Genomic DNA, 122,780 nt, shown 5'->3' with positions numbered 1-122,780 from the left:
AGCTGTAATCTGGTTTTCTTCATGTCTGGCTGCTGTGTACCCCTAACGTCCCTAACAAACTTTTCTTCTACTGGTCTTGGTCTTGACTTAGACTCAATGGCATAGTTTCCCAGAAAGGTAATAAAGCCTAGTCTTGGACTGTGCCACATTTTGTGAATAGAGATTTTCAATTAGAAAGAAAACAATAGTCTAAAATTAGCCTTAATGCCCGTCTCGAAAACCAACTCAATGTATCCTGGTCCTTGGTATGACTAGGACACAACAGCACTACTCTGTGGTTAATGAAAAAGAAAAAAATACAGAAATTGGAAGGGTTAAAAATGTCTTCTGCCCTCATTTCCTTTACCTGTCTCACAATTTTTTTAAAACATTCCCTGTGTATATTCTCTGGAGGCAGACTGCCGGCCGGGGCTGAGTGGTAAACATCCTCAGGGAGTTGTCCCAGTAAATGACAGCTCCATGGACAGATACAGTCTTGAACAGTGCTGAATTTAGATAGGGTTACACTCCAGAGCCATCAGCTCAACATGGCTGGCCATTTCAATCCAATTTCAGGCCTCACACTCGCCGTCACCATTCGCTTTTCATTATGGTACCCGAGTAAACACAGCGGCCCAATCTGCGCCCATGCGGAGGTGTCAGTCTCTATAGAACAGCGAGGCCTTGTAACTAAACACACACACAAACACACACACTGCATAGAACCGCTGGAGATTTACCCACAGTGCATGATTCTCACCCATTATATCACTTACTGCCATCAGAATAGGTGGAAGATAGGGTCACATGGATGCTTTTAACATGGAGTCATGCCGTCTCGAAACTATTAAAAGGAAATAACTCCAAGTAGAACCACTTTCCTCAGTCCAGGTAAGAGAAAGCTTTCACAGAGAGTCTGTAATGTAGGATAAATGTTTGGGATGATGTGGCACTGAAAAAATCGATGAAAAAAGTAAGAACCATATTCTATATCATACTTTTCCTTTTATACTTTTCTTACTTTCTTTTTAAGCAGTGTCTAGTACTCCTCTGCTCATTCTCAGGCTCTAAGGGAACTGATAATCATTGGTCTTTACAAAGTGTTTGGTCTTGACTCTTAACACTTACCATTATAGTCTTGGTTTATCTAGGTCTTGGTACTTATTCAGACTTGGCTACTACAAAGCTTTGGTCATGACTCAATCATGATTCATTCAGGTCTTGGTCTTCACTAATTTCGCTTTTTCAAAGTCTTTGCCTTGATCCAGACTATTGTTATAAAATCTTAATCTTGACTCTGGAGTCTGGATTTTTTAACTGAGACAAGTACAAAGTATTGATCTTGACTAAGACACAAATATTTCCCAGGTCTCATACTCAGATGATATTAAAGCATCTTGGTCTTGACTCAGACTAAGCTATTTGAAAATAGTGGTCATAGTTTAGGCTCAGTTTTTTGCCAGATCTTGGTTTTAACTTAACACTACAACAAAAATACTGGGCCTTGACTCAACCTTGATATAATATGACATTGATTCAGACTGGACCACTACAAAAAGTCTTAGTCTTTCCTAAGTCTTGATTTCTCCAGTTTCTGGTCTTCACTCAGACTTAGGTTTTTTCAAAATCTTGGTTTTGAGACATACTTAACTTTTATTTATTGATTTCTTCAGGGCTGGATCTTCACTTAATTGTTAATGTGTACAGTAATTATTCCTCCTGTGATAATCAAAACTCTCTGATCCAAAACTCCCCGGTTTTGCTGACTAAGTTAAACGAAGTCCCTTAATTTGCAGATTTAGGTCGGCTTTTCTGTGACGTTATATTGTTGCTAATGTAGTTGTTGGTGTATCTGCCATTGTTTGTACTCAGATTTGAAATGATTTGTAATCATTTCAATGCCTCTTGTTTTAGCCATTGGAATGGGATTAGTTTGAGGACGTCAGGTCAAATAATCTATTAAATCAGAAAATAGCACTAGAGTTTAGCAGAGAGCACAATAATTAAACATAATGTACACACCATTACATCATTTGTTACTGACATTGCAAACTGCTGTTAAATATGCAACCCTAGATCAGAAAATATGGAAAATGCAAACAAAAAAAAGCAAACTGTTTTTACATTTGCTTTGACTTTTCCTCTATTTGGTTGCAGAGAGTATAAATTCAAGATATTTTGTATTTTATCTGGCAAACTTATTTTTAATCGTTCGTGTACATCTATTGCTACATTTCAGAGCTGAAAAACACGAAGTGAAAAAATGTTCTAAATGTTTCTAAAATGTAAAGAAAACATATTTTTGGGAATGAAACAATAGGAGTTTGTCATTGTAGCAAATGTTTATTCCAAAATGCCCTACAAATTGTCTACTGTGCACAGGTCAGGTCAGGACTGAAGGAAGGCCAGTCCAGTACCCATACCATCTTCTTCTTCAGGAAGGATTTGTAATATGTGCAGCATGTGGTTTGACATTGTCTTGTTGAAAAATGCATTAACATCCCTGGGAATGCTGCACATTTGTTTTGGGTTATATATGTAACTTTAAGATGGTAACTTTTACAAGAGTGTTGTCAGGTCTGGTGCTGATAGCGCTCCTGTCTCTCCCACACTCAGTGCTCCCTGCAATCTCCAGTCTCCGAACTACACTTCCCAGAACACACCACACGCTGACATCACACATCCACCTGATCCCCGGAAGTCAGGAATACAAATTTTTCACAGTATAAATAGCCCTTTCACACGAACACCTGTGCCGAGTATTGTTTGGTTTACCAATTCACAAAGCGCTTCTATTATTGATTGTTTATTCTTAATTCTTAGTCTTATTCTTTTTTGCCTACCCTCTGATATTGGATTTCTGTGTATTGCCTGGACTGTTTATACCGTTGCTGATTTTTGCCTGCTCTTCACTACTGCCTTGCCGTGTATGACCTCAGGACTGTCCCTCGTTTTTTGGTACGTGTGATCTCTCTGGCTGCTGTTCGCCTCTGTTGAACCTTTTCTGTTTATTGACTACCCGTTGTTTCTATGCTGTAAAATAAATCACAGTTTTCTGTATCTGCACTGTGTCTGAGTACTGTCTAGCCTTGACAAGTGTATTAATACAACCCCATACATCCTAAAATCCCTTTGGGATCAAGAAAGTATATATTGATTAGATCTGTATATCTATTAGTATGAATTGATTTATATTAAAAAAACCCTTGGCTTTTTATGCATCAGTTTAAAACTTTGATGACTACACCACTAATACAGTATGGTATAATGACAGGGCAAATAGATAAATGTGTAAATAAGACTATAATGTGCCACGTCAGGTTTTACAATGTTTTGACTGAGGCACCTGTTAGATGCTACATTTTGGGATGGGTAAGACTTGAATTTATTTAAGCAAAATTACTAAACTCAGAATACTGCCACAGACAGCTGGCATATGATTGTTATGAGATCTAATTTCTGATGAGATAGAATCCTGCTGATTCCAAGCACACAGACTGCAAACAAACATTTTTTTCATTTTTTTAATTAAGCATTTTTGCTTGTTAATTAGTTGACAGTTGCCTAAGCTTGAGTCAGTCCAAGTCTAAGCCTGTCGCCAATCATTAGCATGCCTGTCTTGCACGATTTGGCATTGATGGATGTCCACTTAATGTTATAGGAAACAAGTCTTTCAGTATGAGCCCATGCATTAATTTTAATATCCGGCTGACCTTATCATGGGAAACAGGACGGCGTAAACTTCGGCATTCATGCGTTAATGGCTCGGCTGGTACAGTACGTCCTTTCGCCCGTTTGATGATCATATTTCTTTCATCAGATTTCCTGAAGCTTCCGAAAATAAATAATCAACTGACTGGAGCAATTAACATCAGCTGCCGGAGCGTGGCAGCTTAACAGAGCTGCCGAAAAGAGCCCAACTCTAATCATACTTTCATTCTCATAGAGTTTAAGCCAAGTAAACTGTGACACATTAATCTGGCAACATTTAATTATCACGCTTGATAGAGCCGCGGCCAGTAGCAGAAGTGCTGCGCTTTCCATTTCACTTAGCTTTCCATTAAACCAACAAATTAAAATGGATACACGGCAGTGTGGTAGGTAGGATGGCGGTAAGCTTGTGTATTAACTAGACAGCCTTGTAGAATGGGATTTTAATGTGGTCAATTCAACATGCATGTGTTCCAGCTTAATTGGTTAGACAGTTATATTGAAAGATTGGAAACGTTACAGACGAGCCAACATGGATGGATTTCATGTTTGTAAAAACCAGCTTCGCTCACTTAAACATTTGGTGACACATATAAACTCCATAAACAATCAATTACTTGGTGAATTTTTCATTTTTCATTTTTGGTTTGCATTGAAAATGCATGAAAGTCCATTGAAAAAGATACAAGGCCCCACCATTTTTGCAGTCTATAGATGAGCCATCAACTGTGCACCATGCAACATGATTTAGGGCATGTCAGCGTGATGTTGCTATCGTAATGACGGGTACATCTTTCATACCTTTTCTTAATCAATCATGGGTGTGTTTTGTGCGTAACATACAAATAACCAATCAGCTTTCAGTTGCCATTCCCTTTAGGAGCCAGTTGACTGACTCTGACTTTGATGCATTGCTATTTCAGGGGCGCAGCTACAACGCATTTCTTAGCAGAAGAAATTGACCTGCTTGTTCACGATCGTTTATCCTGTTTATCGTTGATATAAAAGTTTGCATAGCTGCCAACAGGCACACACTATGGGGTTGTGCACTGCTGCATGACCATGTGTGAATAAAAGGTTGGGGGGGTGTGGCCTGTGTTGACAATTTACTGCCAATATAGAAATTAACTGACTGTAAACGTCAGTCTATGTTTTTTTCAGTCACTGGTGCACTTGTGTTTTCCATTGCTGAGATAGCAATGCACCAGAAATTTACCTGAAGCCTGAAATTGCTATTTAAAAGACAATGGCATGAAAATAGACTGTTGGAATGTTGTAAAACAGCAATGAGCATTGCAAAAGGACTTGTGCAGAGTGCACAAGACATGGAATATGGTCTTAAAAGCGATACAATGCTTTCCATTTTGATTAGCTTTCATTTAAACCAACTACAAAAAACTATTCAAATGGATACATGACTGTGTGGTGTTGAGGATGATGGTAACTGTATTAACTACAGTAGCATGGGATTTTAATCTGGTCAATTCAACATGTGTTCAATGTATTCCAGCTTAATTAAAAAGATTGAAAGAAACATTACAAATAAGCCAACATGGATGATCTTCATGTTTTAAAACCAGCTGTATTCACTTAAACACATGGTGACAAATTTAAAATCCATAAAACACAAACCATAAGCAAATACTTGGCAAAAAAACCCAAACATATTCCACTTATTCTTTATTGGGAACAGATCAGTTATACCTTTGTATTGTATGCAGCATGTGGTTTGGCATTGTCTTTTTGTAACAAAAAATACATGATAAAAACCCTGATAAAGACAATAAAGCCCTTTCCACTTTACTTAATTTTCCATTAAACCAAAAAAAATAAATGGACACAAGGCAGTGTGGGAGGTAGGATGGCAGTAAGCTTTCCATCAGAAGACAGCAGAATGGGATTTTACCATGGTCTATTCAACATGCATGTGTTCCAGCTTAATTAGTTCGAAGTTTATACCAAAAGACCAGCAAACATGAATGATTTTAATGTTTCAAAACCAGCTCTGTTCACTAAAACACTTGGTTACAAATGTAAACTCCATAAACCATAAGCAATCATTTACTTGTCCAAAAAAAAGCATTTCGGCTATGAATGCCAAACAATTGCCTTTGAACCAGAGATAGAGGAAACTGGCTGGCAGCAAACTTTGCATTGCTTTTGAAGCCAGACAGGGGGATCTGTTCTACTGCTGACATCTTAAGAGCTTGGCATCCATCAAACGCATGGAAATAAACTCCCCCATTTCCAGGCACCAGCTGATGCTCCACACAGCAATCTGTTTATTGCAGCCCTGAGCGGGCCGGCGCTAGGCCTACGCCGAGCCTCTGCTGTGCCTACTCATTGCCGTAATGAGTTAGAGTTTGCAGTAATGTGAGCTCTTCGCTTTGTCGGAGACTGGACGAAAAGTGTTAAAAATAGTCGACCCGAGGAAGCCATCTGTGCATCTCTGACGCTTCACGCGGACGATGGACAGTCCACTTAGCATGCTAATAAGCCCAGCTAACCAGACTCAGTCTGATGCATATGATAATTTCCTGGTAATTGGATGCCTGATTAAAAATGGTTCTATTGTGTTTTGGAACTAAGTCTCAATGTAGAATGTCAATAAACATAAACAGACTTACAGCTCTTGAAAAAAATTAAGAGACCACTTCAGTTTCTGAATCAGTTACTCTGGTTTTGATATTTATAGGTATATGTTTGAGTAAAATGTACATTGTTCAGACCTCAAATAATGCAAAGAAAACAAGATCATATTCATACAGTTTTAAGTTTAGAAATCAATATTTTGGGGAATAACCCTGGTTTTTAATCACAGTTTTCATGCATCTCAGCATAATCTCCTCCACCAGTCTTACACACTGCTTTTGGATAACTTTATACCACTCCTGGTGCAAAAAAAACAGCAGTTCAGTTTGGTCTGATGGCTTGAGATCATCCATCTTCCTCTTGATTATATTCCAGAGGTTTTCAATTTGGTAAAATTAAAGAAGATCATCATTTATAAGTGATGAGCTTCTGGTGTATAATAGTGATACTGGTGTAATACTCATTAAATGTATTAGAATTTTACTGTAAGCATATTTGCAATTTTTTAAATATTTAAAATAGTTCTATTTTAGTGCAGTTAAGTAGATTTAGAACAATTTAACTATTTTTATACAATTAAAGTAAATAAGTCCAAAAAATAGTTCTATTTTAGCACTCTTTAAATATACTGATTAATAATGTGGCTACAAGAGTTTAGTGCACTCTAGCAAAATAATGCTTAGTATACTTTAATCTACTTTTTGTATTTTTTTCACTAGGATATAATGGCTGCCAGCTGTGCTGCTCTACTGATGTCCTTTATGTCCTTCAAATCCCCCTATGCAAAATAAAACAAACAATTACACACATACACCACATGTTTATGCACATATAATTTAGAATTGAACCTTTGAGATGAGACGATCAGAGGACAAGTGCACCATCTAGTAAGACCTGGGATAATTATATTTCTACTATGACGACTCTGGAAGAAATGTTGTTAGTTGAGCAATTTAATGTTTTAACATTTTTAGCAAAACAAAGATACATATTATAAAGAGGATATAAAGAACAGTCTCTTCTAGTAGGGTCTTTGGCGTAGGCCCCGTCATCGGCCAAGGACTTGATACATCTGGGCTCTGCAGATCCTGTCGTACGTTGGAGACAGGGGCGGAGCCAACCCCCGGGCAACCAAACGGGACCAACCTGGTGGCGGTGGGGAAGGAGGAGGGTAAGAACGAACATCAGCGTCTGAAAGGCAGCAAAGATACTGAATGAGTGATCTTATTTAAAGGCAGAAGGGAACAGCTGATTGGATAGATAATTAGGTGACGTAGCATTGGAGTCTTTAGTAGAACTTTCGCTGCGCTTTCATATATTTTTTTATCACAATGTAAAAAATGTGCTATAAAATACAGTATCTGTGAACCACTCAGAATGTCATGACCAAGCCAATAAAATCAACATACTATATTTTTCTTCATGACCTTTAACAGAATTGCAAAGCATTTTTCACCTCGACCAAAGTCATACACAATATTCACTGTATATGATTTTAAAAAGATACTTGCACAATGGCTTATTGCTTATGCTTATTTAAAATATTAAAGTATACATCTACTGAGAACCTAATCCTCACTGGGTTATTGTCACCCTCAGACTGCATCCATTATTTCAGTAAACAACACTGCTGAAACCATCATTTCTAAAAGCACAGTGCCGCTGACATTTTCAAAAATGTCACCCAGAGAAAGCCAACACGTATCATTTATCTCTGAACTAGAAGAAAAACAGTCATTCTAAAGCCATATGTGGGCTATCAGTTCCAGCTCAGATTCTTTTGGAGTCTCTAGTATACAGATCATCTATAATGGCAGTTCAGCAGTGGGTATAATTGCTTTTCTGTGACCTGAATAACCCTAAGCAACTCGTATCAGATACCAGCCATTGTAACTCCAAGAGACAATTCTTTAACACTTCAATATTTCCTTATAGATTCACTGTAGGCAGATTCACTATTCAGGTATATTGTACCAGTGCGATCTTAACATTATGTTTACTCCCCTTGTCCTACTGGTCAAAAATGACCCGTCCTACCAAAGTCCCAAAATAAAGCAGCCTTTTAATAAATTTTAAATCCAAAATTTATTTTGCATGATAAAACAACCTGTTATTTATCAATTCAATTCAATTTAATTCATTATTTATTATGTATTTATTGCTACACAAAACAAAACGACAATCACCAGTGAACAGTATTACACTTCTTTTTTTTACCACAAACCAGCTGCCATAACAGTTTTCTTTTACACAGTAAAAGGGTTAATTATTGCTATTATGTAAATGTGAAGTAATTACTTCTGAATGTATTATACTGAAAGAGAAAATAAACTCTCTGATGGCTGCCAGTTTGTCCATCACATGCCTTGCTGGTCTTGACTCAAAATCTCAGGATTCTTGAGAAAGTGTAAACAATTGTCAGCGGCATAGTGGCATGAAGATTTGCCCCTCCACTCTCTGCATTCCAGAGACTATACAACCCTGGAAAAAATAGACCACTTAAAATGATGTTTCTTTGATTTTATCAAATTGAAAACCTCTGGAATTTAATCAAAAGGAAGATGTAATATCTGAACTGCTTGATTTTTTGTACCAGGAGTGGAATAAAGTTATCCAAAAGCAGTGTGTAAGACTGGTGGAGGAGAGTTTTTTATACACCTGCTAATATCGAAAGCTATATGTAGCTACACAGCACTGTAAAAAAAAAGTCACTCCGACTTAAAATCAAGCAACTAATTTCCTGGCCTTTTTTAAGTTAGTACAACTTCATGGCTCATTTGTTCTCTGCACTTGCAAAATTAGGTTGACCCAGCAAGTCTTAAATGTTAGCTAAACTTAAATTATTGAATCACTTTAACATAGAATTATGTTAAAGGATTCAATGGATTTATGGATTTAAGGAAATTTTATTGTCATTTGCATCACATGTGGTACATGAGGTGGAACGAAATTGTGATCTCACAATCAGGAGCAATTGTTAAAATAGATAAATATAGATAAAATAAAATAAAATAAAATAAGAACACAATAAAATAGAATAGAACAAAATAGACATCAAGATAATACACAAAAAATATGGAGAGTAGGCAGGTGGCAGCAACATGAAGTCCAGAGTGCAAGTTTGCTATCATAGTTGAATCATCATTATCTAATATTTTAGGTTGGCTGAACTTAATATATTTAGTCAAAGTAATTAAAAAAAATGTATGCTAGACTTGCCAACTAAAAAAATGTGTTGAAATTAGTTGCTAAAACGTTTTAGTTAGATTAACAATCTCAGAAGTGTTTGTTGTACATGTCAACAGAAAAACACTTCTAAACTGAACAATGTTTATAAGAATATTGAAAAAAAATATTCATTGCCTCAACCTAACTCAGTCAAGTCATCATTTTGATTTGACTCAGTTAAGTTGTAAATGTATAACAATTTACGTTTATTCAACTTAACTGAGTTTTGTTCACACAACAATAGTTTAATTAGCTCAACAGTTTTTGTCAAGCATTGCAGGCTTAAACAGTTTAGTTTATTTAATATATATAGGTATTCTCAGCATTTTTTTTTATAGAACTGCCAACACTGACAGCATAACACTGGGCAGCACAAGAGTGAACTCTGTAGCTCTAAGGCAGCACATGTGAACACAGGAACACAGAATAATGATGACTTGCTCAGAACCTACAAACACTGAGGCCTGGCAATCAGCACACATATATTACATTAATGCATTACTAGGGTAAGATAGTAAGTATGGGAGTAAGTACGTAATTCTATATACTTTTGTATATTTCAAAAGTACCAAAAGTTTACTAAAAGTTGGGGGTTTTATTATAGAACTTTGTAAAATTGCACAGTAAATAATGTGCAAATTACATTTTGTATTCAGTATAATCATCATTAATAATATTCAAGCGTATTTGTGAGCAATATGCCTTTAAGTAGATTTTATGCTTTACATTAAGCATCTAATGAATTATTTAAGTGAATCAAGAAATCACAACATTACATGAAAACAGCAATTATAAATCTATATATGCAATATTGGTTACAATACAGGAAATTAAACCTAATGTTTAGACTGCATTTAGATGCATTACACATGATGAATAATTTAAAAAACACAGATTTATAAATTAGCATTTACTCCATTTACTCTTTACTCTTTAATTGCTCTGCATATCTGAGTGACAGGTCTAGCTGACTGCAGGTATGTGACTTATACAGCTCACTGCTCATTTATCTCCCATCTCCTCTGTGTCTCCCGCAGGAGCGAGACGAGCCAAGGTGTAGTGGGTCTGAAGTGAACACGTGTTCTGTCATCCGGTCCACCCTGAGCTGACTGATGAAGACGTCTTCGCTCCAGATAACGACCTCTTCCACCCCTGCCATTTTTAGAACTCCATTTCTGGGGTCCCACTTTAATCAGGCCGCTCCATCACGGACGTGTCAGTCTGACTCGGACCGGACTGACAAAAGAGTCAGCCCATCTCAGGCAGGAGCTGATCTGGACCTCTCTGCCCTCCATCAAACCGGCACAGCAGGGCCGGACGTCAGAATATCAGTTTGTCATGTGTCAGAAAAAAAAAAAAAAAAAAAAAAAAAAAAAAAAAAACGTGGGAGTGAGTTGTTTGTGAGGTTGACAAGAAAAACAGCCGAGACAAACAGCAGACTGGACCTGTTATGTTGCGGTTTTGGGAAATACTGTAGCTACAGTCTTAAAAGTTTCTAAACAGTTCTGGGAGTAAAGGTCTCTGAAAAATGTAACTGTAATCTTTTCCAGAGCCCCTTGCAGTTTGATTTCATATTGTGGCATGCACAATCATTACAACAGGGCATAATAGTTAGAAACTAGACACTCTAATCACATTATGAACAGTAGTTCATAGAGAGGGACAGCGGTGCATCATGGGAGAGAGACGCTGAATATATTCACCGCTGCCACAATATATTGCATTTAAAAAGGCTGATTCAGGGGATTTTTAGTAAAGGCAATTAAACTGAAGATCACTTGAAATACCTTTTTTTAAATATTATTTTAAATGTCTTTAAATGTTTTAAACAGGACATGTATACGTATACAGCTCTGGAAACAAATAAGAGACCACTTCAGTTTCTAAATCAGTTATTCTGACATAGGTATATGTTTGAACAAAATGGACTTTGTTCTATATATTTATTCTATAAACTATGGGCAACATTTCTCTCAAATTAAAAAAAAAAATAATGTAATTTACAGCATTTCTTTTTGCAGAAAATGAGAAATGGCTGAAATATTAAAAAAGATCTCAAATAAGAAAAAAAGCAAAGAAAACAAGCTCATATTCATAGTAGCTTAGAAATCAATATTTGGTGGAATTCCACCAGTCTTACACAATGCTTTTGAATAGCAAGCAGTTCAGCTTGATTTGATAACTTGTGATCATCCAACTCATCATATTTAGGTGGTCTATTTTTTTTTCCAGAGCTGTATATTATAAGGCTCTGATGAACATGGACTGTAACTAATGCCAGGGTTGCAATGCTGGGCAAGGCCAGTAGCTGGTTTGGTTGGGATGCTAATGCCATGAGAGCGATGCAGATTAAACAGTATTAATTAGATATTGCTATCAACAAACCTGACTGTGATTGCGATTGTAATAATATTTGGTAATGTTTTTAATAAACAAATGAAAATGTTCTTCAGATTGGTGGAAAACATCTTGTAGATTGGACTAATTAAGTCCAAATTAGTCCAAAAAGGCCAAATAACATTCCAGGTATTCTTCCTTGCATTGTTTTGGCAACGTCTAACATGGCACGTCAGTGTAAAATTTATTAATATTAAGCATTTGTCAACAAATCAAGCAACCTGTCAGAACAGTTGATGGTTTGCCAAAATAATGCACTTTGGGAAATTGACGTCAAGGCAAAAGAATTGTCTAATTACATTAGCGAGGATGTGATTGAAGCAGCAATTGATTTAACTGCAGTGTACAGATCACTCTGGCAGCTTTGGCCCATTAGTTACTTGCAGTTTTCACACAATATGGTACAGTTGAGAGACTATAAACTGTAAGTAATAATCTCTTTCTCTCTTTCTCTCTTGCTCTCTCTCTCTCTCATTGTGTATGTGTACAATACCAGTCAAAAGTTTGATTCAAAGTTTTCTTTTTTTTCTTCAACATTTTAATCAAATTATGAAGTCATCCAGACCAGGAAACCAAAATACTCTGTAAAGCATTTAGCTGCTCTTATCTGGGGTGCTGATAACTTGTGGTTTTTGAGGTTGGATACTCCAATGAACCCATTCTGAGCAACTGAGGTCCTGATGAGAGCCAGTTTCATCATAACATTTGATGGTCTTTGCAACTGTTCTTGAGGACACTTTCAAAGTTCTTGATTTTTTTGGCATCGACTGACCTTTATTCCTAAAGTATTTTTTCTTTACTTTGTTGAGTAGTTCTTGCCATAATATGGATTAGAACATTACTCAAATAGGGCTGTTCACTGTATACCAAATCTACCTCTTCACAACGTTACAACTGATGCTCTCAAACTAACATTAAGTGGCAAGAAATCCAAGGAATTGTCTCTTGATGTTCAGCACAGCTGTTAACTAAAAATTATTTAAAGCTATATTTAAAAAAAAAAAGAATTGTATTAATTAGGATCATTTTAATAAATCTGTGATCAATCATGACTAAGATAATGCTAAGAATGGTGAGGCTTGTTCAACTCTGTATTTTGGGAAAGTAATAACTGCGTAATGAATAATTTATTTTTGTATTTCGTTCATTATATACAAGTTAAAACCCCGCGAAACTCCAGCAGCTGTAAAGGCAGGTTTCTGATGTTGCCTTACTGAACTAATGCTGTCAGTGTTTATTAATAATTTTGAAACAAAATGTAAGCAGAATCCACCAATTACAGACGAAACGCAGATGTTGGACACACAAAACCAATAGTTTTACCCAGTGAAAAGCGAAGCAAGTGGTAGAATAAAGGCTAGACAGAATAGAGGCTTTATTATTAGGCTAGATTAATTTGCATTAAAAAAGTGTTAAAGAATTATATATTCTTTTGTTATATACACTATATATGGTTAGGTTGTTAACTCGAGGGCTTCTAAAGACATTTTTAAAACATTTTCAGGGGAAACAATTCAGACAAATGACAAGATGTATTCTGTTCTTTTATTAAGCAAGAAGCTGTTGAAAGAGGAACAGGAATGAAAGAGCAAATATCACTATTCAAAACATACTGTAAACCCAGCAGCAGAGGGGAACAGTTGAAATTGGCCACCTGTAAACCTTGTCCAATACATTATGTATGAATACTGGCATCAGAAAGAGCCAAGCTGAGTCTGAGAAGTCTGAGTTTAAAGGAACATACAGCATACTGGTGCACCTTCAGTCCCCCAACAGAAAATAATAGTGAGAATTAGAATAATACTGATAATAAAATACTAAATACTGTCAGTTTAAACACATAAAAAAAAAACATAAAAAAAAAACATTTTCGTCATCTTTTGTCTTTTTATGAACACCAGTCCATAGTCAATAAATAAATGAACACTTCCTCTGAGATTGTACACGTCTATCTACAGGAAAATGAAACATCTGAATGAGTTTTTTTTTTTTTACAAAGTGTTATTACATTCCATACACGTGCAGCTGCAACCAGCAATGCAATTATTCACTTCACTCTTTAGTCGCTTTTTATTGCTCAGACATGTTTCTGCATAACCATGACGCATGATGTGGTACACGTTGAGAGCTGAGATGAGAAAGTTAGAGCAGTGCTTGATATAGAAAAAACTCGACTCGTGATCCAGATTTAGACAGAAATGAAAAAAACAAACAAACAAAAAAAAACATTAGGACATCAAAGACACACAAGAGTTAAATTAACAATTTATATATATATAATATATATAGAAATAAATGAATAAATAAATACATAGATACATACATACATTCTGACCACTATCAAAATGCAGTAAATAAATAAATAAATAAATATATTATAAATAAATAGATAAATAAATAAATAATCGATAAATTAAATTTGTGATTTCATGCAAACTTCTAAATGTGTTTTATGCCATTTCAGAGAGATCTGCCATTTCGTCTTACAGCCAAAAAAAAAAGATGATAATAATATAATAATACTGCATGCTTTGATAATTTCAACATACCCTTCAATTAAAATAATAATGCTTATAATGCTGTTAGAAATGAAAACCAACCAAAACGCAACTTTACAGATCTGCACAGACACCATAAATCCATGGTACATCGTGCACAGGGCTACAACACCAATACTGTGTGTGAAGAAAGATTCGTATCTTTATATTTAATATTTTATATCATAATTCATGTGGAAATGAACTCCTGTGTTGATAAAAAGCTCTTTGTTGACTTTCACTGGAACATTTATCAAAGACACAAATTTATAGACATAAATAAAGAAATATAAAAAATATTCAACTTCGGTATAGAGGGTAAACAGCTCTGGTAAACATGCATTATTTGAAGCACTTGTAGGTGTTTTGGTCCACATTAAGCCACTGAAGTCAAATCGAATCAAAAAAAGAAAAGAATTATAGTTTTTTAAGATTTAATAGTGTAAAATTGAACGCAGGCAAAAAAAAAAAAAATAATAATAATAATAATAATAAAAACAACAACCAAATCCTTATTCCCCTCATTTAACAAACAAGCTAAAGCACAACCAGCCATGAAATGAAGAAATTAAACAATCCGATATAAAATAAAAATGAATAAAAATCAGATACATGTCAATAATAATAATAATACTAACACTGTTAACATGTTTTATACTTCTTTTTCTGCCTGAATGGTGAAAAAATAGTTGTAAATAAAGATATTTCCAATGAAACAACCAATACATTATTTAATTGTATATAACAGACTGTATATAACAGATTTACACAACATGGGTTATAAACAGTTAAGGCTAATGATGCCCTTTGATACATTGATGTATAATAATATAATAATAAAAGCCTGATCTCAACTCTTAGTGTGTTCAGTGGACTGGTTGAGGCTTGTTGAAAAGTCAGTGCTTTCACATTCTCAATTTAATAATAATGACGTTCATTACGGTTTAAATGAACAAATGACATGAATTACCTCACAAACGGGAGGTTTTCCAGCTTCTTGGGAAATCATCATCATCAGTGAATCACTTACTGGTCTTGATTCGGTCTTGAAAAAGTAGTGGTCAAAACAAGCACCATTACAAAAAGGCAACATATACAACAGATAGAGAAATAAACTGTTAATAATCAAAAATAAATCAACTATTTCATATAATACTTTACACTACGATAAACCTAGCCTAGTCACAGAAAAAAGGTCCGATTCAAAAGTCATATTTCAGGGAAACCCTATGAAAAAAAAAAACACTGGAAAAAAAAAGCTCACGGAACGTCGAAATGCACACACGCTAAACCATACGTTAACAAACGAGAAATTAATAACTGAATAAGAAAGAAAGATAGAAAGAAAGAAAGAAAGAAAGAAGGACATACAAGGCATATACATTTATCCATAAATACATATTTACAAAGGCCAATGTCATTTCAAAAGCACTGCAGAAAACGGTGTAGAAAAGAGAGGAAAGAGAAAGAGAGGCGTGTCCTGCAACGATCCATGGCTCGGTGGTCTGTAATAATCGATGAACTGCTTTGCGTACGGAAATGATTGGATGGAGTCCCTGGATGTTTTTTGGCTTTCACTGTAGTCCTGATCGCTGGATCTTTAGTGCTACTTCTGCTAATTACTGGTTGGACGGGACCATATCTTTGATAACGGGTTCTCTGTTTAGATAGGTGGCCCAGTAGACCAGGTTAAAGGATCCGAAGAGTACGGGGAACATGATGCGGGACATGCGGTCGATCTTGCTCACGCTGTTGAAGGACTTCTTGTTCTCGACTGGTTTGGCCTCGGTTTTGTTCTTGCCCGGTTCTGCTATTCCGCCTTTAGCGATGGTGGGCAGGACCGAGTCCTTGGTGATGTTGGGAGCGTAGTTAGCCACCGCCACGGCGTAGGCATTGTTTTTCTTAATCACTGAGGCTTTCTCCTTTTTCTGTGAAGACAAAGAAAAAAGAAATGCAACAAATAAAAGCATTGTTTGAAAAGACACGTTTGAAAGACATAAGTGAAGCACTCAGCTGAGAGGGTTAATTGAGTATTAGAACACAATGTGAAGACTAGCTAAGAAGATCAGATAGTGTGGGCCAATTTGGAAACAGTAATTGGTAGCCAGCAGTTTGTATTGTAGTTTGTAAACAAACACTGTCAGACAATAGATGTCTTACAAAACGGCTGCTAGTGTGGTGTTTATTAGAGACATCATTTCAAAAAAGAAGCTTTATAAAAGAAATAATGTCAGTAAAAAAAAAGAGTAGACAGCTCTAGTAAATGATGGTAGATATTATTTAAAGCATAATTTGAGTAGGTGTTGTTTTGTCTCACATTAAGATAATAAATTTGAAATTATATCAGTTAAAGGTAAAATTCTATTTTATGGGGCAGAGTTTCAAAATCTGCAATGTATTACACTACCATGCCAAAAGAAATGGGACAGCAGTATGAACACTGATTATGATGTGTAAGAATGCATGCAATTTTGTAAACCTTAATGCTGAAATTCCATGATTAAATCGAGTAAAAACACAAAAAAGATGTTTTTAACATGAATATGGTACCTATCGTTCACCCTACACAAGGCGCTCTTTGCTATGTTACACCCCAGCAATAGCCTATTTTCATGCCTTGCTCCTGTGTCGTTAAAATAGTGTTGGAGTTTAGGAATAAATCTACACTGATGGGCGTGGTGGTCTGGAAGTGAGGTGTGTTCAGGAAAATTTCTGGCGTGTTGCTATTTGGCGGCAAAAAACACAGGTGCGCCACTGACTAAAATAAACCTAGACAACAGTCAATCACACGGATGCACTGCATAGCGCAAACCCAACTTTTAACTCAACAGTAAACAGAATAAAGAATAAAATTACATTGCTTTTCCCTTAAATAAGCTGCTGGCGCACCTTAACAGCATGAAACTGCAGGTCAGTTTGCTCTGTTGAGACGCACAAAGCGCAGTGTTGTTAAGATACGAATGCGCCAAAGTCAGAGCTCACCTGTATCTTAAACGGAATGACAACTGGCACACTGATTGTTTTTTTTATGTTACACCCAAAACACACCCATGATTAAAATAAAGAGAGATAGAATTCACGCCTTTTGTACGTTTTGAGGCACACAAGTTCTTTTTGCACCATCATGGCACCAAAGACACACCGACACGCCCTAAATCCAGCTGTGCGATGAGTAATTGACAGTGCACTATAGATCGCTAAAATAGGGCCCTATGTATAAAGGGCTTTCTATAATATTCTTCTGATGGCTGGAATTTGGGTGGTTTAAATGAAAGTAAACAAACACTGTTGGACAATAATGGGCCGACATTAACTACAATGTCTCGAGGCAGATATTTGAATGTCTTTGTTTGACCCTCAATCTACATCCTCCAGACCCAGCAGCTAATCATGTTCTCATTCACATCAGATCAAAGCCTCTTCTGAAAGGCCGCCCCCCGCCCACGCCCGCCAGCCTCATCCTTCCATGTCAAGCCCGCCGAAGCCGCCAACAGGAGCAACTTAATAATAATTGCAGAGATTGAGGGAGAGGGTAATGTAGCAATCTAAATGCACAATGACTGTTAGGAGAGAGCTAATTTCAGCTTCTGCTATGCCGTCAGGTCTCAGACCATTAAGAGTTCATCAGCAATCAGCAGTTTATTATTGACTTTAATGTTATGAACCAAATTAGGTAATTGCATTATAAATGCATCGGGGTGTGATCTGTAATGATCTGTGTGTGATATGAAGCCTAATGGGAGATCAGGCTGAGGTGTGAGTACAGTAATAAACTATACTAAGCTAAAATACTAAAATAACTGTTTTACACCTATTAAACCATAGGTGTATTATTCTGTTATTAATCCTAATGCAGAAATGATGAACATTAGTGCCTGGATGAGCAATTTGTTGTCATGAGACACACATAAAAAAGTCCTGATGTCATGTAGTGGGGGGCAGTTTTGTGTAATAGCAGATCAACTTTAGTCTTCATAACAGGCACTTTAACAACCCAAAGTTTTGAAAAAAAAGTCCTGTTGCAACAAGGCAAGCAAACCAATCAATTGTCTGGGGCCCTGAGCTGGCCTGGGCTCCCAGAGGGCAACTGGTTATGAATTGAATGCAATGACAAACTGTGTGAGTGTCCCTTTAAATTCTGTGTTGGTCAACGCAAGAAAATACAACAACGCTAATATCAGAATCCCCCTTAAGGGGGGCCCTCCCACTGGTTGCCAAAATTAGCCAGTTAGCCAGGTTCATCTTATAAAAATTATGGGATGCTTTTAGATGCACTATCAACACTGCAAAATCAGCAGGATTATTTACAGGACACATTACTGCAGGGCACCATTAGGAACCTCTACAACAGAGATGGCTGGCATGAGTTTGTCAGTCTGACGTTTTTATCATTTATAGCAAATTTTTCTTCCAAATAGAACTGCATTCTAATATGGGCGTAACATTTTTTTTTTCTCATTTTTTCCCATTTTCACACGGCCAGTTTACCCAACCGACTCATTAGGACTCCTTCTAATGATGTCCCAACACACCAGGAGGGTGAAGACTAGCACAACTGCTGCTAATGCAGCATTGGCGAGTAGCATCACAGAACACTCGGAGGAAAGTGCAGCAACTCGGTTCCGATACATCAGCTCACAGACACCTTGTGCTGATTGACATCACAATAGGAGAGATGTGGGAAGAGAGCACCATCTACCCACCCAGAGAGATCAAGGACAATTGTGCTCTCTCAGGACTCCGGTAGCCGATGGCAAGCTACATGAACAGGATTCAAATAGGCGATCTTCTCATCATAGTGGCAGAGCAACCAAATGCAACTAATTTAACCAATTCCACATTTCTTTTGAAATTCTGTCCTTTTATCTTCCAAATCTTTCATGAAATAATGAATGCATTATTTTATTCAGGTCTCTGTTCTGTTCAGCTGTACTTTTGAGCATGTAAAAGTGAAGCAGTTGTGTATAATTAGGCATAAGTACTAAGTTACTAAGTGTAAATGCAATACTTTTATTATAGCCCTTTAATTAAAGTTTGTTAAACTGTTTGTATGGACCTGATCGTATGCTACGTAGGGCCTTTAAATGCAGTAAATTCACTTTTATTTATATACAACATGTTGTAAAGGATTATTTAAAGCTCGTCCCTTGTGCATCTTTAGGAGCAAGCCTGTGTCATTGTCTGTTATATACAGGCAGCTGATTTAACACGCTGTCACTTGCCTTTGGCTTTCTGACATTTACTAACTATCGTTTGATTAGAGCACAGGACATGCTCATGAATAAGCAATGACTTTGTTGTATGCAAGCTACATAAACTCTGAACGAGGCTGACAGGAAGTCTCTTGATGTAAATTGACTGGATTAAAAAAAGTGCTCCTGATGGAATTGCAATTAGTCTTGCTGCATTTATGAAGGCATGATTGACATCACACCAAGAAATATAATATTTCTGAGATGACCCCACAGTGACGCGCTACTGGTGGAATTACGGGTTATTTGAATCTGGAAATGAACTGCACTGAATCGGGTTTATACTAAGGATCTACTCAGTGTGCCAACACTCAGCTTTCCAAACTCATTTGTTTCATGTAAACCAATTACTACAGATTGGTCCACAGACGTGGAGTAGTAACTCTAGAATCTGAGTTAATTATAGATGGTTTGAACTTCAGGGTAAAATCTTAATAGACTAATCCATCATAACATCACAAGAGCACAACTATACCAAACGTGATATACTGAAAATATATTAACATCAATTATAGAATCTGCCAAAACATGGAGCATAAAACATAAAACATGTTTTATTTTCAGATTTCTCATAAAGAAGGTTGCAAGCTGTTCAAATAGGAAGACATACTGTATTTACATATTAATATAAAAGAAATGTCCTGTGCTTTTTCAGATTATTTATTTATGGAAGTGCATAAAATGAAGCACTCGGTTAAAAATTAAAATATGTGATTTTTTTATGGAACATATAAAGAGATGGTTCATACTCTGCATTCATTTCGTTGATACTTAATCCATATTTTCTATTAGCTCGTGGATGTGAGAAGTACCACTGTATATTACAAGGGAATTATAAGCAAAACACAACAACTGACACATATGGACCAGATAAAGAAGAAACTCTGGTAAAAAGAAACTTATTGCAGACATTTTTGAAGAGATTACAGGGGTTGGACAATGAAACTGAAACACCTGGTTTTAGACCACAATAATTTATTGTGGTGACAGACAGTTCTGGTGGAAACAGGAGAGTTGAGGTGCACATTGAATTCTGCCGTGATTTGGGCAGCCGTGATTTTATGTTTTTTGGATATAATCCGGGTTAGCACCCGTACATCCCTTTCAGACAGCTTCCTCTTACAGCGTCCACAGTTAATCCTGTTGGATGTGGTTGGTCCTTCTTGGTGGTATGCTGACATTACCCTGGATACCGTGGCTCTTGATACATCACTAAGACTTGCTGTCTTGGTCACAGATGCGTCAGCAAGACGTGCACCAACAATTTGTCCTCTTTTAAACTCTGGTATGTCACCCATAATGTTGTGTGCATTGCAATATTTTGAGCAAAACTGAGCTCTTACTCTGCTAATTGAACCTTCACACTCTGCTCTTACTGGCGCAATGTGCAATTACTGAAGATTGGCCACCAGGCTGCTCCAATTTAGCCATGAAACCTCCCACACTAAAATGATAGGTGTTTTAGTTTCATTGTCCAACACCTGTAGTTCACCCTCTACAGTGCTACCTCTTTGTCTTTTTGATTGCAAGTACTTTATTTTATTTATTATATTATCATATAAGCACTGTATGATGATCTTCTCCTCTACTGACATGTCAGGACACTTTTAGCCCAAAATTAAAATGTCCTACAATCATTTCTTAAGGTAGGGACACACATGTGGCTCAAAGTCTGATATACCTTGAATATATATAAAATACTTGAATATGGCTGAAAACATGTGGGCTAATCCTTAATATATACCTGGCTAGAGTTGAGCCAATTTAGCCTAAAATGTAAATTGCTTGCAATCTTTTAATATGGTAGGTTGCATGTTGGCAAAATATATCCTAAAGATTGAATGCCATCACAAACTTTGAATGTGGATCTATATGGATGACCCCCTCCTTCATTCCAATGTTGAGTTAGTTTGGCCCAAAATGCAAATGCAGTACAATCATTTCAATATATAATTTGTATTTGGGCCACATGTGGCCTAGAGTCTAAATGTCATGACAAAACTTCAATGTGGCTGGCTCCATTTGGGACAGTTTTGGTCAAGAATTTGAGTGCCATGACAAATTTGACTATGGTTTGCAACAGCTGGGCCAATTTTTTCCCAGAATAAAAATGCTGTACAATCAATTCACATGTTAGGCTGCTTGTGGGCCACATGTGTGTCTAAATGGTGTGACAAACACTGAATATGCCTGAATTTATTTGGCCCACAGTACATTTGCCATTTCCATAACTGGCCCATGATTGGCCAGAATCTTCTGACAAGCCTTTGACCCTTTCAGCCTAACAATCAGTATTGCAACTGTAACTCAAAAAGACTGGGAAAATATTTGCTGTTTTACACATTTTGATGTAACCTGACTTCTTTACATTGTGATGAATGGCCCAAAATCATGCTCCAAAATAACATACATTCAGTAACTTTTATTCAATGAGGCATCAAGCAGATTCAATGTGGTTCTTCTTTTTATCTAACAATAAGCAACACACATGAATGCTGCTGTCAGTGCTTAAATTCCAGCTATTACTGTATGCATGAACACTGGAAATGTTGACATCATATGAGGACCTTGCTGACATCACATTAATGTGAAATGTAATGAACTAGCCAGTCTGCCAATAAATCAATCAGGTCAACATATCACCCCTCTAATGCAGGAGAAAGCCCCCGGCTAATGATGTGCGCTCATTACCTTGTCATTGACCACGCTCTTGCCGTCCCAGGCCCAGCCACGCTTGGTGAAGTAGTTGACAGTAGCGAATTCGATGAGGGCGGAGAAGACGAATGCGTAGCACACGGCAATGAACCAGTCCATGGCTGTAGCGTAGGCCACTTTAGGCAGGGAGTTGCGGGCACTGATACTTAGAGTGGTCATGGTCAGCACAGTGGTCACGCCTGAAGAGGATAAAGACATGAAGTCAGGGGACAGATTAATAAAAATCTTGATTATAAAAGAGACAAACAAGTAACCTAGACAGAGGTTTCACTTTTATACACAATAATCCACATCACTACATCATAATGACAAGTACTAAATTAGAATTTTTTTCCAGCCTTAAAGTTCTCTGTCTATTTATGTTATTCTGGTTTTCCAGGGGCCTGTAAAAAGTATTGTTTCATGAATATCCTCCCAAAATTTAATAAATGTCTGTTGTATATTTTCCAATGGTATTCTCTTCTCAATGTAGATGGAAGTTCTAAAAGTTATCCTGGCCAATCATAACGCTGATAAAGTTCTACCAGGTCTTTGAGTCTGTGCAATCTAGCCACCTAAAGTCAAAACTAAAGCTAAACCTAAAGAGATTAAGCTAAAGCTAGAAAACTGCAGATACATCTACAGCTAAACCTGGAGAGCTAAAGCAACAGCTAAATCCAGAGGGCTAAAGCTAAACCTGAAGAGCAAGATCTAAAGCTACATATAAACCTCGATACTAAATACTAAATACTAAAAGCTAAAGCTTCAGCTAAACACTTATTATGAAAAGCTAAAGCTAAAAGTAAGACTAAAACTACTGCGTGGTAAAGCTAAACCTAGAGAGATAAAGGGCTGAAGGGGTGACAGGATATGTGGGGCCACTATTTGAAGCGTGATCTTGTGACTATTTATGTGTTAGTAACTTGATTAAAGATATCAATAAACTCCAAAGATCTGTAAAACACAACTGGATGAATATCTTCCCAAAATCTAACAATTGTCTGCTGTATTTTACCAGTATTGGTCTCCTCTCAATGTAGAATAGGCAGGTCTAAAAGTGAGCCAGGTTTACACCAGCAAAGGCTTGGCCAATCACAATGCTTACATGGGTCAGCCCTCTCTTTGGGTCTGGGTAACCTGGCCAACTAAAGTTGAAAGTAAAGATAAACTCTGAGTGTTAAAGCTAAACATGAAGAGCTAAAGCTACTGCTGAATTCGAAGAGCTAAAAACATCTGGTAACTCCATAATGGATATTAGTAAGGATCTGTAAATCACAACTGCAACTCAAATAAAAACTTAAAAGAAGACACATGTCAAGGCTGTTTGCAGTGCTTTAGTAACATAGCACAATTTGTGTTCCCAGGGGATTTAAAAAGGTGATAAGACGGTGAAAAGAAATGGACTAAATTAAAAATCCAGATCACAATAGAGACGACTGAGTAATGAAATAATTGTAACATATGAATGAATGGGCGAATCGCCATTGTTCATAAACAATGCTACACTCTGCAATGCAAATTAGCACTTCCAGCAAACAACTGCAGCAGTCTTAGAGACGAAAATGGAAAATCTCCTCCGCCCCAGACCAATTGTTTTCGAGCTTCTAAGCATCTACAAAAATGGCAACACCGAGTCCCTTAACGACTCACTGAAGCTCATTCTCTGATTCTCTCTAATTTCCCTGTCTCTCACTCTCTCTCTCTCTTTCGCTCAGACCCGTAAACCAGTACTTAGCACTAAAATACACTGTATTTTTAGACTGCGTCTGGAAAATTAGCCAAAGGTGCATTGAATCTCTGTGGCCTACTTTCTTTGCTCGAGCTGTGGAGAATAATAAATGGCAATAGCTGTGATTTTTAACATGGCAGAAATTGTGAAAAACACCAAGCTTAATGAAGCTCCTGAGGCACTTTTACACCTACCAGCATGCATTGCACTGATCAGAGCAATCTGTGACATCATCAAGGGATTCCAAAAATGATTTCCAGATGGGAAAAAAGAACACCCCTGTCGCCTGGTCCAGGTTTAGACTGACAGAAGTGTCTGACACAGAAAGGAAGCCTCAGGTTCCTCTTGCTAATTCTAGCTTAGGGAGAAAACAAAGGTCTACGACTAATTCCAAACAGCTCTTCTGTGCCATATCACCATTGAGGGGGAAAAGCTCTACTGGAATTCCACTGTGGTCACTTCCCATATGGGAGAACAACAATAAGAGGGTCAGGTCTCTCTCCTGAAAGCTGTGGGTACTCTACATACATTTGAAAGTAGTGGTAGAGCATGGAGAGACTGGGTATCTCGTACTTCCCCACTGAGATGTCCTTATTTTTTTTTAGCAAATAAATAAAAGTCAACTGCAGAATATCAGAATATACACCTTGAGTAAGATAGACACTGTGTGCAAATGGAAGGACAAGCGCTGATCAAAATATAAGAAACAAGAAAAAAAGCTTTGGATGAGGTTGCGGGAGAAAAATGGGTGTCACAATTGGCTCAAGACACGTGTCAACATCCTGGAAGCCCAGTATAACATGGGAATCAGTCCGAGACTCATGTGTCAACACCCTGAACACTGGTTTCCTCATACAATATGGGAAACACCCCGGGTGCTAAGTATAATATGACAATCAGCCCAAACCACTTTTTCCTACTCTCCAGTTGCTAAGTATAAACCATATTCCGCATGGCTGATGCCAAATATTAGCAGGTGCTGCCATACATCAGCCGAGCTTAGGCAGATTCTTTATGCTATCTGGGCATGTACTGAAAAGAACGTACTGAAGCTGCAGCGTCATTTGAAGTGGACCATAAAAAAAATAAACTTTAAAATAAGTAAACACATAATTTCTTTGTTTTCTTATGTTTCAATGGCTATTTACGGGTTGCTGACTGTAAGCCTGGATAAGTTGAATTTATTTGAGGAAACTGGTTGCCTTAAAAAAAAGTTAAGTAATGGGTAATGAAAACTTAAGTTAGTTAAGATTTAACTTTTTTATTTTTGTTATATTGTAAAACCGAATAAGTTGAGTTTACTTAACTCTTTTAAAGCAGCCGGTTTGCTCAATTTTTTTAAGTAATGGGGAATGAAAACTTGAGTCATCATGAAATAAAACATCAAGTTATTACAACTAAAGAGGAAGTTGATTTATTTCTAAGGGAGCCCAGGGGGAATCACTACACAGAAACTGTTGGACACACCCAGTATGCCAATAGATTGTGACAGAAGCCAGTGGAAAAGAAGCTGCCAATGGCAACAGACTAAACTCATTTATTATAAGTTGGTTCAACTCACAGATCTCAGTTTGAATGTATTTGTGCCCACAAATGTTAAACTAATTTAAAATAGCTGAGTATTGTTTAGAAATATCTAATTTTATGTAAAACAGATTTAAATCATTTGAGTTCAAACAACGTATGGGTTTACAGTGTAAATTACAACTGGCTTGAGTCAGGGCGAAGAAATCAATCCTGTTTTAATATCCCCTGACTGGTCTGAAGCGCAATCAGGAGGTCAAAATTCCCATTGACGGAATCTGCAGACTAGACGCACCTAGAACAGACTCCTCCAGACTAAGAATCGCTTAGACTAACCCTGGCTTAAGATTACTCAAGGCAAACTGAAGATGATTGTTTGGGTAGGAGGCTAAAAATACCATATGGACAAAAATAATAGATAATAAAAACAGTGCAGCATTAAAATGGATAGGGCTGGCTGTGAGAGCGGGAGAGGGCAGTGGCAATAAAATGTGATTGTACACACGTTAGGTGATTTGTTTGCTGAAGCGTTCAGGTCTCTAATCGCCTCATTCATATTGATGATGGGGAATGTACGAGGCAGTACTAATCTTTAGGATCTGGAAAACTCGGGCCAAGTGGGATCTGACACTGTTTAGCTCTAAGCAAGGAGCAGTCTTCTGTGACTGAAGAAGAGAGGAAGCAATGACTACTAATGAAGGGAGGGGTGACTGCATCTACAGCATTCTTCTTGCTTAATTAATTACTTAAGAATCTACTGTATGTTGATTATGATGGATTGTGGTGCGTCATAATTTTACCTGTATGGATCTTTTAGGTAACAATTTCTTTTAGGTGGTTGATGTGGCACAGTGGATCACACCACTACAACTAGGGTTCAATTCCTGGTCGGGATGACTGGATGCTGCGTTAAACCCATAAGAGTCCTTGGGCAAGACTCCTATAATTACATTGGCCCACCACCTAAGTCGCTCTGGACAAGAGGGTCAGCTAAATACCGTAAACGTAGGCGGCCCTCATACTGTCATTTGTAATACAATGACACTCCAAAAGTCAAGGGATAGCAGTATGTAACTTGATCATGGTTAAGTACTACCTCAGGGAATGGCTTCGGAATGCCCACACCTGTATATCTATATCCGTGTTATCCAGTGAATGAGACTGAATACTGGCCATCGTGCTCATGGCAAGGCAACCATGATATTTGGTGCCAGATGGATGGGACAATCCATTCCCAAATTGTGCAGACATTTAACATTCCTGGTATTACGTGTACCATGGATATGTGCATATATAGAAGGCATTAATACCATTCACAGTGGACAGCCCAGTAGGTGGTAATTATTATGAGAGCTGATTTTCATTCTCAAAGTTTAATTTTAACTCATTTAGATTAAAAAACGTGTTCAGTGTTGGAATTATTTGAGTGAATATCAGTGTTAACTTAAATAAAACCAGTCAATACTGCCCAAATTCATAAAGATTTAAATAAACTCCACCTAATTTAACTAATTTTTTGCGTAATGAGCGTGACCCCCTCAATACCAACTTCCCATCAGTGTGTAGTCTTACCCACCAGGGCTAGATTCCATTGGTTATTCAATTATATTTTAATAATTGACTGTAACTGTTTGCCTAGCCAATGTGTTGTAGGCTATAAGAGCAAGTTATCATCGTCTGTACTGTAAATTGTGACAAAGTGCTGGCAATGCAATGAGAACTGCAATGCAGGATTAAAGTTCCCATAAAATGGAAAAATACACTGTCAGGACATAAGCAGGAACATTTTATCCTATATTAAAAATCAAAAAACACAAACTAACCTCCCCTGAATAATAAATTAATAATAGTCATATCAATTGATTAATCTTCTAATTTATTTAATTTTTACTTTTTTCAGTGTTATTTTAACAGGTGTTAGTGTAGGGAGTTAAACAAATACAAATGCAAATTTGAGTTAAAAAGAAAGGTGTTAATTTAACTCCAAAGAGTGTGGAGCTACTGTATATAAACCATGGGAAAGAGTTGAAATGAACTCTTTGGAAAGTTAACTCAACACTTGACCATTTGCTGTGTAGGTAAATAACTGGTTTTAGAAGTTAAGTGCTGAAAACAAATGTTATAAAATACATTACTTTTGTGAGATATTTACATATTCAAGCATGTTTCAGAGCATGTTCATTGTGAATTCTCCATACATTTCTTTTTTGTGTAACACTTACTGAACCTCAGCAGTGGGTCAATGTAGAGTAGTGTTAGGAATAAATATGATTTTTTTTTTGCAAATATCATTGTTCAACCTCAGTTATTTTAAAAAAGACAACACAACTTTACAGCTTAGTGGGTGGTAATGATCGTGACTGGCAGCATCTGGCTACAATTGTCCATGCAAACAGAACGACTCATCTTAATTTCGTATAGGAGGTTGCAGGTCAGTTCAGAGCTCCTTAGATTCCATGGTATAAGGCAAAAATCATGGGATACTAGTTCCCATAACTAGATGTGTACTGCTAAATTATGTACATTTTACAAACCTATTTACTGTTACAGTACTCTACAGTAAATTATAATTACAAATGAACTGCCCCTAAAGAAAAACACACACACACACACATATACACACATACACTAAATAACCTGCACTAAGCAATATGCATTATTCAGAGTGAACAACTATCTGGCCTTGTACCATCTAGCCAGCGGGAGCTGGTGTTCTCTCCTGGCTTTCCTCCTGCCAGCCTGACTCACATCTCAGCTGCTCCACATTTCACGACCTTTCAAACATATGCACAGAACAGCTGCATCATCATCACAAATGAAACACTGACATACATGATTATCATATTAGAAGAACAGCCAGAGGTTCTCCCAACACTGTTCCACTCTTCTGTCACAGCGTATCAGCGCCTGTGAGATCATGTGCATTACCTGCAGCTGTGTGACTTCATATGTTAGTGAACTAAGGATGGATGGAGGTGTATTAATGCACTCTGCTTCTACACTACTATCCAGAATTTAGAATCACTGATAGAATCCAATAGCAGAAATCCATTTTGTTACATATGCAATATTAAAACATCTCTATTAGTTTCGCTTTGGCCACAACAGTCTTCATAGAGAAATGACCTGTTCATGATAAACAGACCAATAGAAATGCTCTAAAATGTACATGCACTGAAAATGAATGTTAATTAATGTTTTACACTAATATGCCAAAAGTCATGGGACATTACTATCCCAAGTCATTCCTTAAGGTAACAATCATTCTTTCAACAAATGCAATTTAATACATTCCACTGATGTCAAGCTTGTTGATTGGTCCGGCACAGGACAGTCACGTGACCGACAAAGCTTTGAAAGTGTTTCACTTTGACCACAAAAGTCCCATACAAAAGTTCATACATCAGTGAACTGTTCATGATAAACAGACCAATAGAAATGCTCAAAAAAAGTTTAAATAGTTTTACACTAATATGCCAAAAGTCATGGGACACTACTATTCCAAGTCATCCCTTGAGGTAACAATCATTTTTTTCAACAAATGCAATTTAATACATTCCACTGATGTCAAGCGTGTTGATTGGTCTGGTATAGTATAGTCACATGACCAACAAAGATAGCTTGAACACAACACCACTGTCTGCCAAAAAATTGTGTAAATTATTAATTAAAACTTAACTCTGTGTTCTTGAGTAACACAGTATTATAGCAATACTTTGACATACAGTACCATATGTTTATATTTATATTTAGAGTTTTTTATTCTTTTAAAGTGTAGATTAATTTTGCATTATACATTAATACTTAAGTCGTCAGAACTATGAAGAAATTATTAATCAAATTATTTAGTAATAAAAAAAATGTTAAACAAGAAATGTGTTTTATATTTTAGATCCTTCAAAACAGGGATCTCTTGCTAAGATGACAGCTTTGCACATCTTGGCTGGATTTTCTTAGTCAGCTTTATGAGGTAGAGTCACCTAAAATGTTCAGCTTTCAGTTAACAGCTGTGCTGAACTTTTTAAAGAGTTATTTACTTGAATTTCTTGTCTCTTAATGTGTTTGAGAGCATCAGTTGTAAAGTAGTGAAGAGGTCGAGTTGGTATACAGTGAATAGCCCTATTTGAATAATGTTCAAATCCATATTATGGCAAGAACTACTCAACTATTAAAGAAAAAAATACTTTAAGAAGAATTGAAGATCCTGAAAAATGTCAAAAAGAAAATGTCAAGTTTGCCACATAAATCCTTATGTATTCCTCCATAGTCTGGATAGTTTCAATTTTAATTTAGTATGTAGAAAAAAAAATAAATAATAAAAACATTGAAAGAGAAGGTGTGTAAATTTTTGACTTGTACTGTACTGTAAAAACATAATAAACAGTATTATTATACATCTGCATGTTTACTTCATGACATAAATGTCATCTAGAAAAAGTATGGAGTCAAAAAAGGGTCATAAAGATTTTGAGTTTGTAAAACAGAAGTCACAAATGTACTGAAACTTGTAACTGCGTTTAAACAACTACATGCACAAAAATCCAAATCCACAAATTAACTGGAATGTGCAAACTTGAAACAGAAAGTAATATTAATAATAATTCAAATGTACGAATGCGAAAAAATATTTTAATTATATATAAATATATATTTTTTAATTTGTAAATCCAATCTCTTGAATGTGTGAATCAGTACTGCTCAAATGGCTTAAGCTGGGTCAGACCAAAAATCACATTGAATTTGTGAGGTTGTAAATGTGACAGTGGGTGTTTTTCACTGTGGAGCTAAAAATCCTCTCATTCACCTTCTCTGCTGCGGGTGCGAAGCTCTAGCTGCAGTTGCGAATTTTGACCCTGTTTTGACGCCTGATTGATGAACCAATAGGAAAGCTTTATCCGGACCAATCAGATTACGGGGTTTGTTTAACCAATCAGAACAATGGGTGGGTCTCTGCAGCTCAGAGTACTGGGCGTGTCGAAAGGTGTGGGCGTGTCGAAAGTGTGGCCGCCATTTTGGAGTCAGCCACCATGCGCCCCCGGTGGATTAATTTACACAGAGGAAGGAGTTTAATAAAACAATAATATTCATAACTCTACCAATTTTTTACCTGATTTACACATTACAAATACGTGCTTTCATGCTGAAATACTTTATATTATGTTCTAATTATATGAATTAATTTTATATTTATGTACATAGATGCACACACACACACACACACACACACACACACACACATATATATATATATATATATATTAATAAATTAATTAATTTATGTACTAATTAATATGCTATACCATATGTCTGTCTTTGATAAAGAGCATAATGTAAAGTATTTCAGCATGAAAGCACATATTTGTAATGTGTGACAGCGTCCTGTATCATTACTACATCTCTGCTGTTTGTAACAAACCAAACCGTGTGTAAATTGGTAGAGTTGTGAATATTATCGGTTTATTAAACTCCTTCCTCAGTGTAAATTGATCCACTGGGGGGCGCATGGTGGCCGACTCCAAAATGGCGGCCACGTGGAACGTCAGCTCCAATAGACCAATAGACGACCACCTTTCGACATGCCCAGTACTCTGAGCTGCAGAGACCCACCCATTGTTCTGATTGGTTAAACAAACCCCGTAATCTGATTGGTCCAGATAAAGCTTTCCTATTGGTTCATCAATCAGGCGTCAAAACAGGGTCAAAATTCGCAACTGCAGCTAGAGCTTCGCACCTGCAGCAGAGAAGATGAATGAGAGGATTTTTAGCTCCACAGTGAAAAACACCCACTGTCACATTTACAACCTCACAAATTCCATGTGATTTTTGGTCTGACCCAGCTTAAGCCATTTGAGCAGTACTGATTCACACATTCAAGAGATTGGATTTACAAATTAAAAAATATATATTTATATATAATTAAAATATTTTTTCGCATTCGTACATTTGAATTATTATTAATATTACTTTCTGTTTCAAGTTTGCACATTCCAGTTAATTTGTGGATTTGGATTTTCGTGCATGCAGTTGTTTAAACGCAGTTACAAGTTTCAGTACATTTGTGACTTCTGTTTTACAAACTCAAAATCTTTATGACCCTTTTTTGACTCCATAAAAAAGTGTTCAATAAAACAAAAAATAAAATAAATTCAAATTCACATTTAAAACCTTTCCATGACTATAAATATCCACAGTCGTGACACACGCTTCACCACATGTTATCAAAGCTGTGAAACAGGTGAATCACATAAAGAGTGACCCAGATTTCAGGTGGAAGGCAGGAGGAGTAACAGGCTTGTGGATGGATATTAGTTCCAGAGCCCAAGGTGAGGTTCTAACTCCTCTGAAGCTGGATGGCTTTCACCTAGACCGGCTGAGCTGAGCATTAACTCAGAATAAGAGCAGACAGGAACAATCTGGAGCACAGTCTATCTCTGAACTGCGGGGACAGCCGAGAGACGGAGACAGCTGGACAACTGCCAGAACGGCTCTGGGCAGGAATCATGGAGACTAGAGTAAAAAGAAAAAAGAGTAAAGGGGGAGAGAGAGAGAGAGAGAGAGAGAGAGAGAGAGAGACTAATCTCTTGGACATTACCTGCTTAGTGACACAAACCGGAGGGAATCTCCAAGGCAAGGTAACTGGATAGAGTTCTTTCCCCAAATCCCATAATTCCTCCCAAACCTCTCATTAATTTGCTCTTTTCCTCAGCTTAAGGCTCTAACCTGGAGCAAAGGATTTGGAAATACTTTGAAAATACTTTTTTTTAGGAAAGTTTATAAAGTTTAGTTTCTAAATATGTGACAGTGAAAAAATTTCTGTTGAATGTTAACGACACCATTAATAGGTAATTAATAGGTAATTAGTAAGTAATGATAACACTAGTTCCTGCCATTATAGTCCTCTTTTTGTGAATTTGGTGCATATATCTTGCAGAGTTCATGAGAGAGTTCATGTATAGGTTTTTTAACATTTTACCTGTAGCTGGTCATTTGCTGGACATTTAGGATGTCCCAAGTTTCCATCTGTTGAACCACCACAAGTGTAATTCTGGAAGTGTCAGTGGGAGTGTCAGAGTTTTATTCTACTACAATAAACAGGAACTATATCTTACATATCATACTGACACTCAGAAAAAAATATTATCATTATTTTAAATATAAAAAAGTATTTTTTATCATATTCTCGAGCAGACATGGGATACTGTTTGGTCTCAGACTGTAGGAGTGATGTAATAGTATTGTATTCATTTTCATGTGGATTTCTGTTAACATTTCTGTTTATTTCATAAAAATAATCATTATAATACAAAAAAGAAAGACAAAGTAAACAAATATGAACAATAAAAAGGTGTCAGGGTTGTTTGCAGGGAGAGGACGCGGAGGCGGACGCAAATGCGAGCTGATATTTATTTAAACAAGAAATAAAACAAAGAAACAAAACAAAAAAACAAAAACTGAAATAATGAAGAAACACAGAGAGTACTTGGACATAGACGACTGAGGAACCAAAGAACATGCAACCTGAACTGACGTAAGACGGTCGTACAAAAACCAACAAGGAGAATGGAAACACACGGACTATTAATACACAGGGACCAAGACAGGAAGTGGGAAACACCTGAGACAGGTTAACAAGGGGGCGGAGCTACAAATGAACAGGTAAAAAGACATAGACAGGAGCACGTGAAGAACACGTGCTCCAAATTATTTACAAAACCCTGCTTTTAACAATTGAGAATAAAATGATTTCAGCCTCAGTTACCCGTCTGCTGCCTAAATATCAAATCTGGATAAAAAAATGGAAGGCAATAAGTCCTGTTGTCCACGATAGGTGACAATAAATTAAAAACTATGACTTAAATGCGTTAGAATTACTGAACTTCTAGAAGAAAATCTCAAAATTTAGTTAGGAATTTTATTTTGAAGAAACAAATAGATTAATAACAACACTTTCAGAAACATAATATCTGCTAAAACCTGATTGCTTGCCTTCTTTTTGTCATAAAATGTGAAAAAGCTGCGATGGTCAGCATTTTATAAAGAAAGCGTCTGAGCTTTCTGTGGCCAACCACCCCACTATTGAGGTTTTATTGAACAGTCCAGGATGTCCTCTTGACAGTTCAGCTGGATTAATACAGAGTGCATGAACGGTGCTTATATAAATGACTTATAGCTCTCAGACTGATGTCCACAACAACAGACAAAAAAAAAATACCAGGGCTCGGGAGGATATGTGAAATACATTGCACATTGCAGATGTAGCAGCCAGTATGATTTGCTCCCCTGCACTACCAGTAGTTACACCACAGACTCCACAATCTTTATACCCAAAAGACTCAAGGTCTCACACTTCTTTCTCAGCCAACTTCTTCAGCCTCTGCGTTACAATTTACTCCTGGTGTCATAGAAGATTAATTGCCATTGATTTTAGTCATAAGCAAGGATCACAAGCTAGTGGCACTTTATAACCTTCAGCTATAAAAGCCTTCATAAATCATAAACCTGGAGTGACAGATTTATGTATGACACACACCATCTTCCGACAGATTTAGTGAGACGGACTGAAGATGGGCTCGTTTCCATATTGGCTATTTATTGAGTGGGATGTGCACTCCGGGAAAACAGGAGGACACCACATAGAATCACACTGTGTTGGTGTAAGTGCAGTTTAAGTAGGCTATAAGAACTCACAGTACGACCTACAGCATGGGCCAGCAGGGGAATCAGTGGTTTAGACAGGTGTAGCGGTAGAATATTTCATAAAATCTAAAATAAAAAGATGTACAATAAAATAATGTATATCTTACTCACTTTATATTTGGTTACTGCATCAGTGCCTTAAGGCCTGAATGTAATCAGCGTGTGGTACTCCTGAGATTAGTATTAAATCACAGGATACTTTAATAGTGCCCTTCAGCTTGTCTGTATTGCTGGTGTTGGTTGATTCTCTATGGGATTCAGGTCTGGAGAGTTGCCTGGTGATCAATAAATAACTGAAAAATCATGGTCAAATAACCATTTGGTAGTGTTTTTGGCACAGTGTGCAGGTAGACTAAGTCCTGCTGGAAAAGGAAATTAGCGTCTCCTTAAAGCCTGTCAGCAGATACAATCAGAAGTGACCTTTGTAGTAGTGTAAAACTAACATGCCTTGTGGAGTAAGAAAAGAAACCTGTAACAGCACAAACTGGATAGCCCTCTTGAGAGTACATCTTTCATCCCATGAAGTGAGTAGCTTTTAGAACAGCAAAAGAGCAACAGTTGGGCAGCAATGTTCAAAATAATGGAACATTTGTATCACTGTTTAAGCTGGATAACCCCTTTATTATGTAGTACTTCTACAGTGCAGTTCTGTAGTTACTGGGATTCACAGACTCTCTCAGCTGGAGCTCAGCCAATCAATGTCCTCAATTCTAAAGAGTATAGTGAATTTAATCTTGAAAGATGATATTAGAACATTATGGAAGCCTTGCATGATGACGCATTACCAAGTTTGCTCGGAAAGAATAACGTGGCATCAACACTGTCTTTTATTAATATTGCTAATCGATCAATCATATTTAGCTGAAAAGTGAATAATGGTCAGTGATCGGCGACAAAACCCTGATTGGTCCATCTCTACTTTAGACACCTTGGGTTCTGTATCTCTTCGTTACTATACAGTTACTGAATAAGAACCACTGGCAACACCTCAGCAACCAAAACATTAACATAGCAACATCGTAACAACCTTTTAAAAAACACAGCAGCCAGTTAGGAACAACATCAGGAATACCATAGCAACCACGTAGCAAGCAATTATCCCATACAAATCACTGTAAGTTCAGCAAGATCACTGAGTGTGAAGGATTTATAGTACTCACCAAACACAGTCCGGGCAGGCACAGACTCTCGATTGAGCCAGAAGGACACCTGGGAGAGGATGACTGTCATGATGCAGGGCAGGTACGTCTGAATCACAAAATATCCAATCTTCCTCTTCAGATGGAAGTGGGCAGTCATTACTGTGTACTCGCCTGGAAGAGGAGGAAGAGGGGTATTTTACAGTAAGTAGGGCATACAGCATATAACTGTATTATGTTATATACATTATGACTAAGACAAATTGTTTAAAATTACTTTGGTTTCAATTTTAAGGTTCAAAGGCTCCACTAAACTTCCACTAAAAGTTTTCCATTATCTGTAAAGGTAATGTTTTTGGCATAACTTTGGCAGAACAAAAAGCAACTCAACGTAACAACGCAACGTAAAAATGGGGGTCAACAAACGCTAAAGTGCATAATTTCCAGAGGTCACCAACTTTCTGCAGATTTAATCACTACAGACCTCCAAACACCATGTGGTCTTCAGCTTCAGCTGTAGCTCAAGGACAGTAGAATATAGAAGGCTTCATGAAACAGGTTTCCATGACCAAGCAGCTCCATCTAAGCCTTGCATCCATCACCAAATGCAACGCAGGTGAGCAGATACTTTTGGCAATATAGTGTACATATTCTATGTAAACCTACTAATTACCCATGTTCTCTCCATTATAAAAAGAATACAAACACTCTCTCTTAACCCTTTCAGACCTGAATTATGTGCCAGTGTTAAAAAAATAAATAAATAAAAATAAATGTTTTCTGTCTGCAGTGCACACAAAGAAAGTCTTGAATATTATAATATAAAATCTATATTACCATTAAATCCAATTAATCAAAATAAGTAAATTGTTTTTTTTATGTCTACTGGATTGGAAGACTGTGCTTAAGGTTTTGCAATTTGATATTGACTTTTGTTCACAAGCCATCCCTAAACACTAAAATAAACATAAAAAAATGTTCTAAATTACATACAATTAGTAAAAATGAACTCTTTTAATTTGCCTGAAACTTGGCCTAAGTACTGGGTAAAATACATGATGTCCGTTGTAATGGACGCAGCATCTGAAAGGGTTAAAGCAAAAATGCGAAAGTTAGGTTTCATTCAGTGGATCAGAAACTCAATAGCCTGGGAGGAGACAAAAGGCGAAGTCAGAGAATCAGCGTGACAATGGCATGAAGTGGTTAACGCATTAGGCCGGTGTAATTTGCACGTCTCAATAGCTCTCTGAGCTACAGCAACATGGCACACTGCCTGGCTTGGAACGGCGGATCTCTCGTAGAAAACTGTCCACAAGACAGAAGGGGGAAGAGAGAGAGAGAAAGAGAGAGAGAGAGCAAGATGCTCGTTGCCTATGGCAACAGAAGAGAGAAATAAATCTGGATTCTTCGCGCTCTGTGGAGGATGCCTTGATGCCGCTGTCACTTGGCAGAGAGGGAAACTCCTTCTCTCTTTCTTTGGCGCAAGAGCACACAGAGGGATTCTACCCCTCTCCAATCCTCTATGACACACTCTCCTGCCTTTTGTCGGAATGCACACTCCAGCCCTTCCTCCCTTCCTCCATTCGGAAGGTTCCTCCGTTCGGAAGGCCCTAGCGGAAGCCGCTCCGCGCCGGGCCGGACCAGCACGAAAAAATTGTAGTGAAATGAGCTGGTGTACTCTCGGTGCCCCGTGGTGCTCTCTATCTCCTTAATTCAATTTGCCATGCCTCTCCCCACGCCTGTGTGCACGGCGGATAAGGAGGAGGATGAAGTGTGAGTGTGTGAGTGAGATGGAGAGAGAGAGAGAAAGTGATAGAGTGGCGGAGAAAAGTGAGAGACAAAGAGCGATAGAGAGAAAGAGAGATGCGAGTGCGTGAAGGAGCTTAAGGCCATGGTTTGCGTAGCGTGAAGATGGTCATTATGGTATCAGGATGAAATCCGTTATGCATGTCGTCTACATTGACAACAGCAGTGCGCGTAAAGGGCTGGAGAGCAGAGTGCTTTTTTCCAAAAACGACAAGGTCATCGATGTAGGTGAGCATTCACACTAGCATTTGGACACGATTAATGAGTCAGAAACAAACCCAGCTGGACACCTACACTGAAAGATGGTATCTGGCTAAATGTTGGTCTTGTCAGAATGTATGTCAGGACAATGTGGCAAAGAGCCAACCTAAATTTGATCTAGAAATTATGTGTTGTTAGATGTTAACAGACAATGATATGTTGTCAGTTGTAGGTTCATGGCATTAAGTAACCACAATTCAATGCTGATTCAAGTCTAGTATTAGCTAGGGCTGCAACGATTAGTCGATATAATCGGCAATATCGATTATTTAACATTGTCGACTACAAATTTTATTGTTGATGAATCGTTAATTTGTAACAGTACCGATACAGATAGATAGATAGATGGTTTTGACATCAACCAGATTTTCTGCTTAAATACAAAGCTTTCCAACATCTGTCCAACTTGCTGAGAAAACAGTTTAAACAGCTGAAGCAACAATTGCTTTACTTAAATATACAGAGTTTGATACATTTACCTTCACTTTTATCTCATTACAGACAGTATGACCCAGCTTCATTTCATTTTTGCTAATATACATCTCTGGAAAAAAGATACCAGTTATTCATGTTTTTCCTTGATTTTACCAGATTGAAATCCTCTGGAATATAATCAAGAAGAAGATGGATTATCACGAGCCACAAATTTTGCCCTAGGAAACAGCATAAGTTATCTAAGCATAAAAGCAGTGTGTAAGAATGGCGGAGGAGGACATGCCAAGATACATGAAAACTGTGATTAAAAACCAGGGCTACTCCACCAAATATTTATTTTTTCTGAACTCTTAAAGCCTTATGAATATTAGAATTCATGAAAAATGTTGTCTGTAGTTTAAAGAATAAAACAACATTGTTTATTTTGCTCAAACATATACCTATATATAGCAAAATCAGAAAAACTGATTCAGAATCTGAAGTGTTCTAATAATTTCATTTCCAGAACTGTATTCATTCCTGAATTTTGGGTCTGCAACACATTCCAGGAACAGCAATCCAGTACTCATACCCTCTCCCTCTGTAGCCATGGCTTTGTAATGTGTGCACCATGTGGTTTTGGATTGTCTTGTTGGAAACTGCATGGAGATCCCTGGAAAGACGCTGTCTTGAAGGCTGCACATGTTGCTCTAAGATCTCAATGTACTTTTCTGCATTAATGCTGCCATCACAGAAGTGTACTGACACAACAATAAACTGTGTTTTTTTGTTTAACTCATTACTAGCCCTAAATCCTCCATTTATACTTTGCAAGGAGATATAGTTATTTTGTAACATTGTTCATTTTGTAACATTGTAAGAAACACATTTTCCATACTCTACATTTTTTCAGCTTTTGGGTTGTTGCATGTGGTGTTTGAAATGACGATTAAAACAGATTTGAATTTATATGCTGCTGAACTGGATGATTAGATGCCATTTTAGAAGATTTTGTTCGCATGTATCATAGATGTACAGAGAATAACTCCCCTTTTTACGGGAACAGTGTGTATCATTCTCTTGCCCTAGTTCAGTGTTCAGTTTTAGAGCACTGTTTTAGACCACTGTTGGCTTGGCTGGAGAGTTTTGGAAGATGGACAATTCTCACACCCAGCAGTGACAGAGAGATGTGTAAAAAACACACCATCAACACTGCTGATAGACTCATACCAGCACATCACACACTCTATACGTTCCATAACTGTGCTGCTGTCACTGCTGAGCTGAGAATAATCCACTACTGAAATAAAGGCCCTACTGGTGATCCTGAAGCAGAAGGTGCTTGTATAGGGAAGCGCAGTGGCTGATTGGTGTTTATAATAAGTTAAATTCTCAATTCTATGATTATTATACATAATATGATATGTAGAATCTGATCTGAATTTGGTTTGGTTTGATTCATACACACCATGTGGTACTTGTTGGCGGTTGTTAACTTTGATTCTGCATTTTATTAATCTCATCACCATAATACTGCATATTCTCAATGGGACTGGGAATGCACCAATCCATGACCCCCATACTGTGACGGTTCAATATGAATATATGCATATTTAATGCTACAACCTTAGTATGCTAGAATGCACAGATGCTTGTAATACTTATTGTGCCTTGTTAATAACCATATCCGGAACAAGGGGCTAAATTTGGGGTAGGAATTATATTATCACAGTATGTAGCTCACGATAACAATAATATCACAATACTGTGATTGCGACACTAGATACATTGCAAGACAATTCTCTACAATACTTCATGCCATATGTTTCTAAAGTGGGAAAAATACTCTTAAATAAGCAAATCCCAGTAATTATTTATTGATTGGTGTCATTTTTGCCAAATTTGAGCACAAATATTCTTTACCACAGGTTTAACCTATTTATTTGATTAGCACCACCATGTGGAGTAATGAAGCAATCAATTTAGCTAGCTAAGACAGTGACATGAGCTCTGCAAACTTTTGTTTTCCAAGAAAGTGCATTTCTCTGTGTAGCTAGCTACGTGTAATTTGAGAAGCACTGATGACTAAAATAGCACTGTTGAAGAAGTACAAAATGAAGAGTGAGACAGCTATAGGAATGGATATGGGAGGTCCATGTAGGAGAGTAAGGATATGGAAGATGGTCAAGCAGAAATCTAAAAGGGTCTCTCTCTCTCTCTCTCTCTCTCTCTCTCTTTCTGTGCTATAAATGAAGAGTACCATCTAGCCTCCTAATTGCTACCAGCGATCACGAGCAGCTCTCCTCTCCCACCAACTCTGGGACCATCACCATGGCAATAGGTGTTTGAAATGCAGATGTGTCATCGTCGAGTGGGGTGGCACTGTGGGAACATGGCACACGGTTTCTTTGATACAAATATGAGTCAAAGGGAATGCACCCGCTGAGCTCCTTAACCCACACTAACACCCGCAATACCCCCACGACCACCACCACGACCACCACCATGACCACCACCGTGACTAGACCTGAACAATATATTATATATTTTTACCCCTGAAATAATTTCTGCTGAGCATAATATCATCCATTGTTTTTATTTGCATGTTTGTTCAGACATGAATGAACAATGACCAGTGCATCAATACCTCCACCTCTATATGTACAGACTGGAAAAAAAAATATAAATGGAAAACTGTTTTAAATTAAATCAGCCATCCTTAAGTTTTTTATCAGTTAAATTTGAAAGTAGTAGTTTCCCTGAGTTGAGAGAGGACAAAATATTGTAATAAATGATATCAGCGACCTGTTATGACTACCTGCAATGCCTATTTTTATTCTAAACAAAGCAGTGGTAGTTTTTTTAGGGTGTAATTGCGCTCTTTTTTGAGAGTAATATAAATGATAAATTAGCACAATAAACAGAATAATATGCTCATGAACACAGAATTCCAGATATCAATTTATTGACAAAAACCTGGATTAAAAGTACTCATCCACACGCTTGGTGCACTTACACATTCTCACCAGAGAGTTCTCTATATCCCCTAATATAATACCTAAAATGTACAGATTTTCACTGTAAATGTTTATTGTCCTTTAAGAAATATGCAACTGCATTAGTTTACTATTATATATTATATTATCATTATAAATGAGTGGCATAAACAAACATGGGTCTTACAATGACAATATGGTTGTGTATTGCAATTATTTCAGGCACAAATTACAGTACTGTCAAAAAATATGTAGTTTTTGTGAAAGATTTAATTACCAGCACCACTCACCACTTACACAAAAACGATGAGTACTTTTCTCAAAGCACAAAAAACATGAAGGACCCACAAAACTCGAGAAGTGAGGACAGGCAGACGCAGGACGAAAAGATTTGCTCAGAGCTTGAGCATGTGACTTCAGCAGCAGTCATGCATTTATTATGGATCCAGTAATCATCTTTCCATGCAATTATGTGAGTGGAGAGCGCTATAAATAAAACATCATCTGGCACCCTCCATACAAACTAACTATAAAGCCTGATTAGTTCAGTTTACTCAAGCGCTTCATACAGAATAATTGCCCTGATTTGTTTGTGTTGCCTGTAGTGCAGTTTACATTGAGCTTTCTATTGTGTGCATCTTATATTCCTCTATGCATGTAAGTAAACCCTGTCAGCTACTGTAGGCTTTATGAGCGGCTCCGTGTCTGCAGTGTGAGACACACTCTTCAAGCATTAATCTATCCATTCTTAAAATCGCTCTGTTAACGTAGACCCATCCTTAAGTGCTTGTAGAGCCGCCGTGTCTTAAATAGCCCTTCAGACAAAGTGTGCACACTCAAGTCTACCGAGTGACCCAGATTCGCCCTACGCTAGACTACACACTGAGGCTGTCATAATGAATGATTAATCTAACATCACACAATCAGGAGATTTACCCACCTCCCTAGAGAGCCGGCCTGGGGCTAGCATTGTGAATATGCATGCGTGCATGCCTTCATGTACATGTATGCTATAGGGATGCACCGAATATTTGGCAACTAAAAATAATAAAAAAAAAACACTTCTGGTGTTCGGCCAAATTAGAGACAACAGCGAGTTACTTATATACGCCAAACAATGACTCAAACGGCCCTGGTCTCTGGAGGTGAGATTAGATTCATGATTAGATTACCACTACTGAGGTACAACTATGATTATAACAGCATTACTAAGGAAAAAATTATTATTAGAACAGCACCACTAAGGTAAAATATAAATTAGAACAGCACTTCTGAGGAAAATGTATAACTAAAATGATGTAAACTAAACTAAAACTAATGATGTAAATGTATAATTAGAACAGCACTACTGAAGAAAATATATAATTAGAACAACAGTACTGAGGTACATTTATGATTAGAGTAGCACTACTGAAGTTCATTTATGATTAGAGTAGCACTACTGAGGTAAATGTATAATTAGTGTAGCACTACTGACGTACATTCAAAAGTAATGTATAATAAGAACAGGACTACTGAGGTACATTATGATTAGAACATAAATGCTGAGGTACACGTATGATTAGAACTACAACAGCACTACTAAGAAAAGTATAATTAGAGTAACACTACTGAGGTACATTTATAATCAATGTATAATAAGAGCATGACTATTGAGGTACATTAATAGTTAGATCAGCACTACTGAGGTACATAAATGATTACAACAGCACTACTGACTTACATTAATGATTACAACAGCACTAGAGTAGCTGTACTGATGTACAATTATGGTAAGAGTAGCACTACTAAGGTAAATTTATGTCAGAGTTGCACTACTGAGGTGCATTTATGATAAGAGTAGCATTACTTTGGTATGTATGATTAGAACAGCATTACTGAGGTAAACGTATGATTAGAACAGAACTGAGGTACAATTATGACTGGAAAAAAATCCTAAATTAATGAAAAAGAAAATGCATTGATGAGATAACTGTATTGTGTGTTGTGCTTGTTAATTTTAAACTGTAGTATTGTACTATTTTTTTGTACTCATTTGTTTGAAGACATTGAATTGGTCAAATGTTGCATTTTAAAATCTCTGGTATTTACTGTAGATGATGTTGAAGATCTTGACTGAACTGTCCTTTAAGGCCTAAAGAAAGCACTCACACCTGGGGTATAATAAAAGAGCTTCAGCCCCACAGTCCGACCCCCTCAAACAGTATTCAGACCCCCATCTACTGTCCACTCATTTCCACCCTGTTGCCCTGACAACCACATGATGATAAAGGCCAGAGGTCAGCAGGACTATAGGATCAGACTGACCTTTGTGCGACCTCATTCGGACGTAGGCGAATGTGTGCTGCATTGCAGAAGATGTGTGTATTGACTGTGTGTGTGTTCAGAGTCCCAGGAGCCTCACAAGCTACTGAGCACAGTTCAATCAGCCAGACCATCGATCCAGCACAGCTAGACACTTAAGACATCAGCATACACAACATATCTGTCTCTAAATCACTTAGCCTCAGTGTCTCAGTGTGCCATCTCCACGTCTGCTGAAATGACAGAGTAAATCATTTTCTGAGGTTCTTTAAAGTAAATAGTCTGGTATTTCCAAAGAACATCTATTCTCTGTACATCTCTGGTCAGAACACACTTATGCCTAGTTATGGAAAAGATTATGTGTAGCCTGAGGGGCTCTTATAACAAGTTTTTTAAAAGATGGAAACCTTTTATTACCGTACTTTTTTTTACGTGATTTTTTACTACTAGATTGTCATTTTTTATATTTTCTTTTAAGTTTCACCACTTTTTTCTATGTTACGTGTATATTTCTTTGTCAAATATGAAAATGGATGACTCCTGTTCAAGTATTTCGACTGCATACTGGTCTGTTCATTCCTTGATGTTGAGTCATTAATTAAAAACATTTGGGAAAAAAGAACACACTCATGCTCCAATTACTACTAAACAAATTGGCTTTTATAAGTTGTCTCAATCCAAAATCTTTAAAGTATTAGAATATTCTTTATAATCAATAAATTAATGTGGTTCATTACCATGTCATTAAATTAAATAGTCTAAAATTATTTGGATCCTGCTTTACAATTACAAAACAATTTAAAAATACCTGTTTAACACTTAACATTTGTTATGTTTCAGCAGATTAAAAAAAGAAAACACAATGCATTTACCTCAGCAGTGCTATTCAAATCATGAACTCACTTTAGCATTGCAGATTTAAACATAAATGTACCTCAGCAGTGCTATTCTTATCATGAATTTACTTCAGCATTGTTATTTTAAATATCAATTAATCTCAGCAATCATATTCTAATCATAAATTTACTTCAGCCCTCTTATTTTAAACATAAACGCACCTTAGAAGTACTATTATAATCATGAATTTACTTCAGCATTATTTTAGATATGAATTTACCTCAGCAGTACTATTCTAAATATGAACATTGTTATATTAAACTTAAATTTACCTCAGCAGTGCTGCTCTTATCATAATCTTACTTCAGCATTGTTATTTTAAACATAAATTTACCACAACAGTGATATTCTAATCATGAATTTGAACATAAATGTACCTCAGTAGTGATGCACTAATCATAAAATTACCTCAGCAGTGCTATTCTAATTATGAATTTACTTAAACAGTTGTATTTTAATAATTAATTTACTTCAGCACTGCAATGTCAGACATAACTTTATCATATCTTTAGTGCTATTCAACTAATACATTTACATCAGCAATGCTACTCAAGTCAGTTGTGAGTGAAGTTTAAACAAACAAATGCATAGACTAAGTTACTTTAGCCACTGTTTGTATCCTAGCCCTGTACAGCTCATATCTTTCAGCTTGGAAATAGCTTGTGTAGTGGTTGTAGCCTGATACCAAGCGTAATGCTGAACACTTTATTTGATTTCATTTTTGTGTGGGCAGAGTAAAATTAACCATAAACCTGTTATTTCTCGGCTCCCTGCCGCCTCTCTACCTCACTCCCTGCATTTAGTACAGCAGCACTCTGATACACAGTGCTCCTGGGTCTGGAGGAGGAGGGGGGAGGACTGTGGTGGGAGGTAAATGTTAGTATTTGTTAAATGTTGGAGGAAACACTGCAGTATGACTTTTGACAGTAATTTGTTATTGTCCAATATTTCACTTATTTCTGGAGAACACCAGAAATAGGTTGCCAACTATTCAGTGCATCCCTAATTAATACCCAATAAAGAAAAAAGATCTCATTACTCATAAGCTTTACTCTGACTACTACATTGTCTCCACTGTGCCATCAAAACAGGCTGTTCCATTGTCTTGGCTGAAATTAAAAGGAGACTGTGCTTTTTGCTGTGGTTGTGCCAGTCTACCAGCTGACAACAGACTGGGATCCTCTGTGCTCATTTTTAAATCCAGCATAAAAATACATCATTCTGTTTGTTGTGGTGCGAATGTGTGTTCTGTGTGTAAATGAGTCTGATGCAACTACGGAACTGGTGGATTCATTAACCGCAGGTACAGAATTGCTCACTGAATGTAATACACTAATTATAATACACTTACTTACATTAATGCATATAAATATGTACCTTTTGAACCTTTACATTTTTATGTAAATGTTGACTTCAGTCAGCCACGTTAATAAAGCTTAAATTGTTGATGTGCGTTCTCTGTATCTGCATATTATTATATCATATTCAGTATATGAGATTATATATTTAGTCAGTATTAAAAGCAGATCTTATCCATATTCTTTAGATTGGAGACTTTTGGCTTTAAACTACTTTACTGTCCTTCTCAAGTGTTTTTTTTTTCCAATACAATGAACATAAAACACTGTTTTCTATGACATTCATTAAAATTCAGCAAAATAATAAATAACACTCAATGGAGAAAATAAGTAAATAAATAAGTAAATAAATCACCTTTAATCACCTGTAAGAATTCAGAAATGTGATCGATGCAAGTACAAATTAATTCCTGTACCTATTTAATCTACACCTTGGCACTCTAAATCTCCTTCCTGAAGGGAGAAGCTGATACTCTGGGAGAGAAACGTGATCTGGATCAAAAAGTATTCACTTTGCTTATCTAACAACAGACTCCTCATAAATGACATTAAGAGAGGAGTGCTGGCAACCACTGATAATTTCCCAAGCAATTCTAACAACACTAGCTAATCTGTTTTTCAGCTGTATTGAAAGATTACAAAAACAGACTGAAATGCCTTTAAATCTTAAAATGCTCTACAATGCAAAACAATCTTATAGGCTCAGTCTTACACCCTGCACAAGGTGTGGTGTAAAGCTCATGGCTATCTTACACCCTACCAACAGTCTAATTCAGCCCTTTGATTAAGAGAATTAGTACATACTTTTTGCACATTGCAAGCTGCACAAGGCATACTTTTCCTGTCATTATGAGAGCAAAGACACACTGACCTAAATCAAGCTGCGCTGTGCACGATTGATTGCTCTTCATGTACTCTATATACATATTACATACAGCATACACTGACCAGCAATAATATCATGCCTAATACACAAGAGGAGATAGAGTTGGCCATGCAGCCATATAGTATACAACTCTGGAGAACAAAATCCAGAGACCATTTAAAAATGACGACTTTCTTTGATTTTACCAAATTGAAAACCTTTGGAATATAATCAAAAGGAATATGGATGATCACAAGCCATCAAACCAAACTGAACTGCTTGAATTTTTACACCAGGAGTGGCATAAAGCAGTGTGTAAGACAGGTGGATGCATGAAAACTTAAAAAAAAAAAAGTAAAAAAAAAAAAATATATATCACTAAAAATTATGAGTGGCTTTGATTTTACCAGATTAAAAACCTCTGAAATATAATTAAGAGGAAGATGGATGATCAGGAGTGGCATAAAGTTACCCAAAAGTAGTGTGTAAGACTGGTGGAGAACATGCCACGATGCATTAAAACTCTGATTAAAACCCAGGGTTATTCCACCAAATATTGCTATCTGAACTCTTTAAACTTTTTCTTTGCATTATTTGAGGTCTGGAAGCTCTGCATCTTTTTTGTTATTTCAGCCATTTTTTATTTTCTGCACATAAATGCTCTAAATAACAATATTTTTATTTGGAATTTGGGAGAAAGGTATAAATTTACTGTACATATCTGCCTAGTTTTGCAACGATCTGGTGTGTTCATTTTTTATTTATTAAAATCTGTATCTAAGGTGTTGGATAGTTCAGTAGACTTTGCAGCTGAACAGCTTCTGTTTGGTACTGATCCTGAGAGGATAATGGACTTAGTATCTGCCAAGAAGATGAGCATAATATAATATTATATATAGCAAAGAAATGCACCCTGTTGAAGTGGAACCAAGTGAGACCTCCAACTCTTAACCTCTTTAAAAAAAATAATTCTTAATGAAACTTTACGATTGGAACAGAGCCATCACTGTCGAAAAAAAAAACAAAATGGAAATAACATGGGAGCCATTTACAGACCTCTATTAGTATGTCTTACCTGTTACCTGTATAATTTTTCGCTTTGACTATGAGACAGAATAGGATGAGCATTGCTTCCTTATCGGCTGCTTGACTTTTTTCTTTTTCTTTTTTTTTTTTTTCTTGGTTTTGTTTTGTTTTAGCTAAATTTCACTTTTATCATAAATATTCCCTGTGCTTTTTGTACATGTTGTGCTTTTGTAAGAAGAAAAAGATGACAAATAAATAATAGAAAAAATAAATCTGTATCCAACTGTATTAAAAAAAAGCCTGACGCCTATTTGTGTTGAATCTTATAGAGTGAACTGTTTCTGCTTCAGACAAAATTGTCTTTCTCTTGCACTCTAACTGCTCCTATTCTGTCTCAGGAAAAGAGGTATAGACATGTGTAGGTGTTTCCCCTCACTGTTGTGTATATAGCAGCTCCCTCGGCACACCTCGTCCCATTCAAAAGAAGCAAGACAGGAAAAGAAATAGGGAGAAAAATGATAGAAAGATGTGGAGCAGAGAAAGAGAGAGAGATAGCGAGAGATAGGGATGAAGAGAGAGACAGGAGTACAGGCAGGAGAAATATAGAGACAGAGTATTCTTTCCCAGTGGAATGGCAGCCGTGCTTGTCTGTAAAGCCGCTGAGGTGGTGTGTTGGGGTTTTTCTACACTCAGAAGAAGTGGAATGTCTTGTCAGGTTTTTTTTTTTTTTTTTGCCTCCGCTTTGCCCCGTGCTGTTTGTGTTCGCTTTACTGAAGCACTAAATGGCAACGGGTGAGAAATGTGGCCACAGCCCGCAGCGTGAACGCACCAAGCGCAGGGTGGTGGGGGAGGATGGTGGTGAAAAGGAATGAACGTAAGTGTTTCTGGCTGCGCTGCCGAGTCGTGTCCAGAGACGGTGTTAAAAAATATTGCAATAGAGAAGATGACATGCGGTCATCTGCCTAAAACGTACATATAAAGCATGATTAGACAGCTATAAGCAAAGACATAGAGGCTTCATAAGCAGTTATTGATCTCTCACTAAGAGGAACACTAGCCTATAGTGTCTAATCTGACCACAACTATCATCATTTACATTATCATTTACGTTGAGTCATGTCTAGAGATTAGAGAGTCATTAAAAATAGCCATAGAGGCTTGTCAAGTACACTGTAAACCCTAATAAGTTAAGCCTACTCAAATCATTGAAGGTAATGTGTTGCTTCAAATTAATACATTTTTCAAAACCCTTAGAACCCTACAGACGGATTTTACGTCCAAAATCCCACCTTTTGTTTTTAGCTTAATTACTCAGGAATCCCTTCACACATCAACACAATCCATATATGGTTAGAAAGGGACTTACTTTTTCTTAAAATAGTGATGGCATCCCAGTGTGGTAAAGCTAAATCTACAAGAAACCCATTGAGAAAAACACCTAAAAAAGGGAGATCTCCTTCCTCAACCAATATTATTTACCTTATTTAACATATTTATATGTTTCAAACCAAATAATATCAGTAAATGTGAACTCAAAAGTGTCCACAAAAAAAAGTGTAAATCTACCTGCTTTACTCAAACTAAAGCTAGGTATAGTGTGCACACTACTTTATATAGTTTTTAACAAAAACGGGCACATGTCACCCCGCTGCTCATTTAGCTCCATTGGCTACCAGTTGCTGCTCGCAGCAAATTCAAAGCTCTTACAATCGCCTACAAGGTGATGACAGAACAGAACAGCTCCTTACTACCTGCACTGATCACTCCTGAAGGCTTACGCTACCTCCCGGCCCCTGAGCTCCTTCAATGAACGTTGCCTCGCTTTACCAAACAGGCATCCACACAAAGCAATCCAGACTGTTCTCATACAGAGTTCCCCAAAGGTGGAACAAACTACCTTCCACTACCAGATCAGGAGCGTCCCTCACAATCTTTAATAAACTCCTGAAGACAGAGCTCTTCAAAGAGCACTTACTCTCCAAACACCTCTAACTAACTACCTTCCACTACCAGATCAGGAGAATCTCTCGCTATCTTTAATAAACTCCTGAAGACAGAGCTCTTCAAAGAGCACTTACTCTCCTAACACCTCTAACTAACTACCTTCTACTACCAGATCAGGAGAATCTCTCACTATCTTTAATAAACTCCTGAAGACAGAGCTCTTCAAAGAGCACTTACTCTCCTAACACCTCTAACACACTAATTACTTCTAACCCCATTTCCTTCTTCCCCTCCTTCACTCCTCTATCCCTTTATTTCCCTTCGACCTCCTTTAAGCCCTATCTAAAAATGGTTTATATTAACTTCTATTACTCTTGTACTTGACTATTGTAAGTCGCTTTGGACAAAAGCGTTAAATTAACATAGACACTTAACAGGGTGCAGTAGACAAAACAAGCTTACATTAGTAGTCTTTTCTCAAAAAGAGTAAACAGTATTGAGAGAACAGCCAAAACAGAGTTACTGTAGCTCAGAAAACTATGCTTGTTCTTACTGCCTACAACACAGAGGCCAGGCAGTTAATCGTAATATATGATCTAAACATTTACTCAGGTAGCCGAGGGGGGAATTACTACACACTAATGGTGATTGACAGCCAGAAAATGGGAGACACGACCAGTATGCAGATAGATTGTGCCAGAAGCCAATGGAAAAGAAGCTGCCAATGACAGCAGACTAAACTCAATTATTTTATATAAGTTGGTTCAACTTAAAAATCTCTGTTTGAATGTATATGTACCCACAAATGTTAAATTAACTCATAATAATAATTCAGTAATGTTTAAAAAAACTATCCATTTGATTTCAAACAACTTACAGTGTAGTCACTGATCTTTCACCAAGAGGTACACTACCAAAAAGTATCCCCTCCCAGGCTTTGTATAGGGTGGCAGTGGGAGTAAAATTATATTTTATACCATTTTGTGGCAAGACCCAGTATCTAATCAGAAAACCACGATCGTTTACATTATCATTTCTGTTGATTTCTGTCCAGAGACGACAAGGATATGCCATCATATCAAGCAGCAGACTTAAAGCACGTCCAGACAGCAACAAAGCACAGCTATTCCGCTCACGTCTCTTCTGTCAGACGCTAAACACACCCACGCACAAAAATAACAGATTAAAAATAGAAATCAAAGCCGTTCATGCCGCCCCTCATCAATATACTGACTAAAGAGAAACTTCTGGTCTTTTAAAAAAGAAATGGAATCACTGCAATACATTTCAAAGGCTGTGTGTGTTCACTAACGTAATGTGTTTAAAAGGAGTTAGAATTCTGGTTTACCTGTGCTGGATTTGATGGTTTCATTCCCTACAGTCTGTCCCAGTAAATCGTACTGGTTTAACCGGGAGCTCTCCCCCTCCACCACCACAGAGTTTGAAGCGTTCTTCGTCCAGGTGTACGTCACCTCTGTCATCGTGTATGCGTCTAGGGAAAGGGTTTCAGAGAAAATATGATTTTTTTGATTATTTAATTTAGTCTATACAGCACCAGTCAATCATTTGGACCTAAACCCAACTGAGACGGGTAATTTGGAATGAGCTGAAGCAGAGCTGGAAAAGCATTTATTGCTTATTGTTTAGAAATGGTAAAAAGGTTGTTGTTTAAAAGTCATAAAAAGAAAAAAAAAAATGTTGTCGAAAATGTTACTGGGTTTGTATTTAATTGTAATTATGTAACTTTTCTATAACTGTACAGGAGGTGTAAACAACATTAACTGAAATAAAAAAATGGAAATCAATGGAAAAAGATTCAAATTCAAAAATTTAAAAATGACTCAAATTGTTCTAATTCAGTCAAGTTAAATATAGCAATTTTCAAACACAAAAAAAATCGAGATACCAGGTATTTATTTGACAGCAATGTTATATTTAAAAATAGGTTAATAAAAAAAAAAAATCAAATGTCTGCTGTGATTAGTCAATGAGTCAATCCCTACTCCTTCTTAAGGACTGAAGCTTTTAATAATTCAGTTTATGTTAGTATTGTAATATTGATATTTTTATCATTAGTCATTAATCATGATTATTCATTATTTAGGATGAGCTTTAATCCATATTTTAGTGTAAAATAAATAAATTAAATATACCCTCTGAATTCAACAGCAGTGCTGTGTTTATATCGCTCAATAAAAGCACTAATGGATCACTTTGTAAAAATAGTGAATTATGGATGGAAGTTGGAGTCAAGCTTGGTAAAACTATTAATTTGTGTTGAAAATATAAGGGATTAAATTTTCCAGATTAATAACATGCATTATCTCATTAAACATGACAGCACTAATATACAGTACTGTATATACTGCATAAGCCAAATAAATTGAATGGAATATCAAAAGAAAATATACATGATAAAATACAATATGCCTACTAGTCTACACTCTCATATACCTCAATATAACTCAAGTCTACATGTGTTCAAGCCAACATGCCAGTGATCTAGGCTTCATATGAATATTATAAGACATGAACTGAACACTCTGCATGACCTTTTCATAATAATAAAATATAACACACACAGTGCAGAGCTGAGGGTTTCTACTAGCCGTTATATTACAATACGTTCTAAGTTCATGTAGATCACAGTAATACTCCAATCCTCTCTATTATTCAAAAGCTGTATAATGAAGATGGGCATACATTGATCTCACCAATTCAATTTCCCTATAGAGTATATACATTAATCCAAACTTCCATTTCCTTTCTATGGTGTCAGCGCTAACGCTACCCTGCCTTAGCTCAGCTCCTGACAGCAGTATAAAGCACCACAGATGCACTAATGAAGCTCTGCCTCCACGGTACTCACAGCTGCCAAATTTCAGAGGACAGGAGTGGAAATCCATGGGGAAATCTTCCAGATGCATTGGACACTCTGCATGTACTGTTAACCTGTAATAAACCATGCACACATGTTTACACACACACACACACACACACACACACACACACGTACACACACAAACAAACATAAGCCACAGAAAAATGAATACAATACAAATAAAAATAGTCTTTTTGGCTGCGTTCACACAATAGGCCACAAATCTGATTTTCACAACATATCCAGCGTTATTTTAGGGTGGTCATAAATATACTATTTAATGTGAACAATATTTGACATTTGTCTAAATATAGTTTGCGCTGTGGAAGTGAGGTGCATGCACAAATACAGCTCTGGAAAAAAAAATAAGAGATCACTTAAAAATTATGAGTTTCTTTGATTTTACCAGATTAAAAACCTCTGAAATATAATCAAGAGGAAGATGGATGATCAGGAGTGGCATAAAGTTATCCAAAAGCAGTGTGTAAGACTGGTGGAGGAGAACACGCCATGATGCATTAAAACTCTGATTAAAACCCAGGATTATTGCACCAAATTTTAATTTCTGAACTCTTAAAACTTTATGAATATAAATTTGTTCTCTTTGCATTATTTGAGGTCTGAAAGCTATTGCTTCTTTTTCTTTATTTCAGCCATTTCACATTTTCAGCAAATAAATTTGCTCTATATAACGATATTTTTATTTGGAATTTGGGAGAAATGTTGTCTGTGGTTTATAGAATAAAACAACAATGTCCATTTAACTCAAACATATACTTATAAATAGCAAAATCCGAGAAACTGATTCAGAAACCTAAGTGGTCTCTTAATTTTTTCCAGAGCTTCACATGAAGTTTCGGTTTCACCCTTGCCAGAATCACAGGCGCTATACAGCTATACAGTTTTCAACAGTTGCTGTAAAAAAATGTTATTAAACTATGGATACTCTGGTTTCTTTTGCAGGATTTGTTAACTTTTCATTATCAGCACAAACATTCATGCATGAGCTGAAAACCTGCCTAATTGCTGTTCACCATTTTCTTTATTCTCACACTCATTTTTTGTCTATTTAATGCCTTTTTTTCCTTCTCCTTGACATAAAAGCAGCATGAATTCTGATCTGGCTGTTCTGACAGTATTTCCATGAATTATAGATATGTCTTTTAATAGCACATTTTAAAGTTGCCCATTTTACAATAGCACATTGCAAGGACAAATTTGACAAAAAAGAGGTGATTTGAGACACTTTTACAGACTTTGTGAAAGTTGCTTTTTGTTTTTTCATCTGTTTCCCTTCTTTTCTCACCCTTTGTCTCCCTCTCTCACCTGCACTTCACCACCATGTCATTCTCTTTATTGATTTAGCAGCACAATACATTCATTTTCTAGCTGACAATTCAGGTAGAAAAGATCAATTTTATGACAAAAACAAACAAACAAACAAAAAAAAAATCATGAATAACAGGACGGGGTAATGGGGAGTGCATGCTCTGTATTGTCCTGTTCCAGAGAATGAGTGGGATGAAGAGGGACCTTGAATGCGTCACTTCGGTTCGGATACTAAGAGAAATGATTAGTGCTGACATTATGAGGCAGGTGTGCCATTTTTATGGAGCAAACTGTTTTTGTGTTTGTGTTTACTGCTCTCAGAAAGCATAGCTCTTTTATATAACAAATAGGGCTGCTTAACATGCACTAAAACATCAAAACTGTGAATTCAGTGTGACTCAAAAGTTGCAGGACACACTTTTATCAAGTTAATGTTATATATATTCCATATTCCAAACATAGCCTAAAAGATAAAGGCCCCATTACTTGCTGGGGTATTCAGATATTCAAATGTCATTTTTAGCTTGTTAGTTTCTGAAATAAAAGGGTGTCCTGCAACTTACAGTGCTGAATTGTGTTACATTTTAGCAAGGTTAAATATTTGATTGTGTTGTTTTGGCCAACAAATATTTACATTACACAAATCCATGAGGCAGTGGCATTAGTACATCACTTTCCTATCATTAGAAAGAGTACAAGTGGTAAATTATGACAAATTAATGACATTTTTCAGCAGGATAATGCTCGCCCACACACGGCAAGATTTTTCCAACACTTTCTTGGCATTTTGGTTGCCAGGTTCATTGCCAATTCAGCATTTATGGGAGAGGATGTAAAGGGTGTACTGCTGATATGGTCAGTGTGTGGACGCCTACATGTATTGAAATTAGTCTAGGCTTCTCAAAGGGTTTTTCTGCAATTGGCTTGGAAACTCTCATTTACTGTAGACCTCTACCTCACTCTACTTCACTCTACATGGCTCTATCTCACTCTACCTCCAGCCTTGTTAGGTAATATGAGCACAGTCTGTATTGTGAAGAGATCCCATTGTTGAAGGTTCATGCAAGTAATGCAAATAATGTAACAAAGTTTTCTGTTTTTCCTGATGCTCTTGTGGCTCTTTCAATGTTTGTTTGTTTTTTTAAACTTGCATTGTGTTACAATGAAAATATGATTTATTGTATAGCCCTAACCTGTAACATAAATGTTTAGATAGCAGCAATGGCATAACAAAGCATATATGTTTGCTTGATTGGTCATAGTATTTAGGTTGTTAATAGAGTATTTTTTCATTCCTTGTTTTTCCAATTCACTCCTATTCATTTTTGTCTCCTCTTTCACAGGGGAGTGAACTTTTTATCAAGACCATCAAAGCCCAAAGCTTTGGTTCTGTATTTTACATAATGTTAGATATAATAAAAATATTTATAAAGTGATATTATGTATTATGATGTATTACATTTAATGTACAATGACTTTACAGACTATTTTATTTCTGTAAACTTTAATTCTGTAAATTTCTGGACGGGCTCTAGGAGTACTGACAACAACACTAGCTAGTATATGATCCCTCCACTCAAGGCTACTTTATCTTTAATATTAAACTGGCATACTGACACTAAGGTTGTACTCACCTCATAGTATACAGCAATGTGCCATCATCCTGGATGCGTAGCAGCTTGTTAGGCATGGTCATGTTGTGCGCCACAGATTTCTTTCCATTGTGAAAGAAAGTGTCTGGAGTCCAGATTTTACTGGCCATCAGGTTGTTCAGACGCAGAATGTTCATTGGTCCCTCGAACTTCAACCTCTCGTCTTTCCAGCTCTGCCTGAAGAACACGTCTATTGTGTACTCCTGTTTAAAAAAGACAAGGTAGAAGAAATTAGAGGTTATTTTCAGTGGCTTCTGAGTTCTCAATCTGTCATTGCTTTTACTATGCACCTATACAGTCCCTTTGTGTCCAGTTAAACATTTATAACAGCATTTATTACAGCATTTATAACATCATAACTGCTGCCACAATAGTGGTACATTACTGTTCATTTGACATAATTTTCAGGAAAACCACAATTGCTACATTACCTTGATATAACCATGCCATAAAATCGTCCTAAAATATGTCACATGTTGTCATATAGATACTTTAACAGATTCTATACAGGGGTTGGACAATGAAACTGAATCACCTGGTTTTAGAGCACAATAATTTATTGTCTCGACAGACAGTTCTGGCGGAAACAGGAGAGTTGAGGTGCACATTGAATTGTGCCGTGATTTGGGCAGCCGTGGTTTTATGTTGTTTGGATACAATCCGGGTTAGCACTGAACATCCCTTTCAGACAGCTTCCTCTTACAGCATCCACAGTTAATCCTGTTGGATGTGGCTGGTCCTTCTTGGTGGTATGCTGACATTACCCTGGATACCGTGGCTCTTGATACATCACTAAGACTTGCTGTCTTGGTCACAGATGCGCCAGCAAGACGTGCACCAACAATTTGTCCTCTTTTGAACTCTGGTATGTCGCCCATAATGTTGTGTGCATTGCAATATTTTGAGCAACACTGTGCTCTTACCCTGCTAACTGAATCTTCACACTCTGCTCTTACTGGTGCAATGTGCAATAAATGAAGATTGGCCACCAGGCTGCTCCAGTTTAGCCATGAGTCCTCCCACACTAAAATGACAGTTGTTTCAGTTTCATTGTCCAACTCCTGTAGATTAAATACTCTATATGTGCATTTACTCAGTATAACTGAATAGCGACAGATCCAGCAGGTAAATGAGGGGGAGAAGTTACAGAAAGCATTAAAATGTGTGTATAAAAAGGCGCATTAAACATGCTGCTCGGTAGGAGGATTCATGATAGTGTTGGATTTAAGGATTAATAAGAGTGTTAATGAGGTTCTTAGGCAATAAATGTTCTCTTGTGAGTTTTCCTAACGCATATGTTAGAGAAAATACAGCACGAGAACAACACTAGAAAAAAAATGGTGACACAAGTCAGATTTTTGTATTTTTTTGTGATTGAAAGCGGTGCGGGTTAAACATTAACTACCTTAAAAGAAGAGAGTAATGTGAACTAGATAAGCATAGTTTTTTGGACAGTCCTTACTATTGGCTTATCGCTTTGAATTCGGTTTTTATGCTGTTAATCTTCCTAAAAAGGCCATTAAAGATTGTCTTATGTATTTGATTAACTGAAAATTTGTAATCATTCATAATCATTACTACAATATTTCTGACAATATTTTGGAATTACTGATCATTTTCAATTGTTATTAAATCATTTATAGAAGTTACTGACACTTTTAGTTGTTAATTAATATTTTATATTTATTACCCAATCATTTATAGTGGTTACTGAATAATTTATAGTTGTTACTAAACTAGTTACATCAGTTTCTCAATAATTTACAGTAGTTACTAAATCATGAATAATCATTAAATCATGTATTCATTTATTTTAGTTACTGAATCATTTCTAATCGTTACTGAATCATTTATATCAGTTTCTGAATATTCTGATTCATTACTGAATTATTTCTAATTATAACTCAGTCATTTATACCAGTTTCTGAATAATTTACAGTCATTACTGAATCATTTCTAATCCCTGCTCAATCATTTATATCAGTTTCTGAATGATTTACAGTCATTACTGAATCGTTTCTCATCATTACTGAATCATTTGTATCAGTTTCTGAATTATTTAGATTCATTACTAAATCATTTCTAATCAATACTGAATCATTATTATCAGTTTCTAAATAATTTACAGTCATTAATGAATCATTTCTAATCATTACTGAATCATTTCTAATCATTACTGAATCATTTATATCAGTTTCTGAATTATTTAGATTCATTACTGAATCATTTCTAATCAATACTGAATCATTATTATCAGTTTCTAAATAATTTACAGTCATTACTGAATCATTTCTAATCATTACTGAATCATTTATATCAGTTTCTGAATAATTTAGATTCATTACTGAATCATTTCTAATCAATACTGAATCAATTATATCAGTTTCTAAATAATTTACAGTCATTACTGAATCATTTCTAATCATAACTGAATCATTTATATCAGTTTCTGAATAATTTACAGTCATTACTGAAACATTTCTAATCATAACTGAATCATTTATATCAGTTTCTGAATAATTTACAATAATTACTGAATCATTTCTACTAATTACTGAATCATTTATATCAGTTTCTGAATAATTTACAGTCATTACTGAAACATTTCTAAACATTACTGAATCATTTATATCAGTTTCTGAATAATTTAGAGTCATTACTGAATCATTTCTAATCATTACTGAATCATTTATATCAGTTTCTGAATAATTTACAGTCATTACTGAATCATTTCTAACCATAACTGAATCATTTATATCAGTTTCTGAATAATTAACAGTCATTATTGAATAATTTCTAATCATTACTGAATCATTTATATCAGTTTCTGAATAATTTACAGTCATTACTGAAACATTTCTAAACATTACTGAATCTTTTAGATCAGTTTCTGAATAATTTACAGTCATTACCGAATCATTTCTAACCATTACTGAATCATTTATATCAGTTTCTGAATAATTAACAGTCATTATTGAATAATTTCTAATCATTACTGAATCATTTGTAGCAGTTATTGAATCATATATCGTTGTTAATGAATAATTTATACTCATTGTTGGTAATGAATCATTAATTGTCAGTACTAAACCATTCAGTCATTATTGAATGATTTATAGACATTACTGAACCAACTGTAGTTGTTTGTGGATCATTTAAAGTTATATCTGATTTACAATTTATTGTCTTTACTGAATTATTATTATATAAAAACTCTTAAAAAAAAGCACAGGGTTCATAATCCCAAAAGATCCAGGTAACTAATAAATTCTGCTTTTGTAGAATATCACCTTAATCTCTACCTGTGTGTTCTGCCATGCTGTGTTATAAACTGACAACCTTAATGCTGTTAGTTTATTGTGTATCATGCTGTTTTTTTTTTTTTTTTCAGAAAACATACTCACTACCTGTTGTGCAAACATAATTTATTTGTCACTAAAACAGTTGCTGGAACCAGTCTGAAAGGTGCCAGTCCTGATTTGGTCTGATCCAGTGTAATATTAAGCCCTGGCCAGCAGACATGTACACTGGTTAGCACATCACTCATTCTGACACGCATGGAGAGAAGCGAGGGAGTGATAATGGGAACTGAGACTTAACCTCATGTCCTGGACAAGGACGTGGGAAGTGGGGGGTAACATGAAGTCTGTAGCGTGCCCTGGTTTCCAGAATTCATTACCATGGATAATCTAAGCACAGTCAAGGCCTGTGTGCACTTGTTATGAGAGGAAGAAAGGGTCATTTTTATCACAGCCGGAAGCAAATCAGTGTTTTTACCAACTGCTGGCATCCTAAAAATAGCTCAAGAGTATGGAAAGGAGTAGGTTAGTAGTCTAATATTGCTGTTTAAACAATAAATAAAACTGAAAAATTAAATTAATATATATATATATATATATATATATATATATATATATATAAGTCCTAGCTTTTGCTAGAGCAATCATAGCATAAACCCCTGCAGGCTTATACAGTAGGCACTGGGCATGATGGGTGCATCACTTCAGCCACCTCTCTTCTTACCATGATGCTCAATCACTCTGGAACAAGGTAACTCTGAACTATTCAGACCACATGACCTTCTATCTTTGCTCCAGAGTCTAATCGTCCTGTTCCCTAGCAGACTAAACGCGTTTTTGCTGGTTAGCCTCACTGATAATTGCTTTTCTTCAGGTTACACAGTTGTTTATTCCAGTGGTGTGCAGTAAGGCCTTTCTAACCCTTCAGAGAAGAGGTGACAATAGGTGCATGTAAATCATTATACAACATTTAATCAGGAAATATATATTATAGTTATTGTAAACTATAAGCATATATTTCATTAACTAACTAAAATAAAAAACAGGATCTAATACAAAGCAATACTCTGCGTTTTTCAGTTGCTATATGACTCATATCTGACTGACAGCGGTACTAACCAATCAAAACTGCTTCTTAAAATGGCTTCTGCCCCCGTGTGTCTGTGTGCCTCTTCTACTGATATTTTGAAGGTATAGCAATAAGTCTTTTAGCAAGTCGTAGGACAATCTTACCAATCAGATTCATGAGTTTCACTACGGGGGTGGGGCCATGGCTGTCTAACCCCTTCTTAGCATTCTGATGAAGGCGCTAAACGTTGGTTAGTCATAAAATGGGTGAACATGCTGGCTTAATTTCGATAGTTAGCTACTATAACAATCCTGGAATTGCAACTGAAAATGAGACAAATATTGTGTGCATCATATTAAAAAGCCTTTTTAAAGGCTGCCCTTTAATGTGAAACTTATTCACAATAATAGGCCGCCTGACTGGTGAGTTTTTGTGTGTACTTGTAATGTTTTGGCTGACCTGGCATAATGTTACTGTAGGCATACAAATGAGTGATCTGTGTTGAATGACTGTACTTGTAGGAAAATTAAGCATTGAAAAACGTTGATGTAGTCTGTTGTACATGGTACTTTTGTTATTTGCTACTGTGTTTTTAGGCTGTTAAAATGTATTAAGTTCATATAACTAAGTCAAGACTGAGAATATGTAGTCATTGTAATATTCATCAACGTGTAGGAAGGCACTGGTGAAGTGTTGCAGAAGGGGTACCCATTATATTAACTGCACGCCACTGGTTAAGTCACAATCCCTTGTGTTCAGTTTGTACTGTTAGTGTGGAAAAGCTCTTACTTTCACTATTAAACATATCCCCGAGTTCTAGTGTTTAGCTTCAAAATATGAGCTTCAGTGTTATTCAGAATTCATCTTATAAAGCTTATTAACAATAACAAAAAATATTTTAAATTATTTATAAAACAATTTTCATTACATTTCAACAGTAAATAAATCAACATCAGCCATTACAATACATCACTACACAGCACTAGGTACCACAAGGCTATATGTGACTACACACTCGCACAGCTTCACTATAACAAGAAGACCCACTGAGACTCCAATTTATGAAGTGTTCTTCAATCCCAGCCTCTGTAAGTCTGTACACTTGTTACTTCGAGAGTCTTATTAGCTTGTAGTAAGGTGTGATAGTGTTTCTGACAACCAGCCACAGCCAGGCACTTCTGTGGCAGACTAATTTTAGCGGCAATGTCGCATATTGACCTGGCCTTCAAGGATTCTGCATGAACAACCATTAGTGAATAACAAGACAAGACAAATAAAAAGAGAGTGAACACGCTCTTCTACACAGCACTGAGAGAGAGAGTGAGAGAGAGAGAGTGAAAGAGAGAGAGAGAGAGAGAGAGAGAGAGGGGGGGGGAAAGAAAGAGAATTGCACCTGAGAAAAAATACACCAGGGTAGGGCTGCAACGGTCAGAGAAATAAACCATCTCAGAAATAAATAATGAAAATATAATGGTATTATAGTTTGACAGCATTTTACAATGACCATAAAGTCATATCAAAATAATATCAATAAACAGAATTAGAAATATGATGGATTACAGAGCTGTAAAGAGGCACTGAAAGTAAAAAAAAAGAGTATTTTGTGCATGGGCTGGTTAGATAGAGTTGCTGTTTGATAAGATATGTGTATCATTTCTGTAGGTTATTCTAAAGCTATGTTATAAAACCTATTAGACCACAGTTAGTTCCGTGCAATGTGATTGGCTGAGAGGCATTTTATGAGTGACATTATTAGCCGGTAATGCACTGTAACCGAAGTTCTCCATGTATTATGTATTATGACAGCAGCACAGCAGTTCCAATATTACGCATTATAGTTAAAACCTTGAGTGTATGATTGCTTAGGTATAGCTGTTTAGCCGCAATGTTAGCAGTTGGGCTTTGATGAGTTAAAGCCACAATGCTAACGGAAGCAGCAGCTGGCCCAGCAGTGTGGGAGCTAGTTGCTATGCTACATGTCTGCTATGATATGTTTATCATTTGTTCAGGTTATTCTGAACCTGTGTTATGAAGCCTAGAATATTGGGTCCGCCTTGATGCTAACAGCCAGAGTCAGCAAGCGGCAGTGCTGGAATAGTTTAGCTGCAATGCTAACAGCTGGATTGGATGTTCGTCTTAGGCCTCTCTGTGGCCTTTTACGTGATTGTGACACTCCTGGTGCTTCACAAAAAGTACCAAAATATAAAGCATTGCCAAAATGACAAATAAAATAAAAAAACACTACTCTTTAATGATGCTCAGTTAGTTTGTTTCTCTGATTTTGCTATTTATTGGTTTATGTTTAAGCAAAATGAACATTGTTTTATTCTATAAACTATGGACAACATTTCTTCCAAATTCCAAATAAAAATATTTTCGTTTACAGTATTAATTTGCAGAAAATTAGAAATGGCTGAAATAACAAAAACAGATGCAGAGCTTTCAGACCTCAAATAAAGAAAACAAGTTCATATTCATAACACTTGGAGCATGTTAGCTACGATGCTATCTGTTTTTCTAAATGTGATCACTTGATAACTGATAATTGCTGACAGTGTCAATGAACCTTGCATTCATTTTGGAGGTCCCCAAAGTTATCTCATGTTGCTGAGTTTAGTTTGATACATGTGGACCAGGCCAATTGCTGTATTATACTTGTCCACAAGGGTGTTGGCACACGTGGCTCAGGCCAATTGTTTTATGATATTCTTCCACATGCAGCTTGAGACAATTTCTTAGCTAACAACCGAGGTTTTAGCAAAAGCAGCGAGGGCAAATCCCATATTATACTCAGCAACTGGGGTATTGGGAGAAGCATTTGGGGCAAGAATCAAAGCAGAGCCAGACCTGTGCAACTGAGGCTTGGCAGGTGGTGTTCGGCCAGGAAACTGTCCAAGTGATTTTAACTTTCTGTGATGGTATATCGTTAAAGTTATTGCGGTATTCCCACACCATGGTGATAGGGCAAGGCTTTGGTGTGGTAGTGACTGTGTGTGCCTGTGTGTGTTTACAGCATCCAGTATAAGTGAGGTGGAAGTGCAGGGCTAATCTGGAGGTCCGGCTCGAGCAGCGAGTGTGTGCTGTCCTTGAGTGAACTCACCCAATCACTGCACACAAAAGGCTCTCAAGAGATGAGGGGGAGGTGGGCAATACTGTAGCTAAACAATTGCCGTCCATTCTCCAGCCATCATTCTTATTTCCTTTTCCCTTTGTCTTTCCACCCTAATACCCCCTGCTTTGTCTCTGACACTGACTTTAGCCTTCCTTCTGCCCATTTCATTTTCTCTCCATCCACCCCCCCCCCCTTTCTCTCTCTCTCCTTGTCCTTCCTCTTCCTCATGCCCCTCCATGGGCAAGGGCTATTAGTAAGCCCAGTGTGGAACAAATTTATCAGGCCAAAGGGGCTTAGCAGCCTCCCCTCTCATCCATCACAGTCTGGATGTGGCCTGGGAAAGCCTGGCCTGAGGGGCACCCCGCTCTGTATCACATACAAACCATAACAGTTACACACATAACACTGACTAAATGGATTCAGTGCAATCCAGCACAGATTCACCATCTATCACAGTCACAATGGCCACAGGGAGCGAGAGGACAGCAACTAATGATCATAGAGTAGTGGGCCGTGAACACATAGATACACAAAGATGACCATGTGTATCTTCGTCTTAGGCCTCTCTATGGCCTTTTACATGATTGTGACGCTCCTGGTTGTTCACAAAAAGTACCAAAATATGAAGCATTTCCAAACTACTGCTAAATTACTGATGCTCAATGCTAGATGCATCTAAACATCAAAAAATATAGGGACCAGTTTCTGAATCAGTTTCTCTGATTTTGTTATTTATAGGTATAGGTTTGAGTAAAATGTTGTAAACATTGTTGTTTTATTGTTTTATAACTATGGACAACATTTCTTCCAAGTTCCAAATTGTCATATAGAACATTAATTTGCAAAAAAGGTAGAAATGGCTTCAATGACAAACCAAAGATGCAGAGCTTTCAGGCCTCAAATAATGCAAAGAAAAAAGTTCATATTCAAGTTCACAAATCAATATTTGGTGAAATAACCGTGGTTTTTAATCTGAGTTTTCATGCATCTTGGCATGTTCTCCTCCACCAGTCTTACACACTGATTTTGGATAACTTTATATCACTCCTGGTGCACAAATTTAAGCAGTTCAGTTTGGTTTGATGGTTTGTAATCATCCATCTTCCTCTTGATTATATTCCAAAGGTTTTCAAATTTGGTAAAATCAAAGAAATTCATCATTTTAAGTGATCTCTTACTTTTTTTTTCCAGAACTGCACATTAAGCATTTATACTGAAATACTACACTAATATGCCAAAAGTCATGGAAGCTAAAGGATGCTGCACTGAGCTGCAGAAATGTAAATTGAATTTCTGTCAAAGTCACTTATCTAGACACATGGACAATTCTACCCAGATGCTGTCAGTCACAATCATTACCACCTACTGAACTGCCCACTCTGGGTGATGATGCTTTTCAACACAACGACAAATTTCCAGTAAACACATACCACTGTGGATCGATATTACATGAATATTAAATATTAGATGCCAATACCTCACTTATCCAGGAGTGGGCATTCCCAAGCCATTCCATTACTTTCCACACTTTGTGATCAATTAACAAAAAACTGCTTTCACAAGAATATAAGTTCAGGACGACTTTAACAGTAAAATAGGATTTATAGATATATAGTCTCAATGTCACATGTTTAGCTAGTTTTCTCTGATCTAGCACAATTACAGTTCCACTGAGTATCAGAGAGCCCAGTGCAGCTGCTGCTGTTGGATAACTGCTGAGCTACTGAGACAAGTATTGACAATCAAATCTTTTGTCTGAGAGAAAAAAATCGGGTGACTGGTGTTGGAGTGACAGGAAGGTGAAATGAGACTACCATGTTTGGACTTGTAGCTGGCAAGCTAGCAGGCTAAAGTCCACACCACAGACCATATTAAAGCTAAGCTAACTGAGGCTCAAATCACATAAAGCCTCAAACCTAAGAGCACAGTGTTGAGTAAATGTTCTGTTTTCAAGTACATTTGTTTTTTTTTCTATATTACAGTAGAATTTTTCCCCTTTTGTGCCCACCCACTTCCAGACAAGTAACGCGGCCCACCCACACTAAATACTGATTGGCTGTCTCATAGACTCTTTGCAGAGAGCAGGCCAATCAGAACCCTCTCTGTTTGAATGCACTTCATGAATATCGTCGCTGTCCTGTGAAAAACACTTATCTCCATTTTTGTCGATTTTTAGTTTACTACATAATTTGAACAGACAAACTGTCCCTTACACTGTGCCCAAATTTCTTGATGAATGGACCAATAGAAATTCTTAAAATTCTTCAAATTCTTCATTCTTGAAATAAACTCTTTTTACATTGACTTCCATTGAAAATGTACAAGTTTTTTTTCTCTCTTGTTGTTTTGGAGATAAGTGTTTTTCATTAAACAGCGACAATACGCTCACATATCAAGGCTTTCTCTACCTCTCCCTCTCTTTCACGCAAGCGATTAGGGAAAAAGTCTGTGTTGCCTGTGAACGAATGTGGAACATAGGTTTTCTGAAGGTTGCATTTGTTTTGCAGTTATGTCTAAATATCCACCATCATTCTCAAGAACAGTGTCCACCACCTTTGTTGTCTATTAATTATTTTCATTAAAATGACTAAATTCGCTATTTACTTTCTTATGTCAAAGAAATGTACAATACAATTGTTATTTTAAAGGTGTCATGGCTTACCTACAGCTAAAAACGAGGGAAAACAACACACATTTTGACCAATATGAACCTCAACGTTTAATCTCTATCCTCCTGAATCTTTCCTTCTGTTGTTTACCTGCACAGCACACACGGTTCACTGTAGGGTTAGCTCTAATGATGTGGGTTCGCATGACCTCAGGGCAGAAGCAAAGCGAGAGGGAAAGAGAGAGAGAGAGAAGCAGAAGGAGGTAGAGAAAGAGAGAGAAACAGAGAGAAAGAGAGAGAAAGACAGAGAGGTTTTACTAACAGCTCCAGACCCTCAGCCACAGCAGCCGAACCTCACCTTTATAGATAACAGCACTTAAATACAGGAGGTAAGAAACTGAGCACATGATCATCCCAACTCAATGAAATTTAAATGAGTATGTTTTTTTTTTTTTTTTTCAGTGACCGTGGGCGAGGCAACGCTGGCACGACCTTTATGATCTCTGAGAGAACGTACAGCTCTCTTTAATCATTTCTTACACACATGCATAATTCATCATAACAGGCTATTCCACAGGAATGATCAATGGCCTTTCCTCTCAGGACACAGTTGTCTAATGCTGCAGGTAAATATTTTAAAGGGTCTGAAGATGATGTAGTCTCTTGTTTTTTTCCCATGTAGTGAAAAAAAACCCACTACCTTAAAGAGAAAGTACTATTTATTATTATTCTATACAGGAAATGACAGCATGGCTGCACTGCTTAAATGATTCCCAGGGAGTTGCTAGGCAGTCGCTATGCTAAAACTATGTTATTGCTTGATGATTGCTATGGTGTTGCTATGTTGCTATGTGGTCTATATAGTATTTTATGCAGTTGCTATGGTGTTGTTAATTTGATGCTGATGATATTCAAGGTGTTGGCTATTGTGTTTTTTTGATGGTTGCTATGGTGTTGCTACGCAGATGCTATAGTGCTACTAAGCATTTCCTTGGCGTTTGCTATACTTTTTTTGGGGTTTTTATGACATTATAGAAAGTGGCTTTAGTGTTGCTAAATGGTTGAATGATGGATGGATGCTATAGTACTGATATAGTATGTGGTTGATATGGTTTTTCGGGTGGTTGCTATTGTGTTGTTCAGTGAATGCTATGGCATTGCTAAGTGGTTGCTTTGTAGTTCCAATGGTGTAAACTGGTGGTTGGTGTGGTTTTCTTGGTGTTTGATACAGATGGCTAAGATGGATAAGATGTTGCTATTGGTTGCTATGTTGTTATAGGTAGATGATTCCTATGGTGTTGCTAGGTGGCTGCTGCGGTGTTGCTAATTTGTTCCAACATAGTTGTTCTGGTGCTGCTTTGCTGTTTCTGTTTGTTGCTAGGTGATTAAAATGGTGCTGCTTAGTGGTTCTTAGGTTGTCGATAGGTGGTTGAAATGCAGTTGTTCTGGTATTCCTAATGGTTCCCATAATATTTCAGGTGAATGTTGGGATGTTGCAAAAGTGGTTGCTGTGGTATTGCACATATTTATTTGGGTGTTACTACTTTAGTTGTACCATTAGGACATAAAGGTGCACAAAGACAAAATCCAAATCAATTGCTATGCCGAAATCAAACACCCAGCAACAAAACTATAATAATACATAATACAATATACAGTAATTGCTGTGAAGTAAACTGTATTAATGTAGGATTACAAAATCAGGTTTCACCGCCAAAATACTGAGAGTGAACCCGTTTCAGGAGAGAGAAGTCTGGGAAAAAAACGACACCTGTCAAATACCTCGAAATAAAGAAAGAGAGAAAGTGAAGAGAGGAGAGTGAGGAAGGGCCGGCAGAAAAGATGGGCTCAGGGGAGCAGTGTGGGGGCAAAGAAATGAGACAATTTGTCTCTGAGAATGAAAAATATATCAAAGTAAGGGCTGGACGTGCTGTGCGAGCCTGAGAGGGTCTCTCCTGCGGGAGAGGGTCAGTCCACAAACGAGGGGACGGGGGGGAGGAACCCAGAGAATGGCACACAAAGGAATATGCATGGCTTATCTGCCTATTCCCTGAATGAGAGGCGGAGAGAGGAGTCCACAGTCGTCTCTCCTGAGCTAATCCAATCCAGGGATATAGCGGCTGTCGGTTAGAGAATAATTTGCCAGTGCTCAGTGTGCAGAACAGGGGAATGGGATGAGAGTGAGGCGAACGAGAGTAGGTCACACAGTGAGAAAGAAAGAAAGCGAACGAGAGAGAGAGACCTGCAGCAGAGGAAAAACAGAATTAGGCAATAGTAGTGTGAAAATCATGTTAATATTAGTTTTTTATTAGTGTAAATGAATGCGGACAAGATACAGAATTATAAATCCTAGCGCTGCGTGGCTTAAAAATAGGTAATTTTTTAGACTGTATAAATTTAAGAAAACACAGTAAAAAAAAAAAAAAAAAAAAAAAAAAGGACACAGGGGAAGGTCACCTGCATATTTCAGCCTTTAATACAATATCAATACTGCAAAGGTCAATATTGAACAGCCAATAACAATCAGCAAATGACATACTTTACACCCCTCTTGGGACCCCCTCTTCCTTGCTTTTTGTCATTAGCTTAATTAGGAAAAAGGTGACCTCAGGCGATAATAAAACAAATTCACCATTACCCCACCCAAGGAAATGTGTAAAATAAAATAAAAAAAAAAAATAATAATGACAATGCATTTAACTGACTGAAATTTTTTCAATATTTGAGAAGTGTTGCCTCTTATGGCAGTGCTTCCAACTGGCATTTCCAGCAGTATAATGCTCACCCACACACAGCAAGGGTTTCCCAAGAATGGCTACGCCAGATTACAACTGTCATGTCTTAGCCCTGTCTCATGTCTCTGTGTGTTTTCCTCACGTGACCTGTACTCCTCTGTGTCTCTTGTCAGTAGATTTCCACCATGTGTTTCTCATTTGTAGCTCCGCCCCTTCCCCAGGTGTTTCTAATTATAGTGTGTTTTATGTTACTATAAATAGCCCTCCTCTGCCACCTTGTCCTCCGTCGGTCTTTGCACTAACCCCTGTTGTTTGTCTCTCCGTGTCTCTTTGTGATTTCAGCCTTAGCCCTAGCCCTAGTTCCTTGTTTACATCTTGTTGTTTCTTTTTCCTTTTAGTTCCCTGCTTAGTTTATTTATTCTTGTCTAGTTTAGTTTTTCCCTGTCTAGTTTAGCCTCTTGTTAGTTTTCCTTGTATATATCCCTGCCTTGTTTAGTATTGTATTTATTCAGTCCCTCGTTTGTTTCTTTGTTTATTTACTCCCAGTTTATTTTGCTATTTATTATCTCTTGTTGGTTTAGTTTATGTTCTCTGGTTTCTCTCGTTTATTTTGGTTTTTGGTTATTTGTTTATCTAGTTTAATTTATTTAGTTCACTCCCTTGATCCTTGTATATATCTCCCTTTTTTATGTTTAAGTGTTTACTTGTTTCTCGTTTCCTGGTTTATTTATATTTATTTATTAAATTATTCATTTCTCACCCTACCTGCACTTGTGTCCGCCTCCTCGTCTCCCTGCCTGGGTCTACGTGACAACAACACTTACTCACTTACTTACGGCTTGGGTTGCCAGATGTATTGCCAGGTTTCCATATGGAACCAGTATGCCTCCTTGCCCAACTGTATCTCATTTTGTATGCAGGTTAGAGGAGCCCAACAGGGTACTAGAGCCTTCTATCATTTGTACAATTTTCCTCAAAAATGTCTTCTTTCACTTTAATATGGTAATTACTTATATATCTTAAATGTATTATTCTCATACTTATACTATCGTTACATTTACATTTACATATAAAGTTCCCATACTTGGTGTGTTCATTTTTGTAAAACAGTATATAGTAATATGTTGCAATAAGTAGACAAAAATAAATAAATAAAATGTTTAGAGAGTGTTCTATCGTGTAAATATTTACAACATATAATTCGACAAAGGGAAGCAAAATGTTTACACAAAGACTGTACAAAATATAATTTTATGTTTTTTTTTTTTAACCACATCAAAGTAAAGGATGGATGTTTTTGGCTAGGTTATGATTCTGCACTGTTTGATTCGACGGCAGCAGTGTTTGAGTTTAATCTCTCAGAGACAGAAGGATGAGGCTGAGGAGCTTCAGCAGAGAGAGACCAGCAAGGGATCATGCACACACCACACGTACACACACACACACACACACACACACACAAATACACAAAGACTGCTCAGGACTCCCAGGAGAAAAGCTCACAGCCATACTATTCAGTCATCCTCAAACAACAAGCCACACTGCTGAACTGCTGCAGAATATTAACCGGATATATGTCGCTCGTCCCATGACTATTGACACATTTTTGTCACTTCTCTTAGCATTTTCTGAAGGTCATTCCTTTTTATGGGTGTTTCAACTAACTTTAAGAACAACAAAATAAATCAATGCATTTGGATAACTGTAGATTATTATTTATTTCTTCCAAAATGAGTGGAAATTAAAAAAATCTATGCTTTTGTTATAGTAATGATCTCTATTGTCCAGCACAGTCGTTCTTCTAGATTTCCTTATCCAACATCACTAGTGCAGTGTTAGAACACAGACTACAGGCCCTATCCTGCATCACTACTGCAGTGTTAGTACATCAGCTACAGGCCATGACCAACATCACTACTGTGACATTAGTGCAACAGCAACAGCTCATGTCCAGGTTCACTACTGTTGTGTTATTACACTGGCTACAGGCTCTGTCCAACATCACTACTGCGACATTCGTTAACCAGCAAAAGGCTTTGTCTCACATCACTACTGAAGTGTTAGCACACCATCTATAGGCTCCGTCCAACATCACTACTGCAACATTAGTAAACCAGCAGCAGACTATATCTCACATCACTACTGCAGTACTAGCACATCAGGTACAGGCCCCGTCCAACATCACTACTGCAGTGTTTGCACACCGACTACACGCCCTGTCCAACATCACTACTGCAGAGTTAGCACATCAGCTACAGGCTCCGTCCAACATCACTACTGCAGTGTTAACACACCAGCTACAGGCCCTGTCCAACAACACTACTGCAACATTAGTAAATCAGCAGCTGACTGTGTCTCACATCATTACTACAGTGTTAGCACATCAGCTACAGGCCCTGACCAACATCACTACTGTGACATAAGAGCACCAGCAACAGCTCATGGCCAGGTTCAATACTGTTGTGTTACTACACTGGCTACAGGCCCTGTCCAACATCACTACTGAAGTGTTAGCACATCATACAGGCCCTGTCCACCATCATTACTGCAGTGTTTGCACACTGACTACAGGCCCTGTCCACCATCACTATTCCGACATTAGTAAACCAGCAGCGGACTGTATCTTACATCACTATTACAGTGTTAGCACATCAGCTACAGGCCCTGGCCAACATCACTACTGTGACATTAGTGCAACAGCAACAGCTCATGGCCAGGTTTGCTACTGTTGTGTTACTACACTGGCTACAGGCCCTGTCCAACAGCACTACTACAGTGTTAGCACATCATACAGGCCCTGTTAGAACTGTTTGGCTCTGCAGGTAAAACAAGGCCATAGTGTATTTATGGTTACGTAAATATAGCAATGAGGTTTTGAGCTTTTTATTTGACAGTGACACTACAAATCCTAATTGCTGTATGTATGAATAACTTTGTCTCCACCATGCCCCCCATACTGTGCCCGCGTCTACACTCAGACTCCTCTGATTAAAACCTGCATATAAAAGCTTCCTTTGCTTCGCTCGCAATTTGAATTGATAATGGAGACAGCTGTGCTGATGGATTCATGAGTCATAGTGCTGCTGCTTCCTCCTGCTTATCAGATGGAGGGAATCTAATTCAGAGTGGCACAAGCACAGTCAGGTGGCACCACTTTTCATTTCAGCCCCCAACACGGCAGGAGGAGCTGATCCTGCCAGGGCCACCACAGGCCACTGTCAATTTACCACTGACCCGTGCACAAATTATACTCGTCTCTTCCCCTGAGACCAAAACAAAGGCGGGAGGAGGGCACCAACTGTCCAGCTAACAATGTAAAATATACTGGCGCTGTTGAAGCAGTGGAACAGATGACTTGGGAATGGCCACACCTATATAAATTGTGAGGTGTTATCTCGTAAGTGAGGCTAAACACTGGCTAGCATTCCAGTTATAGGCATTTAACATTCCTCTATCCACAGTGTTACATATGTTCTGGAATACATCCTAGGAGGCTTATAATACCACCTTTGGTAAATGCACAACGGTGGCTATAACAGGAATTAAACCAACATTCAATTCAGTAGCCCTTGAGGCGGGAAAGGCGGTAACAGCTAAAGATCATCAAATGCTGCAACTTATGTCTGTCAAGAATAAAAAGCTCTCATCATTTATTTTCATCATTTATTGTCTATGTAAATATATTTGTTGACCATGTGCATCCCTTCATGACCCCAGTTCACCCACCTTCTTATGCATGATAATGCTCACCCAACATTTCTTCTAAAATCGAGAGAATTAAAGGTGCTGTATACAATTCTAAGAAAATATCTGTTAAATGAAATGAACTTACAATAGGTCATTTGGGCAGATGTCCAAGTGGGAATGAAGGACATGGATTTGTAAATGGATTTGCATGCCTAAAGCAGACTTCAAACCTGTCTGACATGGTCAGATGTTTTAAAGTTGCCTAGAAAGTTACAAACGACATTCTTGAAAGCTGTCCATGCAACATGTTTTTACCCTGCATAATCACATCTCTGAAGTGTGGACCAATAAAAACACCTTATTTTATCTTGCCATCACTTGTGCTTGGAAACATCTGCCAGAAATGCAAAGGCCTCACTTCGCTTGTTCACTGCCTTAACAAAGTTTTCCATTAGCGCAAAAAAAGTTTGTTGTGAAAAGGTGAAAGCAATATGTTCTTTGGATCCACCAATGGGTCACATGCAACATTCTTGTGCCCTGAAATCAGTTTTTATCTCTTGCTTGACTCTCACACTTGCAAAGAAAACAACAATACTTGGTTCAACCAAGCTGAAGACCCAGTAGAATTGTAACTACCCTAAGATCACAAACATCCCAACATGTTAGCACACAAACTATATGCCTCATCTCACATCACTACTGTGGTGTTAGGACACCAACAACAGCTGCTGTCCAACATCACTACTGTGGTGTTGGCACACCATCTACAGGCTCTGTCCAACGTCACTACTGCGACATTAGTACACCAGCTACGGGCCTCGTCTCACATCCCTACTGTGGTGATTGCACACTGGCTATAGGTCCAATCCAGCAAGTTCCAATGTATGTCGACTACTGAATGTAGTTCTACAGAAACAGCATGTTCTCAAACGTTTCTTTAATATGAACGGAATCTAAAACAAAATTTTCCATTTCTCAAAAATGGCTAAACTCTATGTGTATGTGATTTTTAGGTAATTTCTGTGATCAGCACCAAAAAGGCCATTTGGAACACCAAAAACCTTTGCAAATAAACAAAACCCTTGTGCATCAGTATAATTGGTGGAACTGCGACTGGTGATTGTGCTTTCATACAGGGATGCATTATGGGAAGTGTAGTATGTATGTACTAAGGAACATAATAAGGACATTATGGTAACATTGCTTTAATGATTTTAAATGACTTGTTTTGACCTCTTTATACTTAAATTTACACTTACACTTTAACACCACATTCCTAATCCAGCGTACGTAATATATAAAAACAGGGGGTACTCACCATATCTGTGTCTGAAACAGGTCCAAAACTGGTGACATAGATGTCAGTCTTGACTGTGGTGACTCGATCTAAGTAAAAGGGGATGGAGGGGAGGGGAGAGGCAGAAAGAAAATACAGACAAAAGAGAAAATCCTTTTAAACTTTTATAGAACACATTTTTCGCAGTCAGAAATCTCCTGCTTTGCTGCCTCGAACAAGAAACGCTCTGAAAGCGCTGTTGTTCCCCAACAGGAACAGATTTCACGTTCCACCCCCAGCTCATATTCCTGTGTGAGATGAATGGACGTGTTGGAGCGTTGTAAGAAGACCTCAGTGCTTTCTGTTCTGCTCTGCCTTGTGCTTCTGTCATTGAACGGCACTCTTGCAGACTCTCTACTATTTTTGCGTCTGTCACTAAATAGCTAGCTCTCTTTCCTTTATCTTTCTGTCTGGCTGTGTGTGTCCTTCCTTCTATCCCTCGCTCTTTTTCTTCTGCTCACACACAGCTGACTCAGAAGCCTCTTCCTCGCTTTCTATTCTCCCCGTTCTCCGTGCTCCGGAACACTCAAGGATCTTGAAGCATTGCCCATTGTGCCAAATAAAATGCTATCAGGTGAACTGGGGCACCTCATTACTGATACATCCACAGTGTCAGTAATGGAGATCAAAATTATTAATCTTTACACAAGAAGAAGTAGTTATAAGGATAAGGTTATAAGGTTCATTGTGTAGGATGTATTCTGCAAACACTATTAACGTTATTTCCCGTTCCAAACTGTTCATATGTACTACTGCATAATTGAAAAGTCACTTTATTTCAGTAATTCAGCTTCCTCTTGTGTCCACAGTTAATCCTTTTGGATGTGGTTGGTACTTCTTGGTGGTATGCTGACATTACCCTGGATACCGTGGCTCTTGATACCTCACAAAGACTTGCTGTCTTGGTCACCGATGCTCCATAATGTTGTGTGCATTGCAATATTTTGAGCAAAACTGTGCTCTTACCCTGCTAATTGAATCTTCACACTCTGCTCTTACTGGTGCAATGTGCAATTAATGAAGATTGGCCACCAGGCTGCTCCAATTTAGCCATGAAACCTCCCACACTAAAATGACAGGTGTTTCAGTTTCATTGTCCAACTCCTGTTTGTTTATATGTATTACACACAGAGTGGTCTACTTATTTTAAGCATTAATTTCTTTTATTGTTGATGATTATGCTTTATAGCCAAGGAAAACCCAAAAATCAAAATCTCACAAAGTGAGATAAGATTATATGAGATTGTATGCCAAGTCCTGCTGAAAAATGAAATCCCCATAACACAGTGAGCCAACACCAGCAGATGACATGGATCTCCAAATCATCACTGATTGTGGAAACTTCACACTAGACCTCAAGCAGCTTGGACTGTGTGTCTCTCCACTCTTCCTCCAGACTCTGGTCACTTGATTTCCAAATGAAATGTAAAATTTACTGATGATCAGTGATGGTTTGGAGAGACATGTCATCTGCTGGTGTTGGTCCACTGTTATATCGAAGTGGTTTCCAAAAAGAATTACAGCACTTCATGCTTCCCTCTGCTGACAAATTTTATGGAGATTTCATTTTTCAGCAGGACTTGGCACACTGCCCACACTGCCAAAAATACCAATTGAACTTATTTAATATGTGCAGTTATGTACATATGAAAATGCAGTATTTTCTTCCATTTACTTTCACTTTAAATTAATTACAGATAGTATAAACCTATTATATTTCATATCTTTCTTTGAACAACATTTTTTACTTCAGTAATTTCCTCATGCATTTGATGACAAGACACGAGATCCTCTTCCCTTCTTTGCTTCTCAAATGTTTTCTTGAATACTTTCATTGTATTAAATTATTGTAATACATGCACCTGTTGGCATATATGTTTGAAATAAGAAAAACACAATTTATTTAAGATTTTTACACCTCATTGTGATTATTAGATATTTTCCATACTTGGTCTGGTTTGCTTTAATTATGTGGAATTTATCAGTAGTGTGTCAACTCAAATTGCTCTATAAAACAGGCTAAATACAGAGCAACCAATCAAAACAGAGGCTTTTTAATTCTGAGGGATCAAAGGTGGTTAGATAGTGGTCATGAAACATTGAATAAAAAAGGTGATACTGAAATTCACATATATGACCATGCACATAAAATACAAGCAATAGATACAGTAGAATAGTGAAAGTTCTATCATAATTTGACAGCAATTTAGCAATTAGCTTAGCAATGTTTCAATGTTAAAATCTGACATCATTAAGATGAAATATTTCTACTGCATTTACATCATTCGTAAAAAGGAATACACAAGACAGTGCTTTATAAAACGCCTTTCACATACCCATAAAAATAATGGCTGTAGTGGTGAAATAAATACATTGCACTGGGTATGCTTGATGGGAATAAATATAAGCTTAAATACAAAGCAAGTGCCCTGCAGGGATTGGCACTAATTTACTGTTTAAATTTGTAGAGTGCATCCAGAGCCCCAGGATGCTGGTCTGGTTTATTAATAGATGTGTAATGTAGGTTGGTTTATTCATCTTGGGGGGAGCAATAGAGGCAGCCTTCAAAGGCCTTGATGCCTCAATGCTTCCCCCTTTTCTTTTGCTCAAGATGCTTTTCTTGAATTGGTGTGCTTTTAAAAAACAGGCGGTGAAACGCAGCGGGAGAGATTCCAAGGTCAAATTCTGTGTACACACAGAGCTCATACATATATACAAAGGATGAAATGAGAAAATGATGGGTCTAGACCTTATTATATAGAATCAACATCTAAATAAACAGATACTGTGTACCATTTAACAGGAGACAGGAGAAATGTGCTGAACAAACACACTATAACTGCTGTACACAAATGATGTAATTATTTGTGTTCCTATTTGTGCTGCATCCTGCACTGAAAAAAAAGTTTTGCAACTTTCTGCATTTGCTTTTTTTAAGTTAATTTAATTTTAGATAAATTTAAGTAACTTCAACTCGGTTTCAAGACTTATTTCTGCGTACAATACTACCTAATTACAATGACTTAATTTATACAATATTATTATATATAATTTTAGTTAAAACACACATTTAAATATTTACATATTCTTAAAGATTTATTTTGTAACTCTCACTGTCTCAACACATGTATACTAAAAAGAATGTATTACATGCTGTTCATATGTTGAGACAGTGTAATATGTGTGTTTTAACTAAAAATATTTACATTTCAGGAATTATAATATATTATGTATCATAAATTATTTCAGTAATATTGTATAAATTAAGTAACTGTAATTAGGTAATATTGTATGCAGAAATTAAGTAAAGGTTACTAAAAGAAAGGATTGACTGAAGTTCAGTTCACTTATTTACTCCATGTAACATTTAAGTCTTGAAACCGAGTTGAAGTTACTTCAATTTATCTGAAATTAAATTTACTTAAAAAAAAGCAAATGCAGAAAGTTGCGAAGTAAATTTTACTCATCATTTTGTTTAGTGTGGGCAAAATAGACAAAATAGATCCTTAGCAAAGAAAAAAAAGTTCCAAATATTAATTGACTGCTTTTATATTCAGTGACAAGAACTATTCCAATACCAATTCTGCCCTCATCTTGGGTTTGTCTTAAGTTTTAAGTAAACCATGCGACTATAAGAATTTTTAGCAGGTTAGGAGATGATGTAGATGTAGTTTTGATGTAGGATTCTTATTCTTATATCTATTCCACCTTAAATAGTGCTCTGCTATTGGACACACTGGTGCCAGAATCAAGCAGCTGCATTTAAGGTGGAAATTAAAATTAAATAAGAAGCTGCCTAGTAAAAAGCCAACAGCAGTCAGACTCAGCAGTGCTGTTGGAGTTTTTAAATGTAGATGTAGATGTAATGTATGAGACAGAGGCTCTAAATCTGCCCAAAGGATGCTACTGGCTAATTACTGTATTTCAGGTTTAAAAACTGCAGCCGCTCTGCTGTGTCTGATCCTCTCTTACCAGTACAACACACACACTAGCACACAGATCACCACCATGTCACTGTTACTGTGTGCAGTGCTGACAATGACCCACCACCCAAATATTAATATGCTGTTCTGTGGTGGTCCTGTGGGGTCCTGACCATTGAAGAGCAGGAATGTGACAGTCCTGTTGCTAAGAATATCCAATTTATAGGGACCAAAAAACACTATATATTTATCCATATCTCTAATCGCTAATGCTAAAGGATTCAGTTGCAGTACAGGTGCTGAACAAGACAGGGGCAGTGTGCCAGCTTTTCTACTTTATATGCCATTACGTGCAGGACTGTAACCGAAATGATTAAAGCTTGCTCAATTATTCATCAGGAAGTACTCAGGATCATTCGTTTTGTGCTGAGTCTTTTTTTCCCGCTCTTATTGCAGCACTTAAGTCAACTAAGCATGAGATTAATGACCACTATTGAACCAAGATCACGGCCAGTGCTAAAGTATGCAAAATCAGCACACTGTAATACACCCATCGCCAAAAAACAAGCTGTGCCCTGAAAGAATCAACTGGTAGTAACGAAACTTGGTGGGTAGTTGTGCCAGACTGTCATGGAGTGGCTCAGAATGGCAGCCAGTCATCTTTGGTTACAAATACTGCTTTTCTATTGGTGGAGATCAACAAAGAATCTATGTGTGGAGGCATTGTGCACTGAAAAGTGATGAGTAAAATTTACAAAAAAAAAAGTTTCGCAACTTTCTACATTTTCTTTTTTTTAAGTAATTTTAATTTCAGATAAATTTAAATAACTTCAACTCGGTTTTAAGACTTAAATGTTACATAGAGTAAATAAGTGAACTGAACTTCAATCAATCCTTTCTTTTATTAAACTTTACTTAATTTATTTTTTCTGAATCAATCCTTTCTTTTAGTAACCTTTAGTACCCTTTACTTTCTTTGATGTTACCAAATTGAAAACCTCTAGAATTTAATCAAGAGGAAGATGGATGATCACAGCCATCAAACCAAGCTGATTTTGTGCTTAAATTTGTGCACCAGGAGTGTCATAAAGTTATCCAAAAGCAGTGTGTAAGACTGGTGGAGGAGAACATGCCAAGACGCATGAAAACTGTGATTAAAAACCAGGGTTTTTACACCAAATATTGATTTCTGAACTCTTAAAACTTTATGAATATGAACTTGTTTTCTTTGCATTATTTGAGATCTGAAAGCTCTGCATCTTTTTTTGTTATTTCAGCCATTTCTCATTTTCTGCAAATAAATGCTCTAAATAACAATATTTTTACTTGGAATTTGGAAGAAATGTTGTCTGTAGTTTATAGAATAAAACAACAATGTCCATTTAACTCAAACATATACTTATAAATAGCAAAATCAGAGGAACTGATTCAGAAAATGAAATCGTCTCTTCATTATTTCCAGAGATGTTTATTTTTAAAAATACATTTAATGTAAGAAACAGGGAAAAAAACGTAACTTGATTTCTTGATTTCTTGATTTCTAGCATTTCAAAACATCCTACATTTTTTCCGCCACTGAATCACATTGTTGGACAAGAATCAATCGAGATGCATTTACTTCATCCAGGTTTTCCACAGCCGTGTCCGTGTTTTCACCTGCTGCACGCCTGACAGATCCATTCTGTTGTTAGTTGTGGTGTGTGTGTGGCTGAATGTTAAGTGGCTGAGCCGTGCGAGGAAAGCCAAAGTGCAGCGGTGGGGGGCGGGGTGGGGGGTTGGGAGAAAGTGAGGGCACTATAGATTGAGGCTTTTTCTAGGTGGAGCTCGTTGGTACGGGGGGCTGCTCTCCTGGGAGCTCCCCTGCTCTGGAACTGCTCTCTTATAGATGAGATGTGTTCATATATTCAGCGGCTGACCCTGCGATCTAGCCCACTGTCTCTGAGAGGCTGAAACTGGGGGGTTGCCCACCTCTCACCTATACATCCAATGGTTCTGTTTCCTGGTGTTTACCTACTGCAACTGACATTTTCACATGGTGTGAAACAGCAAAAACAGAACAAAATGTTATGTATTTATATCTATAAGACTCAGGGTATAATAATGTATAATTTGGTAGGACTTTATTTTAAGGAACACAAATTAGGCGCTTATTAATGTCTTTTTCTTTGCTTATTATAAAGCCTTAATTAGACATTTGTAAATGATGTATTCATTACTTATTAGGCTTTACTTATTAAGTGTTATTGGTGCTTAATTCAGGGTCTGTTAAGTGGAAATGATTAATAATGGCTGTATTAGTTCTTATAGTGCACAATAAACAGTTATGTTAGCACCCTGTTAAGCAGATTATTAAGCATTAACTATTAGCTAATTCTACATGTTATTAGTGTGTAATTGGCCGCAGTTTGATCTATGTGAGTTTGGCAAGGTTATGGCTGTGCTGGAGTTTATTGAGTTAATAAGGGGTTAATAAGTCACTAATAGACCAAGATGTGCACCATATTCTAAAGTGAGGTTCTGTTCATCAATAATTAGACACTAAAAAGAACTAAATAAATATTTAATCAATCACAGACCCCTAATTAAGCACCAATAACACTTACACAGAATGAAGCCTAATAAGTAGTGAATAATTCTGTTACAAATGTCTAATTAAGGCTTTAATAAGCAAATAATAAGACATTAATAAGCGCCTAATTTGTGTTCCTTAAAATAAAGTGTTACCGATTATTTAACCAACTTACAATACATTGACATGGCAAACGGCATGAGACAGGAACTAGTATTGTGTCCCATGACTTTTGCCAAGCCCAACTACTATTATCACTAGGGGTGTGTTTAAAAAAGCGATTCTTCGATTTAAAAAAATCTTCATTTGATTGATCGTATATCGATTCATATAAACCTGAATCGATCTTTAGAAATAGCGCATTTTCCATACAGTTTTAACCATCAGTTTTGCCCATCCTCGCGAGCACCTCTGGCTGGGGTGAGCTGGAGCACAGGAGTCGCACTGCGGGGAGTATTTTCACTCATTGATGCCTGTGTCTATCAAACTAGTACATTTAACACTGTTTTAAGTTGTTTTCCAGTGTTATTTTCGCCTGTGCTTTATTTAAAGCAAGACCCGGCCGGCTGAATCCACTGTTAGCTTAGCGTGTTAGCCAAATCACCGAGCAAGCTAATCCCCCTTTACCCGTGTTAGTGGCTGGCGCGCTAAACTACTGATCTAGTGGGTCTGTGTAAATTTCACACTTTTTTATTCGCAAATAAGTAAGAAATGTATGAAGCATGTTATGTTTTTGTTTTATGTAACTAAAAATGTCAGTATATATGTCCATACAGAGTTATTAAAAACGATGGCTCAAAAGCCTCATTAATGTTCTGGATTATATTTTACCTACATGTAAACATTTGAGAACAAGTGGCCGTTCCAAACCTTTTGCAATTAACTAAGCTACATTAAATGATATTAAAAGACAAATGTAACTGTTGCTAATATTTTAATAATGGAAGTTTAAGCGTTTCTTGTATTATTACAACATTTCATATTTAAACTACAATTTTTATTGTAATTTATCTACAAATTTATCATTGACAATACCCACCCCCAATTATCACTGTTGGATTCCCAGTACACATGTTACACTGCTGATTGAGGACTGTTAAATGCCTTTATACCTTTGGAAAATGATTGTTACATTAATTTTGCTCTAACAATGACGCTTTGCTCAAATTGAAATAATTCACATTGCCATGTCATGCCATGAACATGCAAGCCTGTGTTGAAGCTCACTCACAAGATAACACCTCACAAGTTATACAGGTGTAGGCGTCCCAAAGCCATCCCCCGAGGTACCACTTAATGATCAGTTACATACTGATGTCACATGACTGTCAATGACCATTTAGAGGACTGGTTCTTAATTTTTTTGTAGCTTCATAAATGTTAGTGAACACCCAATTATTACTGTTTTATTTTTATTACAACATTTATTAACATGCATTATGCTATTATAATAGTGTAACATCATTGTTTTAAACCAACTCAGAGTATAGAATAGTATCACTTGTTTCCAATGGCAACATTCAGCATTACAGACAGCACACCCCAACTCACTAATCCTTTGCTCATTTCAAATAATTCATTCCAGATATATAGTGAGCCAGTTAAGTAATAATGTTGATTGTGGTAAAGAACACACCATGATAAAAAATATGAAAAATCACAATCTTCACTCATTAATTTATCTTATGATTAGAAAAGGGATATAAAATCTGTCCACATCAAGCTATTTAATCAGTCAGTTCATGTGAACAGGCTTGATGCATCTGGACTAGAGCCATAAAAGGTTAATTAGCTGTTAGCCGCGATGGTGTGCTATAGTTACAGTAACCAGGCAGTTAGGCAGAGGTCCACAAAAGGGTAATTGTTTTAACGTGTTTTATATGTTTTTGGTATGAATGTGCCATAATTCTACCTAGTTGATTCTTTAATGTGTAAATGTGTAATTACTTAAGAAATCTACTCGGGCCTTATTTGAGCAAGCAATCAATGACAGTGGTGAGATAGAAAAGGACCTAAAGATGATAGATGAGAGATATTAAGATTATTTCTAAGACTCTTCCTGGAAATGGCAAAGATGTGCAATAGAACCTCTGGTTGACACTGGATAATAGATTAAAAAACAAGGTTGTCATTTTCTGTCAGCAGGATAATGCTCATCCACACAAAGCAAGGGTTTTCCAGTTGCTTTAATCAGATTTGCAGTTATTCCTTTTGTTAACCAGTGTGTATATATTTTAGGGCTATCAACGTTAAAGAGTTAACACATGCAATTTGTTTGGAATCAATAACGCATTATTATTTTTTAACACAATTAATCACTGCACCAAGTTTAATCCCAACTTTTTTTTTTCTGGACCGGTTCGCTTGCTATCACTAGGTTCCGACCTAGCTATCACATATACTTCATATACTTTAATTGGGCTAAACTATCAATCAATGCTGAGGATAAACAAATGCTGTCTCTGCTGCTGCTCCATGCTATTTACACACTTGTGTAAATAGAGCGTGTTCTTTGCTGCATTTACTGCTCACATCCTATTGAAAACACTGTTTAAATGCTTCACACTGCACAAATTTGCACACTGGAAAACAGAATCTTCTCACTATATCTACTTTCTTGCTCCCACACCAGACAGCTCTGACCAATCAGAGTAGACAATGTGCTCCCGTCATTTGTTGGTGTGCATTTTGGTGCGTTTAGGTTTTTGCCTGTGTGAAACCAAACCAAACAGAGGAGGGACAAAACGCTCTAATTCATCAACTGATCCTGACCAGAAAAAACAACTACAGGTGTGAAAACACTGTTTTATAGTCAGCTAATTAAAAAATCCTTACAACCAAGCTGAGATGTTTGTAATAAAGTTAAAAAAATATGTTTCCTCTATCCAGTGTATCAGGCATTCTTTATTCCAATGCCTGATGGCTTTATTTAAGTATAATTCTAGTATATACAAGTATTTTAATTAACACTACTAATATAAATATAATTGCATTTTACATTTCTTACATTCATTCTTTTATCGGATTTGAATATCCACTATAAAAACTTGCGTCTCAAGAAGAACAAGTGCAATTAATTGCAGTTAATCACAGAATATTCTTGTGAATAATCATTCACATTTTTTTATCGAATGACACCACTCTCCATTCTCCCACAAGTATCACATTTTGCCTTTCATTCTGTAACTACTGTATGTGTTTGTGTTCCCTGTCTCTCTATCTGCCATTCTCCTTTTTTTACCAGTCTGGGCACATTTTCCCTCGTACAGAAAGGGTAAGTCTTGCTTAGAAAGAACAACACATTTCAGCATTATCATAACACTGGATGCTTCCTGTCTTTTTCACTGGCAGAATCCAGGCAAAACACACAGGGACATTCAGCTGTGCTGCCTTGGCCGTCATCGGAGCCTTGCACAGCTCCCATGCTGAGATGCCAAGTGAGCTATTGTATATGAAAGTGTACATATGCTTGGTCGTATTTGCGTCAGCAAAGAGAGTGTCTGTTCTAGCGCTCGGCAGCTTTGTCATCTGCGCAGACCTCCCGCCAAGGGCTTATCATGCTGTTCTTCTTTGAGCCATGCTCACCCAAGTGCCGACAAAAGTACAATTTCACCTTCAGCTCAATCAATAACCCTTTAGGGGGCAAAATAACAATCAGAGACTTGCTTATGCTGCACCTGAATGTTCCTGTTATTAGATCATTAAATCCTCGGCCCAACGACAATAAACCGGCCCCTAAGACAGTGAGAAACGGCCCCCGAGATAACTGTACCGATGTCAATCAGGCGGAGCCTCTGACAGGATTAAAACAAGACGCAGCACTATTGAGTGGGTGCTTATGGACTGTGATTATGGGGTGTCAAAAGTGTCTATGCTGCTGTATTGTATTATGTCTATAAAAAAGTTCTGGAAGGTTAAAGGTGTATAAAAATAACACCCAGTGACTAGTGCAAGAGTTTCTGCTGATGTGCTGAACTTTTGTACTTCTATAACACAGATGTAGAAGTGCTAAAAGGGGTCAGAAATAAGTCATAAACCAAAGATTTAAACATATGCTCTTGCCTAGAGTTAGTAGTAAAAATCCACCAACCTATATAGAGTTTAAGTACACACTGTGATTAACAATTCTAACGAATCTTAAATTATATAATAGGATATAATACATTATGATGTAATACTTATGGTGCGATCTGATACAATACAATACAATTTGATGCAATATAAAATATTATGGTAGCTACAAAAACAGCAGGGCGGGGTTTGTATATGATCCAAAATAAAGTTACAATGCAATATGATACAAAACCATACATATGTGTCACGCCTGGTGCTGAAAGCGCTCCTGTTTCTCCTACACTCCGCTCTGCCTGTGATCTCCAGTCTCTGAACTACATCGCCCAGAATGCACCACACACTGACATCACACCGGTTCCTAATCAAATGACACTGACTGCTCACACCATCTCCAGGAAGTAAATCACCTGAATCCTAATCAGCTGTGTTTGGCCCTATTTAAGGGGCTCAGTTCTACCTGTCTTTTGCAGAGTACTGATGGTTTATCATCATACAACATTTTCTTTACACATTTTTTCTTATTGCCTGGGTTACTCTCTCATTTTGACCTTGTTTTGTTCAACAACCTTGATTCTTGCCTTCTGTTCTATATTTATTATTTAGATATCCACCCTCTTTTGCCATGCCCACATTTAGCAGTTTTTTTTCTCCTGTCTTTGTGTTAGCATTTCTGATAATTTCATATTTAATGGTTTATGGCTGTATTGTATTCAAAGACAATGCAGTCTGAAGTAGGCTACTGTTGCTAGCTATGCTAACCCATCATTTCAACAGTATGTCAACAGTATTTAATACTTAAGCTATTTATAGCATAGCTAACTAGCTTTAAAAAAAATAATGCAATTTAACATAACAGTGTTATTTTCACTGCATTCCAAAGAAGGCCTGAAACCAACACCAGGACATCTGTACTGTAGAGAAATTTAAACTTTAGACTTTAAAGCGCTAGTGTAGTGGATGCATAACATATTTGTGAGTATTTAAGATGTTAGCATAAGAGCTAAACTACGAGACAACCAAGCACACAAAACATCTGCTTTACAGGAGCCTCATGACTGAAGTATATCTCTGGGAAAGGATGTTTTGGTTTTGGATTATTCTATATACACGAATTTGTAATGAAATGATATTGGGGTGGATGTCTTACATTTAGCACTTCAACCACAGATGCAGCTCCTCTTGTGTGTTGTTTGTAATGCTTTTGTTCAAGCAAAACTGCCCTTTTCTTCCAGTTATTGTGAACCCCTCTAACTAACTGAGCAATGTTATACTACTACTTTAATTTAAATACTCTTTATAGATGTGGTTATAATCTTTGAATCATCAGATTAGTTGGATTTGCTGTCACAGATTCAAAAAGTTCTAACACGAAGAAAACAAAGCTTCATAAATGCATGCATATTCCTGGTATAACATTAAGATCTTAATGTACTGTGTCTCTGTAGTGATTCATAATGTACTATGCACTCCCACGCTGAAACCTTGCATTGTGAAACCCTTTCATCTCAATGACCTCTCATTTTCACCATGCAGGTATGATGATAACTGAAATATGCTTTAACATCTTATTAGCTCTGAGACACAGTTGCAAGGATTCATTTCTATTTACCGTTTAATTTCCTTGTAAAAAATGGTATTGATTTCAGTTTAACAAGAATCAATAAGTGATGCCATTGTGCTTTTGGGCTGTACTCATCATGACCCCAAGATCAATGAGTCTATAAACTAAAAAGCTCTTTAGCAGCCCAAGTAAGTGTTTCATTTCAGAGGGGGGTGGGGAAGTAAGTAAATAAGTAAATAAGTGAGTAAGTGGTTATTTACACTCAGCATCAACATGTAGCTGCACTGAGAAGAAGGAATCAACTGACAGGAATGAAACTTAGGGGTGGGCATATTGTACAAATTTCATGCCATACTGGATGCTAGATCACATTTAGTCTTCATTACAGGCAACTCAACTTTTCTTTAATAAGGTCTTGCAACCAGTGGCTCTGTCTTTTCTGAATACACCCTTTGGTGTGATGTTCCAGTAGGACAATGCTCACCCACATACTTCTGCTATTTCAAGAGCTTTCGTTGAAGACTGATACTATTCCATGGATTAGAGTTTAGATTGGGCCCCAAAAATCCAGCCCGACCCTGTCCGAGCCTGTGCACGTTCTGCCCTGACATAAACTGTCATTATGAGCCCAAGCCCGATTTAAACCCCACATTGTTTTAGTAAGAAGAGCTTTAAAACTGAGCTTTTTAAAACATTTTGGGCTGTTAAAATGAGCAAAATCTGTTCAGAATGATGTTACTTAACATTGCAACACTGAAGAAGCATAGACCTATTGTTTAAGAAAAATGTTTATTAAAAACAGCTACACACAGCGCTGTAGTCAAGTGCGTAACAAGTAGAGCTGTGTGATTTAAACACTTTAGCTTGTGCAACTTCTTTTTAAAACACAGTTTGATTTGTGTATTTGCTATAATGTGATTATCACACCACATATATAAATATAATGCTTTATATAAAATAAAAACAGCTTTAAAAAACAAACGCCTACATCACAGTCCATTTGCTTGAGCCCGACTCCAAAGAAAGTGGTGGGAAATTTTGGCCTAGTTCTCGGCTCGGGCATCGGGTTGGGTTCAAACTCTACACCAGACCAGAGTTGTTATTAAATACGCTCAATCAACACTCGACCCCTACTGCAAAATCTGCAGGAACTGCATGAATATTTGAGCTACATGTGATAGATTATTACAAGTCCATGCAGATACATCTGGCATGTTGCATTACACATGCATTACACACTACTTCTGTACGTGTATCTCCATAAATATTACTCATATCAGCCTAAATTTGTTATAATTTCCTGTCCCTTGTAATCTTTTTTTCTGAATAGCATTGCAATTTGACATTTCCTTCTGGGTTTAAACCTTAAAGCCTGCTTAACCCTCAGTCCTGCCACTGCAAATAACCAATTGCCTTTGAATTCCAATCATCCAATCAGCCAAGAACGGATCTGATGACCTCAGAGACCTGGAACAAGAATGTGGTTCAAGCTCCTCTGTAATATGAAGGGAGGTCTAAATCCAAGAAAGAGCTTAAAAACAAATTAAAAATAACCTTGAACAGAGTTATCTTGTAATCTAAGTAAAAAAAAAAGGGATGCTATGTATGTTATTCCTGGTTCAGCTGCTAAAAACCTTGGTATCATAATTGATTTGACTATTTTGATCAGCAAGCAAAGCTAATATTATTAAGCTTTTCTTTAACCTGAACCTGAAGAAACTTGTACATGTAATACATGCCTTCTTTACTTCAAGGCTAGACTATTGCAATTCACTATTACCAGGATGTTCCAGAAGGAACCTAAGTACCCTTCAGCCAGTTTGAAATGCTGCAACCAGGGTCCTTCTTCTAAAATCATGAAATACCAAAACCATATTAGCCCCATTCTATCAGCACTGCACTAGCTTTTGGTTAATAATGTATTGATTGAAGGATTCTATTATTGACGTATGAAGCCATACAAAGGCTCATCCCTGAGTATTTGCGAGACCTTATCTCCTATTACGGACCATCAAATTACTCATATTATAGAGCGATGGCTTCCTATATACAAAAAAAAAAAAAACTTTAGCTTCTTTTAAAGCTTTACAAACTTTGGAATAAACTTCCTGATAATATGTCAATTTTTTAATATTTGTTTAGCTTTTGGTAATAAAAGGTTGCCCACAGATAAAAGCTGCAGATCCAAGGATTTCCAGGGTAATCTGAAATATTACTGGTGATGTTTTCCCAATGCTTGTATATTATCACTCAGGTTTGTGGTAGGTGGGTTGAAGGGAAGGGATGCCAGGGTTTCAGAGTGCCCTCATGTCTATGTTACCTTCTGGCTCTCTGCTTCCAGGGTCATTAGCCACACTCTGATATTGCTGATGTTGATTTCCTTATGGCATGTAATATCTCATTGTAAAAATACAGAATAAACAAAGAAAAAACACATCCTACTGAGATCCTTCTTTTTATTCTATTATTAGTGCAAACCCCAATTCTGTCAACCTTTTATCTTTCTTGAGCTTTTAGAGTATTTTTCTGTTTATTTCTTTTTCTGCAATATTCTCTTAGAATCTTTAAGCTTCATGGATTAGCGAATGAACCTAGCAAGCTCCCACCATTCTCTCCTATAGCCTGGGGTCTAGATCTTCTACATAAACGTTCAGTTAATATGTGGGAGTCATTTGTTGTTTCATTAAGTTTTGGGTAATAAAATGTTGCTCATAGACAAAAACTGCAGATCCAGGTACTTTCAGGGTACTCTGAGAGGTTGCTGGTTCTGTTTTACCAATGCTTGTACATTAATCTTCAGGTTTGTGGAAGGTGGAATGGAGGGATGCCAGGCTTTCAGAGTGCCCTCATGTCTATGTTACCTTGTGGCTCTCTATTTCTAGAGTCATTAGTCACACTCTGATACTGTTGATTTCTATAATTTCTGATAAGTAGGTGTTATTGTTTGGTAGGGTAAAGGAAATGTAATATCTCATTGTTAAAACAGAAAATAAACATAGAAAATGTATCATACTGAGATCCTCCTCGTTCATTCTCTTTAAAGCATAGCCTCTGCAGTAAATCTACTATTAGTGCAAACTTAAACATGCACGTCACGTTTAAGCTTACCCCAATTCTGTCAAACTTTTCTCTTTCTTGAGCTTTAAGACAGTATTTTTCTGTTTATTTCTCTTTCTGCAGTATTCTCTCAGGATTTTTAAGATTCATGGATTAGTGCATGCACCTAGCAAGCTCCCACCATTCTCTCCTATAGCCTTTAACTTCCAGTTAATATGTGGGAGTCAAATTTTAAATCCGAGCTAAAAAAATAATTTGTTTCATTTAGTTTTGGGTAATAAAATGTTGCTCATAGATAAAAACTACAGATCCAGGTACTTTCAGGGTACTCTGGAATGTTGCTGGTGATGTTTTACCAATTCAGGTTTGTGGAAGGTGGAATGGAGGGATGCCAGGGTTTCAGAGTGCCTTCATGTCTATGTTACCTTCTGGCTCATTACTTCCATAGTCATGAGCCACATCTCATTGTAAAAATAGAGAATAAACAAAGAAAAAAAAATACATCATATTGAGACCCTTCTCATTCATTCTCTTTAATGCACAGCCTCTGCAGTAAATCTATTAAAAGTACAAACTTCAATATGCACGTCACGTTTAAGCATACCCCAATTCTGTCAACCTTTTCTCTTTCTTGAGCTGTAAGACAGTATTTTTCTGTTTATTTCTCTTTCTGCAATATTCTCTCAGGATTTTTAAGCTTCATGGATTAGCGAATGCACCTAGCAAGCTCCCACCATTCTCTCCTCTAGCCCGGGGTCTAGTTCTTCTCTGGGGACCGGGAGTAGATGGAGTACGGCATCATGGCGTCACTAAGATCTGAAACACTTTCTTGAGCATGTTTTCTTATTCATACTGGAGAGTCTGAGCGATGAATTATTAAACAGTGAGGCAAATTCATTAACTATATTAATTGGACCAGAGCATTACGCGCATGCTTACGCAACCTTTGGAGGATGAGTGATTACAGTTGGTGACACTGGCCATGAAAATAAGCCTTACTTTTGATTGCTGTCATGAGCGAGCCGGCCCTGAGCAGATTGCAATTTAAGGCGTGGCATTTTACAACCACATATCTTAACCTTCAGTTTGGAAAGGGCAGCACACACCTGAGCGCACATACATCATACATCCTCTAGTGTTAAATTTAGATTGGGTTCTGCAGTTCATATAACTGTATTGGATTTCTCAGTATTCCATCAGAATTCTTACTCTGAAGGAATTTCATACAATTTAAACCAAATACAATTTATTGTGTATTATACTGGAGTTATTCCCGATACCACAATGTGATTGGCTGACAGATGATTGCTTTGGAGTGCCAATATTGCATGATAATGGCACTCTGATCAAAGCTCTTCCCCCACATACTCACCCACATAAACACATAATCTAACACCAAAGCAGTACTGTCATAATAATGAGAGTAAAATACTCAAAAATGAATTACAATGATCTCATGAAATCTATGGCCTTTGAAAATACATGAAAACTAAAACAAAACAAAGCGAAATATATTAGCAAAAACACCCTCAAGATATTGTTTTCTGTCTATTTATCTTCGACCGCAGTACACCAGTGCGTATATTTTACATTATTTCACTCCCTCTCAGGTAGTATTGCTAAACTGTGTAAAAGTGTAGCTACAAATACCAAATTCAACATAAATATTAAAAAGTAAAGTTAAAGCCACAGAACACAACAAAAACTGATTACAAATGGAAGCAAATGGCAGTTATTTAGGAAAAAAAACGAAATATACAATAAATAATATAAATATGATTTATACTGTACTAGTACTCGTAATTTTATTGATTGTATTGCTGAATAATGTCTATTAGAATGGCTTTTTTAATCAAATCACAGACATTGTCTAGTTATAACTCAGCTGTTGCCATAGCACAAAAAAAATGGATATTTATATGGCAGATAGATGTAAAATGTTCTGTGGGAAAGTATATAATTATGCTGCTAATTATGATTGGAGTTCCATTAAATTTGAATAAATTGTCTGCGCTTCATTACTCCCAACTTTGTTAACTCTATCAAATGTCTACAATCTTATTTAAAAAAAAGGTTAATAAATTGTTCTTGGTCAGAACATATAAGAAATTAAAAAATGGTTCCCATATGCAGAGGTTCTACAATTTTTAGCCTTTAAAGATGTAGGTAAATGTTCTATATATTATTATTATTATTATTATTATTATTATTATTATTATTATATTAATCTGCAAGTGTGAGCCAAAAACCATTAAAAACCATATGCTATTGGGATTATAAGGCACAGAACTGAAGAATTATGCTTGAAATAAAAAAGTAAAATAATTACGTCATAAATATTTGTCAATTAAAATTATTCAACCGAAAATAGCAAAAAAAAACATTTTTAAAAAACACTGCATTTGGACAAATCAGTGAATATTTCATACCAAACAATGACTAATGTATTTAAAGTCATATTTTTCTTTTTTGGTATGTCCTCTGTAATGTTATAATGTACAGTGTCCAATAATCATATTTAAATTGTAGTTTTTTATTGCTTTTTTCTTTAAAAAGCAAAATAAAACAATAAATGTTCTGCATTTAATTTATCCTTTGGTACAAACTAAGCCTAGACAATATGCAATGCATTATGGGCCTTTTTTTAAATAATGTTCATATTACTTTTTGCTACTTGAGACAAAAGGAATATTTTTGTATATTTGTATTTTAATATTCTTCAAATATATAAGAAATTCTTGATTATGTTCCTTATGTTCTTTCAGAACAACTGAAAAAAAAAGTGCTATAGATGTGCCAATATAATAGCAAATAATAGCACCACTTATGCTATCAAATATACACTGTTTTATTGTTAATGTAGTCAAATTTATGCAAGCACAATAAAACTTCACTCTGATTTAATAAAAAAAAATCTACTCAGGTTCTACATATACAATCTTGATTTCCTTAATTTTTAAAAAATGCATTAAAACAGTTCGATTCAATTAATCAATTTAATTTGATTAACCTTCCAGAACTAGTGAATCCCCACAAATAATGTACAACTAAATTTGACCCAAATTACTCTTGGTTTGGCTACAATGTTCTGTATTCCCACATACTAAGGAGGAAGTTAGTGTTGGGTCAGTAAGTGTCTTGGTTTGGTTGAAGCTAATAGGTCAAAAGAGTTGCGTGATATATTCTATGCTGCTAAACAAGGTCGTATGTACAATTACACAAAAGCTGATAAAAGAACGGGGTTATGGTTTGCTCCTGGCAGTGATTTAATGCAGTGAGTCGGGGCGAAATGAAGGGTTCTTCATTTCACACAAGCGCACATTTATATTTGAAGTGAACCGACAGACGAGCTTGCGTTGTTGCTATGATGCTAGTTGCTATGCGTCCTACTCAAGACCAAAAAAAGAAACAATAAACCATGTACTCCTGGTTATGTTACCCATTTATGAGCTCTGTGAGTCTTAGTTATTCTTCTCCTGGCTATGAACAGGAAACAGAACGCACCCCAGAGTATAACCGAGTGGCACTCCCCAACCGCCATTCACTACTGAATGGATAATAAAAAAAGAGGATATAATTATACCTTATCTTTCCGAAGCTGTTTTTGTTTCTGATCTGGTGTAAAAAGCCACACCTAGATATCCCTCATATCAAATGAAATCTCACCTCCGAGTCCAGGTCTGAGCCGGTTATCGTAGCCATCCAGCAGCCGGTCCAGGATGCGTGTGAAGAGGGTGATGTTGTTTTTGAAGGCATCTGTTGTGGTATCTGCAGTTACTGACCTACATGACAAATGCAGTTATGTTAACATGCATGTTAAAAAAACAGCATAAAACAGTCTGACCTCATAAACTTAAAACAGAAGAACATCACTTCAATTTCAGAATGGTAAAATGGTGATGAAATTTTTAATAGGTGTAACCATTTCTGATGTTCAGTAGAAACAGAAAACTATTAAATTTTAAGTCCATTTTTAAACAACAGTTACTTACCAAGACCCTTATTTTGTATTAAAAATAATAACGCAACATAAAGATAATGCATTGTAACAAAAAACCTATGACTGAACGAAAGGGCAATATATCAAGTCCATGCATATTTATTTATTTATATTATTTAGAAGAATTATGAATTTCATTATTAACCAAATCAATTCTACATATAGAAGGAAATATATACAAATCACAAACAGTCTAGTAATCTCCAAACATAAACCTTTATACAAAAATACTCTTTGAGTTTTACAATAAAGAGCAAAAAAATACAATTTAGAAAAAAATGGGTAACACTTTACAATAAGAATCATGCAATGTAAAAAAAATTAGTGACTAAATGAACCTTCAAACAGAGATTTATCAAAGGCTCACTAAGTACAAAGGGCTTTGAGAAAACACTGGCAAGATGGCGGCACAAGTGACCCAAAATTACGATAAACTCTATTGTCACAACTGGCAGGAAAAGCGCACCTGTCTTTCCCACACTCAGCTCTGACTGCGATCTCCAGTCTCTGGACTACGTTCACATGTCACTGCACACAGCATCTCCAGGAAGTCAATCCCCAGAATATTGGATTCACCTGTCCACAACCATATAAATACACCCTCCTTCCACACACACCTTGCTGAGTATTGCTGGTTTTCCATGCACAACACGTTTTTTTTTTTTTTTATCAATTTCTGCCTAAGCTCTTATATGTTTGCTAGTGTATGATCCTATTTTTTCTCGACCTTTCCTCTGATTCTGTTTCCTGTTAATGGTATGTTTGCTCTCCATTGCTATTGTATACTGACTGTATTGACCCTAAACATTTTGACTACTCCCTGTACTGCTATTTTTGTCAATAAATAAGTTTACTGTGCATATTTGAGCCCTGTCTCACCATGACAACTATATTACCATCATTTTATGGCCATTTTATTTATAACAATTATTTAAAAAATGCTACTTTTGCATCTCAATAATAAAAAAAAAATCCTATTCCACCTTAAATGGTGCAACAGACAGCAGAGGCTGCATCATTTCAAGTGGAAAAGAAAATAAAATCTAAATTCAGCTCCTGTTCACAGAGCATGAGCATGCCCACACCTCCGTTCAGCACAAAGTGTTTCTCTCCACACAATGGACTTCATGTGACATGTGGCTCAAGAACATAATTTGCATAAACATTCAGGCCAACATTTGGAGAGCTGATCTGAATCACTTGGTCAGTGACTGCTGATGTCCTTTATTACATGAACAGTCTGTATGCTTCACACCACACTGCCAAGATACCAGGATATTTAAAGAACCTGAAGAGCTTTCTTAGGTGCTGGTTCCTGGTTGCTATTGGTAACTTCCCACATTCATCTAAGATCTTTGTGGCAATCATATAAATAACTTTCTGCAGGGGAAAGTGGCAAACCACACCTGTTTGCATTGAATTGTTCTTCTTTCTTTAGTTTTTTTAAACAATTCAATTACAACATTCTACATACATTACAAGATCTGGAAATATCTTTATAAAAAATAAAAAACACTTTGAGGACCCTCTTCCTGTATACTTCAGTGTTTATCCTGGTCCCAACTTAATAGATTATATATATATATTTCCTGGCCAAAAAAAGGTTACACACTTCAATATTTGGTTGGATTGCCTCTAGCTTTGATTACAGCATGCATTTGCTGTGGCATTATTTTCAAAACATTAACAGCTCTGATCAAATTTAAGAGACCACTTCAGTTTCTGAATCAGTTTCTCTGATTTTGCTATTTATAGGTATATGTTTGAGTAAAATGAACATTGTTGTTTTATTCTATAAACTACAGACAAAATTTCCTCCAAATTCCAAATATAAATCTTGTCCTTTAATCAGTTTTAATGCATCTTGGCATGTTCTCCTCCACCAGTTTTACACACTGCTTTTGGATAACTTTATGCCACTCCTGGTGCAAAAATTCAAGCAGTTCAGCTTGGTTTGATGGCTTGTGATCATCCATCTTCCTCTCCAGAGGGTTTCAATTTGGTAAAATCAAAGAAACTCATCATTTTTAAATGCTCTCTTTTTTTCAGAGCTGTATTTCTGTCAAGAGTTGCATGTTGTTAATTTTTCCCCATGATCTTATATTATTGATGATGGAAGATTTGGACGACTGTGCAAAGCTTTCTCCAGCACATCCCAAAGATTGATCAATAGGGTTCAGGTCTGGACTCTGTGGTGGCCAATTCATGTGTGTAAATGATGTAGATTAATAGGGTAAACCATAATTCCTGGTATTTGCTTATTTAGGAGGTTATTTTCTTCAGTAAAACAGATGCTTTATGGGTTGTAGAGAATTGCAATGTATTGAGCATCGCAGAATCACAGAATCACAGAATCGCGATATCATTGCTACCATGGCAATTTATAGTGATAATGTCATACAGTGAGATGCCCTGCAAAAAAGGTACCTAACAGACCAAACCAAACCAAAAATAAAAAAATCCTTAACATAATATTATTTAATTATATTTTTGATGTGCAAGAAGAATTCTCATCCTCATTCTTAAACATGACCATGGTCTTGATTCGATGACAACCAGCTGCTCTAAATCCACTTCTCCACACATCCCAACCATGAAATCAGCTGAATAATTGTGAATAGAGTGCTCAGGTGTGATGGAAGCTGAATCAAAATGAAAAACGGTTTCTCAGAGAAGACCCAGAGGAGCTGAGATGCTCTAGTCATGGGAAGCATCTTGCTAAGGATCTCTTCATATGTCTCTCTCTCTTTTTCTCTCTTTCTCTCACGGATAAAACCTCCCTCTGTTCCTCTACATCCTGCCCAGCTCCAGCCCACATAGGAGGGAAGCACGTGCAAGCATCTGATGCCTGAGTCAAATCCCGAGTGAGCACTCTGATGTAGGCGATGATGGAGGAACATCTTAGCCTTCACGCAGCGCATTCACAGCACGTTTCCAAAACCAAGTTTACGCAATGGGGCACAAACACTGAGTCACAGTTCACTCGTTACACTTTTCCAGAATGATTTATTGAACTGTTGATGAGGCCAAGATGTTTTCGAAAATCTAAGAAGACAGTTAATAGCATATATCATCAGAAAATATAGTTCATCATTTAATTTAGCCTACAGTAGATCTGGTTAATCATGCTATATTTATTATATATACAGTATATTCATGTAATTTACAGATTAAACCTGAAAAAAGCCTGTGCACTGATTCAGTCATGCTCCACCAAAATTACATAGTGCAGTAGCTGGTGTTAAAGTTCACGAGTGGCCATTATAGACATGCCATTCTTCTTATTACAAGCCCATGGTGCATCAAAGTGACTGCTGTTTTGAGGTAAAATTGTTACATTTATCCTATTTGTGGCAATGCATTGGACAGAGATGGGCAGAATTGTCCCTGGGGAGCAATTGTAGGTTGGTTGCCTTGCTCAAGGACATCCGAGTCACAACCATACCCCCACCACTCATCCTGCTGGTACCAAAAAAACAGCTGGCAACGTTTCAATGACCCTATACCAGCAGTTCGAAAAATTATGTATTTACTGGCGTCAGTTTTACAGAATTTAACATCCAAGCAATATTGTTCACCACATGTTTACCCTATTAGCTACTTTCTTCCATGAATAATTTTGTCCAAACTGCCCCTGTATTGGGCAAAAATACAACATATAAAACTGAAAAAAAGCTAAAACAGCGGTTATAGTCCTCCCTGCCTTGGTATATAAATGAAGTATGATATTAAAAGCTCACAGAGAAAAAGCCAGGGATCTCTGACCAATGTGTCTGTGATTGGTCTGAAGAATTAGTTTAGCCAGTTGGTTAAGAATGCAATTTTCATTGCATCAAAATGATTTTCCATCTCAGTGTTTGTACATTGTCATTCTGTTGTTATGCTAGGCTACAAATCACATCCTCCTATAGGAAATGAATGGTCATTTATCTCTTTGTTGTCTGCCAGTGTGAAGGCAGGATTGGAGTGTTTAGACCACTTATGGATAATGTATCCCAAACTAAACCAATATGATACATTGCGATATTTACATTTTGTCCCACCCCTACTGACAACTATATATGGAACATAAATAACTTCTGATATTTTTCTGTGGCCCACCTGACACCCCATTACAGCCCTCCAGTTTGAGAAGCGCTGACCTATACCAATAGACTACCATTTTTTTCAAGAAGTTGCATTTAAAAAAGATAGGGTACATAAACATAAGCCTGAGGAACTGGAGCTGTTGATAATGACTAAATGTTTGGTGGTAGTAGACTACAGTTCCACCCAGAGGGCTCCACAATTCACATTCCACATTCAGCTCGTTCCTTCAGCAGCTGGGCTGGTAATCCCCGTATCCTCGCCACATGGAGCTGTGGAGCTGTGTACACCGTCTCATTACCATGCGCTCCATATCACTCCACACGTGCTCTTCATATAATTAAAGCACATTCAACTCTACTGTATAACTCGTACTGTATACCCCAAACCCCATCGCCTTTAAATTATATAAGTAATATATTACCACGTTAGGAACCACCATCGCTAAGATATTTTACTCTGAGCGCCCGCACGCGCTCCAAAACACCAGTTACGCGCGGTTACGAGTTGGCACGAGAAGCGCCTCCGTGCCGTTAATAGAAGAGAGCTGTTTCAGAAAGGGTTTTACTGACTTTGGAAATGATGTCTGTTCAAGATCAACAGTCAAAGCAAACAAAAGAAGAAAGACACCAACAAAAAAAAAACGTGATGCTCATTGGGATTCTTACCTCGCGCGCCAAAACAACGTTAAGATGATACAGACGGCCAGCGCGTGGAATATGAAGAGTCTTCCCCTCATCTCTGATCAGTCACACCTGGACACACAAAGCAGCTGAAAGCAAACAAAAGCAGCTAAAAGCAACACGCAACACGAGCGCAAACGCAAACGCAATTATAACGGAGCGGCCAACGAATCGAATAATTAATCGAATAATCGTTCATTTATTACAGCATCTCACTACACAGGGCAGGGTTTAAGAGTCTGCTCACTCACTCAGTTCACAACGCAAATTCGATTAATCTTAAGTTAAAGTTCACGATTTATATTCGAGTTTCATCTGTAATTATTTATTTAGGCCTATATATGATATGGAAACAACAGAGTGATGTTCACAGGTGTGCAAACTTGAGCAGGTGAGGTAGTAACGACCATGCTCACAGTGTGATTAAAGCAGTGATTGGGGGAAATAGCAGAAATAGCCTAGTCGTTGACTAATCGAATAATCGGGGAAAAAAAACTATAAGCGTAATTTGTCTAGCTGATATTCATTAATATCACCTAGCCGAAAAATAATCATTATTTACAGTCCTAACGCACACCGACGCGCCCAGGAAAGCACCCACACACACACTGCATTAATATTCCCAACACAACAAAGCCCACTTGTTTGGAATGGCTCGGAATTGAACGCCGCACGCATGCACGCGCTGAATGAATTTGCGCTGAATGACAATCCGCGCGTGCCCGCTGCTGCTGATGCCGCCGGCTCGTGACAAACAAAATAATAAAAATAATAAGCGAAGTATCGTACATAAGTGCCTCTTCGTCGCGAGCCCCACGCTCCGCCACAGCCACGCGCGCGCGTGAAGACGCGCGGCGGGCGCTCAGCGCTTTGTAACCACGCGAACAGCCCCAGAAGCGCCCGCGCGCATCCTAGTAATTTCTTTATCCAAACACCCACCTGATGGTCCAGCTGCGCGTCCGTCCTCCGCTCACCAGCACGGCCAGTATAACACCGAGCACTGGTGACTGGTGAAGTTCCTCCCAGTCCAAACCAATCCACACAGCCGCTCACCACAACTGGACTGAAAGCCGCGCGGACTTGACGGTAATTGACCGTTAATACATTCCCATCGGCGAGACGCTTCAACACAAAAGTGTTGCACGAAATGTGTCGGTAACGAAGCGCGCGGCGGCACCACCTCTCCTCCTCACGCGGACAGCCCAAGCCGACAATATCACACACACACGCGCGCGCGCACACACACCGCTCACTTTACATTTTTCGCTCGTGGGAGAGAGAAAAAAAAAAACTACAAAGAAAATGTGAACGGAAGACTGCAGGGTCCTAAAGACTGCCCGGTTCCAGAGCTCTCTCTCTTCACTCTCGCTCACATTATTTCTAGGCTGTTTAATGGATACAAAAAAAAAAAAAAAAAAAATCCGGAGTAAAATGTATAATGAATCAGGATAACAAGTACGAATTTTTGGAAAATAGCATGGATCCATTCGTCCCCAGCATTCCTAAATACAGCATTTTTAATCGATGCTCCCAACAGGTTTATAATGCTAATAACAGGGGTATAACATTGCCCATGCAAATAAATTTCTATTTGTACACCATAAATAAGCTTAAAGCAGCTCCACACCTCATTGGTAGGATTCCGGAGGCTGTGACATTTAAAACAAGGTGCTAAGAACTTTGAAGGTGCACAGATAATATATTGAAAAACACTGTTTATACACACAGTGCCTTTAGAATTAAACAGAATGTGCTTGATATGGCTCTATATAACAAAAAGTCTGTGTATATATATGTATATATATATATATATATATACATCCCATTTGGGGTTCTGTCATGGAGGAATCCTAGCTTTGTGGTGCTTCAGAAAGGTTTTATGCCACATTCCCCAGTCTGAATAACCTTTTCACCATGCACAAAAAGGTCTGGTAGTTTGGACAAAGTGTGTATCAAAGTAATGCAATATTTTAATTTGCAATACAGTATCTATTCTTAAAAAGAAATGTATAGAACAAAGATTGGTGCCATTTTATATTCTGTTTAACTCACAAGCATACTGTACTTTAAAAAGCACAATCTTCTTTTATTTAGATTTTATGCATATGATGTATGATAAGTATGATTTTTATAAAATGCCTATCCAATGAAAAACGAGTATCTAAATTTTTGACGATTTTAGTTTACTACATAATGTAAACACAAACTGTCTCTTACACAGTGTCAAAAAATTCTCAATGAATGGACCAATAGAAATTCAATAGATTTTTTTTACACTGACAATTAAGAAGGTTCTCCAGTAAAGCTGCTATTTTGGAAATACTTGTATATACCGAATTATTTTTAATCATAATACAATATATTGCCTTATTTGTATTGTTGCAATATACTGTAATATATCAATTCATGGCCCCTGTATCCCAATATGTATCATAATGCCAGGTTGCTGCTTGCCTGTGCCTAATCTGTACATTTCCCTCCACTGATATGTCATTGTTATAAGATTATCGGTGTCATTCACTTTTTTCATCAGTGGTTTTATTGTTATGGCTGATGCTGTGGTGTAGTTTCAATTTCAATGATTTCAAGGAAATCTTAGTTGTTTCACACTTAACATCATGTCCTTGAAATATGCAGTGCTGGGTACAAACAGAATATAAACTCCTTTGTGTAACAAATGCCCGTTCACACGGCCGCCTGTTAATCATGTCATATTAGTGAGTGGATGTAAAATATTCAGAACCTGGCTGTGGGTGGAAGTAAATGAGGAGCAGAAAGTGTTGTGGCTGCGCATATAAAGGGAAACAAATACTGTTTGGGCTCATATTGATCATCCAGACAAAGATCCATGTCTCTATCATAGAATTCCTCAAGACGCATTGCTCTGTCTGGAAGCAAACTATAGTGTTTGATGTGTTGCCTACCTGCTCCTCCTTTCGCATGAAATACTTATTCATCGTTGAGTGTCAGGCACATAAATAATACGCCACACAATGCAAACCTGAATGCTTAATCACAGACAAGCGACAGACGCCGTGCAAAACAAAGACCTCCATCAACCCCCCTGCATTATGCTTCCTAAAAGCATATTAACAAATCTAACAGTTCTAGTCTGGATGCTCCTAACTCTGCAATAACAAACCCTGAGTGGAATAGCAAACAGCTGCGTTCAGAGACCTCCGCAAAACAGCCTTTTCCCTTTTATCAGGCACCTAGCCTAGCCGGAGTAGAGATTTAACTGAAGACATACTCTAAATCACATTTAATTCCTCACTGATCAGGCCCTAATGACAGGGAACTAATAGTGCCCCTCTCTCCGAGGGGCCTCACTATTAATATTTAAGGCAGGGAAGCCAGCTATAATGGCCTGTAGCCCAGAGGAGAAAGACAGCACAGTGAAAATAAATTCCAGTGCATGGTCAGCGATGCAAATATCAGCAACTTGCAGCTGCAATGCTCTAACAAAGCGCTGTAAACAGTGTTTTAATGTAGACACTTTCACTACACTATTCTGTTTAGGGGCATTCTTACTTTTCAAACATTAATAGGCCTTTAAAAAACACAGAAAATACATTTACTTGAATTATATGTTGGTCCACAGATTTTTGCACTACTCAAAATTATTGTAATTTTAAGACCAGACATTTTACACCAGTCATATACTGTTACAATAAAACACTAATTGACAAGAACAACAGGACAATGACCCAAAACATTGGTTCAACAGAAAACAGAAAATACACCTTTCCTACCTCAACCTAATTGAGATGCTGTGGCTCGACCTCAAGAGAACGATTCTTACCAGATATCCCAAGAATATTGCTGAACTGAAACAGTTTTGGAAAGAGGAATGATGCAAAATTCCTCCTGACCGTTGTGCAGGTCTTATATGCATCTACAGGAAACGTTTGGTTGAGGTTATTTCTAAGAAAGGAGGGTCAATCAGTTATTAAATCCAAAGGTTCACAGACTTATATAATTGATTATAAATGTGATCTGATTAGATACTAGTTCTTGCCATAAGTGCTTCCCCCTCTGCCCTGTAAAATGGCACTGAGAAGCTATACTTTAGACATGCCTCTACAGAACTTTCAAAGACATTTTGCACAATGAAAAGGTTTGAGATGATTGGCAATTCGACAATTTCCCACCATCGAGGTCATCCATTATCCAGCCATGTCACCTAAATGTCAATGCAGTGTCATCATTGATAGAGAAACCTAGACTGCTGTGGACTTTAACCATGTCGTCTTTAGCCTCAAATATAGGTTCAGTTTTTTAGGATCCAAATAATGTTGTGTTTAAAGCTGATGTCCATACATTTCTCTGGTAAGAAAAGGTAATTGCACCGAGCATGCGGAAGAATCATTTTAAACTGGGCGGGTGTGATGCAGTCTTCTTTTTTTCAGAGAGCATGAATCTGATTCTAGGTTATGTTTAGTCAGAGAAAGAGAGAGAAAACACGCTTAGTCAGAAACTTCACTTTAACTGCTTACTTTAGTTTTTCATATAAGTGAATCAGCTACTGAGGTCTGAGTTTCCCCTTCTGAAGTCTCCATGGCTTCACCAGCCACTCGCATTCAGTACAAATGAGCCGGATCCTCTTTTAGAGGCTGCACATTTGATGTAAGTACGTAATGACGTGGCCAGAAGAACTCCCGCAAAAAGCGACCCAACACCCCAGTTTTTAGAATGAATATATTAGGCTTAGCAGGGATGGTCGTTCCAGCACACTGGTACCATTAAACACAATATTTTGTCCCTATTCCATTTAGAAATGCTTTCAGTTTAGAAACAAAAAAAAATAAATAATACAGACTGTCACTTTAAATATGGAGGCCTTATGGTAAGAGTAGTGGTGTGATTATCTGGGAATCCATGGAATGTGACAATCAGTCACCTCTAGTAGTGATACAGTATCAATATGTGCATGACATCCTGCAGCCACATGTGTTGCCTCTCATGGCAATACTTCCTACTGGTATTGTTTAGCAGGACAATGCTCATCCACACACAGCAGTTTCCCAGAAATGTTTGCAACACTTCCCAGACTGCTTCCTAGTCTTCTCCTTGCTGGAAAAAAACATTGTTAACAGTATCAAGATTAGCCAAATTTAACATCAATATCTTTTTTTGTATATTGTTTGATCAGAAGTTAATGTAATCATTGTGACAGGCTTGAGGGTATTCTTATACACATACAATACATACACTTTTATCAATGCAAGCAGGTTCTAAAATAGAAATGAATTACACACAAACACACATACTAAAACCACTGCTTAGTTAGGAGAAAGCAGCCTTTATACTTCCCCCCCAACACTAGCAATTACATCTCTGTTGTGTTCAGTGGCGCATGTTGCCATATAAAGCACTAAGCCGTAAACATGCTCTTTGTTCTTTGGGCGATTACATGCAGTCAGAGAGCTAGCAGGACCTCAGGTGTTTATTTTTCACACTGTTGCACATTTGGTGCTACAGCAAGTCTGCACAATAACACACTTCCAGGAACTGCAGTTCTTGGTCTGCTGAAGCTCAGGGGCTGGCGGGAGTTTGCTGTTTCGCTGCGGTAGCTTTCTAACAGTCTGTTTTGAGCCTGGATCAGGTGTTGCTAGAGAAACAGATGGAAAAAAGATACATGAATGCTTTTTTTTTTGTTATGAACATGCAGTCATGCACTTTACTTTAAAACAAGGTGATGCAGGCAGATCTAGATTTACCAAATCACGATTGGCTGCACAGAATCATCAATGGCATTTTAACAATGGACAAGATAGGCCCAGAAAACAGTGCAGTGTATGCTTTTCTTAGTTTCATTAAATGTTCTTTGGCATAAATTTGGCATCATTTGCCATGTATCTTGTGTAAGCAGAGGTGGGTAAGTAACTATAGGTTTGCATAGGATCTCTGGTGGATTTTGCGTTTTACAGAGACTCTAAGACTGGGTCAGTGGCTGAAATGCAGTTAGCAGGGCATTATTACACATGTTGTGAAGTAACATATGACATTGCAAAGACTGTTATTAGTGTAAAATGTCTTTATTTTAACTTTTGTCCGTCTCACTGCCTTTATGTGTCACAGTGCTGTTAGCCAATCAGAGGCAGTATGTTTGCACGTATGAATATTCATGAGCAAGAGCCAAAAATCCTATCGTTTTTCCCTGCCCACTCCTCCACCCGACTAAAGCAGCATTATAGTGGATCACCAGAGCACTTTTTACACAAAAACCAAACTACAAACAAAGCTACAGGGCATTCATTCATACTAGAGACCACAACTAAATATTTTAAACTGAATGAAAAAACAATGAAATGAAATAAAATATCTTTGCTAAGAGGGTAAAAGTGCAAAAAAAAAACTTATTTAATATTCAGTATAAAATGTACATATACAACATGTACATATAAATGTTCAGTATATAACTCCACATGTGTTCATTTATAGTTTTGATGCCTTCAGTGAGAATCTACAATGTTAATAGTCATGAAAATAAAGAAAACACATTGAAAAAGAGGAGGTGTGTCCAAACTTTTGGCCTGTACTGTACATAGCGTGCATGTTCTTTCACATTCATACAGTATCTAACCTCCGGAAAGTATTCTTCAAGGAAACATTCATTGGTTCTTTACAGAAGCAAATGTTCCATAATTCCATAAAGAGCCCTTTTAGCACGCAGAACAATGGAGTGCATCCTGGACGTGCTCAGATGTATTGACTGCGGCTTTGCGCACAGTGTATTTGTCACCGTAATGAGCAACTGCTGCTCCGGAACATGCCTCATTTCAGCAGTGACAGTGTTCACTGCGAGAATGAATAGAGCTCAATGACTCCATGTTCCTCTGATGCCAACAGCATCATCTGTCAAACACGTCAGCCTAACCACCAAAACTAACACTCGCATTAGCCAGCCTACCAAAGGGATGCTCCATTATCATGGAGGTTTCCGTGCACGGTGCTTCACACAAGACTAATGGCCTGTGCTCCAGCTGCGTGTTCCTGTGTCTGAGCAGGCCAGCAGGAGACGCCCTCTGAAAGCGGCAGGGCTGGAGAGTGATGGAATTCGTGTCACAGTGGGGTGTAGATGCAGATGTGAAGTGCACAAAGTCAAGGTGCTCATCTGAATACTCTATGCAACCTTCAGACTTCTGTCTGCAGCTGAAAAACATTAACAAAAAATATATAAACACTGTTGCGTTAGCTGAATTCTCTAAAAATGCTAAAAAAAAAAAAAAAGAATGTGCAGTACTTGTAGAGGTCTTGCATTTGTTTGATGTATATACAAATTGTTAAAAGTACACTGACTTTCCAAAACACATAAGACTTATAAAACTCACTTTTGTGTTATAGTTTACTTTTATTTATTTAATTAATATTTATTTATTATATGTATGTGTATGTATGTGTATATATGTATATGTGCATATGTGTACGTGTACATGTATGTACGTACATGTGTATATGTATGTATTAGGAGTTTTATTCTGTCTGTAAAGCACTTTGTGAGTGGATCTAGAAAGGTGTTATATAACTAAAGAAAGAAAAATTAAGATAGGACTTGCCGTTGTGCTATTTGTTTGGTAATGTAAATTGTCGCCCACATACAGCTTTGGAAAAAAAAAAATAAGAGACCACTTACAAATGATGAGTTTTTTTTTATTTTACCAAATTGAAAACCTCTGGAATATAATCAAGAGGAAGATGAATGATCACAAGCCATCAAACCAAGCTGAACTGCTTGAATTTTTTTTTTGCACCAGGAGTGGCATAAAGTTATCCAAAAGCAGCATGTAAGACTGGTGGAGGAGAACATGCCAAGATGCATGACAACTGTGATTTTTTTTTTTTCCCACCAAATATTATTTTCTGAACTCTTAAAACTTTATAAATATGAACTTGTTTTCTTTGCAACATTTAAGGCCTGAAAGCTCTGCATCTGTTTTGTTATTTCGGTCATGTTTTATTTTCTGCAACTAAAAGGCATTACCACCTACATTAGACAGCACAGTGGGTGGTAATGATCATGACCAGTGGTGTCTGTTGTCTAAAAACAGGAAAGAGACTCCACATTCAATGCAGGAAGACTCAAGTACAGCTGATGTCACAATGCCTGCATGCACGACTCCACTCTCCCTACATTATAGGTATACATTAGTCAATACACAACAAAATCAACATGAGGCTGTGGCTCTCGTTTTATAGCACTGACATACTTACATACATATTCTTAAGCACTTCTAGGGAGTATTAGAGTTGCTTTAGCTCTAGCTCAGTAAACTGAATCCCTCCCCATGACTGCTTTAGGTGCATGTTATCATGCTGGTATTAAACCATGCTATATATATATATATATATATATATATATATATACATACACACACACACTGCAGCCATGGCCAGGACAAACAGGAAGTTAAGCTGTATGCATGAATTGGTATCCAATAAGTACATGCAAAGTAATGCATCATTGGTGAGTTGTTTAAGAGTTAAGTTATAAGCCTGGAAGGTTACAAAGGGGGCAAAGTCAGGAAGCAGCAGTGGTTGTGAAGAGTTTTGGAGGTTAAACAACTCCCATATTGTAAAGGATCCTAAATATTTTCCCTAGAATTGTACAATTAACTAGAGAACACTTTGAAGTATGTAGAATCTAGATAGAATCTATCAAATAAATTTTTATATAGCACTTTTTACAACTGATGTCACAAAGCAGCTTTACAGAACAAAGAATCAGACAAGGCAGGCAAGGAGGCAAGGAAAAACTCCCTCATCAGAGCTGGAGGAGGAAGAAACTTTGGGAGGACCAAGACTCCATTGGTGAAAGCATCCTACCATTGCTCAGACAGCTTATAAATGAACATTAAGTCATATCATCGCTGTCCAGTGAAAAACACTTATCTCCAAAACAGCAACTATACAGGAGAGAGAAAAAAGCTTGTAAACATTCAATGGAAGTCAATGTAAAAAGAGTTTATTTCAGGTCATTTTGAAGAGTTTCTATTGTTCCGTTCATCAAGAAATTTTGGCATAGTGTAAGGGACAGTATGTCTGTTCAAATTATGTAGTAAACTAAAAGTCGACAAAAATGGAGAGTAGAGAGGGAACAGCCAGTCCGAGGCAGGTGAATAAACTGAACAATGGGCAGCTGATCTGTGGTGAGTGATGGGAAAGACTGACTTGCAGAAACTTCCATCAGTCTGGCTGGACAGTGGACACGAGCTCCTGAGGGTCCAACATCCAGACAGGTGGGCAGTCAATAACTCGGAGGAAGGCAGAGAGATAAGTTTTGATTGGATTAATGTAAAACAGAAAATATAAAATATTATCAGAGTGTGATTATTATCTAATCTGAATAAAACAGTCTAACTAAAGGGAGAGAGCCAGAAGGTAACATAGACATGAAGGCACCCTGAAAACACCGGCATCCACCCACTCCATCGTCCACATCTGATCATGTGCAGAATCTAGTTCACAGTTTTACCATATGTTTAATAAAAAAAATCACTTTCTGCAAACAGAATGGCCTAGAAATGCCTTTCTGTTTTCTCCCTTTTCAACATTCACAAATCACAGTTTGAGCCGGCTGGAGTCACATCGTCTGAGAAAAAAGTGTGATACAAACACAGGTTCTCTTCATCAGCTGAGGGAAGAGCATGCTGTTTCTCGGGGGAAGAGAGCGTGTGTGGGTGTGGAGACATCTCCTGCTCTGAAATCCGAGCTCATTTTCCCCGCAGACGCAATTTTGATCTCTCCCTAATTGCGTTTTCTGCTCGTACCCCCCATCGCCTTGGCCCAAGGAATGCAGCATATGTGAGGAAGATCAGATAAACCGTGGCTCCGTCATGGATATCTGACCTGGCTTTTATCAAATTTCTCCCAGCCACAGCTCACAGAGTGAGAGAGAGAGAGGTGCAGAATGAAGCAGCTGAGATACTGACTCTCTATCAATTTGTATGCAAAGTGGACTGAAAGGTTATGTGTGGTGGGTTTATATGTGAGAGCTTTATGTGGGCATATATGCTATCATAAATGATATAGGAGATCAATGGCAGTGTCATTATTAGTATATAGATAATACACACAATTACATATTACTAATTATGTAATACAAATATTAGCACAGTTCAGGGGTCAGCAATAGGTGGCCCTATTGCTGAAACATCTGGCCAGTGAGGTTGTTTGAACTATAATGAACGATAATAAAAATATATATATAATAAAATGCTTCTCTGGTGAGCTTTTGTTTACATTTCTCCCCTGTCTCTCAGTCGCGCTTGGCGTGATTTTAGTTTTTAGTTTAGTATCTCCTTATAAGGGCGTTTTTTCCCCGCTGTGTCCCAATTCACTAGCCATGGCAGCGATAGTGAATTGGACACAACCCTAGCAACACGGGTTCGATCCCATGTGTGGAGCGGTGAGTTTATTTATTTATTTATTTTCTTTTTTCTTGGGTTTACCTGCTTTGAGATCAACTGTTCTGCAATTGGGTTCAACAACCCTCTGGGCTGGAGAGCTACTAGTCTGTAGCACTCCATCCCATTACACTTCATTTTACAAAACAGAATTCCAAGTAATGACATGGAAAATATATGGCCCAACTAAAGCCATGCCTAGTTAAATATAAAAAATATATAGACTGGACTGATAATTGTTGTTTTGAGTTAATTGTTGAGTTATACTGATGGGGTAGGGTCAGAATTTGGTGCCAATAGTATAAACCAATTGACCCAGCCTGCCTTGTGTCTTCAGACCTGGCTGGTGAAGGTGGTGGTTTCTTGGCCTGCAATGTTGCCAGAGCTAACCATGTGCATCCTTTCAGAATCTCCATAATTTACCCATCTTCTAATGGCTACTTCCAGAATAATCAGAGGTGATCTCAAACTGGGATCATGAATATGAGTTCAGTCTTCTTCAGTGTTCTTTAGTGGTCTTGATCTGAATCCAGAATGGGGTGGGATGTAGTATAACAGGAGCCAGTCCAGCCTTCCAGCCAGTGTGGATCCATCCCTCCATCCAGCCCGTCCAACAGCCAGCCAGCCAGCCAGCCAGCCATCTCACCAGCCACTCTGCCAGCCAGCCAGCCTACCAGTCAGCCCGCCAGCCAGTCAGCCAGCATGGATCCATCCAATCATCCAGCCCGCCCACCTGCTCGCCACCCAGCCTGCCAGCCAGTCAGCAAGCCAGGCTCTTTAAAGTTCTCCTAAAAATTCTGCAGAAATTGTTTGATGCTTTTTGTCAACATGGATCAAAATTATTTCAGCATCTTATGCAATCCATGCTAAAAAGAACTGAGGCTATTTTAAGGCCCCTTCCACATGCATGGTATTTCTAGATTGTAATTGCTAAACAAATATAAATTCTGTTCTATTACAAGTAATATAATGCTCAGTTGAATTTAGAATCTGTAATTTTGTGACTTGTGTACTCAGGGATTAAACCCCTGTGCTTTCTTTGTTCTTGTGATGATGTCACTTTGAGTTTTTGCTTTTGTTTTTTGCATGTACTATCACCCAACACTTATACAAGCATTTTCATTTCTGTGTGGATGGAAATATTGAAAAAAAAAAAACAAATTAATAAGTCAGCAAATCAGAATTTGTGTGGACGTGTATTGTGCTCTATTCTTACTAATAAAATGGTGGTTGAAAGTTGAATTTTCCTGATCCCATATACTGTATAACCACCAGCTATATTAAAGAGCCCTTGAGGAACATTTTTAGGGGTGTGCTTTACATTCAGCACACAATCAGATCTACTGAAATTGGCTTTTGATCTGCGGTTGAGATTAAAACACTGATTCTCCCTTTAATCAATGAATCAATCCTGGAATCAGCTGCATTCCTGCATATACACACATTCACACGCATATGCATGTACACACCAACACACACATGTGCACTCACACACACACAAATGCATCTGCACGCACATGCCATCACATATACACACACACAGACATCCACATGTGCACGCACATGCAAGCACATATATATATATATATATATATATATATACACACAGACATACACACACACACACACACACATGTGCACGCACACACCAACACACACCCACGCCGCTTGCTTCAGGCATTATGTCACAGAGGACCCCAGATGTTACCCCTCCACCATTTCATGACGAATACAGCAGTGAATGTTCTCCTCTTTCATAATCCAGCCCTGCAGGAACTGTAGCGCATTTTATCTACAGTTCAACCGTTCTTGCTATCGCTTTTCAGTTCAATGAAAAAAAAACCCACAAAAAAAAACAAGCGTAACATTCGACAATCACACACTTTCCCCCAGCCTAACCGTCTCTATAACCAACACTGGGTAATTGTCTAATAAGTGCAAAGTGCCAATCATCATTATTAAAGCCCAAACAGCTCGAGCTTCACCGCTTACTGCTCCACCTCCAAGAGTGACGGGTTCCTGTATTGACAGGCATGACGGATCTATGATAGCCCTCATCACAGCTCTGAGCTTCATTTGAGAGCTGTTGGAAATCAGAGGTCAGCTATAATGATCCTATCACTGTCTTCTGACATCCATTCATTTACACCTTTAACGTCCCTTTCAGCTTCCAGCCATCGGTCTACATACAGTCTTATTCACCTTCAGCTATACTGAAACAAGAGCGCCTGATTACGCACAGCATAATCCCCTGTATTAGTGCTGAAATTGCTGTGTCAACAGTCTGACCTGGCCTTAATGGCAGCTGGTTTATTTGTAATAGTGGACAATAGAAAGGCTGATTTCTGATTGAAGATCTTTTATATTTTATATTTTATGCTCTCAAACACATTAAGAGGCAAGAAATTAATTAATTAATTAACTCTTCACATGACTCTTGACTGAGAATATGTTGGTCTGTGCAAAGCTGTCATCTAAGCTTTGAGGAATCTGAAATACAAAAAAAAATTGATTATTTAACACTTTTTTATGTCCACTAAATAATCTCATATGTTTTTCTTCATAGTTTGGATGATGTTACTAAAAAATATACAGTGCAGAACATTTTAAATTAATTGTGTGTGTGTATAAAAAGTGTGTAGAAAAATTATAGTACCAATCACAAGTTTGTATACACCTCAAATTAAGTGTTATGTTATTATTTTAAAATGTCCAAACTATTAAGAAAAATCTTTAGAATTATTTAGCCTCCTAAAAACTCTTACATGGCAAACATTTTTTTTATTTCTCTTTGATATTCTGGCTAATCGACACCTGATTAGTGTAAAAACAAAGAATGATCTTTTTACATGATGTAGTTTTTGAAAAAAAAAATTATGTCCACATATGAGGACTTTAGTTTTATTTTTCGATAGAACACAATTAGTGGTCGCAATTAGTAATAATGTGCAAAACATTTATTTTGTGCCTGAATACAGCAGCAATTTTTTGTGCAAAACAAAAGTAGAAACAACAAAAGTAGTACCCCTTTGAGCAATATAACAAAGTAAAAAAAACATAAATGTTTACTGTATTTACTGTTCATTTAAATTTCTGAATTTCTGAATTTTCAAAATCAAAACTGTAACGTGTTAAACCCTTCTGCCACCACTAGGTGACAGTATAATGGCTTCATAAGTGGACACCAGGCCCTTGTAGAGCAAAACTGTGGTGTGTGTAGTGTTGTGATCTAGACAACCCAAAAATGTGATGTACACACATGTGGACGTCAGATCCTACAGTAGGAGGTTAAACAAACCAGAATATGTTTTATATTTTAGATTCTTTAAAGTACGCACCTCTTGCTTAGATGGCAGATTTGCACAATGCAAATTTGCATTTATGAGGTAGAATCACCTGGAACGGCTTTCAGTTAACAGCTGTGCTGAACTTGTCAAGATGAGAGCCAGTTCCATCATAAAGACCACTTTGATGGTCTTTGCGACTTTACTTTTGACTAAAAGTATTTTTTCTTTATTTAGTTAAGTAGTTCTTGCCATAATATGTATTAGAACATTACTCACATAAAACTATTCACTGTATACCTGTAACTCTACATCTTCACTACTTTACAACTAATGCTCTCAAACTAGCATTAAGAGGCAAGAAATTAAATTAATTAATTCTTTACAAGACTATTGATTGAGAAAATGCTAAATGTGCAAAGCTGTCATCTAAGCTTTGAGGAATCTGAAATATAAAAAAAAAATATTCTCGTTTGTTTAACACTTTTTTATTCACTAAATAATATCATATGTTTTTCTTCATAGTTTGGATGAGGTTAGTACTAATCTACAACACAGAACATTTTAAAATCATTTCTAGTGTGTCCAAATTTTTGACTGGCACTTTTGACACATTCCTATAAACGAAGTGAGAAAAACATACGAATGCATTAATTCACAATTTCCTCACACACTTTCATGCATTTTAAAAGGACATTTGACTGTGTAAAATAAAATCACAGAAAAGGTCAGCACAATTTGTATTCTTTTTTTTTAAGACAAAAAAAGACCTCCTAACCTTTTCAAATGCTGCACACAAAACGCTCCGGTAATTTGTTCGAGCTGATGATTTAAATGAGATTGCTGCAGCACTAATTTTGCCAGCTCCCTGCTGTCTGCAAGGTGAGATATTGCATTTTGTGCCTCCAAAGTGTCAATACATATCCTCGCAGAGAGAAATGGAAAATATTGGTTATGCTTGTCACATTTTCCATCCAATTGCTTTCATTTGCCATCAGTCGGACACAGTTTTTTTTTTTTTCTCACAAAACTGTACTGATATAAATCACAATTTATGCATGTGTACAGGTTTTAGAGTATTATATGGTATAGTGCTTTCTTATATACTGCCTACAGCAAACAAGCATAACATTTTGACCATTCTGACTGATTATATCCTTGTTTTTACACCATTTATCCATGTTTTCCAGCACTTCTGAGCATATAGGAGAACTTTGTAGTTCTGTAATTACAGACTGTAGTCCTGTATCTGTTTGCCTGAATTGTTATCCTCCTTTTACTCTGTTATTCTTCAATGTTCAGGACCCTACAGTACCACCACAGAGCAGAACAGTATTATTTAGGTGGTGGATCATCCATTCTCAGACACAGCAGTGCTGCTGTTTTTTTTTTTATATAATTTTATTTCTAATTTTTACCCCACTTTCATACCCAATTCACAAGGCCAATTACCCAAACCACTCATTAGTACTCCCCCTATCACTAGTGATGCCCCAACACCAGGAGGTGAAGACTAACACATGCCTCCTCTGATACATGTAAAGTCAGACTCCGCCTCTTTTTGAACTGATCATAGTGGCAGCACCTAGCCCGCTGGACCACTCGGTGATAGCCCCATGCCATCACCATCTTAGTGTGTTATTGCACTGCTGCCTAGCAATAATACACAAGAGGGAGTGACGAGTGCCATAGAGCAGTAGAGCAGTGCCAATATTACACGTTATAGCACGACCCTCGAGTGTATTATCGCGATTATACCAGTTACATTATTGCTAGTTATTGAAAGACTTTAGTTAAAGAGGTTGAGAAAATACGATCTGTTTGGTTATAAACACCAATTAGCGAGTTAAAATAGTCCCATCGCTGCTCTGTTTGTAGCTGTTCTGTTTGGCTTGTAAGCGCTGCATCATTGCTAGGTTACCTTTAACGATGTGGCAGAGTAATACATGGAGAGCTTCGGATAATGGCACTCAAAGAGAGCCTCTCAGCCAATCACATTGTATGGTCGGGACTAACTGTGGTATAACAATAAATAATGGGTGCATATACTGCATATATGTGCTTGTTCTGATTCAATGACACTATAGAACTACACCTTTGGACTACACCTTGAATGTTTCAGCACCTGCAGCCTCCTGCTGTGACATTAAGTACAATATACTATGCTTCTGGCCTTGCATTGGATTGCATCACGGGCAGGGCGTTGGGCCAACCTGCTTTGCATACAAATGAAGAAAAGAAATGACAGGTGGGCTACTGTACAAGCTGGGAGACAGTCATGGTCAGGTCCGTGCTGTCAATCATAAGCTTCTGACAGGTGAGGTGAAGCATTTGGGTGGTGCATATATTATGATGTCAGGTCTAGTGTAGTCTGTAGGTTAGGGGTAAACCTGTGTAGAGATCCATGCAGAGCCCTAAGCCTCCATATCTCTCTGTGGAAGAATGGGTTCAGCTTTTAGGATGTAGTGACCTCTGCTGGTCAGAACGGTAGGTACACATTTCTTGTTTATATTTTGTTTTTATGCAGGTTTGTAATATTAAGCTCTAGATAGTCTGTTTTTCACCACTTTTTAAAAATGACAAGATTCTTTGATTTGACCAAATTGAAAACCTCTGGAACATAATCAAGAGGGAGATGGATGATCACAAGCCATCAAACCAAACTGAACTGCTTAATTTTTTTGCACCAGGAGTGGCATAAAGTTATCCAAAAGCAGTGTTTAAGACTAGTGGAGGAGAACATGCCAAGATGCATGAAAAAAAACAGAGTTATTCCACCATATATTAATTTCTGAACTCTTAAAACTTTATGAATATGAACTTGTTTTCTCTGCATTATTTGAGGTCTGAAAACTCTACATCCTTTTTTTTATTTCAGCCATTTCTCATTTTATGCAAAAAAATGCTAAAATGAAAATATTTTTATGTGAAATTTGTACATTTAAAATGTTTGTTGTTTATAGAATAAACAACATTGTTCATTTTACTCAAACATATACCTATAAATAGCAAAATCATAGAAACTGATTCAGAAACAGAAGCTGTCTCTTAATTTTTTCTAAAGCTGTATATTTCAGGACTATTTTGGGAAAAAAAAGGTTTATGATTCAACCAAAATCAACTAAAGAACTTTGTCTTTAGATACATTAGTATATGTCTACTAGAATGTAGATTGAGGATTATAGACTATTGTGTCCCATGACTTTGTCCCTTGGAAGCTTGACAATGCTGCATTGTTTTTTTGTTCAGGTAATATGTTTACATCAGTCATGCCAGTTGCTTAAAGTCTTGATTAATTATTAATTTACTTACTACTGTCCCATAACCTTTGGCATGTCAGTGTGATACAGTTTAGGTACATTTCTGGTATATTGCTATCTTGGCAATGGAAAACACAGGTGTGCCACTGACTGAAAACAGGTAATTAAAGTGAATAAAAGTGAATAAAAGGCATAACAAACACCTCTGCAGGTGCTTAGCAACACTTTTGCAACCATCCAATATCATAGCAACTGCTACCTTCCAACCCCTAGCCACAAGTTAGCAGCCAAGGGCAAACATTTAGAAACACCTTAGCAACCACCTAGCAATACCTCAGTGGCCAACACCTATTCCTTAGCAACACCTTAGCAACCATCAGCTGTTACATAACATAACATAATATAACACCTTAGAAGCCACCAACCAAGCCCTAGCAAGTAATTGACTAGCAGCACCTCAGCAACCACTTAGCAACACATTACCAACCAACTCCTATTCCATAGCAATGTCTTGGCAACACCTTATGAACACCTTATCAACCAACATCTCTTCTAAAAACACAGCTTCACAGTTTGATAGGAAGCCACCTGTGCAACAAGTGCAGTCATGAAATTTCCTCACTGCTAAATATTCCACAGTCATATATCAGTGGGATTGAAACAAACTGGAAGCGACTAGAAATGAAGAGGTAGGCACATAAGCTTAGCATCCAATCAGCATCTCTCTGAAGCATGTCCTCTAACTCCTATGTAGAGACCAGCTTCATCATGTTGCGAGATACGCAGAGCATCCCAATCAGCTGATCACTGCTGCTGATGCTGGCTGCTGTCTCCGGCTCTGTTGCCTGGGAAACTAGTGTGAGGGATGGGAAAGACAGAAAGGCAGTGATCTGAAGTCTCCCGGCATGGGTGATTAAACGGTGGTCACAAAATTGCCAGCATTTTCTACCTGCTAGATCTGGACAAAGCTGCATTTATCAGCGGTAGTATTTCTCTGTAGTTTAACTCTGGCTTAAATGCTAGAACAGTGTGCCAGTAGCAGATTCAGCTATCAAATAAAATGGGTATGAGTTTATATAAAATGTATGCTCATAATTGCTAAGAAACAATCAAATACACCCATATGGCTGCAAAACTAGGATTAGTTATGTACAAGATTGCAGGTGCAGCATCATTAGACACCTAGGGCACTATCTCACAACATGTGCTCACTGCTATCTCACAACACCCCAACAGTCTATACTCACGCCTTCCGTCTGCGTTGTTTTAATAGGGATGGTGCTTGTGAGTATATATCTACACCGATGGGTGTGGTGGTTTTTAAAATTAGTTGTGTTCAGGTATGTTTCTGCAGTATTGCTATCTTAGCAGTTGAAAACACAGGTGCACCACTGACTGACAACAACCTAGGAAGACATCAACGATCAGACGTTTATTGCTTGACACTAACAGCAATCCACAGAAGTCAAAGTGCACCTGGGTTTTAAATGGAATGGCAAGTGACGCAATGATAAGTTTACCTACCACCCCTAGTGAAAAAAGTAGATTAAAGCATACTAAGCATTATTATTAAATTGTGCTAAGTGTACTTAACTGTACTAAAATATGCTTATAATACATTTATTGTGTATTACAACTGTATCACTATTATACACCCAGCATATTAGAAATGTACTAAGCATTTTTTGTTAAATATATTTACATTAGAGCACAAATATGCTTATCGTTCCTGTCTTTTGTAAGCAGCACACTTCTAGTATACTTTATTGGGTATAAAAATATATTTGAATATACTGTACTACAATTTTTAGTCTGTTACAAATGTATTTAAAAGTTTTAAATGTAGTTTTAATATTGTATATGTATTTAATTTACTTTCTAAAAGGTTACATGATACATTGTACTTTAAGTGAACTACTGAAACAGTTGTTGTTAACACACTTTTCTAAAAATGTACAAAAAGATATTTGTAAATAAGTATTTTAGAAGTATATTGAATTACATTTAATTGTACTTCAAAGTAGTATACTTTTTTAAAAATACACTATATTGTACTTTTTAAAAAAGTATGATCAAAGTTTGCTTTAATTTGATGAAAGCATAATATTAATGTACTTTTATTTGAAGTAAGTAGATAAATCTCTATAGTATTTCTCAATATGTTTTAAGTATAATTAAGTGTATTTTTTTTCAACTAAGGACGTTACGCCTAAAACACAACCATGATAATTTAAAAGTGGTGGTGTAGTGAACAAGAAACCGAGACAGCGCAGAACATCCTGCGTTCATGTGTGTTATCTCTGTTGGCAGAGATATTTTTGGTATTTTTCAGCAGAATAATGCTTACCCACATGCTGTAGCAAGGGTTTGCCAGGGATGTCTCTGTCAGATTGCAACAGTTCCTTGACCTGTGTAGTTGCCAGATTTGCTGTCAATTGAGCATTTATGGGACTGGTTGCAGCTCCAGCTTTGGCAACCTTTAAGTGTGCAGGATCTACAGGCCCAGGTGATACATGTACAGTATCTCATCTTGAATTCAGACTAGTGGCACCCAACAGGGTGCTAGATCTAGAGACTCCTTTCATCTGTACAATTTTCCCTTATAACATATCCTGTAACAACACATTACTTTTTTATTGATACCATATGAATTGATACCATAGAGTCTTCAATGTATTGATTAAAGTGTGATGTTTGATGGTGTGCTCTTTGGCTGCGATTTTCTTGCAGCTTGCTGGAGAACAGATTCCAGAGTGTGAGAGAGAGAGTGTGTGATGAGAGTGTTCAGAAATGGGGTCTTGAAGAGGTCTGGATTGCAGCAAGCTTGTTTCACTCCCTAGACAAACCATTCTACAGTTCACAGATTGCTTTCATAAGCCAGGGCGCCATCTGCAGGCAGCAGGCATGCATGTGCAAGTGGAGGAGGAGATCTGGATGGAGCTTTGGTGTGAGTATGAGTGTGTGTGTGTGTGTTTGTATGTGTGGGGGTGGGTGTTCCACAGGCTTCTTCAGGCATGATTTGGGTCAGGAGTTTGGGGGTGTGATTACGGAACACTGCATGAAAATGTGGAAAATGCAAATGGTTTTGCCAAAAGACATGTAATGTGGATTCCGAGAGAAAGAGAGAAAGAGAGGGAGAGAGAGAGTGAGAGAGCCTACTGTAGAACAAAGGAAGCCCCAGAACCAAAGGATATTTCCACCATTGTTGTTTGTCACAAGGCCTCTCTGTTCTTCCAGGAGCCATTAAGGTTTTAATTTGGACAGAAATGGTCATAGTCTTAATGAACGCTGCTGTGCTACTTTGCAGTGTCTCATTCGGTCTTATTAATACTTAACGAGCTTCCTCTCTCCTCGGGTGTGGGCAGTGTAGCTCATTAGCGTTTCCCATTTAGCTAATGACTAAATGACTCATAATTGCACCTGGAGTTCAATTGTTCTTGCTAACAATAATTAAAATTAATAATGACATACAGAAGTGTGCACATATAACCAGTGCAAATGGCCCTTGCTTGCCACCATTATTCATATTTCTTCGTACATTTAAGATTGGTTGTATTATGGATGATCATGCATTAACTATATCAACTAAATGAAATGGCAGTTATGAATACACTTATTTAAAAAAAAGAAATTATACAACAGTTAGTTCAGACCTCACAATCTGATTGGTTGAGAAGTGATCTAGCCGTGATGATATTTCGTGATAACATCACGGCCTTCTCACACTAAACTTGTATCTCTCCGCCGACGCGTTGCCGAGTAATGGCGTATACACACAGGACACCCACAGCAGCGTTAGCTTAGCACAGACTAGCGCTCAGCCGCGGAACGCTCGCACGTAGCGCTGGCTCGTCTTTCGTGGAAAAAAGGGAACGAAAATCGCTCGGTTAATGCCGTCTTACAGCTAGAACGCTAACCAGCCAGGCTAGGCTAAGCTAAGTTATGCTGAGCTAAAGCAAGCTACGCTAACCTAACCACAGTCCAGCCAGCTAGCTAAAACCAACACCACCCAGCAAAACAAGCAGAAATGCTAAAATTCGCGGCTTTCACCTGAAGACGACTCCACGGAGCAGGAGAGGAGAGTATTAGCGTTATTTCACGCTCCTAACGTTACCATCTTCACTATTCCCAATTTTGCTTTCAAGCTAACTTTCGTGGTGTTAGTCTGTATAAACCATACACTGTATGTAGTTAAGTTGTGGTGGAACTACTTTTTGGCGGAAGGCTCAGTCCATATTAAAGCATATTCAAACTGAATTTCTTAAAGTTCTTTGATTTATTTTCTTTATTTATTTAGTAAAAAAAGAAACTGTTGTATAAAAGCAATAGAACACTCAAGGTCGTGTGTTATCGCGAATAACATCATGGCTGTGATGATTTGCGACCAAATCACAGCCGTGATGTTATTTCGCGATAACACACTCCCTCTCGTGTTCTATTGCTTAAAAAATGCTCCAAAAAAGAGATGTTGGAATCAAAAGAAAACTTTATATGTAAGAATATATATGTACAATTTAAATATGTTTTGGTATGTTGTATATTGAAGACAAGAATACATCTCTATGGCATCCTGCAGCACACTTGCCTACAGATGTTGTAGATGGGCCTGTAGATTCTGCACACTTGTCGGTTGCTGAAGTTGAAGCTTGCGTACTACCAGCTGTTCTCATTAATGCTTGATCAACAGGCTAAGGAAATGTTGCAATAAGACAGAGACATTCCTGGAAAATCCTTTGTGTGTGGGTGAGCATTATCCTGCTGAAAATGCCGATGGAAGCCCTGCAGAATATTCTGCCTGTTTCGTATAGTGATTAATGTTTCTTGTATCACTACTAGGGGTAACCGATTGTTGTATGCAGTGGATCCCCAGATCATCACGCCAATATTTTTGTCTTACATTGACTTACAGTAGCTAAAGCAGTGGTTCTTACACAGCCTCTAATAGGCCATGCAACAGTCAAGATCTTCATATATTATTATTTAGTTGGAGCAGAAGCCTGAACCATCTGTAGATCCCCGAGGGCCAATTTAAGGACCAATGACCCTGAGAGAGAGAGGCCAATTTTTATTTATTTTATTTAAATACTATTCATAATATTCCTATATATTATAATAAATAATACATAGCTCTGAAAAAAAAAAATTAGAGACCACTTACAATGACGAGTTTCTTTGATTTTACCAAATTGAAAACCTCTGGAATATAATGAAGAGGAAGATGGGTGATCACAAGCCATCAAACCAAGCTGAACTGCATGAAATTCTGCACCAGTAGTGACATAAAGTTATTCAAAAGCAGTGTATAAGACTGGTGGAGGAGACCATGCCAAGGAGCATGAAAACTGTGATTAAAAACCAGGGTTATTCCACAAAATATTGAGTATAATCTTGTTTCGATGCATTATTTGAGGTTTGAAAGCTCTTCAATTTTTTTGTTATTTCAGCCATTTCTCATTTTCTGCAAATAAACGCTCTAAATGACAACATTTTTATTTGGAATTTGGGAAAAATGTTGTCCGTAGTTTATAGAATAAAACAACAGTGTTTATTTTACTCAAACATTTACGTATAAATAGCTAAATCAGAGAAACTGATTCAGAAATTGAAGTGGTCTCTTAACTTTGTCCAGAGCTGTATATGTATATAATTCATAATAACGATAGAGCATGTACCATCCATTTGATTTATGCACACACCACACACCATTAAAACAAACAGACCCAGTGTGTGTCCTTTCCATTATTGTTCCTAGGAGTTTCTTTATGATTTCAATTGCTAATTCACTCCTGAGTGGTTTCCAGGGAGACGGTAACTATGGTCTTCCTGTCACTGTTATAGTCTCTGGCATTATGGCTCATCAACTCCTATTATTAATAATCCATTTGCTTTCAAAGTCATAGTGTCTCTCTCTCTCACACACACACACACACAAACACACACACACACACACACACACACGTATACATACATATACACAAATCCCAATCATGATGAATCATGGCCAAATGGAGCTGTTCCTGAGTTGTCCATACTGCCATTCTCTCTCTCTCTCTCTCTTTCTCGCTCTCTTTCTCTCTCTCTCTCTTCTTTTTCTTACTCTCTTTCTCTCTCTTTCTCCTTCTCTCTCTCTCTTCTTTTTCTTACTCTCTCTCTTTCTCTTTCTCTCTCTCTCTCTCCTTTTCTCACTCTCTTTCTCTCTCTCTCTCTCTCTCTCTCTCTCTCTCTCGTGTTCTCTCGCTTTCTTTTTGGATCCTAAAGAAAAAAATGAATCAAACACCATATTGCATAAACATATCTAATGACTTAAATAAACAAGAACAGGCAGTGACTGCATCATTTCACACAGGGTTTGATAGTGTATAGATATATAGTGATGTCATTAAAATTACTGTATTATAAAAAAAAAAATAATGAATACAGATCTTGAAGACAGAGACCATTCATGGCTGATGTGCATGTTTATTATGACTTGTGCACTCCTTATTTGGCTGTGGTGACTGGTGACCTCATCTTTAGAAACCAGGCAAGGCCGCTGCTCTATGTGACAGTTCTAAGGTGATTACCTTGCATAGGGCAATAGTAAACGATAATCATGTGACTACAAAACACAAAGTGTAGGTTATTCAATTTTTTGCACTTTTTTTACAAAGAAATTCAGATTATTAATACATGTATATACAGGAAGCTGTTCGATTATTGGATTATTCCTCTTGGTGGTAGTAGTAACTCACAAAGAGGGTCAACATGTCCACATTATAACGGTTAATCCCAGGGAAAAAATTGTCTTCTTGTGTTTGTTGGTTCTTCTTCCTCCTGGTTGGGCGCAGTCCAAGGGGGATATTTGTTAGGGATATTTGTTCTTCTCATGGAGAGCAAAATACACTCCGCAGGGTGCTCTGAACAGGCTTTCTGGATTTGCCAGTGCCTGCGTGAAGAAAGGTAGGCCTTTTGTGCTCATCGCTGTTCCAGGGGCTGTGTGGTAGAAACATAATAGAAGCTGTCAGCCACCCGTGGGTGGACCTTCAGAGAGCATTAACTGGTGGACTTCTACAATTTAATCAGCTGTAATAAGATGTGAAATTAAAAGGGCAGGGGCTTTTTGCAAAGAATGGTATCTTGGGTATCTCATCAGTACTGTATTTCTAATATTTGTTAGTGATATATTGTTGTAAGCATATTGTATATACTGATTATATACACTCATTGACGTAAATACATTAAAAAACTCAGATTGCTGCAAAACTCTTGCCACAAGAGGGTGCAAAATGCTTCTCCTACTATTGAACCTAAATCTCCTACTATTGAACTATCACAAAATGCTAGACCATGGTCCAATGTACCACATCACTATCCATTGGACCATACAGCATGTGTTGCCTCTCATGGTAGGGCTATAAATTGCCATTTTTCAGCAGAACAATCCTCACACACACAGCAAAGCATCAAGGCTTACCAGAAATGGCTTTACCAGATTCCAACATTTCATTGGCCAGATTTATTGCCAATCAATTATTTATGGGACCAGCTGGGACTGTATGGCTCCATACCCATTTTTGTTTGGTCTATGAGTGTAAATAATATATAGCAATACAATAATCCATTAACAGTAAATATTCTCCATTCTTACAGCAGTATAACAAAGAGACATATTGGATATACAGTAGTTTAGATATAATTTTAACAGTGTAAAATGACACATAAAAGCACAATATTTAAGAGACTTGCTCCTGCCCTGGTTTGAGAAGCTATTATCATGCTAATGATAAATCTAATATTCTTTTCAAGGGTTGTGGATAAGATAACACTACTGTAAAACTACATTCTTCCATGATTGTGATTGAACAAAATAAAAAAAACCCAGCCCAATCACTCAGGCCTTGGTTTCATACTGGTTCCATCCATATCTAGCCCTTCTACTCTGTGAAAACATGACAAATGAAGTGCTTTTGAGTCTATAAACTCAGTCAGATACAGTCGATTAAGGTAACCTTTGTCTTGTAGCAATCCTTAGTTTACAAGTTCTCAGCTTACAGGAGAACCAGAGAGTGCGAGAGAGAGAGAGAGAGAGAGAGAGTGAAAGAAAGAAAGAGAGAGTGAAAGAAAGAAAGAAAGAAAGAAAGAAAGAAAGAAAGAAAGAAAGAATGAAACAGAAAGATATAGATGCATAGATGGGAACTCTAGGTAAAGTAATGTTGGTGAAGTTACAACAGTTAGATAATGCAAATAATAAGAACATGAAAGTAGAATAGAGAACTTGATAAAGATAAAAGGGTGATAAATTGGAGGCGGGATTTTAATGACTCATTATAATGTTTTAGAACAGGCATTAAAAGTGGCTATTCTAATAGGGTGACATCTGTTTTTTTCTCCCTAATTTAGCAATTTAACCCACCTTCTCACTTGGACTCCCCATCATTTAATTGCAATACTCCTAAAACTAAGAGGATAAGGGAAAACACATGTCTACCCTAATGCATGTAAAGTCAGACTCCGCCATTTTTTACTACGTAACTAGGCAACCAGTGGACTCAGAGGAAAGTGTCAGATTCCCAACGCTGATACATCAACCAACAGATATATGCACTGACACATAGAAAGAGAGCGGGGTCAAATTGTTGCTGTTCGCTCGGACTTCGGCTGCTGATGGCAAATGAGAAAATTTATACCCAATTTTTTAAACAGCCATCTATGCAGCATCACAAGGCATCGGACTTCGGCTGCTGATGGCAAAGCAGCTTGACCTTGTATTCGAACTTGCAATTGTCAGGCCATAGTGATAACGTCTTAGCCACAAACATTTCCCCAAAAAGTAATTTCCT

The 122,780-nt window shown here is 37.3% G+C and overlaps 1 protein-coding gene across 2 annotated transcripts; it reads right to left on the bottom strand.

The window, feature by feature from the left end:
- Window positions 1-13,430: 13,430 nt before the first annotated feature.
- LOC103033058 (gamma-aminobutyric acid receptor subunit alpha-2) lies at window positions 13,431-98,252 on the bottom strand. Of its 2 annotated transcripts, none has more exons than XM_022683545.2 (10): window positions 97,951-98,252; window positions 96,997-97,100; window positions 91,909-92,024; window positions 73,041-73,108; window positions 55,195-55,415; window positions 52,220-52,302; window positions 50,699-50,842; window positions 35,501-35,653; window positions 22,388-22,590; window positions 13,431-16,372 (listed from the first exon to the last, which is right to left on the bottom strand). In XM_022683545.2, the coding sequence occupies exons 2-10, from the start codon at window positions 97,065-97,067 to the stop codon at window positions 16,064-16,066; spliced, it is 1,368 nt and encodes a 455-aa protein (XP_022539266.1). In that variant the 5' UTR covers window positions 97,068-97,100; window positions 97,951-98,252; the 3' UTR covers window positions 13,431-16,063. The 2 variants fall into 2 exon arrangements, with proteins under 2 accessions (XP_022539266.1, XP_022539265.1); XM_022683544.2 differs by having other exon boundaries at window positions 96,997-97,083.
- Window positions 98,253-122,780: the final 24,528 nt, after the last annotated feature.

The sequence above is a fragment of the Astyanax mexicanus genome, chromosome 10 (assembly GCF_023375975.1).
Source record: "Astyanax mexicanus isolate ESR-SI-001 chromosome 10, AstMex3_surface, whole genome shotgun sequence".
In the NCBI taxonomy this organism is placed as follows: domain Eukaryota; kingdom Metazoa; phylum Chordata; class Actinopteri; order Characiformes; family Acestrorhamphidae; genus Astyanax; species Astyanax mexicanus.
Note: the sequence above shows the minus strand (reverse complement) of the source record. Positions and strands in the feature narration are given on the sequence as shown.

Bases quoted from the DNA above. Each gene is read 5' to 3' on its own strand.
- LOC103033058 (XM_022683545.2), bottom strand. From the start codon at position 97,067: ATGAGGGGAAGACTCTTCATATTCCACGCGCTGGCCGTCTGTATCATC. The intron at 55,416-73,040 runs GTGAGTACCCCC...TTTTTTAAACAG, and splicing joins CTGTTTCAGACACAGATATG to GAGTACACAATAGACGTGTT. The intron at 35,654-50,698 runs GTAAACCAGAAT...CTCCTCTTCCAG, and splicing joins AACCATCAAATCCAGCACAG to GCGAGTACACAGTAATGACT.